General features: G+C 37.7%; 1 protein-coding gene across 1 annotated transcript; it reads right to left on the bottom strand.

Moving 5' to 3' along the window:
* Nucleotides 1-118,391: 118,391 nt before the first annotated feature.
* Nucleotides 118,392-118,850, bottom strand: LOC149159599 (uncharacterized). Its single transcript, XM_089434351.1, has one exon. It carries the CDS (start codon nucleotides 118,848-118,850, stop codon nucleotides 118,392-118,394), a length of 459 nt encoding a protein of 152 aa, XP_089290477.1.
* Nucleotides 118,851-144,179: the final 25,329 nt, after the last annotated feature.

The following is a 144,179-nucleotide window of genomic DNA, read 5'->3' as shown; positions in this document are numbered from 1 at the left end:
ATAGGACTAATTGTTTGGACATATGCCCATTCTTGATGGTCATATTCCCAGCTTTGCAGCTAATATAAGCATCAGTTGTGGCCAACCATGGCCTCCCAAGGATGAGAGGGTAACCAGTAAGCTTAGCCTTAGGCTAGAGAACTAGGAAATCTACAGGGTACTCCCATGAGTCAATGGAGACCATCACATCCTCCACAATTCCCTCAGGGTGACTGTGGAACGGTTTGCAAGTTGCAGAACTGTTGTGGTCTTCCTCAATGACCCTTGGAGTTTGAGCTTGAGCATGGTGTCCCTGGTCATCACATTAATGGTAGTGCCAATGTCAATCAGAGTGTGTGGGACAATGGTGCCATTGATGTGCACATCTACTATAGGGCTTCTAGGGTCCAAATATTTTGGATATATTACCTACCCAACATTAAGTCAGACAACTGCCCAATGACATTAATGGTAGGGGCATCCATTTTTATTCTTCCTAGATGCTTGAAGCACTTCTCCTTAATCAACTTATTGTAAATGGGAACATCCTTGATTTCCTGGAGAAGGGGGATCTTTACACATAGATTTTTCAATTCTCCCAGAAGTTCAATTTCTTCTGGGGTAGGTTGGAGTAGTTGGGCTAATCTCTTAGGAAAGGGTGGATCTACTTTAAGGTTGCTTTCCTCTCATTCTTCCTCAACCTCCCTATGTGGAGGGGGGGGTTGGTTATTAGGGATAATTCTCCCAAATCTTGGGTTGATCTCCTGGATTTCTACAACATAAGATGGGTATGATGTCTCTCCACTGTATACTTGTTGAGTCTGCATATTGTTTGTGTTCGAATTTGGTTGGGAAGGAATCTAGGGTTTCTTAGGTGGAGCAGAGTGTAGGAGTTGTGGTTGGGTAGGTGGTGGAGGAAATAGGGCTGGAACATTGTTGAATCAGGGCCTCCACCCCTGGAGTGGTGTATTCCACTGAGGTTGTGGTTGAACATAAGGTTGAAATGACTAGTTTCCTGGTTGGGAATGATACTGAGATGTATAAGACCAAGGAGGGGGTGTAGACCAGGAAGGATGAGCAGGGGGTCTCAAAGAAGGTATAGTTGTGATTTGGTTTGGGTTGTAATATGCATGGGATGACCCTTGCATACCCTGCTGGTATGGTCTAGGACCAAGAGGCCTCCTTTGGTTGATGTAGCAAAGCTGCTCAGTGACCCCTTCAGCTCCTTGATATACATCTTTGAGTCCAGGTAAATAAGGGCACTTGTTTGTGGAGTGGTTTTCTTCACAGACTGAGCAAATCTTAACATAGTTCAATGGAAATTTGTTCCTAGGATGCCTCCTCGTGCATTTAGGACAAAATATGGCTAGGGCTCTTTCTGATTCCTCTTGCTTCCTTTTGATGTTCATGGTGTCTAATTGCAAGGCAACAATTTGCAGCATGTCACTTTTGAAATCTACCAGCATATTTCCAATTTCACCCTTGATGGATGAGTGGGAGGATGATGTACTGGCCATAGGTTGACTACCCCTATCCTTTTTCCTGGTTGCCCTAGAATGGTTTCTAAATACAGTCTGAATATCCTCACAGGGTAATTGGTAGATATCTCCTCCTGCTATCATATGTAAGGTATCCAGAAGATCCTCCCTTACCCCTCTAATCAGGACCAACTTTAGTGACTCAAGGTCAAGTGTGCACCTGGCCCTTTTGTAACTGAGCTGGAATCTTTCTTCACAGTCTTCTAAGGATTCATCTTGGCCTATGGTCATCCTAAAAATATATTCTTTAGTATCCTTTGACCTACAGTAGTCCCTATATTTTTTGTTAAAATCTTGTTGCATCTGAGCCCAATTTGTGACGCTATATCCAGGTAAACCCATGAACCAGCGCAATGTTGCATCCTTGAGGGTAGATGGAAATAGTTTTATCTTTTTTCTCATCATCTGTATAGTCATAGGTTCGGCATATAACAACAAATTCAAATAAGAAAGTGTTAGGGTCCTCTGTGGTCAGGCCATGGAAATGAGGTAGAGCAAAGGGGCTTATATTCTTCATCTTACTATCCCCATTGGTCTCCCTGATGGGGAAGGCACCCTCAATTCTCTCTCTATTTCCTTTGTCATTTCGGTTTTCAGCCATTGGTTTAGTAGGAATGGGTTCTTCCTTTTCTTCTTCCCCTGTAGGTTCCTCAAATATGTAAGGTTTCTCACCTAAAGGGTCTTCCAATTCACCATAATTGAAGAAGAGCGAAGGTTGACTGTTGGATGCAGTGGGGGTATTTGACAAGAATTTCCCTAAATTGTCTATATTCCTACGAGGCATGAAAGGAAATGTTTTTGGGTTGGTTTTTGTAAGATTTTTTATATTTTTAAGATGGAAAGTACTCTGCAGAAAGGAAATTGTTGATTGAATGAAAAACCACTAACAAGAAAAACTACTTGTTGAATTGAAATTCTACTTGCAGAACAAAAAGGAAAGCAGATAATGACAACTGAAAAAAAAAGAGAGGAATAAACTAGATTACTTTTGCAAAAATAAACTAATGGAACAAAACAGGATAAGAAGTAGAAGAAAAGAAAGTTGGAGACTAGAAATAGAAGAAAGAAGTAATCACATTCTACTTAGACACCTCCCCAGCAACGGTGCCAAAAAGTGATGAACCTAGGTATTGCAACAAGAGTGCTTCAACTCCCAGGGCTACCAGCTTTACTTATCAACTCGGGGTTCGTACAAACTTGGAGGTGATAGTGCTATATGCATAAGTAAAAGTGAAGGTAGTGCCTGTTGTCATTTCTCATCTGGCAAGAGACCCTAGGGGTTCCAAGCCAGACTTATTTAGGGTCAGAAGAAGCTTAATTCTTTGATGGAAGAAGAGAAAATCTATTCTAAGAGAGAGCTACTCTACTGCAGTAATGAAGAAAACAACATGTAATGCTAAACCACACCATAACCTAATTAACCAATTAAATAGCTATGCTAAGAAAAATTGCTAAATCAATCACTAACCTAATGCTGCTATCTAAGTTGTAGAGGTAAAGAGCATCAAACTATACTAAGGTGTAAGCAATAAACTTAAGCTAAATCGCTTTTCAAGCAGAAGAGAAATCGAAGGTCGAAATCAGTGAAAGGAGGACGTAAGGAAGCAGTAGTTCATAAGAACCGTTGGATCGTCCAACGAACAAAAGATGAACGGCGAAGATCTTATCGCGAAGGCTTAAGTGAATAGATGGATGAACGCACGGGATGAACGACTGAGGTCTTATCGTGGAGGTTAAGTCAAGAGATGGACGGACAGGGTAATGAAGCGATGAACGGCTGAGATCTTATCATGCAGATTAAGTCAAGAGATGGACAGACAGGGTAATGAAGTGATGAATGGCAGAGATCGTATCGCAAGAAAAAGAAATGTGTGGAAATGATGGAGTGGGTTTCTAAGGTAGTAAGTAGTTTCTCACGCGCCCTCAAGGCTATAAGCGGAATTCTGAAATTTCACGCGATTAGCCTTACTGCGCGACACGTAGCATGAGAAAACCACTTTTCTCGCGTGCTCTCGGGCAGATAACGGTCGTGCAATAATTCGCGCGAGATTGCGCGATAGCCGTTGGATTAGGTGGGGCTGATCAACAAGTGGAGATCGGCCAAGCTAGTTGGCGATTGGGTAATGTGATATTCATCAGATCAGGCGAGGCAGATCAACGGTGGGGGTTTAAAGTGCATAAAGTGTTGAGGTGACGCGATAGCCATTGGATCAAGAGACAGATCGACGGTAGAGATTAAAGTGCATAAAGTAAGTGGAAGACTTCACACGAGGCAACAATTGGAGAAAATAATGAATCAGATGGTGATTGTGAAGGTTTGTTGTGGATCGGATGGTGAGGAAGCGATGCATGAAGAACATGCTGAAGGAGGTTTCAAAGGAAAATGGAAAAACCATTGAGGGTGAACGAGTAACTGCATCAAACGACAAACTCCATAGCTCATGTGAGAACCAGAAACCTATGTTTTTGGGGTTGTTGAAGAGTCTCTTCCTCAAGACATGGTCCCAAAGGGAGGAGATGATGTTGAGACACCTATGCACAACCTTATGGTGATATTTTTCTCCTAGCTAACCTGTAAACTGAAAGAAGTCACAAATGGAAGTAAACTACAACAAATGCAGCTATTGAAACAAATAAACAGAAAACCATGAATCTACTTAAGTAAATGAACAGAACCAGGAAGCTACTTAAGCAAATGAAAAAACTACAACAAATGCAGCTACTGAAACAAATAAACAAAAAACCATGAATCTACTTAAGCAAATGAACAGAACCAGGAAGCTACTTAAGAAAATGAACAATGAAAACCGGGAATCTATGCTAGCATATATGTATAGTAAAGAGGAGCTTTGGCTGCTCAGGTTGGGCCCTAACCCAAGAGCTTCAACCCTCTCAGTTAACTCAGTGCTGGCTCAAAACGAAACTCATTCTCATTATCAAAACCATGGATTACATAATAAATTGTCACAAGTCTTGTAGCTCAGAAATAAAGCAGGGTTTTACAATAATAATTTGAATCCTACTGAGGTCCTAAGCCTCTCTATTTATACATCTGAAGTCTCCAACAACTTCCTTCCCATTAGGGAGGCTAGGCTCCCCACTCAAGATAAATTGGTTTATCTCACTTTCACTTGCTCTGATGTCTTCTAGTCTTCAAAGTGATGGTTGTTTGCACTCCGAGTTGATGGAGGAATATTTGAATGGAGCGGTAGTAAATGAGGAGTGTTATAGACATTTTTGGGCACTACAACCCCAATCATAAATGTCCATAAAACAAGGGCTCCTAAGTGCCTAAAAGTGTTGTTCCAACCCCTAAAAGAACAAGGTCAACTGATTATAGCATCTCCCAGAAGTTCTCCATGAAAAACTACTCAGAACTGGTCAAAATTGGACCATCTCACCTGCTCCATGGTCAAAGTGCACTGCATCCCACCTAAATGCACACGGGAGGTGCGATGCATACTAAAAATCCCTTCTATGGGGTGCGATGGGAGAGAGTGGACAAATGGTAGGGTCAATCTGTGAGGTGAAGGATCATGGAATCTTCCAGAAACTTCTCCTGTGACACTTGCCTCTCTGCATTCGCCCAGGGATGAGTAAGAGATCATCAATCTTCAAGTGGAATCAAGAACTATCAAGGAGAGGACACTAATCAAATCTCAGAAGCTAACTCACCCCCCTTGCAAACATCTATATATGGATCCCTCATACCAAAGATCCAAAGGCTGGAATTTTGTATCTTGTAAGGAAGTGCTGCTGGTTTCTTGGTGTAACATCATAGTGTTGGGTGATCTAAGCTTTTCATGAGGTGAAGAAGGGCTTTCTTGCTGAGAGGATGACGTTGGGTCAGAGCAATTGGTTGTAATCCTCTTTGCTATTCTTGATTATTAATAAAACTATTTGAGTTTTCCTCCACATTCTTGTATGATTGATGATATATGCATTTGTGTGGTCAATAAATATCTGATTCTATATTGTTTATGATAGTAGATCTTTGTTCTTGGATAGTGTTATGCTTCTTTGATTCTATAGGTACTCTTTGAAGCTAGGTAAACGAGGAAGCAAGTGGCAAAGGTCTATCAGAAGGGAGAGGAATCAAGCAAGGAACCAAGCGCAAGACAGAGGTTGGTCTCCTTCTTTCCCCTCTTATCTATCTCTCATAAAGGAAAATGAAAGTGGTTTTAGTTTGTTTGTTTCTAAGGTAGCTACCAGCCTTAGTGGGACTAGCAGCTCTGCATAGACACTAGATTTCCCGATAACAAAATGGTGACCATACTGGGGAGCGAATAGATTGTTTGTTTGTCTATATTTGTTTGCTTTATAAACTTACAGACGGAGCCTGAAGTCAAGCCAGCTAGCCTTCAAACTGCATTTGCTATGCAAGTGCAAAGTAGATCAATGCTGCTTTAGTCTATCTCCGGGTTTTTTTTTATGAATTGAACAATCGATTTACAAGCTCTCTAATTGCCCTTGTGGTGGCTCTAGTAACCTCCTTAGATCTACCCCTGTGATTTATTTACTGATTACCACTTGCTCGGCCAAAATCCCTGAACTGTGCTGCAAACTGTGATCAAGAACTGGATCAAAAGTCTCGCACTGTACCATCGCACCCTCTCTTCAAGGATCTCAGTATGCATCGCACTTCCCGTGTGTTGTAGGTGGGATGCATACTGGAATCCCTGTGTAACAGGTGCACTGATCAGAAAGGGCTAATTTTGCCTTCAGACTTTGGTTTTTTCACTCTTTTCAGCTCTATTCAGGAGTTTTTCTGTTTGTAGTCAGTATACCTCTATTGGAAACCCCCTTCCTTGCCATTATTCCGCCTCTATTGTGCAAAGAACTGTAAATGTTTTTATGTATTGTGATCCATTTTCAGTTCTCTTTTACAAAGAAGTAGCGTAATTGAACTGTCGTTTCTTGATTTGGAAGTGTCGCAAGTGTCGTTTTCAGTCATAGAAGAGAATCCGATTGTTCTTGATAGTCGATTACACTGTTACTCTTGTATTTGATTTGAATTAATAGTTTTTCAAGTGTCGAAAGCAAGTTTTCAATTCCAAATAATAAAGTGTCGTCATTGTCTTCATTTTGTCTTGAAAAGAAACTTGTTAGTAATGTTGCTTTAAAAATAATTCAGATTTGCGCATAGCTTTCTTTTTATCATTCACACATTAAGAAGGTTGAAAACAAATAGATGCATGTGCATTTGCATTTAGACTATTTGTTGGTTTGATTAAGGACAATGCATATAGTGTGTGCTCTCTGCTCTATGTTGAAAGAATATCGTCTTTCTTTCCTTAGTAGCTAGGATTTTCATTGCAAAAAGAAGATTAAACCATTGTTTATCATCTTAGATTGCATTTTAGGAATTGTATATCTACATCATGCGGTGAACCTGAAAAGAAAATTTCTTAAGCAAGATCAACTGTAAAATAAATTTAATGAATCTAAAAACGCTTTGGAACCTAACGCACAACATTTAGAAGTCTAGGCTAGAGACGTATTTCGGTGTTGTAAAGCCTGGTAACTGTTGTTTTCATTGTTGGTTGGGTGATTCCTCCACTTTGAGACGATAAGTGCCAGTACGGACTTGTGCTCCCACGTACCGTCGAGTATATATTGGGAGACCACAATAGGCTTTATCGTTTATCCATAGGAAGCCGTGTCTGCCGCCCTATCGATCGCAATGCACTGAACACAGCATTCGGGAAGATTGACTGCCGTACCGTAAAAAGTATTCTGCAATTTTGTGATTGGTTTGGTAATCCCTCTGTCTATATTTCCAGAGTAGTCTCTTTCGTTCCTTTTCAGACTCCTTAAAGGAAAAGGTCCATCTGAGCACTTGTCACTTCAAGCTCATTAAAAATCGAAGGCGACTAGAGTCATCTTTTGTTTTTTCTCAACTCTTAAAAATTGAAAAAACAAGTTGTGTCAAAGCATCTAAAATTCATTTAATTCGGAAACATATTTCCCCTTTATTTTTAGTTGATCGAGTAATCCGCAATCATGGAAGAAAGTCAATTGAAACCCCATTGTTCGCAAAGGCTTATGAGTCAACCGTCTTTGTCTCCAAAATCAAAACTGTTACGGACAAAGCGAACTCGTTTAGAAGGTTCCAAATCCCCTGGTAAGGTTAGAACAAGTGTTCCAACACCATCGGAAACTCCGGTTACTCCAACCATTTCTGGTATCCCTGCCTTTACAGAAGAAGTTCCGCAGCCACCAAAGGACAGTAGAGCTGATCCTAGTGTGAAGGTAAACACTTGTATTACTGAACCAGCTCCATCTACAGCTGATTCGGAAGGTGTTATTCCCCAAACATCGGTCGCTGCAGATTCTATACCTTCTTCGGCACCAGAAATATTTTACGGACCTGACAGTCTACCTCTTCCACTTGGTCTGATTGCTATAGAAGAGATTGTGGAGGATCCTCCATCTAGTACTTCATCGCACTTTGGAGTTAGGATCACCCTATATCCTTCTTCATCAGAAATTAGTCTACCATTATCGGAAGCTCCTGTAGAATTGTTAGGAAATATTTTGGATAGACTAGAAATGTATAAACAATCGTCGACATATAGGACTGTGTCATCCAACAGAGCAATGGCAGAACTTCCTGCTGTCACTCCAACAATGTTTGTCGGCATACCATCTGTCCCGACTAGCTCTCAATCGCTAGATGGGGCCCACTCAAGGGCTATTTTGACAGTATGGTCCGTTCCCGTTTGTTCATCCAGAATAATATCTGGGAACTCTTATGTTGAGTCTCAGCAAATTGATCCTTCACGGTGTCAATTTGGGCAGTCTGGTCCTCAAGGACAAACAATTCCTTTGAGTATCGGATTACCGCCGTATGGGGGGCAATATACCCTTTCATTGTCTCCTCCGGGAGGACAACCATACGAGAGTTCACAACAAAATTCAGGTTATGCTGGAATTACATCTAGCGGTTGGGTGCCAATATTGCCTCAACAACCAAGAGTTGTATACTCAATGCAACAATGTTTACCTATGTCTAATATACCAACTATGCCGGCTATTGTAATGGTGTCGCAAGTACAAGCGTTGCCTGTTGTATGCCAACCTCAGGTTTCTTAGGTTGTAATGCAACAACCTCTTGTCCCTGCGACTCAACCACAATCGCCAACTAGTGGAATGACACAGGCCCAAACGGGTACAATTACCCCTCATCTTGGTCAAATAGTCAGTATTGGACAATAGCACATGGCTTCACAACCATGGCTGGTGCAATATCAACAACCGCAATTCCAACAAGTATACCAAGGATCTGAGCAACAAATCTTTGCAAATAGTGGGCAACCGTATATTCAAAACGGTCAAAATCAACCATTCTATAATGGTTATTCCCATCAACCTTACCAAAGTTACCAGCATCAAATGCATTATGCTGGTATGCAAAGACCAACTGCTCAGGCAATTCCATCTTATCCTGGGTATGCTTCGCCAAACCTGAATCAACAGTTACCCTTCGTGGCGACTTTAGAGTTACCAGATCTAAATCGGCTAACGAACGATCCAATTGCTTACGCCCCTTGGTGGCCAACGATTCCGCATAAACTTCCATCAGATATTCCTAAATTTAATGGGAATCCGGGTGAAGACCCATCGAATCATGTGATGACATTTCATTTGTGGTGTTCATCAAACACCCTAAACGATGATTCGATTAGGCTTCGCCTTTTTCAAAGAATGTTAACTGGTCCGACAGCAAAATGGTATATCGAATTACCTAGAGCTTCGTTTGATAACTTCAGTGCCCTAGCCACAACCTTTTTAACCCATTTTCAGTTACCCATAAGGTACGAAATGGGAACAGAACTTCTTACCAATTTCAAGCAACGACGGTCAATCACATATTCGATCATATTCATGAGTGGCAACGTCGTCGTAGAATGGTAAAAACGTATGTTCCTGATCAGATTTTAGCTGAATGGTTTATTAAGTCATTATTACCTTCCATTATAGAAGATGTGGCAAAGGGAGGAGTCGTCACTGAAGAGCAAGTTATTGCTTGTGCGCAATATTTAGACTTGATTTATACTCAGTTTGGCACGCTCTATGATAAAATCCCTGACGCTCCCAGGCCGGAATTTTCCGTTCCTCCTCCTCCTAAATCGAACAATGACTCTCATGCCGGCGATGGCGTGATTGGTACGACAGACACGAAATCAACAAAGGCTACATCTAAAAAGGCCCGTAAGATTTCTAGTCAAAATGCAAAAGAAGAACTTCTCGCCTCGGAAGTAAATGTCGTCTCAACTGAAAAAGGCAAAGAAACCAAGCAACCAGGGAGAAAGAAGAAAAAAAAAGGGAAGAAGAAGAAACAGGAGGAATCATCACCTGAAAAGTCTTCTTCAAACCCTTCTGGAGATAAGAAACCAAATCGTCCATGTCTTATATGTGATGAGGATCATTGGACAAGAGATTGTCCATATAAATCAGAGCTTAGAAAATTCTTCAAGAATTCGAAAACCTTGGCGATATTAACTGATCCGTTTCCAAATCCAGGAACAAATCTGGTTGCCAATGATAATGCTTCCCCGTCCCAAGTGCTGATGTTGTCGGTTTCGAAACAGCAAAATGATGCTTTGATAACGACAAGGAATAAAGATTACGGGAATCCACAGCTGTCGAACAACAAGGATAAAGATCAACCTAGTAGTTTGACAACAACTTCGATAGAAGTTGTGCCACCCATCATTCCAGAGCTAACAATAAAACCGCCAAAGGGAGTAGTACACAAGTCGACATTTAATCCTCGTGCCAGAGTAGCACAACATTATAATATAGTGGAAGATCTGGCCCAATCACCATCCGCTATGTCGACACTTGAGGTACTGCAAAATTGCCCCTCCCAAAAGCAGGCTTTATTATCAGCAATAGGTGGGATTGACCCAAAGGATTCTAATCTTGTGTCCTTTAATCACAAAGGATATGATCCTCAGTTACCAGCTCAACTAGCTTTCCTCATTCAAGTGAAAGCCCTCAACAAAATTGTTCATCGAACAATTATTGATGAGGGGGCATCTACATGTATTATGTCGATGAGTTGCTGGAAAACTTTAGGATCTCCAACCTTGTCGCGATCTTCGATGACATTAAAAGAATTTGATGGACGAACATATACCCCATATGGGATTCTAAGTAACTTGTAAGTTGAACTGGGGGGAAAAACAATAGAAATAGATGTTGAAGTAATCGACGGAAACCTCGATTACAACATCCTACTGGGAAGGCCCTGGATATATGCTATGGATGCCATTGTGTTGACCTACTTTAGGAAGATTGCATTTCCTTTTCAAGGAGGAATTACAATCGTCGACCAACAAACATTTCTCCCCAACAATTCCCAAGTTACGGGAAGCATTCCGATGATCCATGGAAGCTCCCATTCGCTTCAAAATATCGGAGTAGGCCTACTAAAAGACCCTATACTAATGGGGACTTTTTCCCTCCCACCTCCAATCAATCTGGCGGAAGTGGCGACGGTAGGAACCTACATTATGATATATTCTATTCAAAAGATCTCAGAAAATGATATTAACATGGATCATCTGCAGGTATTGCCACCAAGCCCAATAGAAATATTGTAGCAATCAATGTTTTTGGCATGGGAGGCAGACCCAAATCAACGCTCATCAAGCGTTTGGATAGATAGGTCTAAGGAATATGGCACCCCTTCAGATCCTTGGTCGCAAGTGCATTACACCGACGAAGGAATTGTTCAGTCAATGACAATTGATGGGGCGCCATGGGAAAATTACCACCATTGTTCCCATCTTCCGGATTGTCAAGAAGATACTCTTGATGACCTTCATCATCCTTCAGTTTTTTATTTCCTATCAAATACTGTAAACACGGTGGATTCCGAGCGAAAATTGTCCAATATCGAAGAGACTATCGCCATAAATATATCGACCAAAACAGATGTTGTAGAGAATATTTATGTTGGCAAATGTTGTTCTCCTTCAGAACTGGAAATATATAACGCTCTTTTTTGCGAATTCAGAGATGTCTTTGCTTGGTCTTATGAAGAAATGCCAGGCATTGACTCGAATATCGTTGAACACGAAATCAAGATGTATCCAGATGTGAAACCGGTACGACAACGGCTACGGCAGATGCACCCCAAGAAAGCCGCTGCCATCAAGGCAGAAGTTGAGAAACTTCTCCATGCTGGTTTTATTTACCCGGTTCCTCTAACCGATTGGGTATCAAACATTGTTCCTGTGATGAAAAAACAAGGAATGATTAGAGTGTGCATCGATTATAGGGATGTAAATCAAGCTTGTCCAAAAGACAACTACCCTACACCCTTTATTGACCAGATAATTGATGAATGTGCCGGATGTGAAATATTTTCATTTATGGATGGATTCTCCTGGTATAATCAAATAAATATCCGCCCACAGGACCAGTCAAAGAGTGCATTTATTTTTCCGTGGGGCACATTTGCATATTGCAAATTACCCTTTGGTTTAAAGAACGCAGGGGCAACATTTCAAAGGGAAATGATTTATGCCTTCCATGACATCAAAAACATCGTTCAACCATATCTCGACAACCTTCCGGCTCATTCGTGAAAGCGGACCGATCATCCGTAGCATTTGAGAGCGATATTTCTACATTGCTGACACTACAAGATACGACTCAATCCACACAAATGTGTGTTCTGTGTCAGTTCTGGTCGTTTACTTGGCTTTGTAGTCTCAAAGGATGGGATTTGTCTCGACCCATGTAAGGTTCAGGCAATCATAAATTTGCCTCCACCTTCAAATTTGCTTCAGATTCAGAAACTCCAAGCGAAAGCAAACATTCTGAGGAGGTTCATTCCAAATTACGCCGAACTAGCTAAAGGTTATACGCGTCTATTAAAAAATAAGTACCCTTTGTCTGGGATCAGGTCATGCAAGCTTTCTTTGATTCTTTAAAGGAATTGATAATGAAAGCATCATTAATGTACGCTCCTAATTATCAAAAAGACTTTAACCTGTATCTGGCTGCAGAAAATACAACCATCGCAATGGTTTTAGTTCAAGAAGACAATGGAATTGAACATCCTATATATTATTTGAGTAGAAACTTAAATGATACAGAAAGCAAGTATTCCTATGTTGAAAAGCTGGCTCTCGCAGTAGTTCAAGCGATACAGAGATTTTGAAACTATGTCCTATTTTGAAAAACTACCATTTTTTCAGATTGCAACCCCATGACTTATATATTGTCGCGACAGTTACTGGGGGGCAAATATTCAAAATGGATAGCAATTCTTCAAGAGTTTGATCTGGAATTCATAAAATCCAAATCAAAGAAATCCCTGGTTTTCATAGAATTACTATGCGATCTCCCATCGTCGTCCAACGATGGAACATCTGAAGAAACCATCGTGGATGAATCTTTGTTTCTGATATCTTCAAGAAATCCGTGGTATGGAGATATAATCATCTATCTCCAAACCCAAAAATATAGGTCTAATACCTCTCGCTCAGAACAAAAATGTATTCGATACCAATTGAAAGACTACATGATCGTCGGTGATACACTTTACCGTCGTGGTGTCGATACAGTTCTGAGGAGGTGCCTCACCCATGAGGAGGCCAAAAATGTCCTGAATGATTGCCATTCAGGCGCGTGTGGGGGGCATCAATTTGGTTATGCTACGACAATTTTTTTTTACGAGCAGGATACTTCTGGCCAACAATGTTCAAAGATTGCATAACCGCAGTCAGAAGTTGCCATGCATGTCAAATTTTCGATAGCAAAACCAGAAGACCACCCGCACCACTACAGCCAATAGTTGTGGTTGGGCCATTCGCCAAATGGGGCATTGATTTCATGACATGTAACCCCACCTTGACCGGGGGGCATGGGTATATCATAGTCGCTGTAGACTATTTTACCAAATGGGCCGAGGTGATGCCTACATTAGATAAAACTGGTGAAACAACTGCCCTTTTCTTTTTCAATCATGTAGTCGCCAGATTCGACGTTCCACAGGCTATAGTCACAGATCATGGATCGCATTTTTGCAATCACATGATGGTCGAATTGGCTGCCAAATTGGGGCTATCCCACGACAGCTCTACTCCATATTACCCGCAGGCCAATGGACAAGTTGAAGCAATCAACAAATTCCTGAAGCGGATGCTGCAAAGGATGATTGGAGTTCACAAAAGGAGTTGGCACCTGATTTTGTACTCAAACTTGTGGGCATACCGAACATCAGTGAGGAATGCAACTGGGTTTACACCCTTTCAACTGGTTTATGGCCTAGAAGCAATCTTACCAGTTCAGTGTGAAATCTCGTCCCTCAAATTCACAGTCGATCTTCTCCCCGGAAATTTAGAAGAGGAGGCTCGTTTCTTGGAACTAATCCAATTGGATGAAACATGTCGGCAGTTCGACAAAAATGTCAAACCCCGTGTCTTCTCGGAAGGTGACTTGGTCTTACTTTACGACCAGGAATTCGATAAATTGGGAGCAGGTAAATTCAAATCTTTGTGGATGGACCCCTATATTGTTAAGCGTGTATTAGCAAAAGGAGCCTACGAGTTAATGGATTATGACGGGATTCCACTGGCGCAACCCCATAACGGGTTGTACCTTAAGTGTTACTACGTATGATTCAGTGTAGTAACCCATATGCTTTTTTTACATTTTTGTTTTCGCTAAGGGTAATTGTTTTGGTCAAGTAATCCACTTCTTACATTTGTTGCAGATGTCGAATCTATTGGAATCTTTTGTTGGATATGCCGACGGAGCGAGTCGTAGTTCGCGGAACCTATCTTCTGCGGCCTGGGCCATTTTTGATCCAAGCGATGAGTTAGTAAGTTTCAGAGGGGTATGTATTGGTCAGTCAACAAATAATATCGCTGAATATAGCGTGTTGATAAAAATCCTCTCTGATGCCATCACACATGGCATATGCCGACTTGTCATCAGGCTAGACTCACAACTCGTCATACTGCAACTCACTGGTATCTACTTCGTCCGAAATCCAGCTATCTATCGCATGTTCCTAAGGGTCAAGATTTTAGAAAGACAATTTGATTTTATTCAATATCAGCATATTTCCAGAAACTTAAACACATTAACAGATTCATTGGCAAATTATGTGTTAGATAGACATTTGCAACATTTATAAAAAGAAGCATTTCATCAATATTTGCATCAGGATCATGTAACTTAACCAAAATAAAACTCCGAAAATCAAAAATATATATATAATTGTTTATGGTTTACATATAATGTTCTGTAACCAAGACAAAATTGGTCAGATGACCCAAAACTCAAAACGCTAGGGGGCACCCTAGTCTAATGATGCTGGTGATAACAAGTCACCGCTTGTGCAATCATGCGTAAAAGCCTAGTCCATCGACTCGGCACGCCGATAGTATGTCGCTGCAACCTCAGAGGCAGCTCGTCAGTCCTCACGTCCGGAATACCAAGAGTGAGGCCTTCGACCTGATCCTGTAATGCTGAAAGAGTCTCGGCCACATCAAGGTCGCGAAGGATAGCCCTTCCCATAGCCTCTCCTGCTGGAGCGGCAGTGGGCACTCTCAGGCGTACTACTGGCCGAACTGGTCCAACATTTGCATGAGCACATGAGTTTTGATTAGTCCTGAGAGAAGAAAGCACAAGAACAGTATAAAACAAATGATAAATAGAGATATGGTCAGAGAATTTACCGATGACACCCCACTGCTCGCCAGCCGGTAGTACCAAATCCGGATCACCCCGGAAATCCATACCAGCATATGGATACTCGAAAAAAACCATCTCCTGACGGTTGAACCACTCAAAGAAAGTATCAGAAAAGGAAACTTGGGACTGACCAGCATGTCTGGCCATAAGGTCGACCCATCTCTGCATCTGTGTCTTAGTCGGTGGAGATAAACCAAGTGAAACATACTACGGCTGCATTAGCGGGATCTTTTCCAAGGCGAAAGCGGTCAAGATAGAACCATATCCAAATTTCTTCAATCTTCCATTTTTCACCTTGGTTAGTTGTTCTTTCATCACAGAGAGTATTACATCATACCAGTTGAACACCTTTGGTTCAAGGCATTCTACGACATACTACATATAAGATCTGTTGGCCACATGGAGAGCCGCACTACCAGCCAGTCTAGAAAAAGTAAATAGAATGGTCCTCAAGGACCTGTCAGTGACATCTCGGATATTGATCTTGCCATCCTTACTTGGCTAAGATCCCTCTTTGCAATACCTACGAATGTAATCTCTCACGGATTCACCCCCACGGGCTGAACCTGATAATGAGATAGGGGCACCCCGCCTCGATAAGCCGGTCAAAAAATAGATGTCCACGAAAGTCAAGGGGATGGACTTGCCCCTAATCTAGAACACCTAGGTGGTAGGATCCCACGCATCAAGGAAATATTGCAACAAGTTCATTTGTTGCCTCATGCTAGAGATGCGAAAAAACTTGAACAGGCTACAGTTCCGCAGTGCATTTACCGTAACCAGATCATGTAAAGCAAGCATGTCCTCTTCTTCATGCTCACATTCTCGCCATGTAACAGGCATTTTGCTCCAATGAATCTCTGAAACAAACAAGAGAAGAGTCAGGATCCTGATTTGGTGAAAAACAGGCAAAAATTTCCATGAAAAACTGTGCATAAATTTCCCTCTTTGCGCCCATCGCACCCCCAGCAGTGTTCTAGGTGGGATGCATGCTAACTGGCCAATGGCCAAGCTAGCATGCATCACACCTTTCGATATAGAAGAGGTGCGATGGAGCCAGGGTGAGTTTTTCAAACCCCAGAGGCTCAGAAAAACCAGAAAACATGCTCAAAATTCAAAAAGGAAAGGATGAAATTGAAGAGCTCAGGTTTAGCTCCTACCTGGTCCAAACGGCACCAAGAATCGTCCACAGAATCTCCTGGAATTAGCTAGTGAAAATCAAGGGGGAAAGCACCTCCAAAGCTCCAACAAACCAAAGTTCAAATGAAATGGTAAAATGAGAGGTAAAAAACCACTTTTAAATTACTTTTCACGTAATTCAAGTAAAATATTAGTGTTTTGACTCATTTTTCAAACATATATTGTTCGTTTCTAACTAGTTTGATGAAGCAATTCAGCAGGCAGTACAACCTTTGAAGGAATAGAAGTTGTCAATGGTAAAATCAAGATAATCAATGACCATTGTATCGAGCAGTTTTAACGCGGAATTCAAGCTTGTTAAAAAATAAACATAAGCAATGAGCAAATGTTCCCCTAGAGTTTAAGCTCATTAAAAAATGAACCAATTTCCGGTAAATAACCATCGTGAATGTATTATCATCAGCCTTTGAAGCCTTGGTCGTGTTCTCATCATCACCTCCACTCTATTTTGGCCGATCATTCACCTCCATTTGATTGTTTACCCTTTTTGAGGAGCAGCTACGAAGAGTGATCCTGTTAGCCATCCTTGTGACACTGCCGTGATTGGAAAATTCCAAACCTTACCTAGAATTAGCTGCTACCCAAATTTATCACTCGTTCCTCAAAAAACGAGTCTCCTTTAAGCTCTTTTCAACTGACTTGTAAAATATGAAAATATTGCCAAGTAATTGGCCTCTCCAGCTCGTTAAAGTGACTGAAAGTGTTATCCCTCCTTTAGATTTTAATCTTTTTGGACCTGAGGAATTATTACACAAAAAAATCGAGCACTCGTTTTGTTCAGCTCGTTAAAAGTACCGAAAATTCATCCCTTTTGTATTGTTTTATACTTTTTCGGACTCAAGGGATTATATGACGAAAAATGATTATTGGAGTTTTCTTTACGTCCCTTTTCAGACTCTCTAAAATTGAAAAGGACCAAGTTATCTTTGTCGTTAAACTCGTTAAAACCGAATAGTGACAAACTTGTCCATACAGATAAGAACGAGTTTCACTATCGCTAGGCTCGTTAAAACATAGTGATGGGTTTGCCCGAAGGGCAAATTATAGAACAAGCATATATTATCCTCCTCAAGCTTGACAAAAATAAAGAGGTACTGGTCAGCAATGACTGGGGAAAATTGGGAAGAAAACTTGAAGAAACTTTATTGGTAGCAAGTCGCTCTCGAACATGACACTTTCACTCTGCATCTGAGTCGGGTTGGGTTGTTCCATTCATTGGTCATATCACCATGGGTCCATCACACCATCCATATTTGGGGTTAACGTTATCAATCCATCATGTCAGTGTCACTGATATGTTCAAGAGAAGTCGCTCAAAGAATTCACCTGTGTCTCATCCACTGCAGTACATTTACGCTCCATTCTTTCATGACCGCCACCCTGAACCTTATGTCATCAGATCGTTTTCACCTCCGTTAAAATAATTTTCTTCGTTCCGTGTCATTTATGTGGGATTCACTAAGGCCCTCCTATGATGGATCGCTTCTTGTCGAAATCAGCTCATTATCCAAGAAGTCGATCTAGGAACAACCCTTTCAGTACTTTGAAGCTTGCATGCCTCAATGGCAAGTTTCTCACTTTTGGCAACAGGTTTATATCAATGGCCTTCGACCTAAATATTTTGCGTGGTGTTCGACACCAAGTCCCTTATTCACACCACGTGAATTGTACTGTAGTACCTTGAGGGTCATCATCATTATCGGTGATTCCTCTCATGCCTGTTAACAACTTACATCATTGGCTGGTAATCGGGCGATGTCTTTCCATGTTCGACTCTAGAACATCTCTCACATGGATCAACTTGTACTTTGAGTGAACATCGAATGAGATTGAAGACCCCAGATCTAGTTTCATCGATCCGGGCTGCGATATATATTTAGGAAAATAAAGACATCAAATGTACATCAATGTTGCACATATAATCATCCAACCTAAGGGATGATGGCTCTACTAGAATCATCAGTCTGCACACAGACGATTGTCTGTCTTATGTACATGAAAATGAATTTATAAAGCTAAGCATGGGAATGGCCACCTCAGCTAGATCATGAAAAATATTATGAAGATAATGTATTGTATTGTATCTTATTACAGGTCACCTTCCAGCTTGAAAAAACTTCGGATCCTCATGATAAAGCATTTCACCCGACATCAAAAAGATTAACGACCTCATGCTTTAGGGGGCAACTGTTATAGACATTTTTGGGCACTGCAAACCCAATCATAAATGTCCATAAACCAAGGGCTCCTAAGTCCCTAAAAGTGTTGTTCCAACCCCTAAAAGAATAAGGTCAACTGATTACAACATCTCTCAAAAGTTCTCCATGAAAAACTACTCAGAACTGGTCAAAATTGGACCATCTCACCTGCTCCATGGTCAAAGTGCGCTGCATCCCACCTAAATGCACACGGGAGGTGCGATGCATACTGAAACGCCCTTCTATGGGGTGCGATGGGTGAGAGTGGACAAATGGAAGGGTCAATCTGTGAGGTGGAGGATCATGGAATCTTCCAGAAACTTCTCCTGTGACACTTGCCTCTCTGCATTCGCCCAGGGATGAGTAAGAGATCATCAATCTCCAAGTGGAATCAAGAACTATCAGAGAGAGGACACTAATCAAATCTCAGAAGCTGACTCACCCCCCTTGCAAACATCTATATATGGATCCCTCATCCCAGAGATCCAAAGGCTAGAATTTTGTATCTTGTAAGGAAGTGCTGCTGGTTTCTTGGTGTAACATCATAGTGTTGGGTGATCTAAGCTTTTCATGAGGTGAAGAAGGGCTTTCTTGCTGAGAGGATGACACTGGGTCAGAACAATTGGTTGTAATCCTCTTTGCTATTCTTGATTATTAATAAAGTTATTCGAGTTTTCCTCCACATTCTTGTATGATTGATGATATATGCATTTGTGTGGTCAATATATATCTGGTCCTATATTTTTTATGATAGTAGATCTTTGTTCTTGGATAGTGTTATGCTACTTTGATTCTACAGGTACTCTTTGAAGCTGGGTAAATGAGGAAGCAAGTGGCAAAGGTCTATCAGAAGGGAGAGGAATCAAGCAAGGAACCAAGCGCAAGACAGAGGTTGGTCTCCTTCTTTCCCCTCTTATCTATCTCTCATAAAGGAAAACGAAAGTGGTTTTAGTTTTTTTGTTTCTAAGGTAGCTACTAGCCTTAGTGGGACTAGCAGCTCTGCATAGACACTAGATTTCCCGATAACAAGGAGGATTTACCTCCTATAATTACTCTCCCTTGTCCCATTCGAGATTTTACCAAGGTCTTTGCCATAATTCCTTACTTTTACCCTTTATTTATTTATTCCTGCATTTTTCCTTTCTTTTATTCTTTATTCCTACATTACTTGCACATTAGACCACAAATCAAAATATCCAACTCTAACTCATCTCATAAACAAAATATAATCAAAAGTATGCAATAAGTTGTGAGAATAGTTGGTTTGACTACGCTAGGAGGTGAATTAAGGCCAATTAAGGCCCATATAATTACCCAATGATGAGGCTCATCAATAGCCTCATTTTCAATGAGATTCAGATATGTCCTCTTCTTCCATGCAATATAGTTTGAATCCCCAACCAATTTGTTTTTTGCCTTGAAAAAACACATTTCGAAAGATTTAAACATAAATATACTTGTGAAGATGCTTCTTCCACTTGTTGCCTCCTTCAATTTGATGATAATATAGATGATAAATAACTTCTCCTTGATGAAGATAGATATATTCTAGAGTGATCCGTTACTCCACAAAGAAGGAGATAACTTTATATCCTTTGATAGTGATGTCCTTGTTGATAATGATGACTTATTTATGATGTCTTGATGCTTCTTGGATGATCTTGTTCAATGGTAAGGTACTTGCTTCAATGAGAGGAAATTGCCTTAAAACTTTTGAAGATGATGATAACGCCCTTGATATTGCTTCTCTAGGATGAATATTATTCAAGAAACTTGATTTTTAAGTCCCTTCATCTTGAGTAGGGTCTTTGTGGTGTTTTGAGGATCCCAAGACTTCTTCTTTGATCTAGGGTTTGATAATTATTTACTTCAATTTGATATCCTTCGATATTTGATCCTTGATTGCTTGTGTGTCTCTTTATGAGATGAAATTTCCTTGATTTTTCACCTTATCTCTGATACCATGTTGAGAAATCTAGGGCATCAATATTAAGTTATTTCTCTATTAATGATAACTGCTTGTGAATTATTTTTACTTCAATATTAGGATCTTCTCTTCAATTATATATTATACTATTATTCTTCATAAAACAACTACCAAAGCATAAAGAATAAAAAGACAAGAGGATCATAGTGTAGGCCATTAGCCAAGGTCAAAACCTCGCCCACTTGATAGGAAAACCCAAACAAATTATTCTTCTTATATAGACTTCAATTGACGAATACCAAGACTAAGACCATTGACCTAATTGACCACTCCAAGACCAAGACACAATATCTCCTTGATGAAATTATTCTTCCTTGAGTCAACGATAGTCAACCTCCTTGTTTCTTCCTCCTTCTCGACTACCTTTTAGTGTTTCGATTCCTAGAAACAAATCTGCAACTTTTGGCCCTAATTCAGAAACCCTAGAACATGTGGTTGACCAAATTTGACCCTTGATTTTTCCTCGCTCTATAAGGAGATTTATTCTTGGAAATTCAACTTGAGATCTTCCTTATTTTTCTCCCAAAACTTCTCTCTCAATATGACTGTAATATCTCAGTCTTTTCCTGCAATAGACAACATTGCATTCTCACACGTGTGAAAGAGATCAACCCTAAAATAGATCATAAGTTTACTCAGTTTACTTTCCTTCTTCTTCGCTTGATGATGAGGCTTCTTTCTTGATTTATTCACACTTCTTCTTGCTTCATACCTTGATCAAATTCCTTTAGCTCAAATGGAGATTGAGCTACCATTTATAGTGATTTTCCCATGTACATTAGCCAACTTGACTGTGATCTAGGCCGACATGTCCTTTGGTGTAGCTCCATTGCTTTGTTTAAGTCCGACATGATGGAGGTTCTTGAGGTTGGTCTTGGAGGGTATTTTGACTCTTTCAATGCCTCATATACATATGTAACATACCCAAGAAGGGTCTTTTATACAAATCATTGTCTCAATTTGAATTTATGACCAATCCTAAGAGCTCACAATGGGAGCCTTAAATAAATAAAAAAATCCATGCTCATGAAACTCATGAGACAAGCATTACAATAATAATTTTATTTTTCTTCTTTACATTAATTACATAAAATAAGAATTACACATGTCATTATGAAGACCAAACCTAGTTACATTTTTCAATAATAACCACCAAAATAAGGTTGGAGACACTAAGAGGAAAAAAAAATAAGACTTATAATTGCTTTTCTCCCCTTTCAAAATATAGTCTAAAATTTTGCAAATGCAACAATCTGGGTCGTGAAGCACAAAATTCTCCACTAAAGGCAACATAAATAGTTTGAAGAAGGAAGATTGAAGAATCTACCCTTGATAATTGTGGTTTGGTTATGTATGGTCAAAATAAGGAAAGCCAATGGTTTTTCCATAGTGGATGCTCTAGGAAGATGATAGGTGACCACAAAAAATTCCATCTCATTAAGCAAAGAAAATGATGGAATTGTGACCTTTGGAGAGAATGGATCTGCTAAAATTGTTGGAATAGGCACAATGAGTCTCATCAATGGCAAGGGAAAAGCAAAAAAGGTACTATATGTTGAAGTCCTCAAGCATAATATTCTAAGTGTCAGCCAAATGTGTAATCAAGGACATGATCTCATTTTTTGTGCCAAAGACTGTGAAATAAGGAGATCATCTACAAGAAGACTAGTGGGAAAAGAGGTGAGAACAACGAATAATGTATACATTCTCAGTGAAATTGAAGAAGAAGTTGTTATATTGTTAATTTTAAGGGATAGATTGTTCTTTGTTATAGATAATTGCATTTATAAACTTTTTCAACATTTTCACATTAAATTTTCCCCATAACTTCATATAATCATTAGAAATTATGTAGAGAGTACAATAACATCAACAATGCAACAAAACAATAAAGAAAAGTATAATAAAAACATGCACAAATAAGACACCATGATTTAGGTCAGAGAGTAGGGGAAAACCACATAAGGGAGAAAACTCATCTAGATTCTTCTATTAGATATTCATCAAATGTTCAACTGAGATACAATATCATGAGACATCAATCACATTACGCCACCTAGGGCCATTCTAGAATTATACCAGGTGATAGTCCACACATCATTGTCACAACCACACATCTCTGTCATAGGGGAAATGCCACATCATCATTGTTATAGAGACATTGTCTCAATATCACTGTCATTTAGATTACTATCTCATATCATCCATCAAGGTTATTTTTGTGCAATCAAGGTTACTGTCATATTGGTCATCATTGTCTTATTGTCATTTTCCTTACAGATCATAAGCAAGGTCATTATAATCATGTCATATAAGTCACTATATCGTAGTCACATAAATCAATATCAAGTGTCATCATTATTTGTATTATACAACCAAGTCACTGCCATATCATTCATCAAAGCCATGTCATTCATCAAGGTTTCATTCATCAAATTCACTTCCATGTAATTCATTGCTATGAGAATACATGTCACTTCCATAAGCATACATATCATTGCAATGACTAACTGTTATTCAAAGTTATTATCCAATTCTCAAGCCACGACAATAGGGATGTTTTAATTTGAATTACATGATATGCCACATAGAGTAATAATGTAGAAACAATAGTTACAATATGAACCACATTGTAATATAAAGACAATGCGTGTTCATTGAAACATTTGATCCATAGGAAAAGGTGTGAGCCATGGAATTATGTGAGTCATATGAGAGATATAGAGAGCCTTAGTAGATTGAAAATAACCACAGATATCATGAATGAGCCACAATAAATTATAAATGATCCAATGATATTATGAATGAACCATAGTAATTTATGAGTGAACCATAGTAATTTATGAGTGAACCATAGAGATCATGAATGAACCATTGATAAATTAATGTGATCTATTGGGCCACTGTTAGATAGAATGTGTTATATAGAAAAGAGAATGGAAGGCACTGTAAACATAAGCAAGCAAATGTTCAAAAATTCAATGGCATAGAAAATTTCTAACCGTAGAGAAATCAAGTGCAAGTCATAAGCCACAAAGTATAGAAAATGTGAGCCATGGATATGACCCTCAGAAAGAATAGAAGTGATCCATGAAGAATATGGACGAGCCACACAAGTATATTGTGAGCTACCTCAGATTAGATCAAACCATTCATGAAATGTAAGCTTTGTAAATAAAGCGAACCATAGAGTCAATATAAAGACGAGATTCCTCAAAGATTTGGATCACATTAGTACCAAGCGAGTTACTGAGATAGTATGAGTCACGGTTTTGTGCCACAAAGATCATACGAATCATGCCAAAAAGACCATATAAATTGTGCCACAAAGACCATATGAATTATTCCACGGAGACCATACAAATTATTCCATAGAGATGCACAAATTACATTCCATCGAGATACCAGATTTATTTTACGTCCCAAATGGAGGTATCAATCTTATATTTATAGTAAATTGATTGAACCAAAAGGGTGTCTCCTTTTTAGGATCCAACTTGTATTTGGATAAATTTAGTGAGGCAAACATGGATACTATCCCAAATAAATTTGAATCACATTCTTTAATGATCAAACATAATTAATAACAATTTCCTTCTATCAAATTGAACTCCTCCTTTGCGGTATGGAGGGATTCTTCTTAGGGTATTAGGGTTTCCCTTTAGGTAAATTCATCCCAAAGGTGCCCACACTTCAACATACATGATTTAATCAAATGAAAGTTGGTTGTGGCACAAACATTTGGGACACCTATGCTTCGATAACTTAGTGAAGATTAGAAAAACTCAAGCAATAAGAGATATCTCCAGAATCTCAAATCCAACAAATGTTATTTGCATACATGTCAACATGGAAAGAAAACCAGGTCTAGCTTCAAATTGAAGGAGTGTTCAACATCGATGCCTCTAAAAATCATTTATACATATCTATGTGGACCTACTAGAACTCCAACACTACAAGGAGAAAGGTACTTTATTTTAGTTATAGATGATTATACTAGAATGATGTGGGTATATTTCATGAAATATAAGTCAAAATCACTAGATTGTCTTAGAAATTTCAAAGCAACAGTTGAAAATGAAAGTGAATTGAAGATCAAATGCTTAAGATCAAATAGAGGTGGAGAATTCACAGCAAGAAAATTTACTGAGTTCTGTGAAAAACATGGAATCAAGAGGCAAATTTATGTTTCTAGCGCTCAAAAAAAAAATGGAGTGGTAGAAAGAAAGAACATATATGTACAAGATATTTCTAGAAAAATGTTATTGGAAGCTAACTTACCTGTTAAATTCTGGAAGGAGGTAGTTGGGGCAGCAGTATACATCATGAATAGGGCACAACTCTGGGTAAACAGTGATAAAACTCCATATGAACTATGGAAAGGAAGACCTGCCTCTGTGAAACACTTCAAAATATTTGGAAGAAAATGCTTTATTAAGATTAATGACAATTGTCTTGGTAAGTTTGATTCTCGCATTGATGAAGGAATTTTTCTTGGATACTCTTTAAGAAGCAAGGCATACAAATGCTACAACAATCGTCTTCAAAAGGTGGTAGAAAGTAATGATGTAAAGATAGATGAGGCTCTTCCCAAAAAAGAAGTAGATCCAACAAATTAAGAAGGCATTATCTTTACAAATTAAGAGGAAGGTGTTGCAAGGGAAGAGCGGGAACTGGAAGACTAAAAGGAAGAAAAAGCTCAAACACCATCCAAGACAAATTTAAGTTTGTACAAAAACATCATCTAGAAGACCAAATTATCGGAGATGTCGATGTAGGAATACAAACATGATGAAATATGACAAACACACCAAAAAGAGTGGAATTTATTTGATGTCTTAGATAGAACCAAATAAATTTACTCAATAAAGTGAGGATCCACACTGGATAAAAGCAATGGAAGAGGAGTTGAACCAAATAAAAAAGAATGGAAAATGGGAATTTGTACCTCTTCCAAAGGATAAGAATGTCATAGGAATGAAGTGAGTGTTAAAGAAAAAAATAAATGAAGATGGACAAGTCATTATAAGCAAATCAAGATCAATGTGAAAGGGTTACACTCAAATTGAAGGAATTAACTTTGAAGAGACTTTCGCTCTTGTTCCCACACTAGAGGCCATAAGGATGTTTTTATTTTTCTCATGTTCAAAAGGGTTAAAATTCTATCATATGGATGTAAAATCATCCTTTCTAAATGGTGACCTAAAAAAGAAGTATACATGGAACAACCATAAGGGTTTGACTTGTCATAAAATAAAGACTTCATATGCAAATTGAAGAAGGCTGTATATGGCTTAAATCAAGACCCAAGAGCTTTGTATGCTAGACTTGATCACTATATTCAACAAATAGGATTCAAAATAGGAGTTGAATGAAGCAATATTTACATGAAGATCGATGAAGATAATCTACTAATCACACTGGTATACGTGGATGGTCTAATTTTTGGCAGTAACAATGATAAAATGAGTCACCAATTTTCCCGAGAAATGTCAAAATAATTTGAAATGCCAATGATTGGATATTTTTCTTTCTTTCCTAGACTTGAAGTAACTCAAACTTGTGATGGAATGTTTATATCACAAACAAAGTACCTCAAGGATATGCTTAAGTGGTTTGGGATGGAAGAATTTGTTGTTATAAGTGCACCTATGATTAGAGGTTGTAAACTAAGTAAGGATGATGAATCTCCTACAGTAAATGCAACTCTCTACAAAACAGTGATTGGAGGCCTTATATATCTGACAACTTTATGCCTAGACATCATGCAAGCAGTGGGTATGGTGGCAAGGTTCTAGCCATCCCCTAAGGAATCTCACATGCAAGCTATAAAAATGATATTCAGATATCTAAAGGGCACCCCTGATTTTGGATTATGGTATCCTAAGAGAAAAAACCTTATCTTGATATCATATACTGCTGCAAAACGGGTAGGAAGCATTGATGATCGAAAGAGAACCAATGGAAATTCATTTTTTCTAGGAGATTGTATTGTATCCTAGTTAAGAAACAAATAGTCATCCATATCTCCTTCCATAGGCTAAAATCGAATATATTGCAGAAACAAACTGTTGTACACAAATACTTTTGATGAAGGAAGCCTTGAAGGATGTCAAAATAGAACTAAATCATCCCATCACTACCTTTGGTGCAAATACAAGTGTAATTAGTCACTTAAAAACCCAGTGATGCACTCAAGAACAAAATATATTCGAATCAAGTATCGCTTTCTTTGTGAATAGGTTGTTGATCAAAACATCAAAATGAAATATGTTAGCACAAAGGAACAAATTGCAGACATTTTCATAAAACCCCTACCACGAGAAGCATTTGAATATCTTCTTCAAAATATGGGGGGCATCTCTCTTTCATCCTATTAGAGCATCCCTTTTCTATTGATGTCAAAGGGGGAGAACATGAAGACAAGGGGAGCAACACAATGTTAGGGGGAGTAGCATATGAGGAATGTTGCCATCAATAACAAATGGGGGATTGTTGAGAAATTAGTTGTTATTGATGTCAAGGGATGACCAACTAAAGAGGGAAATAGAATAGGCTTAAAAATCACTTTAATCCCTTTCCAACGAACTATTGTATGCCCCCTAGATCCTCTCCATTGAGGAGAAATGTTTTTTTTAAGAAACAAACACTTGTTTTATCCCTTATCCAAGTCGACCCTATCTTAGGTATTTTGAGTAGTATAAACAAGTGGGATTTCTCCTCCATTTGGCCACCAACTCGATGAAGAAGAAATACAAGAAGATTAATACCTAAGGAATAAGTGAATAGGTTCATATCTCATGAACCTATAAGAAAATTGTGTTGATTTTTAATGTACCTTGGACAAGTGGTTTCCCATGGGTTAGTCTCTACCTAGGGAAAAGTGTCCAAAATAATTTGTTTCCTAGGTGTGACTTTATAAAGTGAAAGTGACTTTATAATTGGTAAAGTCAATGTTAAATTATAAAGTGAAAATTGATTTTAGACATAAAGTACAATGTGGGTAATTTATTTAATGGGTGAGTTAAAAAATAGAAAATGAGAATTAAATGCACATTTATTCTCATCACTTGATCTAAATGAATATGAGCCATTAGACTTAGGGTTGCCCAAAAGTCATTTAGGGAAACAAAAGGGGGAAAATAAAAGGGAGACTACATTCATTCTTCATGAGCAGATTGGAGAAAGGATGCTGAGAGTTGGATAAAAGTTCTGAAGGAGAAATTTGTTGCAGTGAGTTGAAGGAGTGATTTGCTAGCAAAGTTGGGCATGGAAATCAAGGCTTAGAAGACATCAAAAGGTACAGTACGAACAATATTGAATGTTGTGAGCTGCACTTTGTTCGAGAGATGTTTTGAAAAAAAAAATTTGTAAAGTTTGTACATTGATACAGAAATTCATATAGTTCGTACAGTCGTATCCGTGCAATACATATTTTTAGCTTCAAGTGGGCATGGAAATCGAGGCAAAGTGGGCATAGTTTTCAAGGAGTTTTGGGCTGAAGAGATAAGTTGTATTTTGTTGTTTTGTTTTGTCTGCAAATGTATTTTTCCTTAACTTTAAAGATAAATAAATTTGAAGAGCTCTCTAACAGGTTTTCTCTGGAGAAGATTCAAGGGGTTTTGCCTGGGTCTAAGTTGACCAAAAATCTATGTGTATTTTTATGTGTATTGCTGGTCTAGTTATGTCCATATTTATTTTCAGCGTGTGTTGACAGTCCCATGTGTTTTAATCTAAAAATTTCATTTCCAGAATTCTATATGTTGAATGTATGTTTATGGGAAAGGGAATTTAACTGAATGGGAGTGATAAGGTGAAATTAAAACTGAGTTGGGTTTGTTGGAAACATTTTTTTTTTGGTTGTCAAATTTCAACATGGTATTGGAGCTACATGCTGAAAATTGTAGTTTGAACAATAGACAATAGTTTGGGACAAAAAACAATGGTTTAGACAACAAATTGAATTTTTGGACAGAAAACTCAGTTTGGACAACAAACTGATATTTTGGGACAGCAAGGTGAAATTTCACATAGACTGAACTTTTGGGACAACAAGGTGAAATTTCACATAGACTAAACTTTTGGGACATCAAGGTGTGTTGGAAAGTTCATTTCTCCATTTTCTTGGTTTTGTAAATTTTGGGTAGCGGCCATGGCCATGTTCTTAAGGATAAAGGACAGACTAGATGGGATATCCAACTATGCCATTTGGAAGGATAGAATTGAGACAATGTTTGAGGAGGTAGCAGTTTGGGACATAGTGTGGCTAGTGGTTTTACCTCCTACTACTACAGATGAACTTGATGAATTCACAAAAATAATGCAAAGGCAAAAATGATTTTTATGGATAGTCTGAAGGATCATGTGGTTCCTTAGGTGAGAGGAAACACATATGCATATCAGATGTGGACAACTCTAACCACTTTCTATCAGAGTACCAATGAGAGCAGGAAGATGGTACTCAAAGAACTATTGAAGAACATCAGGATGACAAAGGCTGAAAGTGTAGTTCATTATCTTGGCAGGGTCAAACAAGTATGTGATGATTTGATTGATAATGGTGAGATAGTTGCACCCATAGAGTTAGTCAGGATAGCTATAGCGAGACTTCCTAAGTCTTGGGAGGTCTTTGGAGATGATGTTACCTCTATGGAGAATCTTCCCAATTGGGACAGATTCTAGGATGATTGTGTGTAGCATGAGATACGAAAGACTGGTAGTGGTGGGGTGAAGATAACAGATGAGGAGGATGTAGTCCTGACAGCCAGGGGGCAGAAAAAAGGGAAGGCTAAGAAAGGGGCATCATCAGATGGGCCTAAGGGAAAGGAGAAGAAAAAGAAGAAAGATATAGATATGTCCAAAGTAAAATGTTGGGCATGTCAGAAGATGGGACACTATGCTTCTACGTGTCCTGAGAGGAAGAACAAGGGGAAGAATGGTACTGCAGCTTCAGCAGAGGTGGAATAGTTTGCTTCATAGTTTGATCAGGACTTTGCATTTACTAATTCCACATCTAGTAGGAGTACATCATCCTATGTGTGGTACATAGACAACAGTGCTTCTCGCCATATGACAGGTGCACGAGAGTTCTTTTCAGAGCTTGCAGGAAGGGCACTTGATATTGAGATTGTACTAGGAGATGACCGCACTATGAGAGTTGTTGGTGTGGGGACTGTGACATTTGAGAGGGAATCTTTTCTTCCTTTGAAGGTCATGGATGTTTTGTATGTTCTGGGGATGAAGAATAACTTGATTTCAGTGTCTGCTATGGAGGATAAGGGGTTTGATGTCACTTTCTCAAGAGGGTAGGTATTGATGCATCCCAGGGGAGCTTCCATCACTTCAACCAAAGTGATTAGAGTCCGCTCTGGGAAACTATACAGGTTCAGTTTTCAGTTGGCAGGAGCATTGGTGAGTATGTTGGGTCCCTATAATACTAGTGATTACCCCATTACTATTGTAGTTGCATCCCTTATTAATATTTTTGTGCCCCTATTATCCCCATATTGTTATTATTGTGCCCCATAGAATCCCTCTATTGTTATTTTTGTGGCTTTATATTATTATTGTTAGGTCGGCTGGGTTATATTGTGACTCCTTAGACTCCTATATATAGAAAGGAGGTTTTATCATTTGAATCATCCAAGAACTATTCATTTATGTAATGTAAAGGAGGTTGCCCCCTCGAAGAGGCTGAATTCTAAGGCATTGATCTATCTTTTCTATCTTTTCTTGAGCTGGTTTCATAACATTTGGTATCAGAGCTTTGGATTCTAGGGTTTCGCTAATCCAAATAGGTCATCATGGAATTTTTGCTATAACTTTTCTTCTGCGACATTTCAGAAGCTTAAAAAAAAACCCATTTGAGAAGAAATCGCGCTAAACCTCGGGTCCGAATTTCAAAGCTTTTCGCACTATATTTATGGAGATATGATATGAGGAAGTTGGTCTTTTTGCAGACTCCTTAATTACATACCAAACAGGTGACCTAGGGAAAATCGTCATAACTTTCTCTCTGAGCATCGGATTGAAATTTCATAATAAGGTACAAAAAGAGGATGGACTGTAGTTTCTTTTCTATATTTTTCAGAGCCAAAGGTCGAAACAGTGACTCGTGGCACGTCATACAAGTTTACTCTACTGAACTAGTCTATAATCAGGTCACTGTGGGAGATTTCGCATAAATCTTCCTTGGAGAATCCAATTTGGATCAGACTGGTGGCATTGGAAAGAGGACACAAAGGGCTACTGCAGATCACAATTTTAGAACTAGATGATCTGAAATTACAGAGATACATCAGAGGCAATATCAAGCTCCTACAAAGTGAAAAAAGGTGTGTAGATTCTTTTAAATTTTTGCTTAAGATTGGTTTGAAAATTTATTTTGAAGGAATTCAAAGGGCATAGTAGAGCATTATTATCGGTAACTGATGCCCCGAGGAAAGAAAATGCAAACACCTAGTAAGCAACCTGAAAGCTCTAGCATGACTCATGAAGAAGAGGAAGAAATGCTACATGATATATCAAAATTACAAGAACAAGTGCAACAAATGTCACTCTCACAAAAGCTAACAGAAGCTAAGATAAATGGCGTGGAATCTAAGATAAAGGGTGTGGAAGCTAAGATGGACGATTTGAAGATAGATTTGAAGACAGATTTGAAGAGAGACATGGCAGATTTGAAGACAGATTTGACAAATTTTCTACAAGAAATACTTACTAATGGTGAAAAGGTAGTAAAGGAAACTCATGATGCGAACAAAAAAAATGTTAATCATGATTTCATAGACTCTAATGTGGGATCGAAGACCCACCATATTCCAAAAATCGATATGAGGAAGTTTGATGGCAAGGATCCCGCAACATGGATATTACAGATGGAGCAATTTTTCGATCTCAATAATGTGCAAAACACACAAAAGGTACGTATTGCAACTTTATATTTGGAACCAAATCAGTTTGTATGGTATCAATGGCTTTTCTCTCGTAAACAAAATATCACTTGGGCAATTTTTACAGAAGAATTGACAGCACATTATGAGGATACAAAAAGAAACACTTTTTTTAGCCAATTGATAAGTCTCAAACAAAAGGGTTCAATAACAGAGCACATTGAGGAGTTCCAAAAATTGAACATAAGGGTAAAAAATATTCCAAAGGAGCATATGATTGATGTGTTCATAGGGACTTTAAAGGATAATATCCAACATGATGTTCGCCTTTGGGAACCTGATTCATTAGAGAACGCATTCAGGTTAGCAAGAAAAATGGAAAGCAAAATTATGGCAACCAGGAAACATACCACTCACAACTATAAAGATGGAAGTGTTGTTGCCCCTAGTCTTCCACAACCTATAAGGTTGACACCACAAAAATTGGAAGAAAAAAGAGAAAAAGGGCTTTGTTACAGTTGTGATAGCAAATACACTAAAGGTCATAAGTGTGATGAGAAGAAATTATTCTACATAGATTGCGAAAAGGAAGAAGAAAAGGAGCAAGAAAGGTCAAAAGAAGAGGATATACTCCAGGAACAAAGCCTAGATAAAGAAGAAATGAATCCGACCATATCTTGTAATGCATTGGCAAGAATTACCACTCCTCAAACCATCAATATAGAAGGACAAATCAAGAAGAAAAAGGTAATAGTGTTGATTGATTCAGGAAGTACCCACAATTTTATTCATTGTAAGGTAGCAAAAGAATTGAATTGCTTCTTATATCCAGCACCAGAGTGTCAAGTGATGGTTTCAAATGGACGAACAATAAATTACTCTGGAAAGTGCCATAATATCAAGCTATCGATGGGAGAATATGTATTGACTAGCCCAATACTTTCCATTCCAATGGGAGGTGTTGATGTTGTACTAGGAGTCCAATGGCTACAATCCTTGGGTACAATAGCTTTTAATTTTCAAGAACTTTTCATGAAATTTTCTGTGGAAGGAAAGGAAGTTGAATTAAGGGGCATTGTAGGGAAACTGGGAAAGATAATCAGCTCTAACAGTATGACAAAGCTTCTAAAAAAGGAGCAAAGGGGTGTAATTGCACAATTATGTTCGCTAGATGTTTCCACATTGGAATCATCTATTTCTCCGGAACTCCAAAAAGTCTTGGACAATCATTCCAAGGTATTTGAGACTCCCAAAGGTCTCCCACCTATTCGTGATCATGATCATGTTATTCATCTGATTCCAGGAAGTGTTCCTCCAAACATCAGGCCGTACAAATATCCCTATGCTCAAAAGAGTGAAATTGAACATATGGTTGCAGAAATGCTAGAGGCTGGTATAATTCAACCGAGTCAAAGTTCTTTCTCTGCTCCAGTAGTATTAGTGCACAAGAAGGATGGATCATGGCGCATGTGTCCAGATTATAGGGAGCTCAACAAGCTCACTATTAAAGATAAGTTTCCCATTCTTGTCATTGATGAATTACTGGATGAATTGCATGGATCAATTTACTTCACCAAGTTGGATCTTCGTTCAAGATATCATCAAATCAGAATGAAGACTGAAGACATTTCAAAAACAGCATTTAGAACTCATGAGGGTCATTATGAATTTTTGGTCATGCCTTTTGGCCTTACCAATGCACCTTCAACATTTCAAGGTTTGATGAATTCCATTTTCAAACCATTCCTTAGAAAATTTGTGTTAGTATTTTTTGATGATATACTAATCTACAACAAGTCTTGGAAGGATCATGTTGAACATGTTGATAGGGTGCTACAACTATTGGAGGAGAAACAATTATATGCAAAAAGATCCAAATGTTTTTTTGGAGTACAAGAGGTGGAATATATGGGTCATATTGTATCTCATGAAGGAGTTAAGGTAGACCCTAGAAAATTAAAGCCATTAAGGAATGGAAAATCCCCACATCCATAAAGCATCTATGTGGATTTCTTGGGTTGACAGGGTATTATCGCAAGTTTGTTAAGAATTATGGGAGAATAGCAGCACCTCTAACAACATTATTGAAGAAAGATGCATTTTCATGGACTCCAGAAGCAACAAAGGCCTTTGAACATCTTAAAGAGGTAATGTGCCAAGCACCGGTCTTAGCTACACCGGACTTCACAAAAACATTTATTGTGGAATGTGATGCTTCAGGAAATGGAATTGGTGTTGTTTTAATGCAAGATGAAAGACCCATTGCTTTTGAAAGTCGTCCAATCAAGGGAAAGTTTTTACAAAGCTATTTATGAGAAGGAAATGTTGGCAATACTCCATGCACTCAAGAAATGGAAACCCTACCTAATGGGAAGACACTTCAAAGTAAAAATGGATCATGATAGCCTTAAATAATTTTTAGAACAAAGATTATCCTCTGAAGAGCAACAAAAGTGGGTCATAAAGATATTGGGTTATGACTTTGAAATCATCTACAAAGAAGGGAAGCAAAATGTGGTGGCAGATGCACTCTCAAGAAAGGATGAGGATGTGGAAGCATTGTTGTGTGCCATTTCTATTATCCAACCAGATTGGATAAACGGAGCAAGGGATGAATGGAAGAATGATGAATAAGTGTGGGCACTTATTCAAAAGTTACAACAAGATTCCAGTATGTCTGATACATTTAGTTGGCAAAATGATTCTTTATGGTACAAATATCGCTTATACCTATGTAAGAATTCCCAAATAAAACAAAAGATTCTTATGGAATTGCACACTTCTCCCTTAGGAGGGCACTCAGGATTTTTAAAAACTTACCACAGGGTTAAGACGGAATTTTTTTGGGATGGCCTAAATTGGATATTCAAAAATTTGTGGCAGAATGTTTGGTTTTCCAACAAAATAAAGTTGAAACAATTAAGACATCGGGTCCGTTACAACCTTTATCCATTCCAAGCCAACGTTGGGAGGAGGTTTCAATGGATTTTATCACAGGTTTACCCAAGTCTGAGGGAAAGACTGTCATCATGGTGGTAGTTGATAGAATTACCAAGTATGCACACTTTTGTGTATTATCACATCCATTTAAAGCCAATACAGTTTCTACTGATTTATGGAAACAATTCAAAAGCTACATGGAAACCCAAAGATTATGTAAGTGACAGAGATCCCATTTTCACTAGAAATTTTTGGACAGAATTATTTTCTTGTCTTGGTACTCAGTTAGCTCATAGCTCATCTTATCGTCCTCAATCTGATGGGCAAACTGAGATAGTAAACAAATGTTTGGAATGATATCTTCATTGCTTTGTATCTGATAAACAGACACAATGGGTCAAATGGTTGCCTCTGGCTGAATGGTGGTATAACACTTACTTCCATACAGCAACAAAAATGACCCCATTTATGGCACTTTATGGATATCAGCCACCATCCATCACATCATATTTAAGAGAAAATTCTAAGGTTCAAGTAGTGGAACATCACATCAAACATCAACAACAAGTCCTCCAACTCTTAAAGGATAACCTCGTGTTGGCACATAATAGAATGAAACAACAGGCATATCAACATCACAACGAAAGAAGTTTTGATGTAGGTGATTGGGTATTCCTATGGCTACAACCATATAAGCAAATGTCCCTCAAGCAAGCTAAGAAGGATAATAAATTATCACCAAAGTATTATGGTCCATACAAGGTGTTGCAAAAGATTGGTACTATGGCATACAAATTGGAGCTTCCTGCAGCTTCTCGATTGCACCTAGTTTTCCATGTTTCATGTTTAAAGAAGGTTATAGGAGACAAGCTCCCAGTTCAAACAATATTGCCAGAACTTGAAGAGGAAGGAAAAATTATATTGGAACCGGAAGTAGTCACAGAAATAAGAATTCGACAGCTGCGAAATCGATCAATTTCAGAGTATCTTATCAAGTGGAAGAACTTATCTGCTGAAGATTCCACATGGGAGGATGAGAATTTTATACAGAAGCATCCAGAACTACTCAAGCATTGAGGACACCACTTTTTTGAAGGAGAGGGGCATGTTGGGTCCCTATAATACTAGTGATTACCCCATTACTATTGTAGTTGCATCCCTTATTAATATTGTTGTGCCCCTATTATCCCCATATTGTTATTACTGTGCCCCATAGAATCCCTCTATTGTTATTTTTGTGGCTTTATATTATTATTGTTAGGTCAGCTGGGTTATATTGTGACTCCTTAGACTCCTATATATAGAAAGGAGGTTTTCTCATTTGAATCATCCAAGAATTGTTCATTTATGTAATGTAAAGGAGGTTGCCCCCTCGAAGAGGATGAATTCTAAGGCATTGGTCTATCTTTTCTATCTTTTCTTGAGCTGGTTACATAACAGAGTAGCACATCTCATAGCACTCACACTAGCACCACCAGCAATAGAGACTTGTGTGAGTTATGGCACCGGAGGATGGCGCATATGCATCATGGAGCTTTGAGAGTACTGAGGGAGATCACTACTGGAGTTCCTGATTTTAGTATCGAGCATTATGAGGTCTACAGAGGGTGTGATCTGGGAAAGTACACCAAGTTGCCATTCCTAGGGAGAGACAATAGATCTACAGGTATACTAGACTTGATTCATACTGATGTTAGTGGTCGTATGTATCATGTGTCTTTGGGTGATTATGAGTATTATGTTATATTCATTGATGACTACTCTAGGAGGACTTGGATATATTTCCTGAATACCAAGGGTGAGGTCTTTAGTCGCTTTAAATATTTCAAAGCTCTTGTGGAAAAGCAGACAGGTAGGAAGGTTTAGGTCTTAAGGTCAGACAATGGTGGTGAGTACACCAATGGTGGTTTTTCTGACTTCTGTGCAAAGGAGGGCATTAGGAGAGATTCATGATTCCTTACAACCCCCAGTAGAATGGGGTGTCTGAAAGAAAGAACAAAGCTATTTTTGGGGCTGCTAGAGCGATGATTCATGTTTAAGGGTTGCCTTTGTTTTTGTGGACTGAGGCCCGCAATACTGTTGTTTATCTTTAGAATAGGAGTCCTCACAAAGTATTGGGGAATGTCACTCTGGAGGAGGCTTTCACTGGAGAGAAGCCTCATGTGGGACATATTTGTATCTTTGGATGTCTCATATATTCTTATATCCCCAAGGGGCAGAGGACGAATATGGAACCCATGGAAAAGAAGGGTATCTTTATGGGTTACTGCAAGACTTCGAAGGCCTATCAGATCATGAGAGTATGATGAGAGAGAGTCACAGACTTCTCCTCAGCGGGGAGGTCAGGTATAGCGAGCAAGACCTCAGGGTTCTAGATCAACTATTAGAGGAGGTACTTCAGTGTCAGTGACATTTGGGGAACCAGTGGCAAGTTCACTAAGTACTTCTTTAGGGAGTCTAATGGTACAGAGTTCACATGGCACTTCAGTTGACACAGGCATAGGTGCCAGTGTAAGTTCTTTGAGGATAGGTGCTAGTACAGACACACCAGGGTCAGTTGGAAGACCTTCAGGTTCACCAGATTGGGAGGTAGAGGACGAGGTTCCATTTGGGGAATCTTATTCAGGGAAGAGGAGGCTCAAGTGGCTTTAAGACACCTTGAAGGAAGTGGAGTCTGTTGGTCCTCCAAAGAGGGTGAACAGGGAGAGTGTGCCACTTGAGCAGTTTTGCAGCTATGTAGCTAAGGCTACCATCATCATTGACTCTGAGCCTACTAGCTATGAGGAGGATACCATCCATGAGGTATCGAGAGAGGCTATGGTGGAGGATTATGCCTCTATCATTAAGAACAATGTCTGGGAAGTGGTGCCTAGGCCTGAGGGCATGTCAGTTGTGACTTCTAGGTGGCCCTACAAGATCAATCATGTTGCAGATGGTAGCATTGAGAAGCTCAAGGCAAGGTTTGTGGCTAGAGGGTTCTCACAAATAAAGGGAGTTGACTATGATGATACCTTCAATCTCGTAGCTCGGTACACTTCTATCCAGTTCCCTATCTCTATTGCTGCAGAAATGGGTTGGCAGATCCATCAGATGGATGTGAATACCGCATTTCATAATAGAGTTATAGAGGAGGAGGTGTATGTTGAGCAACCACAGGGCTTTGAGGTACTTGGGTAGAAGATCCATGTATGTCGGTTGAGGCGATCACTCTATGGACTTAAGCAAGCTCTGAGAGCTTGGTATTCGAGGATTGATACTTACTTGCAGCAGATGGGTTTCACGGAGAGTGATGCAGATCCGAACCTATACTACATTTTTGTAGGGGATGATCCACTCATTCTTGTGTTGTATGTTGATGACTTTTTCATAGCTAGGGCAAAGAGATGGATTAGTGGTTGGAAGGAGGATCTTGCTATGGAGTTCGAGATGAAGGACAGTGGGCTGATGCATTACTTTTTGGAGCTTGAGGTGTGGTAGGAGAAGGGGCATATATTTATGGGGCAGGGGTAATATGTTGTGGATGTGTTGAGCAGATTTCACATGGCAGACTATAGACCCATGTCTACACCTATGATCATCAACTGGAAGAAGCTTCATGCTTCAAATTCTAGTTTGGTGGTTCCCACATTGTATAGGTAGCTTATTAGGTCCTTGATGTATTTGGTCAACACTAGGCTAGATATATGATTTGAAGTGAACACACTCAGCCAGTCCATGGTTGAGCCCCGGAAGGTGCAATGGGTAGCTGCAAAGCACATTCTTCGATACATGCAAGGGACTATTGATTATGGTCTGGACTATAGGGGGGATATGGAGTGAGGTTGGCAGGTTACACAAATTCAGATTGGTCAGGTTGTGCTTCTGATAGGAAAAGAACTTCATGGTGTTGCTTCGGATTGGGTTCGGCAGTTGTTTTGTGGTTCCGTCGAAAGAAAAATTCAGTTGCTTTGAGCTCTTATGACACTGAGTATATGGCTGCTAGTTAGGCTAGTTGTAAGGCCATTTCGCTTTGCAAGTTGTTGTATGGCCTATTTGATCAAGAGTTGAAACCGATGGTTATTCACTGTGATAATCAGAGTTGCATTAAACTCACGAAGAATCCAGTCTTTCATGATAGGTTAAAACACATTGACACCAAATATCATTTCATCAGGGACTATGTTCAGAAGGGGGCAGTGAAGTTGGAGTATATGTCAACAAATGAGTAGGTGACCGACGTTCTCACGAAGTCCTTGCCAAGAGGAAAGCATGTCCATTTCAGGGACAAAATGAGTGTGGTGAGAAACACTTTCCTCGGTAAGAGGAAGTGTTGATTTTTAATGTACCTTGGATTGGTTTCCCATGGGTTAGTCTCTACCTAGGAAAAAGTGTCCAAAATATTTATTTTCCTAAGTGTGACTTTATAAAGTGAAAAGTGACTTTAGACATAAAGTATAATGTGGGTACTTTATTTAATGGGTGAGTTAAAAAATAGAAAATGAGAATTAAATGCACATTTATTCTCATCCCCTTATCTAAATGAATCAAAGCCATTAGATCTTAGGGTTGCCCAAAAGTCATTTAGGGAAACAAAAGGGGGAAAAGAAAAGGGAGACTACATTCATTCTTCATGAGCACATTAGAGAAAGGAGGCTGAGAGCTGGAGAAAATTTCTGAAGGATAAATTTGTTGCAGCAAGCTAAAGGAGTGATTTCTGGGCAAATCTGGGCATGGAAATCAAGGCTTAGAAGACAACAGAAGGTACAGTAATAACAACATTGAATGTTGTGAGTTGAACACCGTTCGAGAGAAGTTTTGAAAAAAAAAATTGTACAACGGTACGAAAATCCATACAATTGTATCTGTACATATTCTTAGCTTCAAGTGGGCATGGAAATCAAGGCAAAGTGGGCACAATTTTCAAGGAGTGTTGGGCTAAAGAGATAAGTTGTATTTTTTTGTTTTGTTTTGTCTTCAAATGTTTTTTTCCTGAACTTGAAAGATAAATAAATTTGAAGAGCTCTCTAATAGGTTTTCCCCAGAGAAGATTGAAGGGGTTTTGCGTGGGTCTAAGTTGACCAAAAATTTGTGTGTATTATTGGTCTGGTTATGTCCATATTTATTTTTAGCATGTGTTGGCAGTCCCATGTGTTTTAATATAAAAATTTCATTTCCATAATTCTATATGTTGAATGTATGTTTATGGGAAATGGAATTTAACTGAATGGGAGTGATAAGGTGAAATTAAAACCGGGATGGGATTGTTGGAAACTTTTTTTTTGGTCATCAAATTTCATCAAAGGAAGAATTTTTTAATACTATTTTCTATTTTGGATCAATGGGTCTTGGTGCGTTTTCCTGACCAGGTTTTGGGATCTTTTGGAGAAAATATATTTTCCATAATTCGGCCCTTTTGTAGCATGTAACTCAGACTTTGTTGAAGGTCATAACTTGGATTCCTTTGTGACATAACTCGTCTCTTGTTAAGAGATAGACCTATGCCTAAGGAAGTAGCAAGCATGACCCTATTGAGACAAACCTCAACCTTCTACAAATATGTCTAGACTCGAGCTCTTGAGGATAGACCTTAGCCCCTGCAACTTGGCTTATCTTACATCAGACTCAACCTTGTGGTGAAGTGCAAAAATTGGCCCCTCCTATGGACAATTCAACCTTGTAGTACTTCACCTCTCCTGAGGACAATTCTGACCTATGATAAGTGACATAACTCAACCTATTTAGGACATAATTCAGACTTGTATTGGAACAAATTTCAACCTTCTTTGACCTTTGTCTTTCAACAATTTCTTGACTCAAGTTTCAGCATAGTGGATTATTATTTTGAGTTTTATCTTATCAAATTTGAAGGGCCTTAAGACCATATTTGAAGCAGATCTTAAGAGTATTATTTAGAGTAGCCTTGAAGATACTTTTGAAGCCATCCTTGGAATAGACCATGAAGATTCATTGGAGCAGTCCTTGAAGAATCGTTGAAGCAGCTTTTGAAGTGTCCTTTGAAGTGATCTTGGAGAAGCCTTGAATACATCTTTAAGTAGAACTTTGATCAGTATTTTGAAGTATGTATGAAGTATTTGTAAAGATTGGAGCCTAAGAGGATTGGTGTCCTCATATACGTTAGGTCAATTCCTGAATTAGCTTAAGAGTATTAGTTTCCTTATTCAAGGTTGGAGCCTTGTAAGCACTGAATTATTTGTATTGGTTTGGGCCAAAATTTGAGGATTGGTGCCCTCATCATTTGAACTATATTTATATAAGTTATTTTTTTGTTTATTTCTTGTGTTATGTTATATCTTATGCTTAAAATTACTAAAAATATTAACTTTCTAATAAACTATTGAAAGAAATATTAATTTACCCCCCCCCCCCCCCCCCCCCCCCCAACCAATATTTCCAACATCAATTTCATGCGCTCATACACAGATTAGTCATATGGATCAGTAATATGTTTTGGATAAGTGAATGGGCATGTTCTAGTATACTTGCAACACACACAACATCAGTAATCACACTCATACAAATTTGTATGAATACAAACAATAATGTGTACTTGCATCATAACAAACATTAACACAATAATATATATAACACGAAAAATACGATGAATAAGATACAAAAAACAATACCAACACACAATTAGAAATGTGAGAGAAATACACAACAATAAATATACTTCACAAATCAAACCAAGCCAAAGTATATAAAACATAGTGTTATAACACACATTCGAGATATAATGCACAATAGAGATGTTAGGCAGACATGGTTGGATTGATGGTTCCTCCCAACCAACTACATCACCTGCATTAGCTACCTAATCCATGAAAAGAGCATGTAGAGGCATCTGATGTGAAACGCTAACACAATGCATCATTTTGATTCAATCCCAAAAAAATTACATGTCAATTATTATAATCAAGCCCTAACAACGAGTCAATTTCATGATTAAACATTATAAATTTGATCGATCTACTTCCTAGCCTCTGCCTTGGCCATGTGCGATGCACAGAGGGTCGGGGTTTATAAAAATAAATGAGAAAGAGGAGAGAACATGTAGATCCAAGGGATCCCCTGTCTTACTCGACAATTACAAGTTAATATCAATAGAAGCCAAGAAAGGGGGATAGGAGTCGATATTATGGCCAATTCTAGACAATGAACCCACCTTGTGCAACTCCAAACGATAATCGTATGTGGGTTTTGGAAAATCAATTTGTATGGGCTCAACCGTTGTGCTTTATTCCAAATGTGGAGATTTGGTCAATGCGAGTTTTACTAGTGGCAAACACCTTGCATAAGGACCCTTGAATATCTAACGAACACCTAAGCGTAATGGTCATGTGTAGAATAAAACCCATGTTTCTATTTCTGCCCAGGAATAGTGGAGCCCACTTGAACGCAGAGGTTGGTTACAGGATCCCATGGAGGTTACTGGATCTACTCAAAAACCCTCATTAGTAGCATAAATCCTAATTAAGTCTCCTAATAATGCTAAAAAATTGGAATACATATATATAATATAGAAAAATTACGTTGTAGTTCTCTTTTGTGACTTTTTATGGAAGAAGGCATGAAAGTATGATATTTTTGGTCAAAATTGGCATTATATGAGGTCAAAAATGGGGAAGACAGACAATAAAATTGTGTCAATTTCAAGCCTTGACATATCCCCCGTGACGAAGTTCTTATGTGACCTCACACAACAAAATACAAAGTGTTAACCTGATATAATACCAATCATGATATGTTATAGGTTACAAAAACACAAAATTAATCTCTCTGCTCAATCTATTTAATCACGCTAAACTGGATTGGTTCTTCAACTTGTCCTGACGATGAACCACACTGGTTGGTTCGAAACGCGTCGACAAAAGATTGGTTATGTGATTTTGCCGAAGATTATCTAAACAATGTTATGGATCAGAGAAGTCTAAATTCCTTAACAAAATTAATCATCGGAATGTTCAATGTGTTGAGTTAGTGGGTTCCAATGGAGGATTTCACATTGCCCCACTCTTTTTTATTGTTGCCTTCAATTTATTTTATAATGCTTTGTTGTGAATGACTAGGTAGTGGTTCCTTTGGCACCATTTCCTTGCTAATTTGTACTTTTTCTCATTTTTCACCACCAACCTATCAATTTATTCCTGTAGTTGAGAATTTTTACTCTTGAGAACAAAGTTCCAATTCTTGATATAATGTTCTGAGGCCTTGAAATCTTCAATAATTGCCTTTAGTTTTAAAATTTGATGGTCTTTCTTTCGTAACACTACAAGTGAATTTCCACTTGGAACAATAGAGAAGGCAATTGGTACAACTTCATAATAATCAATAGCGTCTTGAAGATGGACATCATAAATATTGGGATCAGAATATCTAGTTCAAGATATTTTGAATGAAGAGGCTATGACTTGCTTTTGTTTATCAAGGCTAAATATGGTGCCACAATGGTGTAACAATGTTAAATGTAGCTTCCTCGGAAGGCTCAAGAGATATAGTTTGTTTGGAAGTCTTTCCCAAAATCATATCATCATATTTTGGCTAAAAAGCCCAAAAGTAATTCATTAGACTATGCCAATTTTTTATTTTGTATTAAATGTCAACAAATGCATAAAATATAATAGATAGGTGGATGAAGCTACAAGTGTATTTTGTGTTCAACCCCTCTTTAGCTATGAATTCTTATATTCTTAGAAAACTTATTTGAATGATTGGAAAAACTCTTCATTTTCTTCTTTTGTCTTATTTGTGTGTTCCTTTAGGAAGTATCTACTTCTATGAGTTTACTTTCACCTTAGGGATTCAAAAGAGAAACCAAAATTCCTTTCATTAATGAACCACTTAGATTGGTTGGAAATCACCATGGAAATCCTATTCTTCCCTTTGTGTTCATCGATGATGTAGGATTTTCCATATTTGATCTGGGGGTAACTTGTTCTCTTCATTTGAGAAAATGGCCTTCCTATATTACATATATGGGTTTCAAAGCGCTAATGAACATGTTTGATGGTACTATACACACGTCTATGTTATCATTAAAGTTAACATTGATTGCAAATGTGCTTTTTCATTGTTTGGTGAAATTATTTTAGTATACTCATGCACCCATCCAAAGGGGTATCAATGTGGATGCTTATATGTTTCCAACCAAAGCTTATTTACTAATGATTTAGCTATGAGGTTTTCTAAAGCTTTTTTAGTAATGAAAGAATTTGTAAACTTTAGTTTTATTTACCTAAATTTTTATGTAAAAATCTTCCCCTTTATTTCTCATCAATGGATCTTTGTTGACCACATTTGCATATTTTTCCTTTGTTTTACATCAATTAGATATTTTTATAATCCCTATATTAAAGCACTAAAAAAAAAATAGAATAAAAAACTTATAAATATTTTTTTATTATTAATTATATGACATAAAAATAATAAAATTTCTATAAAATAAATAATTATTTACCTTAAGATGTTCGACCCCCCACTTTGACAACACTCCATTTCATATTTATAACGCCCTTTCTCTTCTTTGTAGATTCAGTCCTGAGGATGAGTCTTGTTCTAGACTTGAAACGTAGACAACATAAAAATGAATAATGTGGAATATCCGAGCCCAGAATCTCAAAATCTCTATATTGTTTGTCTTGGCATAATTAAGACCCCATCCTTTGATTCTTCAATAATTTAAACTCCTATTTCAAACTATTGGCTATCCTTGGAAAGTGCACCAACTTCTATATTAAGCTCCCAAAAGACATGAGAGTATATAAGTTTATCAAAAGCTTTGATAACTCCAATTGATCCCAAAATGGATTCAAAATAACATTATGTATTTTTTTCTATTCATCCATTTGATAACCAAAGAGGATTCACTAAATATTTGCATTTGCTTTACTTCTTTTTCCATTTCAAATTTAAGCACAAATCTCAAGGCCATCCTTTTTGTTGAGCTAGCCATATTCCATACAAAATAGGATGAAAGAAAACTCTATATTATTTCATTTTTTTCTTACAAATTAATTTTTTAAGACATTTTTGTGCCAATCATCTATTCAAGGGTCCTTCTAAAGTTTCTATTGGGGCCAAGATGAAAAAGGTGCAATGTTTTTGAAATATTTGCTAAGTATGGAGAAACTATGTGTTAAGGAGGAAAAAGGCAATACCACATGCAGCAGAGGTTGGTGGACACCACACATCATAGAAGCAGACATGCATATCGCACAAATGTTAGACACACCATGTCAATGTGTGCCAGAAGTAGCAATGACCGCGATGTAATACAAAGATGTAGTTGTCAACATCACACTCTCCAACAATATGGGTTAGTTAGTTATGGTCAATCGGTTGGTTGGGATTCAGCATGTTATGTTCAAGCAATTGGTTGTGATTTGGCATGAGAGTGGAAAAAACATCAGGGTGAGTTGGGCGAAGATTCCCATGAGTGCGATGCATGAGATTAGGTTATATAAAGAGTTTTTGTTGCTTCTATTCTTCTTCTTGATGATTTTCCTTCTTGATATTTTTTGAATACTTCTTGGTTCTGTTTTCATTCTCATTTTTCTAATTGTATTGGGAATTGGATGAATATTATGAAATGAATTGTCATGTTCTATCATGACGGTCTTATTCTTCCCATCTTAGTGTATGATACCCCTTTTAATTTTGTATCACTAATCCTTATTGCTAATATGAAGTATTTGGGGATTCTATGTCGGTTTGTCATGTTTATACTATATATGCATATTATTTAAAAAGTTGGACAAATGAATGAAATATGGATTCATTGCAGAGCTTTTGGTGAATGTCTTGTGTTGATATTTTGTAATTGAGGTGTAATGCTAGTAATGATATCGGTGTATGAATGAAATTGTGTTCCCCTATTCTGTGTCAAAGTGATTTTTGGCGCTTGTATATTGAACTCACGTTGAATGATTACTTCGTTGATTATGAAATGTTTTTACACTTAACTGATGTGCATCATCATATTTCATTGGGAATATTATTACATGTGTTGTGAAGGATTTTGAATGTAATTCCATTTCAATTGCTATATCTTCAATGTATGGTGAATACCATAGTTTGAGGTGGATCGTTTGGAACCAAAGTTGTCTTTGTTTCCCCTTTCCCCTGCAAAACCTTCAAAGGTTCTTGCAAATCCATCAACATACCTCATGTGAGACCTCACCTATTCGGAGGTGTTGAAAAATTCCAATGTTTGAGGGGGTTATGTTAGCTGAAATTTGAAACCTAGGTCACCTTTGTGTGTCAACAAATGGCTTCGTCACCGAGACCTTGAGGTCTTTGTCAAAGAGGGGATGTGGAGAACAATGAAAGAAGAAATAGAATAGTGGTTGGACAACAAACAACATGAGCTTGCAGTAGAATAGTCAAGGAACCTACGTCTCAAACTATATAAATGGATTGAAAGGTATATTTTTACTGACTTTCATGAGATTTTATTTTTTGAGTTTCTTGTTGTTCTGTAGGAGTGGTTGAAGAGATAAGTAGAGCAACAAGGACTTTGGAGTCTCTAAGGGCCACATGACTAGACACTAGATCTACTATAGAGGGCAAATACTATGAGTAATACACTATCCAGTGTTGTTGATTTTTGGCTAGTCAGTGCTTTAGAAGGTTACGTGGTTGAGGTTGCAATGGAATCTACTCAGTCTTTTACCGCAACTAAAATATATTCCTTCCAAGGGCCACATGGTAGTTATTTGAAAATATTACCTATGTGGATTAAGATGTTTCTCTATGACAACGGTGTGATGTCATTGGAGTCTGACGAGATGAGTGACTATTTTTTTTTGCAACATGGAGAACCAGGGAGTTGATCAAATGATGGCCTAAGTCGAAGATTGGGCAAGGGATGCAAGGAGAGGAGAAAAAAGAGAGATGTATGCTATGGAAGAGTTGAAGTTTCAAAGGAAAAATATAGGTGAGGGAGACATAGTTGATTCAATACAAAACATGAGCTATAGAGGTGGAATGGATCTCCCAAGAGACATCGAAGTGTCAATGTTGTAGTTAGTATAGAAATGGTAAAGACATGCACACATCACTGAGAGGGATCAAGGTGAGTAGCACGGTTGGCACCCTGCGTTGTCTGACAAGATATGTACATAGTTTGGGTAGAGAAAAGAGAATTGCAACTAAGCTTGTTTCTAATAGAATATTTGGAAAGAAGTATTTATCATAGGATCAGAGAGTGCACAATAGGTAAGATCCAGATCGTTGGGAGGACCAAGAAAGAGAAAGAAAATAGAGTGGTGTAGAGGAGAGAGTAGACGAGTTCCTGCACCAAGAGTGGAACATCGTACCATGGAGAGGGATGTTGAATTTTGTAACTATGGTCAATCTTCATAATGTATATTTGACCCTTGATGTATTTCTATTGATTTTTGTAAAGAATATTTTAAATTCTAGAGTCAAAAGAAAATTATATTTTGAGTCAAGTCCCATTTGGACTTTTGAAAGAATTTTTTTGAAATTTTGAAATTGAAATTTTTGGCTCCAAGTTTGTTAAGTCAACTTCCCTCCAAGTCAAGTCAGCCCAGGTAGAGTCACACCCCTTCAACCTAGGTAGCTCATTATATAAAATCATCTCGACCTACTCCTCAAGGCACCAATCCACACTCTCTCAAGAAGATAATTTCTAAGAATCCTAGTAGATATCAGTACGGATAATAAGGATGCAAATAAGGATGAATTTGATTTCTTTGTCTCTCTCTTAAGCTTGCATGTGTGGATAGACTCTCTCTCTCTGTAGTTCAATATTTATTGGCAATTTATATTGTAGGGGTTGAAAGTTCTAGGAAGTTACTAGCGGCTGAAATTCCGGGATTCTTGCAGTTGTAAGAGGGAAAAAAAATTACGTCAGATTAGGAAGAGAAAAGAGTTGGATCAAGTTGGAAGGCTTGACTTGGATGGTTTAACCAGGTGTGACCTAGTTAATTACTAGAAGGTCTAGGTGTGTCTCTTGTTGAAAAGAAGAATTTCTCTATCGAAAAGGTTGTTGGGTTTGTCCTCTTAGTGGGTTTTCCCAGGGTAAATCTTGTATTACTTTTGTGCATTGTGATCTCTATTGTTCTATTGTTCTTGTATGTTTGAATTTCTGAAGCATAATTGTTGAACGATATATTGGAATAATTTAAAAGAATATCAACATCAAAAGTAATTATCAGTTTTTTTCAGAAATATTGTGCTAGTATCTATGGCACTTAGAAAATAAACATGGTATCATAGATTTGGTGAAAGAAGGAACATTGGGATCACTATTGTTGAATCCCTTATTATTGTTTTGCATCCATGGCTTCTCCTATGAAATCTAAGAACAAGTTGGAAGGATCCTCAAACTTCAGAGCTTGGAAGCTTAGAATTGATCTTATTCTTGCAAAGAACAAATTTTTGGATATTGTGATAGGAAAGGTTGTATTAAAAGAAGATATTTGGGAAAGTAAAAGTTTTATGATGACTTCACTGCCATGTGTCTTATTGTGGACTCCATTAGAGATTATCTAATCCCATATATTGCAAATCTTGATACTTCCAAGAAGATGTAATATGCCCTAACTAATCTATTTATTATCAAGAATATTGGTGAATCCATGAGCTTGAAGAATGATATTCATGATGTAAGGATGAAAAATGATGACATTGTGGCTTCATATTTCATAAGGATTTCACAAAAAAAGAGACCAAATTCAAACAATTGTAGAAACCATTTATGAGAACAAACTTGTGACTACGACACTCAATGGTCTACCTAGATCATGGGATGCATTTACAATAGGTATAAGTAGCTGGAAGGAAGATCCTTCGTTTGAAAAACTATAGACCTCTTGTGCTCAAGAAGAAACAAGGATTATACTAAGAGATAAAAAGGAAGAAGCTTCTCAAGAATTTGGAACTCGTTTCAAGAACAAAGTAAAGAATAAGTTTGGCTTTCAAAACAAGTCACGAAGAAGGATATATCGAAAATTCAATGTCAAAAAATTAGACATTGTAAAATGGGTTGTCTTGAGATGGATAATAACAAAAGAGAAAGGAAAGACAACATGCTTTTGTAACCGACATTAAAGATCAACATCCAAAGAAGACTAAATGTGACAAATATTTCTTTTACTTTTCTGCTCTAACAATTTCTATTGTAGTTGATAACGATATGTGGATGGTAAATAGTGGTGCGTAAAGACATGAGACTTGTTGAGAATGCAACAAGATGATGGAACTTAGTGGAAAGGAGTCGCCTTCACTAAGTGGGCCCGCATGCAAATTATGGCGCAAAGTCTATTTTTAGACATATGGATCATGGTCTATGAGTTGCAGGATGCTGGTTATGGATGATTGGTCCTGTTAGGAAAAATAGATGGACTTCTATTTCTGGTTCACAACGAAGTGATTAGAGTCTATTTTTAGTCCGCTAGGCTAGAAATAGAAAAGTCAAATATTATTGTCTCATAATAATATTTAGACTATAAACATTATCTTATCCTCTTGGAGCACTTCAGTTTGAGCTACAGATGCGGAACATGCAGTTGTCAGAAGGAAATATGCTTTCTTTGTGGGTCAGTTGAGCTATTGCATGCAGGACTCCAGTTAGAACTCAAGCAGTTGAGTTTGGTGGAGTTGGATGTGGAGTTGATGGAGTTGTGTTCAATTTGACTTGGTTAAACTAGTTGTACTTAGTCTAATTGCAAATAGACTAGTGATGAGTTGTGTGAATTAATTATTAACTTATAAAGCAACTAAAGAATACATCAGTTAACTCAGTTGCATGTCAGTGCATGTACAGTTCAGTGGAGACAAGTGTTAGAGAATGAGATTGCTATCAGTTGTGACTATAGTTGTGCATGATATCTTGCACAATCAATGGATTGAGTATGCCCATGAGGATTGTGCGGTATATGCCCAGTGAAATAGCATGTGCTCACATGATTGTCAATGCGGGTGATTCCCTTGTGGTATTGTGCAATAGAGGCAGGCAAAGCATTGGAGAAGATTTGAACCTGTGACTTGTTCGGATCTGAGCTAGTTTTGTGTGTAACAGGTGGAGATAGTGCTGGATACTTGTGAGGAGTATTGTACTATGTATTGTTACATGTTCTCAATCATTAATATACATATAGTGTGGGGTTTTCAGCTGTAAGCTTTCCCCAGGTTACATACTGTGTTAATGTGTGCATGCGATTGATGTTTCATTGTTTTTGATGCTACTAAATTGATGATCAACGTAGAGGAGATTATGTATTGTGCATGTATTCCGCAATAGTGTATAATCGGGATAATCTCTGTGAATAAGTGTTTATTATTCAAAATTTCTACAAGACTAGAGATTATGGAAATATTAATAGCATGATGGAAAAGATGTTATCCCAAAGAGTAGATCTTGGAGATAACCAAACTATGCAGTAAAAGGAGTTGGAAAGGCATCCATTATGATGGAATCTAGTAACAATGTTCATCTAACAAATGTTCTATATGTATTGGGTTTGAAAAAGAATCTAGTCTCTATTTCATGTAGAAAATAAAGGAGATAAAGTAGCTTTTGTGGTTTGAAAAATACTTGTATGGCCCAAGGGCCCTAGTATAGATTATGCTATTCATTAGAATTCATGAAGGAATATTGTATAGGCTCGTGAGTCAACCATCTCAAGCCTTAGTACATGATGAAATCAACCCAAGTGAACAATGGCATAGGAGATATGGTCACCGTCATTATAAACCATTACTAGAATTAAATCAAATAGTTTTAGGTGCCCCTGAATTGTAAATAGATCATGAAGGTGTTTGTAAAGGTTGTGCACTTGGAAAGAACATCAAGAAACCATTTTCAAGTAGTGAAAACATATCTAAAGAAGTTTTAGATTTTATTGACTCTGATGTATGTGGTCCTATGCTTGTGAGATCACTTGGAGGTTCATTATACCATGTGACATTTATTGATGACTTCACTTGTAAGATATGGATCTATCTCATGAAGACAAGGATGAAGTCTTCACCAAGTTTCAATAAGTCAAAGTTGAAATAGAAAACTTGACGGGTATTAAGATCAAGATTTTGAGATTTGACAATGGAGGAGAGTACACCTCAAAAGAGCTCGTTTCTTTGTGCAAGAAATATGGGATTAAGAGGGAGTTGATTGTTCCCTTTAATACTCAATGGAATCGTGTGGAAAAATGAAAGAACGGGTCCTTTGAAGAATCTATAAAGGCTATGATACATGATTAAGATCTGTTGATTTTCTTATGGGGAGAAGCATCATTGACAGTTGTATACATTTAGAATAGAAGTCCTCATCAAATTTTGGAAGATATGACTCTTGATTAAGCATTCAATAGACATAAACCATAGGTTGGGCATATTAGAATATTTGGTTGCCCTATTTATATCCATGTTCCTAAGGATAAAAGGAACAAGCTAGAGCCTTCAAGAAAGAAATGAATGTTCGTCAGTTACAGTGACTCATCAAAGGCATATTGAATATACATTCCATAGCAAAGATGGATTAAGGTTAAGTGAGATGTCACCTTTGATGAGAAGGATGCATATTGGAAGTCCAAGGAAGTTTCCATGGACTCCCCCGAAGAAGTAAAGCATAAGGAAGAATGTTCAAGTTCTATAGAATGTCCAAGAGAGGCAGAAGGGCCTTGTAAACTAGTATAACTAGTTGTTGTTCTAGAAATCAGGAAGAGAACAACATGACTTTGATCTACATTAGAAGAAGAAAAAGGACATACAACTCTTGATGGCACATCTAAAGAAATTAAGAAACCTAAAAGGATTTCTATCTATGCATCTCTTATGATTAACCTCATTGATGTAAAACCTTCTACTTATGAAGAAGAAACTCGCCAACAAGTATGGAAGGGGGCCATGAATGAATAATATCATTCCCTCATGAAGAATGATGTATGGGAGATTGTGCCAAGGTTGGAAGGGAAGTAAATAATGACTTCCAAGTGGATATACAGGATCAAGCATGTTGCGGATGGAAGTATTGACAAATAAGCGTGATTCGTGGCCAAAGGTTTCTCCCAGAAAGAGGGAGAAGATTATGATGAGATCTTTACTCCAGCTTCCAGGTACACCTCCATTAGATATATTATTTCTCTTGTTGCATCATTGGTATGGAATTTACATCAGATGTATGTGAATGTGGAAATAGCTTAAAATTTGTAGTTTGCAATGAATTCAATTAAAAACAATAGACACAAATTTCTTCTACTCAATCTGTGGAAAGGAAAACATACAATAGAAACACATGTAATAGGATGCAACCATTCAATTACAATGAACACTGTATTTTTACTGGGGAACCCAACTGGGAAGAAGCGCTCCTATCTTTTGTATTAAATCATATGAGAATATGGATCTATTACAATGACAACTTCAATCCTTGAAGCTCAACCTACACTGCAATATTGATTTCTTGCTCTCTGACCTGCTCTGACCAATACTTAGCCAAAATAGGCCTCAACCTTATTCCTATTTCCTTACGCAATCCTTGAGGAAATTAGCTCCTAAAAGATAGGGAAATTATCTCTTAAAAGAGGAATTGGTCACCTGCTCCAATGTAAAAAACCTATACACTTAACTATTATACAATTGATAATTACAATGTGCCTTTTCCTCCAACCCAAATAGGAAATTTGAATTGCATGCATGGCTAGGGATATTTTTAGTAAATTGATGAGTTAACTGAGAGATTAGTGAGTTAACAACAATTAATACTACTCAACTAAACTCCTATTGACTCTATTCATGACTAGAGCTAAGATAATTGAGTTTAACTAACAATAACTCCACTAGATTGCTAGATCTTAACAATGAACTCATGCACAAGTCTACTTCTAGCCCACAAAATCAAATTGACTGATTTAACTAAGTGACAAGGCCATGTCACTACTAACTATAACTCAAGCCATCCTGCTAATGTGGAATTTCGAATTTCTCCATTTGAGTCAGGCACAAGTCAAATGAATCCTTTTATTGCTACAATTTAATAGTGAATATTGCTTTCCTCAACGGTGTGATTGAGGAAGAGGTGTACATAGAGAAGCCTCAAGAATTTGAGGTGCATGGAAAGGAATCTATTGTTTACAGGTTAAAGAAGGCCTTATATGGACTCAAGAAAGCTTGAAGAGCTTGGTATGATCGAATTGATAGTTTTCTGACAAGCCTCAAATTTACCAAGATCGATGTTGATCCAAGCCTCTATTTTAAGGTTGTGAAGAATGCACCTATGATCCTAATGTTATATTTTGATGGTTTGTTTTTGATAGATGCTAAGCCTCTCATCATTCAGTGTAAAAATAAATTGGCTTCTGAATTTGATATGAAGGATCTTGGTTTGATGCATTGTTACTTGGGACTGAAGTATGGTAGAAACTTGGTGAAGTATTCATTGGTCAAGGAAAGTATGTCATTAAGATTCTTCATAAATTTGGCATGATGGAATGTAAATCCATGGCTACTCCTATTGAGACTAACTCAAAGAAGTTAAGAGACTATGAATCTAGATTGGTAGATCCATTTATTTATCGCCAATTGATTGGATCATTAATGTATTTGGTTAACACCAGGTCATACATTTGCTTTGCAATGAACACATTGATCTTGTTCTAGGTGGAACCAAGACATGAGCATTGAATTGAAGCAAAGAAAATTTTGAGATATCTATGTGGTTCTATAAACTATGGCTTGAGATATGTCACAAACAAGGATGTAAAGCTTCAGGGATAAAAAAATGTTGACTAGGCAAGAATTGTTGATGATAGGAAGAGAACTTTGGGGGTATGCTTCACCATGGGCTCTTTTATGATATCTTGGATGAGCAGGAAGTAAAGACATATCACACTCAACACTACATAAGAAGAATATATTGCATCCAATGAAGCATGTACAACAAAAATGTGGCTTCTAAAGTTGTTTGCAATATTTTTCAACCAAGAGCTGAAACCAGTCGTGATACATTTTGATAAGAAAAGTTGTGTGAAGCTTTCAAAAAATATCTTGTTCCATGATAGTTCAAAGCATATTGATATCAAGTACCACTATATCCATGACATGGTACAGAGGAGAGTGATAATGATTGAGTACATCTCCACTTATGAGTAGACAAATGATATTTTGATGAAGTCATGTCCCAGAGAGAAGTTTGTGTACTTCAGAGACAAGTTGGGGCTTCTAGATATTACCACTCTCATTGAGAGGGATTGTTGATTTGATACTGGCATGGATGGACATTCTCCAAATGGGGAGAATTTTCTTTGAGGCCCATAGTGCTCACCAGATAGGGTTGAGTGAGTGCCTCTCAATGAGGAGACCCAATTACTTACTATGAAGGGTCGAGTAACGTATAGACTTGATCACACACTAGGGAAGAGTAGAGTGAGGTATTTCAAAATTTGGACCTGATCACTAACCAAGGAAGGGTTGAGTGAGGTATTTAAACATTTGGACCCAATCACTCACCAAGGATGGGTTGAGTGAGGTCTTTAAACTTCTAGACCCAATAACTAACCAGGGAAGGGTTGAGTGAGGTCTAGTGGGAGGGGTGAGTGAGTGCTTGCTAGTTGAGTTAGTATATTAGCATTTTGGCCTAGTGAGAGGCCTTTAGTATTTGAGGACCGATCACTCTGAGAGAGTGAGTCATAATATGTTGATGATAATCCATGAGCCATGGGTTAAGTAACCACGATATGGCTACTAGTAGATGTAAATGGAAAATGAAGATGATTTTGATGATGATGTTGATAAAACCCTTTCTTACAAAAATTTTTCAACTTGATAACATCTATGGTAGTCATGGTGAATACCTCCCTAGTTAATAGGTAGTGTTGAATTTTGTAACTATGGTCAGTATTCATAATGTATATTTGTCCCTTGACATATTTATATTGATTATTGTAAATCATATCTTAAACACTAGAGTCAAAAGAAAATTATATTTTGAGTCAAGTCCCATTTGGACTTTTGAAAGAGAAAATTTTGAATTTTTGAAATTGAAATTTTTGGCTCCAAGTTTGTAAAGTTGGACCAGGTAGAGTCACACCCCTTCGACCCAGGAAAATCACTATATAAAGGTAGCTCGACCTCCTCCTCAAGGCACCAATTCACACTCTCTCAAGAAGACAATTTCTAGGCATCCTAAAAAAGATCAAGAAGGACAAGAAGGAAGAATTTGATCTATTTCTCTCTCTCTTAAGCTCGCACATGTGGATAGTCTCTCTCTCTCTCTCTCTCTCTCTCTCTCTCTCTCTCTCTCTCTCTCTCTCTCTCTCTATAATTCACATATTTACCAGAAATTTGTGTTGTAGGGGCTGAAAATTCTAGGTAGTTATTGGGGACCGAAATTCTAGGATTCTAGTAGTTGTAGGAGGGCTGAAATTCTAGGTCAAATCAGGAAAACTGAACTGTTGGATCATGTTGGGAGGCTTGACTTAGATAGTTTGACTAAGTGTGACCTATTTAATGACTATAAGGTCTAGGTGTGTCTCTTTTTGAATAGAAGAGTTTCTCTATTGAAAAGGTCGTAGGGTTTTCCCCTTTGGTGGGTTTTCTCAGGGTAAATATCTGACTTATCTTTGTGCATTGTGATCTCTATTATTCTATTGTTATTGTATGGTTGAATTTATTAAGTATAATTGTTGAATGATATATTGGAATTATTTAAAAGAAGATCAACATCAAAAATAATTATCAACTTTTCATAAATATTGTGGTAGTCTCTATTTTAATTAGAAAATCAATAAGGGCCCTCCACCCAAAATAAAGGAAACAGTTACAACAACGAAGGAGATATTAGGGAAGCATGTATTCAAGTTATCAGTGAAAAGGAGATAAAGGAGGAATAGTACCATCTTGGTGAAAAATATCCATTACATCTCATTTTCTAAGCCTTGGCCATCCCCTGGACTAAACTCGTGACCTTGCGCATGCTTTCAGGATTAGAGGTAAATTAACATGATTTGCTCAATCATCAGATCTAGTTCATTTAAGGTAGTTAGATAGTGGGAGTGAAAGTAGTGAATAAAAAGAAGAGATTGTAGAAGGAGAACATAGAATACCATTTGGAGAAGCACCAGAAGTTACCTCACCTTCGACATAGAATTTTAATTATGGAAAATATTAAAAATGCAGGATGACAAAAAATGGAAGTTTCCTTAGTCACTTTCCACCACCAGACAAGTAAGATTTCATCGTACCAAGATTTGGGTCACTTTGGCATACCTTGGATAAGAAGCTCCAAACACATACCAATGTTAAGTTTTATACTTGGAAATAGGACATCAACCAATCTATACTAAAGGTATTGCACATAGCAGTACAATTTTTCGAGGCTTACAAGGTAGTAGCAAAGTTTCGCACCACACAACACCATATGTATATACAAGCATACTTGGATTTATCGAAGTAATTCTTAAGGTGCACGTAAAAGATCGATGAGACCACCTATTGAACAACAACTAGAGGTGTCGAACATAGCAAAAGCGAGGAGGAGGAGAGTTAATATCCACAACTAGAAAATCATCCTAAACCACAAATACAAAACCAAACCATCCCAAAACATCAGGAACATCCCGAGAAATAATAGCAGGAGCATGAATAAGACCATCCCGACACACTATAGCAGGACTCTGGAGAAACAGAAACAACATCAGTAAGCGAAAATATATTGTTAAAATATCAACAACAAGGGGCAAAAAGGAAGTGAAAGGATAAGAAGCTGACTATCTTAGAGACACCAATGTCAAAGGAAGATTTATAGAAAATTATTGAGCAGATCAAAGAGGTGACTGAGCAAAGAATTTCCCCTCTCATCACTACTATTCAAAAAGAAACCCAGGAACAAAAATACCTACAGGATCATACGCAACAACAATTGGAACAAATTTGTCTCTTGTCTTAATCATCGATGACGATAACTCCTTGATTGAGTGTAAAATAGTACACTACCATGATGGAGGGGACCAATGCACCACCTATGCCAAAAATTTGGCTAGAGCAACCACATCCTTCTATAACCTTAGCAAAACATCACACCAAGCCTATTCCACCCATCCTATTATACTTTCCAAACACTGTCATTCAACAATGAGCCTAGGCTTTACCACATGAAGGCCTTATTTTGTCAAATTTCCTTTGAATATTTTACATCAATTGCAACAAAATAATACATAGGAGGTGAAGTATGAACACAGGTGACATCGCTAAAATTGATTCAGGTCACCAGTGAGCACGGGGCTTTGCAAACTAAACACATGCATCTTGTGGAAGTTCGACAACAACATGAAGGAAGAGAAGATACACAAGGATAAGTTGACTAATATTGAAGAAATAATATAAGGCTTGAAGATAAGAGTCAAGGAATCGTAGCTACAGATAAATCCTACTACCCCACCAAAGGAAGTACAAAGACAAGAAAAGGTACAAGTAAGCTTTGATTCCGTTGAGAATGAATGGATCTTAAGCATGAATGCACTAAGTTAGGCTTAGATTCTTGGAAGGAATAGGCTACAGGATAGTGTTAAACTTAAGGAGATAAATGCCAAAATTTATAATACAAAACACCAAAGTGAGTCTATATGCAAAAATCCGATCACCATACCAGCATTAGAACACCGAGTTGTGATGGAAAAAAGTGCAACACTAGGAAATAAAATCAACCAGTGGAGAGCATAACAGTATCAACTTGCATATAAATTTGTGCAGTTGTAGGATGAACCAATGCAAATCACTGACAACATTGTTGCAACACAAACCACAACACATCAGTTAGTTGCAAAAATTTAACCTTTGTTCCTGGATATTCCTATGCCTATCGAAGTAGTAAAAAGTATTATCAGTCGGGTAGCGGAAGTAAAGACTAGGGTGTTGGCAACAAAACAAACATTTGAGCAATTTCTAAAAAAATATGCAAAGGCACTCCCTTTTCTTGGTGCACAAATAGACTAGAGTGGATCAAGGGTGAGACACAAATAATGTTGGGGGGTTATTGGGGCCAAGGTGAAAAAGATGGATTTTTAAAAATTTTGGTAAGGAGGAAAAAGGGAATATTGTGCATAACAAAGGTTGGTGGACATCGTATGCAAAACAAAATTAGACAATCACACCATGAAAATGTGCACTGGAAGCAATAAAGACCACAATATAATAGAAATGTGTTGTTTCCAACATCACAGTCTCCAGTAGTATGTGTTAGTTGGTTATGGCCAATAAGTTGGTTGTGATTTGGCACATTATAGTCAAGACATAAGTTGTGATTTGTCATGAGAGTGGAAAACTCATTAGGGTGAGTTGGCTAGGTGAGTTGACCAAATATTCCAAGGAGTGAAATGTTGGAGATTGAGTTATATAAAGAGTTGTTGGTGTTTCTATTATGCTTCTTAATGTTTTTCCTTCTTGTTTCTATTTTGATTCTTATTTTGCTAATTGTATTGGGGTTTGGCTAGATATTATGAAATGCGATGTGATGGTTTGTCATGAAGATATGATTTTTCCCATCTAGGCATATGATAGCCCTTGTAATCCGTATCACTTATATGTGTTGCTAATATGAAGTATTCAAGGATTTTGTGTTAGTTTGTCTTGTTTCTACTATATATGTGTCTTATATCAGGAGTTGGATCAATTAATGAAATATAGAGTCATTTTAGAGCTTTTAGAGGATGTTCCGTGTTGATATTTTTTAGTTGAGGTGTAATTCCAATAATGGTATCGGTGTATGAATGAAACTATGTTCCCTTGTTCTGTGTCAGTGTTATTTTTGTGCTTGTATATTTATCTCGTGTTGAATGGTTACTTCGTTGATTATAAAATGTTTTTACACTTAACTAATGTATGCCATAGTTAATTGGGGATATTATAACACATGTTATGAAGGATTTTTTTGTTTAAGTCCTTTTAAACGGTTATATATGGGATGTATGCAAAATATCGTAGTTTGAGGTGGATCGTTTGGAACCAAAGCAATTTATGTTTCCCCTTTCCCCTACAAAACCTTCAAAGGTTCTTGAAAACCCATCAACATACTTTGGGTGAGACCTAAACTATTCATAGGTGTTGAAAATTTCCAGTGCTTAAGGGTGTTTTGTTAGCTTAATTGTAAACCCTAGTTTACCCCTGTGTGCAAATAGTTTCCAAAGAAAAGACATGACCAAGTGTGAGATAGTTTTAAACTCCATTCTACATAAAATAAAATAAAAGTATTACTTGGCCTAATCCTCTTTTATGTCACTTCCTAAGCTACAAAATTTGTTCCTTAAAGCTAACCAAAGGAAATTGATTTGATCTTGTTTAGGGCCTCAAGCTTCCATATATTTGACCACCACCAATCCACTTCATGTTCCTCAACTAAAAGTAATGCTTGGTAACCTAAGTGTGTTGTATGTATGAAGGCATCAACAAATAGAAAACATGGAATTAAAAATCATAATGAAATTGGAGGAAAGGGAGTGGTGATGGCTCTGTTAGGGTTTAACATGCAGGTAAGGTTTCATGTTGCAAGAAATTTCGATGCTAAGACCTTGAACCTATTTTCTCCTCTATATCATGAATCTTATTGAATTCTCAAAATTTCGCTTGATTGGTATGAGGATATGGTGGAATATACACCAAACCCATGGGAATGGGTTATCATTTGGATGGAACCAACTCAACTACTAATACCCCTACCCCTCCAGCCCTTATCGACTCTGCCAAACATGCGGCGATGGTACAATCTGACAATCTAGATCAAAATTTGATGTAATCCTTATCATTGGTCCCATCATCATCTGTCACAATGTGGTTTTCATTTAATCTTGTGGGGCCCACCTCCCCCCTGTGGCAGTTGTATGTCACTTTTGTTTAGCATCCTCCTATTCTTGTCAACTCCCTTCGATGTGTTCCCTGCTAGATCTCTCCCCCTCAAGTTCACAACTTATCCTAGAGTGATTTCACTCGACATATTTACCCGACTTACTGCCTCTCCTCACCCTCTCTCGAGTTTGCTAATGGATTCCTCACACTAGAGATTCATAGTTGAGGTTGTGTATCATCCTGAGTAACCATGTCTAGTCTTGGGGAAGGATGTACAACTGAATGAAATTCAAAACATTGTTGATATGGTGGTGGCTGGTCAATTTTCAATTTAGATAACATCTATGGTGGTCAAGTGTAAGTATAAATAAGTCAATCGCAAACCTCCTCTTGGGTACACACCTCGCTTCATAGTCGTTGCCAAAGGCCAGGTGGATTGGCAGGCATCGAGTGAGGAGGATGCATCCAAAAATTTGGCTTAGAAATGGATGTGGGGCTCTCAGATCCTATTTTTGAAAACTTGGCCAATGAACTTAAATGCTAAAGCTAAAAACATGGATTTGGTTCCTATCTAGGTCAATTTACCAACTCTCCCTCCTATTTTTGGTCAGAAATCTTCTTTCACGAGGTCAGAAATTATTTGGGATTTTATTATGATGCAGATATTTCTTTCTAAGAGATGAGAATCATGGTGATAGCCTACATCCCAATAGGCCTAACCTATCTTTGGGCCTTCTTGAGTCTATATCCATTAGCATAGGATCCATTATTCACTTCCAGAATATTGATTACGAAGGCATTCCCTTTAAATGCTCTTGTTGCCATGCATATAGGAATGTAAGCAAGGATTGTGAAATAGGGAAAGGGAGAAAGAAGAAATGGGTTCAAAAAAGTGATTTTTACTCTATAACTTTGTCACCCTCCCCTGCTAAATTTCCCCTTGGTTACACCATATCCTCAAAAGGGAGATCAGAAGCACTATTCGCATCCATGGAGTATGGAAATTATTGCAAGCTCGACTCATCCTCATGTAGCACTTTCATCAAGGTCTCCACAGGTGTAGGCTCAACTCTTCACTTAATTTGTAACTGCTTAAGTCATGGAAGACTCTCCTCCTTCCCCTATAAACCATCCCCTTCTAGGTATGGAACCTTTTTCTCCCCTAGTTTTTTCTGATTCTGAAGAAGATTGGTTGAGGTTTAATGACATTACTTTAGCTATAACTCATCCTATTTATCATTCAATTCCCCTTATTTTTCATTCAGGGCTCACTTCCCCTATCCAATCTCCCCCCCTCTTCTCACTTCCTATTGCTCTCACTTTGATCCCCTCTCCTTCCATCATCGAGGACCTTTCCCTTCATCCCCCCACCCGATACCCTTCCTCAATCCCTTCTTTTCTCCCTATGAAGTTACAATATTCATTCTTTTGGTCGCTCACTTTCCCTTCCCCCTATAACCCATCTCCCTACCCCTTGGGCCCTGAAGGCGGATTAGGGATTTATGAGGATCTTACCTGTTACTCCTCAGCCAAAGGCCACAAATATTTTCTTTCAAAATCCTAGCATCAAGTTAGTTGTGAGATTAAAGTTGGGAAGCAAACTTCTATCCAAATGGAACTTAGATTTGTAGGCTCTCCTTAGGGTTTTAAATGAAGGTTCTCTCCCTCAATTACAGGGGTCTAGTTAGCCCCTCTAAAAAAATAGATCTGAAAAGACTCTATGAATTATTCTCTCCCAAAGTTATTTTATTTCAAGAGATTAAATTAGAAGGTGAAAAAGCTAATAGTGTTCTTCTTTTAATACTCCCTAATTGGGATTTTTTGGCTATCAACATTGTGGGTAGATAAGGAGTCCTAACTACAAGACGGAACCTAAATATATGCATATAAAATCTACCTGGTCTTCAAGGTCATTGTTAGCCTTGGATCTCACCTCTATTCAATTGGATAAATCCTTTTACTTTATCAATATATACGGATTGTATGAAGATAGGCAAGGTTACTAGTCCTCCATTGCTCCACTGCGTGTTTTTAGTTTAGATAGAGTTGTTCTTGGCAGTGACCTAAACATTACTCTTGGGAATTTAGAATTCTGGGGGGACTCAACAGACTAGACCCTTTGTTGGATTACTTGGTCTCTCTTCTAGATGAATTGAATCTTTGTGATATCCTTCCAACAAAAATCCTTCTAACCTAGTTAAACAAAAGACCAGGATCGACTAGAATCACAAAACGATTGGATCAATTTCTCATCTCACTGTCTTCTTCATACGAGCCTCAAAATTAAGTAGTAGTCCTCGATTGAGAGAAACTCATATCACATGCCTACTTTCATTGACTTGGAACCCTTCCCTACAAAACCTCCCAGTCCCTTCAAAGAAAACTCTTCTTTGTTGGATAACCCTTCCTTGCTTACTCTCATCAAAGCTAGTCAGCCCCAATTCTAAACTGAATCTCTGAAATACCATTCCCTTCAATTTCAACATAATGTCAAAAAATTCAAGGAAATTATTTGTGAATGGGTTAAAAATTAATGAGAGGAATCCTCTAAAATTTTGGTGGAGACTAAAACCCAACTTCAATCTCTTTGGAATCAATTTTCCTCTATGGGTGCACCCAAAGAACTTTAAGAACAAATATTTGCACTTGAGAGAACCAAAAAGGAGATGCTACTTGAATAAGAAAAAGAATTCCCTTTGGCTCTCAATTAGGGATAAAAACACCAAATACTTCCATAGGGTGGAAAACCACTTTAAAAACACAAATACTATATGAGGCATCCTAGGTACTTCTTGTGTTTATGCCACTTCTTTCTATGACATTGTGAGAGAAGGTTGCTCATACTTCAAAAGAATATTCAAACAAGAAGAAGGGTCATGATCGAGCAAATTTTCTCAATTTCCAGACTTTTCCCTAGATATATTGAAGAGGAAGATAATGATATGCTTATGGAAGAGATATCTAAGAAGGAATAGGAAAATGTATTTCATAGTTTCCAAAATGACAAAATTATCAGACCTGATGTGCTTCCTATTTAATTTCATATCGAATGCATATATTTCATTAGAGATGATATTTTTTCTATTATTGAATAATCTTTCTCATCTGGTCAAAAGTTAGGCCCTTTCAACTCCACCTCCCTTGCTCTCATTCCTCAATTTGATAATATTTCTTCCTTTACTCAATTTCGACCCATCTCTCTTTCTAATTCCATCTATAAGATCATTTCAAAAATTATCATGTTGCAACTAAAGCATATCATTTATTATCATATCTCCTCTAAGTAGTTTGGATTTTTGTTCGATAAACAAATTCATGAGGCTATTGGATTGGCTCAAGTGGCCCTTATTTCTATCCATAACAATAGACAAAATGCCCTTTCTTTCAAGTTTTATCTTTCAAATGCCTTTGATATATTCAACTAGTTATCCCTTTTCCTTCTCCTAATTCATTTGGGTTTCCCCAATACCTTTTTATTGTAGGTCATGAGTTGTATATCTACCCCCTCCTTTGTAGTCCTGATTAATGGTGTAAATTATTCCTTTTTTTATTTAGAAAGAGGCCTCTGACATGGATTTCCCCTCTCCCCTCTCCTATTTCTCCTTAATGCATAAGGCCTTAGTAGAATAATATCAGAGGTTGTTCAAACAAGTTATTACAAGGATGTTTTTATATCTCAAAACTACTACCTATTTCATCTCCTATTTGTCGAAAATATACTAATATTCTTTGATGGGGAACTCCCCCACATCATACATCTTCAGTCTCTCCTAGAGTTGTTCAAACAAGAAATAGGGATGACAATTAACATACATAAGTCCTCAATCTTCACTTGGGAATTTGTTTGGTCAATTTAGAGTGTCCTAAATTGCTATATTAATTGTCAATCCGGGAGTTGTAAACTGTTGAAGTGTGGCGCATTATATGTGCAAGATAACCTATTTCTTACTTTTTGTCGTTTTTTTTTATTTGTTTTGGGTGTTTTTATCTTCGTTTATCTCCTAACGTGAAATGGAAATTCTAAAAGACAAGTATGGATATAAATTTTCAAGGCAATTATGTCCTTTATAATGATTTCCAAAACTTCAAACTTTAGAGGGTCTTAGAACATACTAATGATGAAATAAATTCTTAAAAGAAAATGAAAACGTGCCACTATTCTAATCAAACAAACAGTGAACTATTGATCATGAAACCATTATCCCTGCTGTTGTCTAAATACAAAGAAATGAATTAAGTTACTGTACTCAAAGAAATCCAAAAAATTGCAAGTAAAGCTAAAATCAAATTACATCAATTCATATTCTGACCCCTCTCCAGTTAGTCTCGCTATGGCTTTTGGAGGTAATCATCAACAACTTGAGCAATCTGATATCTAATTGCAGAAAAGTAAAATTAAAATCAAATCACATCAATTCATAGTCTGACCCCTCGCCAGTTAGTCTCGATATGGCTTTCGGAGGTAATCATCAACAACTTGAGCAATCTGACATCTAATTGCAAAAAAGTAAACTTAAAATCAGATCACATCAATTCATAGTCTGACCCCTCGCCAGTTAGTCTCGCTATGGCTTTCGGAGGCAATCATCAACAACTTGAGTAATTTAATATCTAAGCTAACTAATAAAGCCAATGAACAAAACTGAAATAAACAAAATAGAATTGGAATTAAAAGCTAAGAAAAGTAAGTCAGCAGAAAGACTGATTCCATGTCATTAGTCATTGTGAAAATTATATGAAAATGCACGGGCTACCTACTGTAATCTAGAACGTACACACTGATCAGCGTTAACATCAATGTAAAGCATGTAAAATCATAAACAAGAATGAAACGTTAGTACCATAATAAATGAAATATACATAAGTGAATAACTATGGCATAATAAACATAAAGAAACACCACATGAAACTGTACAACAATAAGAAACAAAACCTCGGCATGTGCAAGGGCCCTCTGCACAACCTCAGGCAACAGCTATCAATCAAGAATTATGCTCAGAAACAGAGTCTTCTCATATATTTCAGAATGCAATCACAATAATGAAACTAGTGTCATGGCACAGTGGACTTTTTAACAGCAAAATTACATTCAAAAGACTAACTACTATGCGTATAGAAACGCATTATTTATAACAAAAGATTACATAATTGTTTTCCTATAAACTGTGTTGACAGAGGACACATAAATGACAGCGTCCATGGATTTAGCGTCATGCTACCGAGATTATGCAATCTATTGAAAACGGCTTGTTGTATTCACATCATGGGCAGCCTACAGGTGTCAGCGTGCCTCCAGAAATCTAGAAACGGCCACGAAATTCTTTCACATGCTTGGAAACGGAGTCATGTTGCCGTAGGACTCTTCTGTTTGACCACCGCTTGACCACCGTTGACCACGACCTCCTATGATGAATCCGACTGAGCCAATAGGACTCGGTCCATGTCCAAGTCATTTCCAACTTGCCCATGTGGCTCGATTTTCCTGATGACACCTACAATGTAGACTTTAACAAAAACAGTTGTGGAAAGTTGAAGCAGCTGCGGAAAGTGACAGGATTCCGCAGCTCAATGAGCAAAAATCTAATTCAAACAGCAGACACAAAACATAGTTAAAAACCACTTTAAGTGCTCTTTTATGATTAATATGCAATGATGTTGATAGCTTAGGAGGTCCAGGTGAATGGAAAAAGTCTAGGAAGGTGTATAGGAAAGATGCAAATTCAGGGCTCAACATACCCCCACTGTGAAGGTGTAGCATGTCCCCATGTAACCAAAATTTTGACCATCCTCTCTTCAATCCATATGCTCTGACACCTCCGCTAGCACATCCAGCCCTCTTCTCCTCTTCCTTGGTACTGCTAACATTCTAGGATTCCTCATCAAGCATCTAAATTTGAGGTTGATAAGTGCTTTACTCAACCTCTTGCATTTCTTCTTCAATTTCCTTTTCTTTTTCTGCCACAGCCCCAGATGTAACATAGTGTTGTCATGAATGATCTTGTCCAATCTGCTTTGTTCCTTTAATGCTTCATTTTCATTTTTAATATGTCTATTTAAGACCTACAATTCAAAAACTTCTTGTTTCAACGATTGGACTAGAGTTTCTTGTGCTTTGTGAGGCTGAGTGGATGAAGTACTTGGACCTATGGCTGTCTCTTCCAAGGATTCTATATAATCATACATCTCTTGCTGGTTCGGGTCTATTTCCGATGTAGTTTTCTTTGGACTAACCCCAAAATCCTATTGAGAAGGACTGATTTCCAAATCTGGTTGAGAAGGACTCATGTCAAAATCTGGCTGTGAAATGGAAGTATGGTGTGGGCTATGGCCAGGAGAGGTTGCTGGAGGCTGCTCCGGTGTTTCCCCTCCCAAGTCAATAAAGCGGGGTCCTTTGGTTTGCACTGTCCTTAGTTTCCCTTTTAGCCTGGAGCTTCTTCTTACATGTTGTGGACTAATGTATTTTTCCTCCCTACTCTGTTTTTCTTTTCCTTTCTTCTTGGCTGCAGCTGACTGTTCCTGAAGGTGAACTAGTCTTTCAGATAATACTTGATGGTATTCTTCTGAGGAATGTTCTGGGGTTCGATGCACAACCTCAATTCTTCTTTTCTCTTTTGATTTTGTTGGCTTCTTACCCTCAGTCTTTTCCTTCCTCCTTTTAGATAGTCTTTCTTCTCTACTAGTGCCTTCAACTATGTTAGTAGGAGTACTTTGAATTTTATCACTTGTTCTCTTTCTTCTGCTTCTTCTTGATATACTGCTTTCAGGGGCTTCTTGTGGATCTTGAAAGAAATTTCTGATTAGAAACTGCTCCCATCTGTCCTTCTTTTCTTTCAATTGTTTTTCTATCAAGATTTTCACAAGGCCATGGTGATACAAGTGTGGTTCTACGTACCCCAGATTATTTTGGACGTTTACAGACATCTTTTTCAAACTGTTCAGTAAAAAGTATGGCAGATTGAGGGTTTGGATTTCTAGGAAATTCATCAACAACCGGGTGTGATACATATACATTGATCCAAAACATCCCTCACAGGTGATGAACTTTTGAATAATCAACAATAGATTGGCCCACTTCTCTTCTAAAGCATGGACAGGGATTCCTCGTTTAAAAATAGTTACATCCATACCTGGATTTCGTAAGATAACCCTCCAAGCCTTTTCATCAAAGCTCTTCTTCTTAAACCAGCGTTCACCCTCCTGCGGAAGTTCTGTAGCAGCTGCTATAGATGCCTCGATGACTGTAAACTTGAGGTCTCCAACTTCCACTTCCAGGTCGTTAAAAGACCTTGCAAAAGTCTTTGTAATCTCCTTGTTGTAGCCCTTGAATTTTTGAATAAACCGTATCCACCTTGTCTTTTTCAATATGTTTTTCACTTGCAGGTATCCTTCCAAAAACTTGGGCCCTTCCGGTTCTGCCCTCAACAACAGACCCATCCTTCCTTCTATCTTTTAAAATTCGTCTACGTGAGTAAGGGTTTTAGCAGAGGTAAGACGGCTAGGTTACGGGGTTTATGGAGATGAAACAGTGACTGTAAATGGAATCAGAGAACAGGTAGTGGAAGTGAATTCGCGGAATGGAGTGGAGACTGATATGAACAAGGTGGAAATGCAACCGTGGCTTCAATAAAATAGTAGGGGAGTAAAGTGAACCCGACAGAATTTTAAACTGAATGGCTGCGGAATTTGTGCGGCGGAGAGAAGCCGTGATCAAATCAACCATGTCCCATAATTACAGGTAGAGTATCAAAGTACAGTCGAACACGAGTTAAAACCAGATGCTTGATTATGAGGCCGTTTGAAAATAAATGCAAGGATTGTGGGGGAATCATATAGAGATCGTGGAACGGTTATGGAGCTACCAATGCTAATCATTGCATATAATGGAGCTATGGTTTTATAACTATGTAAAAATGTGCTTTGAATGCTATTTGAAATAAATTTCTACTCATACCTTGGAATTCTTGCCACTTTTTGTCCATTAATCTTTGATCAGTTGCTCCTTGTTGATGCTTTTAAGTGCCTCATGTCTTCATAATATGTCCTCGGTCATACCTGTATTTGATTTCATGATTATGTAAGTAACATCTGACTGTCAATTTTTTTTTGAAAAACAGAGTGATAGCTGCGGAAACTGCTTCTGGCTGTGAAAACTAGGTTCAACTGCGGAAACTGACACAGCAATCATTTAACTGAATGGAGATGGATAGATGATAACTGACTGAATGAAAATGGTCATGGAAAAAACTTTTATTGGTGGAATGGAATGAAATGGATGAAATGGAGTGGAATGAAATGAAGTGGAGTGGAATGAAGTGGAATGAAATGAAGTGGAGTGAAATGAAGTAGAGTGTCACAAAACTGTGAAATGAGAGAGAGAATTTTTTTTGGAAAATATAGGGCATCAAGAGTTCCTGATTTTCTCCCCATATTTTCTATATAAGACTGCCAATCAGTGATTGGTTTTCAGGCTTATACATTATTATTATTATTATTATTATTATTATTATTATTATAGAAACAGAAAGAAACAAAGGCTAGGCTGGTGGAGAAGAAGGATTCTTCTTCACCAGCCTTATTGCAGAACTATCTTGAAATATTTTGACAAATTCCTCTTTTGAGAGTGGCTTATGATAGATATTTAATCTATGGCCATTTACAATAAGAGGAGTTTGATGTTCATCAATGGTTTTGATTCTTACCGCTCCATTGTTAAAGATTTTGTCAATCTCATATGGCCCAAGCCAATGAGTCTGAAATTTTCCTTTAAAATCTTTAAACTTGGAATCAAATAGCAATGCCCAATCTCCTTCTTGAAACTTTTTCTCTTTGATGTATTTGTCATGCCACTTATCTCTTTGATATTGAACTAGATCGGTTCTTAGAATTACCTCTTGTCTGATCTCATCTAGCTCATTCAATTGCTCCATTTTGGGCTTCTGATAGATCCATCCCCAACTGAACTGCCATCTTGAAAGTTTTGACTTGCAACTCAATGGGGAGAAGGACTTCTTTCCCATAAACTAGTTCATAGGGAGAATGTCCTGTTGTATTTCTCCATGTGGTTCTGTAGGCCCATAAGGCTTTAGGAAGCCTTTTTGCCCAATCTCTTCTATGTAGATGAACAGTTTTGGTGATGATGCCTTTAATAACTTTGTTTGTAGACTCCACTTGGCCATTTTCTTGCGGATGGTAAGGAGTAGATTTTCTGTGCTTGATTTTGTATTCTTCCATCAGCTTCTCCACCATGTTGGATGTGAATTGACTTCCCTAATCTGTCACAATTTCTCTTGGAACACCAAAGTGAGTAAAAATATCCTCATAAATAAAATTAACAACTGAATTGTCAGTAGCAAAAAATAATGCTTTGGCTTCTACCCATTTAGTGACATAATCAATACATACCAATATATACTTTTTTTGTTTAGATGGTGGGTTAATAGGTCCAATGAAATATAAAACCCATTTTCCAAAGGGTTCGATGAGTACCTGTGGCTGCAATGGCATTTCATTTGAAAAGGTAGGTTTCCCTACTCTTTGGCAGCTATCACACCTTTTGACATATTGTTTTGCATCTTTGAAAAGGGATGGCCAATAATATCCCAAAGAGAGGATTTTATAGGCTGTCCTTTTGTCAACAAAGTGTCCACCGCATGGTTCATCATGACATGCTTTGAGGATATCAGGCATTTCATCTTCCCTAACACATCTTCTGATCACAAGATCTGTGTTATGAAACCAGCTCAAGAAAAGATAGAAAAGATAGATCAACGCCTTAGAATTCAGCCTCTTCGAGGGGGCAACCTCCTTTACATTACATAAATGAACAATTCTTGGATGATACAAATGACAAAACCTCCTTTCTATATATAGGAGTCTAAGGAGTCACAATATAATCCAGCCGACCTAACAATAATAATATAAAGCCACAAAAATAACAATAGAGGGATTCTATGGGGCACAGAAATAACAATATGGGGGTAATAGGCGCACAACAATATAAATAAGGGGTATAACTACAATAGTAATGGGGTAATCACTAGTATTATAGGGACCCAACATGCCCCTCTCCTTCAAAAAAGTGTTGTCCTCAACGCTTGAGTAGTTCTGGATACTTCTGCATAAAATTCTCATCCTCCCATGTGGAATCTTCAGCGGATAAGTTCTTCCACTTGATAAGATACTCTGAAATTGATCGATTTCGTAGCTGTCGAGTTCTTGTTTCTGTGACTGCTTCCGGTTCCAATATAATTTTTCCTTCCTCGTCAAGTTCTGGCAATATTGTTTGAATTGGGAGCTTGTCACCTATAACCTTCTTTAAACATGAAACATGGAAAACTGGGTGCAATCGAGAAGCTGCAGGAAGCTCCAATTTGTATGCCATAGTACCAATCTTTTGCAACACCTTGTACGGACCATAATACTTTGGTGATAATTTATTATCCTTCTTAGCTTGCTTTAGGGACATTTGCTTATATGGTTGTAGCCGTAGGAATACCCAATCACCTACATCAAAACTTCTTTCACTGCGATGTTGATCTGCCTGTTGTTTCATTCTATTTTGTGCCAACACGAGGTTATCCTTTAAGAGTTGGAGGACTTGTTGTTGATGTTCGATGTGATGTTCCACTGCCTGAACCTTAGAATTTTCTCTTAAATATGATGTGATGGATGGTGGTTGATACCCATAAAGTGCCATAAATGGGGTCATTTTTGTTGTTGTATGGAAGGAAGTGTTATACCACCATTCAGCCAGAGGCAACCATTTGACCCATTGTGTCTGTTTATCAGATACAAAGCAACGAAGATATCCTTCCAAACATTTGTTTACTATCTCAGTTTGCCCATCAGATTGAGGATGATAAGATGAGCTATGAGCTAACTGAGTACCAAGACAAGAAAATAATTCTGTCCAAAAATTTCCAGTGAAAATGGGATCTCTGTCACTTACAATAATCTTTGGGTTTCCATGTAGCTTTTGAACTGTTTCCATAAATGCAGTAGAAACTGTACTGGCTTTAAATGGATGTGATAATGCACAAAAGTGTGCATACTTGGTAAGTCTGTCAACTACCACCATGATGACACTCTTTCCCTCAGACTTGGGTAAACCTGTGATAAAATCCATTGAAACCTCCTCCCAACGTTGGCTTGGAATGGATAAAGGTTGTAATAGACCCGGTGTCTTAATTGTTTCAACTTTATTTTGCTGGCAAACCAAACATTCCGCCACAAACTTTTGAATATCTGATTTAAGGCCATCCCAAAAAAATTCCTTCTTAACCCTGTGGTAAGTTTTTAAAAATCCTGAGTGCCCTCCTAAGGGAGAAGTGTGCAATTCCATAAGAATCTTTTGTTTTAGCTGGGAATTCTTACAGAGGTATAAGCGATCTTTGTACCATAACGAATCATTTTGCCAGCTAAATGTATCAGAAGTACTGGAATCTTGTTGTAGCTTTCGAATAAGTGCCCACACTTCTTCGTCATTCTTCCATTCCTCCCTTGCTTCGTTTATCCAATCTGGTTGGATAATAGAAATGGCACACAACAATGCTTCCACATCCTCATCCTTTCTTGAGAGTGCATCTGCCACCACATTTTGCTTCCCTTTTTTGTAGATGATTTCAAAGTCATAACCCAACATCTTTGTGACCCACTTTTGTTGCTCTTCAGAGGATAATCTTTGTTCTAAAAAGTATTTAAGGCTATCATGATCCGTTTTTACCTTGAAGTGTCTTCCCATTAGGTAGGGTCGCCATTTCTTAAGTGCATGGAGTATTGCCAACATTTCCTTCTCATAAATAGCTTTGCTTAAAAACTTTCCCTTGATTGGACGACTTTCAAAAGCAATGGGTCTTTCATCTTGCATTAGAACAACACCAATTCCATTTCCTGAAGCATCACATTCCACAATAAAGGTTTTTGTGAAGTCCGGTGTAGCTAAGACCGGTGCTTGGCACATTGCCTCTTTAAGATGTTCAAAGGCCTTTGTTGCTTCCGGAGTCCATGAAAATGAATCTTTCTTCAATAATGTTGTTAGAGGTGCTGCTATTCTCCCATAATTCTTAACAAACTTGCGATAATACCCTGTCAACCCAAGAAATCCTCGCAGATGCTTTATGGATGTGGGGATTTTCCATTCCTTAATGGCTTTAATTTTGCTAGGGTCTACCTTAACTCCTTCATGAGATACAATATGACCCAAATATTCCACCTCCTGGACTCCAAAGAAACATTTGGATCTTTTTGCATATAATTGTTTCTCCTCCAATAGTTGTAGCACCCTGTCAACATGTTCAACATGATCCTTCCAAGACTTGCTGTAGATTAGTATATCATCAAAAAATACTAACACAAATTTTCTAAGGAATGGTTTGAAAATTGAATTCATCAAACCTTGAAATGTTGAAGGTGCATTGGTAAGGCCAAAAGGCATGACCAAAAATTCATAATGACCCTCATGAGTTCTAAATGCCGTTTTCGGAATGTCTTCAATCTTCATTCTGATTTGATGATATCCCGAACGAAGATCCAACTTGGTGAAGTAAATTGATCCATGCAATTCATCCAGTAATTCATCAATAACAGGAATGGGGAACTTATCTTTAATAGTGAGCTTGTTGAGCTCCCTATAATCTGGACACATGCGCCATGATCCATCCTTCTTGTGCACCAATACTACTGGAGCTGAGAAAGAACTTTGACTCGGTTGAATTATACCAGCCTCTAGCATTTCTGCAACCATACGTTCAATTTCACTTTTTTGGACATAGGGATATCTGTACGGCCTGATGTTTGGAGGAACACTTCCTGGAATCAGATGAATAGCATGATCATGATCACGCATAGGTGGGAGACCTTTGGGAGTCTCAAATACCTTGGAATGATTGTCCAGGACTTTTTGGAGATCTGGAGAAATAGATGATTCCAATGTGGAAACATCTAGCGAACATAATTGTGCAATTACACCTCTTTGCTCCTTTTTTAGAAGCTTTGTCATGCCATTAGAGCTGATTATCTTTCCTGGTTTCCCTGCAATACCCCTTAATTCAACTTCCTTTCCTTCCGTAGAAAATTTGATGAAAAGTTCTTGAAAATTAAAAGCTATTGTACCCAAGGATTGTAGCCATTGGACTCCTAGTACAACATCAACACCTCCCATTGGAATGGAAAGCATTGGGCTAGTCAATACATATTCTCCCATGGATAGCTTGATATTATGGCACTTTCCAGAGCAATTTATTGTTCCTCCATTTGCAATCATCACTTGACACTCTGGTGCTGGATATAGGAAGCAATTCAATTCTTTTGCTACCCTACAATGAATAAAATTGTGGGTGCTTCCTGAATCAATCAACACTATTACCTTTTTCTTCTTGATTTGTCCTTCTATCTTGATGGTTTGAGGAGTGGTAATTCCCACCAATGCATTACAAGATATGGTCGGATTTATTTGTTCTTCATCTAGGCTTTGTTCCTGGAGTATATCTTCTTCTTTTGACCTTTCTTGCTCCTTTTCTTCTTCCTCTTCACAATCTATGTAGAATAATTTCTTCTCAGCACACTTATGACCTTTAGTGTATTTGCTATCACAACTGTAACAAAGCCCTTTTGCTCTTTTTTCTTCCAATTGTTGTGGTGTCAACCTTATAGGTTGTGGAAGACTAGGGGCAACAACACTTCCGTCTTTATAGTTGTGAGTGGTATGCTTCCTGGTTGCCATAATTTTGCTTTCCATTTTTCTTGCTAACCTGAATGCCTTCTCTAATGAATCAGGTTCCCAAAGGCGAACATCATGTTGGATATTATCCTTTAAAGACCCTATGAACACATCAATCCTATGCTCCTCTGGAATATCTTTTACCCTTATGTTCAATTTTTGGAACTCCTCAATGTGCTCCATTACTGAACCCTTTTGTTTGAGACTTATCAATTGGCTAAAAAAAGTGTTGCTTTTTGTATCTTCATAATGTGCTATCAATTCTTCCGTAAAAATTGCCCAAGTGATAAATTGTTTACGAGAGCAAAGCCATTGATACCATACAAACTGATTTGGTTCCAAATATACAGTTGCCATACGTACCTTTTGTGCGTTTTGCACATTATTGAGATCGAAGAATTGCTCCATCTGTAATATCCATGTGGCGGGATCCTTGCCATCAAACTTCCTCATATCGATTTTTGGAATATGGTGATTCTTCGATCCAACATTAGCATCTATGGAATCATGATTAACATTTCTTTTGTTCTCATCATGAGTTTCCTTTACTACCTTTTCACCATTAGTGACCCTTTCTTGTAGCAACTTCTTCAATTCTTCCATGTCTGTCTTCATATCTATCTTCAAATCTGCCATGTCTCTCTTCAAATCTATCTTCGAATCATCCATATTAGCTTCCATTCCCTTTATCTTAGATTCCACGCCATTTATCTTAGCTTCTATTAGCTTTTGTGAGTGTGACATTTGTTGCACTTGTCCTTGTAATTTTGATATATCATGTAGCATTTCTTCCTCTTCTTCATGATTCATGCTAGAGCTTTCAGGTTCCTTACTAGGTGTTTACATTTTCTTTCCTCGGGGCATCAGTTACTGATAATAATGCTTTACTATGCCTTTGGAATTCCGTTAAACCAAGCTTACACAAAAATTAAAAAAAAAACTACACACCTTTTTTCACTTTATAGAAGCCTGATATTGAATCTAATGTATCTTTGTAATTTCAGATCATCCAGTTCTGAAATTGCAACCTATAGTAGCCTTCTGCATCCTCTTTCCACTGCCACAAGTCTGACCCAAATTGGATTCTCCAAGGAAGAGTTATGTGAAATCTCCCACAGTGACTTGCTTTTAGACTAGTTCAGTAGAGCGAACTTGTACGACGTGCCACGAGTCACGGTTTCAACCTTTGGTTCTGAAATACACATACAAGAAACTAAAGTCCGTCCTCTTTCTGTACCTTTTTACGAAATTTTAATCCAATTCCCAGAGAGAAAGTTATGACGATTTTCCCCAGGTCACCTGTTTTGAATGTAATTCAAGAGTCTGCAAAAAGACCAACTTCCTCAGATCATATCTCCGCAAATATCGTGCGAAAAGCTCTGAAATTCGGACCCAAGGTTTAGCGTGATTTCTTCTCAAATGGGTTTTTTTGCGACTTCTGGAACGTCACAGAAAAAAAGTTATAGCGAAAATTCCACGATGACCTGTTTGGAGCAGCGAAACCCTAGAATCCAAAGCTCTGATACCAAATGTTATGAAACCAGCTCAAGAAAAGATAGAAAAGATAGATCAACGCCTTAGAATTCAGCCTCTTCGAGGGGGAAACCTCCTTTACATTACATAAATGAACAATTCTTGGATGATACAAATGACAAAACCTCCTTTCTATATATAGGAGTCTAAGGAGTCATAATATAATCCAGCCGACCTAACAATAATAATATAAAGACACAAAGATAACAATAGAGGGATTCTATGGGGCACAGAAATAACAATATGGGGGTAATAAGGGCACAACAATATAAATAAGGGGTATAACTACAATAGTAATGGGGTAATCACTAGTATTATAGGGACCCAACAATCTGGCCCTGTTTTAAACAATTCGTTAGAAATCCATGAATATTTTGAACTCTCCTGAATAATCTTTCTTCTTTCACCAGGAAATAAATGTGGAGGCAGTTTCCCTGTAACCAAATAGTTAGCTATATCCGCATACCAAGGGGACTTAGTAGTTACTGCAAATAAGTATTCATCAGGAAACTTGTCCTCTATAGGAGAATCTTCTTTAGTATTCTGAATCCTAGACAAGAAATCAGCTACTGTATTTTGTTTCCCTGATCTATCCAACACAGTAATATTGAATTCTTGTAAAAGTAAGAGCCACCTTGTAACTCTGCCATTAGTAATAGGTTTTTTCATTAGATATCTAATCGCAGAATGATCAGTATGAATAAAATTTTGATAGCCTGTTATATAATGTATAAACTTATTGATTGCATGAACAACAATGAAGAACTCTTTTTCAGTTACAGTATAATTCAACTCAGTGGGAATCAAATTTTTACTGGTATAGTAAATGGCATAAGGAACTAAATCCTTTTGACCCAACACAACCCCTAGAGCTGTATCTGAAGCATTTGTAGAAATATGGAAAGGAAGTTTCCAATTCGGCCCTCTCAAGATGGGTGCTTCAGATATTCTTGTTTTCAAAGTTTCAAATGTTGATTGACAATCAGTATCCCATTTGAATTCGCAGTCTTTTGTAAGCAATTTGAAGAGTGGAGATGTTATTTTAGTGGAGTTCTCTATAAATCTTCTATAGTACCCAGTAAATTCCAGAAAACTTCTAACATCTTTTTGACAATTTGGAATAGGAAACTTGGAGATGACTTCAACTTTTCATCTATCAACTTTAATCCCATCCCCTGAAATGTGATGTCCCAAAACAATACCTTCAGTAAACATCATAAATCATTTTTCATGACTTAATGAAAGGTTTTTTTCTTTACATCTTATAAGGACTTTTTCCAAATTCTCTAATGCCTCTTCAAATGAATTACCATAAACTATAAAATCATCCATATAAACCTCTACACAATCATGGATTAGATCAGAAAAGATTCCTAGTGCCGCTCTTTGGAATGTTGCAGGTGCATTACATAATCCAAAAGGAAGCACTCGATAAGAAAAAGTTCCCCATGGACAGGTAAATGTGGTCTTATCTTGATATTCAGGTGCTACTTGAATTTGATTATAGCCACTAAAACCATCCAGAAATGAAAAGTACTTTTTGCCTGCTAATGTATCTAATACTTGATCGATAAAGGGCAAAGGGAAGTGATCCTTCAAATTTGCTTTATTCAATTCTCTGTAATCAATGCATACCCTCCATTTACCATTCTTTTTAGGTACTATAACTAAAGGAGAAACCCATCGGCTATCTGAAACTGGATAAATGAAGTTTACATTGAGTAGTTTTTGGAGCTCTTCTTTCACTATCTCCCTAAGGTTTGGATTCATCCTTCTCTGAGGTTGTCTGATTGGTCTACTGTTTTCCTTGATGTAGATGTGATGAATGCAAGTCTTAGGGTCAATACCTTTCATATCAGTATACTCCCATGCAAATACAGTAGAATGTTTTTGAAAGATTTTGGTTAGCTCTTCTTGTTGTGACTTTTCCCAATTTTTATTGATATTCAATGTTTTACCTGGAAAAATCTCAATGGTGGAACTACCGAACTCTTCCATAGAGTAAAGAGACATTTGTCTTGATGATAAATACTTAATGTCAGAATCTAACTGAAATTGTGTGTGATCATATTCTGAAGATGTTTCAAAATTTTCTAATGTATTCAGAATTTTACTATCTTCACTAAATTCAGTAATGGTAAAGACAGGTTGTATAGTGTCCTCATCATCGACCCATTCATTATCTCCTACTTATGTAATTGCTTTTGCAGGAGGATACAAATTGAACTTCTTTGTCGAATTACCATAAAAAATGTACATATCTCCAGATCTACAACTAATGAAAGCATCAATTGTGGCTAGCCAAGGTCTTCCTAAGATGAGTGGGTGCCCTTCTAAATTACTCTTGGGAGTCAAAATCATGAAATCTACTAGATATTCCCAAGAATCTAAGGAGACTGAAATATCTTCTAATACACCATCTGGTTTGATTATTGATCTATATGCAAGTTGCAGTAAGGTAGGTGTAAAAACAAGATTAGGAAGTTTAAGTTGTTCCATAGTCTGTCTACTCATAATGTTGATAGCAGCCCCTAATTCAATTAATGTGTTTGGAATTTCTATCCCATTTATATGTGTCTTGACAATTGGACTACCTGGATCTACATATTTCTGCATGGTAATTTTTCCCACCATGATATCTGCAATTTTTCCTACCAGGTGGATTCTTCTTGTATCTCTTGCTTTCCTTCCTGGTCTTTTGAGACTCAACTCCTTTATTGTTTTTGCTAGAATATTAATCTCTCTAATGGCTTGTAGCAAGGGAATCTTGATACAGACATTCTTTAATTCATCTAGGAAGTCATATTCAGGAAACAAGATTTGTTTTTCCACCCCTTTGTCAATTTGTAATCTTTCAGAGAAAGGAGGGGTGGATGAAGATGCAGGTTGCTCAGCTATAGGAGTTGTGAGGGTTGACTCTTTTTCTTCTTCTTTTTGAGTGTTTGGGTTTTGAGGAGATGCTTCAAAACCTTTATTGAATTTAAGAGAATCTTCCTCAGAAGTACTTTGCTTTTGAGCATCTAAAGAAGGTTTTTCTAAAACTCTACCAGACCTGAGTTGTACATCATTAAGAGGAACAATCATATAGGTAGGAAATTGTTGTCCTTATACCATGTAAGCATTTTGAGGATTTTTGTTATTAGGATTTGGCAATGGCTAGGTTGGTAGTTGATTCGTCTTTTGTTGGAATGGAAGCAAGAGTTGAGAATTTGGATTTTGTTGAGAAGGTTGTTGTTGTGGAAATGGCAATGAAAGTTGTGGGTTTTGATTTGGAAGTTGTGGAGCTTGTTGATTTTGGAAAGATGGAGGATATTGATAAAATTGAGAAAATCTCCCATAAGGATTTTTCATACCTTGTACCCATGATTGATATGGATTTTGAGGTTGAGACCAAGGTTGTTGCCAAGAATTCCAATTTTGTGGGGGTTGAAAGTTCATAGGGTTGTTAAACCCTTGATTTTGTTTCCCCTACCAAGGTCTCCTTGAAACAAAACAGAGAGACTCTACTGAATTTGGATCTTCTTGAAAGATAGCTTTGAGCCCAGGAATTGAAGGACAATCCTTGGTCTCATGGCTTTCCGAGAAAATCATACATGTTTCTACAACTTTTGCATCCAAGGGGCATTCCTTTAGAGCATGTTTCTTCCTAAATTTTGGACAAAATATGTCCAAGGCTTTTGCTTCTGCTTTCTGCTGGTTTTGTATTTTAAGGGTGTCTATTTGTTCACTAAGGCTCCCTAGAATATCAGTTTTGAACTCATCAAGCATATTGCCAATCTCTGCCCTACTTACTAATCCAGTTGCAGATTTGTTTGCTCTAATAAGAGAAGGATCTCTAGGCCCTTTTCCCATTTTAGATTTTCCCCTCGAGAGATGGCACATAGTTCTGTTATGTCACGAAGTGGAAGTTGAGAAATATCTCCCTTTCCCATCATGTTTAAAATATCTATCCATTCATCTCTAATGGCTATTAATAGAAGGGCTTTCAAGGTCTCCTCATCTAAGTTACTCATTTTTGCTCTTTTTAAGTTGTATTGAAATATTTCAAGTAAATCCTCCAAGTTTTCATCTTCTTTTTGCACCATATTGAATACCTCATCCTTATGGTTGGTGGGCATGCAATAATCTAGGTATCTATCCAGAAATGTTTGTTTCATATCATTCCAAGTCCTAACAGATTGAGTGACTAATCCCATGAACCATTTCAAAGCAGCTCCCTTCAATGTTGAAGGAAACAATTTGAGTTTTTGAGAGTCTTCCATATAGTCATAAGTTCGGCACACGACTTCAAACTCAAATAGAAATGTTTCAAGATCCTCACTTCGCAACCCATCAAAGTTTGGGAGGATAGATGGTGAGATTTTTTTCATTGTTGTATGAGTTTCCTCATCAACTATAGGGAATCAAAATGAGTTATCTTCATCCCTATTTTCCCCATTGTTACCTCTACCTCCTCCATTGTTTCCTCCTCCTCTACCTCTACCTCTACCTCCTCCAAATTCGTTTACTACTTCCTCTGTCATGATAGTTTCCTAAGAGTTTTCAGAGTCCTCTGGTTCTTCTATTAATGGCGAACGAGAAGGAATTTCTCCTTCTTCTTCTTCAGGTGATTCTACTTCTTTGATTACAATATGCTCCCCTGTAGAAGTGAAGAAAGGTTCTTTCCCTAGGTCATATTTGATGGATAGTGTGGGAGAGTCTCCTAATTCAGCTGCTTCCCCTTAAATTCCAGGAATCCTGAGGCTGGGATTGTGAGTTGGAGATGATGGAGGTGTATCTTGTCTATGCCTTAAAGTAACTAGAGTTGTAAAAATCGAACTCTTGGCCCCAGCTATAAACCTTCCCCTAGAATCTCTTGCTCTATGCATGTCATTTTTTTTATTTTTTATCTTCAAGTCGGGCTAATAATTCTCTTTCTAATCTTCCAGATCACACTAGGTGCAAGAAGAGAGCATACTCAAGAAATTATTGAACCAATAACTCTATTTTCTGATCCTCCAGATCACACTAGGTGCAAGAGGAGAGCATACTTTGAGAAGTTATCAATTTTTCCCTTCTTTGAATTTTTTTTTTTTTTTTTAAGAAATTGGCTACCTAGTTACACTTCCCCAGTGACAGCGCCAAATTTTTGGTCAATTTAGAGTGTCCTAAATTTCTATATTAATTGTCAATCCGGGAGTCATAAACTGTTGAAGTGTGGCGCACTATATGTGCAAGATAACCTATTTCTTACTTATTGTCGTTTTTGATTTTTTTATTTTGTTTTGGGGGTTTTTATCTTTGTTTATCTCCTAATGTGAAATGGAAATTCTAAAAGACAAGTATGTATATAAATTTTCAAGGCAATTATGTCCTTTATAATGATTTCCAAAACTTCAAACTTTAGAGGGTCTAAGAACATACTAATGATGAAATAAATTCTTAAAATAAAATGAAAATGTACCACTATTCTAATCAAACAAACAGTGAAATATCGATCATGAAACCATTATTCCTGCTGATGTCTAAATACAAAAGAAATTAATTAAGCTACTATACTCAAAGAAATCCAAAAAATTGCAAGTAAAGTAAAGCTAAAATCAAATTACATCAATTCATATTCTGACCCCTCGCCAGTTAGTCTCGCTATGGCTTTCGAAGGTAATCATCAACAACTTGAGCAATCTGATATCTAATTGCAGAAAAGTAAACTTAAAATCAAATCACATCAATTCATAGTCTGACCCCTTGCTAGTTAGTCTCGCTATGGCTTTCGGAGGTAATCATCAACAACTTGAGCAATATGACATCTAATTGTAGAAAAGTAAACTTAAAATCAAATCACATCAATTCATAGTCTAACCCCTCTCCAGTTAGTCTCGCTATGGCTTTCGAAGGTAATCATCAACAACTTGAGCAATTTAATATCTAAGCTAACTAATAAAGCCAATGAACAAAACCGAAATAAACAAAACAGAACTGGAATTAAAAGCTAAGAAAAGTAAGTCAGCAGAAAGACTGATTCCATGTCATTAGTCATTGTGAAAATTATATGCAAATGCACGGGCTGCCTATTGTAATCTGGAACATACACACTGATCAACGTTAACAGCAATGTAAAGCATGTAAAATCATAAACAAGAATGAAACGTTAGTACCATAGTAAATGAAATATACATAAGTGAATAACTATGGCATAATAAACATAAAGAAAGACAGCATGAAACTATACAGCAATAAGAAACAAAACCTCGGTGTGTGCAGGGGCTCTCTGCACAACCTCGGGCAACAGCTATCAATCAAGAATTATGCTCGGAAACAAAGTCTTCTCATATATTTCAGAATGCAGTCACAATTATGAAACTAGTGTCACGACACAGTGGGCTTTTTAAAAGCAAAATTATATTCAAAAGACTAACTACTATGCGTATAGAAACGCATTATTTATAACAAAATATTACATAAATGTTTTCCTATAAACTGCATTGACAGAGGACACGTAAACAACAACGTCCATGGATTTAGCGTCATGCTGCCGAGATTATGCAATCTATTGAAAATGGCTTGTTGGATTCACATCGTGGGCAGCCTACAGGTGTCAGCGTACCTCCAAAAATCTAGAAACGGCCACGAAAATCTTTCACGTGCTTGGAAACAAAGTCCTGTTGCCGTAGGACTCTTCTATTTGACCACCGCTTGACCACCGTTGACCACGACCTCCTCTGATGAATCCGACTGAGCCAATAGGACTCGGTCCATGTCCAAGTCATTTCGAACTTGCCCATGTGGCTCTATTTGCCTAATGACACCTGCAATGTAGACTTTAACAAAAACAGCTGCGGAAATTTGAAGCAGCTGCGGAAAGTGACAGGATTCCGCAGCTCAATGAGCAAAAATATAATTCAAACAGTAGACACAAAACATAGTTAAAAACCACTTTAAGTGCTCTTTTATAATTAATATGCAATGATGTTGATAGCTTAGGAGGTCCAGGTGAATGGAAAAATTCTAGGAAGGTGTATAGGAAAGCTGCAAGTTCAGGGCTCAACAGAATTCCTAGAAAATGAACTTTCCTCTATTGAGAACAAGCGATTAGCCTCGTTAAAGGACATAGACAAGGGTTCAAATATCTAGGTTTCATTCTCAAGCCATGTAATTACCTAAATCAATATTGGCCATGGTTATTAGAAAATTGAAAAAAGAATCAGGATCTAGAACAATATATGGTTGTCTCAAGCTGGGCGATTAGTACTTTTCAAAGAAGTTATTGAATCCATTCCTATCTATTGGGTTTCTTTTGCCTAGATTCATAAGGGGATATTAAACAAGGTTCAACAAGTCTCAAGCCATTTTATTTAGTTAAAAAAGGAGAAAAACATACATTTTCATTGACTTCATGGAATTATATTGCTCTTCTGAGGTCTATTGGTGGGTGGGGGATCAAACTGCTCCCAAAATTTGCTTAATATATGGCATTAAAATGTGGTTGGTACCTTATTTAAGGAAATGGGCTATGGCTGAACACAATAATTCAAGAATACATTTGACCCCTATCTAACATAGATTAGATCCGCACTCCCTCAAACCTCCACTAAATGCCTCTATAGCATAGAAAGTAATCATCGAAGCTTTCCACATTGTAGAAATCATATATGTTGGAAGGTGGGTAATGGACAAAATTTATTTATTGTAAAAGATCATTGGACATATAGTCTTCACTAGCATCCTCTTCCTGACCCACTTATATATCTCCTAGCTAAAAAAAATATGTTCACTATTGCTCAAGTATCTATTGGTAGGTCCTAGATGTTAGTCATTGACCTCCAGCTAGAAGGTGAGGACATAATTTCCAGGGATAATTATGTCAAGGCCCAAAAATTTGTAAATGTCCACATCTCTAATAGCAAATACCTGCTCATATATACAAAAATATTGCATGGGAGATATGTGTTGAATTTTTTCAACTACAGTCGGTCTTCATAATGTATATTTGGCCCTTGATGTATATATATTGATTATTGTAAAGCATATTTTAAATATTAGAGTCAAAAGAAAAAAATATTTTGAGTCAAGTCCCATTAGGAATTTTAAAAGAAGAAAATTTGAAATTTGAAATTTGATTTTTTTTACTCCAAGTTTTCCAAGTTGGGCTCCCTCTAATTCAATTCAGCCCATGAAGAGTCACACCCTTTCAACCCAACTAGTCTTTATATAAAGACAATTCGATCTCCCCCTCAAAGTAACAATTCATATCTCTCTCAAGAAAGTGTTTTCTAGGTGTTGAAGAATCTAGGGCAAATAAGTGTAGTGTGATTCTTCGTTACTTGATAACAATTTGTGGAGTATTTTTACTTTTTCTTGTTAGTTTAATCTTATTCTTCTTATTATTAATGCATGTGTGTGTACTTCATTAAACTACTACCAAAACATAAGAATAAGAACACAAGATGTTGACTCTCTGCTAGGGGAAAAACCTCTCTTCTCTTGAGAGGAAAACCCTTTAGTAAGTTTATCTGATTGAATATTCTTATTGATCAATGCCAAACCCTAGACCCTTGATAAGAAGATCCTCAAAGCACAATTCAAGTCCTTCCTCCTTTCTTCACTTTTTCCCCCATCACTTTCTTCTTCCGGCACTTCGTTCTCTGACACTTCATCCTCCTTTTTCTGGCACTTCATTCTTCTTTCATTGTTAGTAAACCTTATTGCACTTGCTCTAGAAGAAATACCTTTGATGAGACCCTTTCCTTATGATGATCCCTTTCTTCTCTTCACCAAACAACGAACTTGTATGACTGTAATGAGAGGGTTTTTATACTAGTAGAGACAACCTCCTTCTCTTTGCACATGTAGTTGTAATAGGCTTTAGAACAATCGTATTACCTTTGCTCTTCTTCCTTACTTCTTCGCTTGGGTGGGAGCCCCTTTACGCCTATGTTCTAGCCCAAATAAATGAGAGATGTGAAGCTGATATACTACTGTTTTTATGACTGCAGATAACCTTCCTTTTTCTCGCACGTGTGATTACAACTTCCCTAGAAATGGTCCTCTTGACTTCAGTCTAGACTTCACCTTCTTCGCTGCACTTGGAGAGCTCTCCTTCATCCTTTGTTACCCTTTACTTGCCTCTTTAATTCTTATATTTCAGAGATGTAAGTGAGTGCGCTTTAGTGGAGTGGTCAAACTCTATATATAGAGGATTGTCCCTCCTTTTAGGGTGACTAGAAGGGTGACTTGAGGACAGTTTGCAGGCCGATTTGTTGAGCTTGTTTCAGATGGCTTCTTTGGTGGTGTAACATGCTTGAGGGAGCTTCTTTTATGGTGCCTTTGCATAGGAGAGGACTTGACTTTGCTTGGAGGTGACTTCTTTGACTCGTATACACAATGTAACATACCCTTAAGGTCTTTACCATAATTATTTTGGCCTTTTGACTTACCTATAACACTTTAACATGTGCTAGACCTACTTCAATGAGCAAGAAACTCATTGACATATATTATAAAAATAATATTTATTTTCTTGAATAAATACAAATATCATAAGTACATTTATGAAGACTGAACCTAGTTACATTTCCTTCAACACTCCCTATTAACTAGGGAGGTATTCATACAACATTACAAGGTGTTTGGCTATGTTTCAATCTTGAAGAATTCACATAAGAGAAATCAGATTTGCAATCCATCTATTATAGCATCATATCAATCAACATTGTCATAGTGCAAGGCCTTGACCAACAACTCCATCTCTTCATGAGGTCATGAGCTATAATGTTGGTGAGACCAATGCTTTATAGACACTTGCATCATTGTCTCTCAAGGTACATACCCACCCGAGTGTTCTCTGAGTATGACCTTCTAGGACTATTCTTATCTTGGGTTCCCAACCCTAAAATAATATCGGTCCTCTTTCCTACTCTTGTCTTGGATACCCTACACATCCTTAAAGAGTATCAAATGCAAGATGATTACCTAAACCTCCCATTCTTTCTTCCAAGTGAAGACAAGAATGTTATGTCTATCATGTGTCTACATTTCCATTCATGGCCTTCATCTAGACTTACGGCTATTAGTTCTGGTCTAGTGCATGGCCCATGAGATGGAAAAACACAATGTAAATCCTTTTTAATTAGGGGTGATCCAAAACTCCCTCTTGATTAGGGACTTTCCAGAGCTCCCTCTTAACTAGGGACTCTTTCATTCATCAGCAACTTCTTCTTTGTGGGTCCTTCAGCTGCTTGATCTCCTTCTTTTCTTTGATGTCATGAAGTCTTTGTTCAAACTTCTTCTAAGTAGGGCACCATCCATTGATCAATTTCCTTCATGGTTTGTCATGTAACTGGAAAGTGGATTTATTGTCATACATAAGGTTTTCTTGTCATCAAGCTACTCCCTTTTCATATTGTATATGCTTCGAAATACTCTTCTCATGGATGCTTCGTTGTACTTGTTTGTATACATGCTTTGACCTAGTAGCCCATCATGACTTCATCCTAATATTGCTTCAACATTGTTTTTTCTTTTGTTGGATGGCTTCTTCATCGTGACATCTTTGTAGAGTAGAATCAGTTATCTACACCTTTTGAATCTCCAAGGCCTTCATAGGTGTCAAGGGTATTTCCTTCCTTTTGCAGAGTTGTCCTGACTTCTTTCAGGAGATGTCTTCAAAGTATCTTTGTCAGATAGAGAGATTCTTTGTGACCATGGTGTTCTTCACATGCTTTGTCTCTTTCGTCATTTTCTTCTTCATGTATAGATTGGTCAAGCACCTTATTCTCCTTCTAAGAACACTTCTTCATTGCTTGCTTCTAAGACTAGTCAGCATTTCTTCTTGCTTCTTAGTCAACAATCGTATACTCCTTATGTGAGCATATTCTTTTGTTAACCTTCATTGCAATGTAGTACATGCCTTTGAGCATGTCCTTAGTGAAAAAGATTCTTTCATACATGATAATGTTATAGAACTATTCCCATGACTCAATAGTATACAAATGATAACATGACTAAACTTTAATGCATACATACCTTGTCTTGATTCTCCTTTGATCATCTTAGCTTCTTGGTGTGGCCCTTCTTGCTTCATCTTAACTTGCCTACATATCATCCTTTACTTTAATCCCATGAATGGGATTCCCAATGAGACACCTTCTTTGGTTTATGAACCTTCTTTTGAAGATTCCAGCATAGGATCTGAAAGACCCTTGCCTTGCAAAATGTTTCTTTTCTTTTGATGATGGAGGTCTTCTAAGATTATTTTTCATGATCAATTTTCTTTCATAGTGGATGAGGTCCTATTCTAGGTATTCTAATTCTTCATGAATATCTTGAGTTATGTTCATCATGCTCCTATATTCTAGAATATATTTCTAACCATGCATTTTTTTTCTCATTTATAAATTCTCTTTCTAAATGAGTATCTAGAACTCTATGTACTTCATGTTTCAAGATTCTAGAAGATGTTTCTAGCTATGAAATTTTATTTTATTCCTACATGCCTCTATCCTACTCAAAACCTTAAAACGAGACTTGAATTAAAGAGTTTTACCTAGTCATAGTAGAGATCCATAGGATCTTCCTTCTTTTTATTCTTTTCTTCTTCTTTCACCTCTTGAGTCATGTGAGCTTCTTCCCTCTTTCTTTTGTTGTTGTTGTCCTTGTTACGCTTAGGACAATTCCTTTTGTAGTGTCCATATTCTTGGCATCCAAAACATTGGATTTTGGACATGTCTTTATTGTTTGTTCTTCGTGGACAAAATTTTCCAAATTTTCCCTTTCTCTTGGCCATGGTAGAAAATGCTTTCTCCTTTGATCCCACATCTTCCTTTGTTTAAAGTCTAGTTTCATCTGTCCGGCATAGAGACCACATTTCACTGAGTGTGGTTTCTTCCTTCTTGGCATATATGCTTGATGTGAAGTTGCCCCAATCCTCAAGTAGAGAATTGAGTACTACAGTTGTCATCTCTCCATCAGACATGACTTCCCCAAGCTCTTGAAGTCGATCTCTCATTTTAGAGATCTTCATGAAGTAGGGAGATATTCCTTCCTTTTTTATATTCATTTTGTACAATTCATTCCTTAGAGATATTACTTCTCCGGTTGTGGATACCGAGAATAGATCTACTAGCTTATCATAAATTTCTTTTGATGTTTCAAATTTGGATACATAAGGAATGATAGAGTCTTTGATTGATTTTATTAAAATCCTTTGTGCTTTTATCTCATCCTTATTGTACTTATCTAAGGCTTAAGTTTGTTCCTTAGCATGGATAGTGATATTTCCTTTGATATGTTCTAGAAGTTCATTCTCCTTAAGAAGTAGATCAATCCTCGTCTTCCATGCAAGAAATTTATTGGTACCTACCAATTTGTTGCTTTCCTTGCAAAAAGGCATTGATGTATATTCAGAAGGGGACATATAATTACTTGATAGATTTTTGAGATGTAATGGATTTTCTTCCTCCTTGAAGACTCGATGGCTTGCCTTACTTGGATCTTGATGTTCTTCAAGTTGCCTTCTCCAGGTGGACTTGCTTGATGATGAAATTTTCTTAATGACTTGTAGCTTGATGAAGGTCCTACTTCGATCTGATCTTCTTTGTAGGTACCTTTATGTAAGGCTCTTCTTCTTGCTATGTATACTTCCTTGATGAATGATGGATTGGAGACCTTCTTATCCTTGAAGTGATTGAGACTTCTAGGCTTGATGCTTCAACCTTGTAGATGCCCTTCCTTGATAAGTGTTCTTGAGTTTCCCTTTCCTTGATGTGTCACCTTAGCTCTGAAGCCATGTTGAAGAATCTAGGGAAAATAAGTGTAGTGTGATTCTTTATTACTTGATAACAATTTGTGGAGTATTTTTACTTTTTCTTGTTAGTTTAATCTTCTTCTTATTCTTATTAATGCATGTGTGTGTACTTCATCAAATTGCTACCCAAACATAAGAACAAGAACACAAGATGTTGGCTCTCTACCAGGGCCAAAACCTCTCTTCTCTTGAGAGGAAAACCCTTTAGTAAGTTTCTCTTATTGAAGATTCTTATTGATCAATGACAAACCCTAAACCCTTGATAAGAAGATCCTCCAAGCGCAAGTCAAGTCCTTCCTCCTTTCTGCACTTTGTTCCCTGACACTTTCTTCTTCTGACACTTTTTTCCCCGACACTTCATCCTCCTTCTTCCGGCACTTTGTTCTTCTTTCAACTATTAGTAAACCTTGTTGCACTTGCTCTAGAATAAATACCTTTGATGAGAACCTTTCCTTATGATGATCCCTTTCTTCTCTTCACCAACCAACAAACTTGTATGACTATAATGGGAGGGTTGTTATACTAGTAGAGACAACCTCCTTCTCTTCACATGTGTGGTTGTAATAGGCTTTGGAACAACCCTATTACCTTCACTCTTCTTCCTTACTTCTTTGCTTGGATGGGAGGCCCTTTAGGCATATGTTATAGCCAAAACAAATGAGAGATGTGATGTTGATATACTACTATTGTTATGACTGCATGCAGCCTTCCTTTTTCTTGCATGTGTGACTGCAACTACCCTAGAAATGGTCCTCTTGACTTCAATCTAGGCTTCAAGTTCTTTGCTGCACTTGGAGACCTCTCCTTCATCCTTTGTTACCCTTTACTTCCCTCTTTAATTTGCAGATTTCAGAGATGTAAGTGAGTGCGGTTGGTGCAGTGGACAACCTCTATATATAGAGGATTGTCACTCCTTTTAGGCCAAATAGAAGTCTGACTTGAGGATAGTTTGCATGTCGACTTGTTGAGCTTGTTTCAAATGGCTTCTTTGGTGGTGTAACATGCTTGAGGGAGCTTCTTTGATGGTGCCTTTGCATAGGAGGGGACTTGACTTTGCTTGGAGGTGACATCTTTGAATCTTATACACAATGTAACATACCTTTAAGGTCTTTAACATAATTCTTTTGACCTTTTGAATTACCTATGGCTCTTTAACATGTGTTAGACATACTTCAATGAGCAAGAAGCTCATTGAAATATATTATAAAAATAATATTTCTTTTCTTGAATAAATACAAATATCAAAAGTACATTTATGAATACCAAACCTAGTTACATTTCCTTCAACACTAGGAAAATAAGTGAAGGACAAGGAGGATTAAAATAAGGAAGAAATACATCTCTTTCTCCCTCTCTCAAGCTCACACGTGTGAAAGGTTTGTCTCTCCCAGTTCACATATTTTCTGGGTAGTTTCTATTATAGGGGGATGAAATTTTTTGGGCAACTGTAGGGGCCGAAATTTTGAAGACGTGTTTGAAGAATGAGCTTCATGATGTGAGGATGGAAAATGGTGACACTCTATCTTCATATTTTGTAATAATCTCAAATAAGGGACCAACTTCAATCAATTGATGAAGTCATCTCTAAAAAATAACTTGTGACTACAAAACTCAATGAACTACCTATATCATGGGATGCATTTGTAGTAGGTATAAGTTTCAAGAAGGATGTTCCCTCTTTTGAATAATTGTGTACCTCTTGTGTTCAAGAAGAATCAAGACTTGTATCAAGAGATATAAAGGAATAACCTTCTCAAGCAATTGCAACTCACCACAAGAAGGCTAGAGGAAAGAAGAAGTTTGGTTTTTAAAACAAGAATTCAGGAAAAAGAACACCTTCTCCCCAAAGAAAGAAGGATATATCAAATGTTCAATGATATGGTCATCATAGATTTGCACATTATAAAATGGATTTTCCTTAAATTTCTAATAACAAAAAGAGAAAAGGAAAACAACATGTTTCCGTAGTTAATATTGACGATGAACATCCAAAGCAGTCTAAAGGTAACACAAATTTCTCTTATTTTTCCGTTCTAATAGGTTCTATTGTAGATTATGATGATATGTGGTTGGTAGATAGTGGTGCTTCAAGATATATGATAGGATAACATGGAATTTCACTAGCATGATGGAAAGAATACTATCTCAGAGGGAAGAGCTTGGATACAACCACATATATGCAGTCAAACGAGTTAGAAAGGCATCCATTGAGCCGAAATCTGGTAAAAATGCCCATCTCAACAATGTTCTATATGTGTCAGGTTTGAAAAGGAACTTAGTATCTACTACATTTTTGGAAGATAAAGGAGATATAATAGCTTTTGTTGATGGAAAAGTACTAGCATGGCCTAAGGGTTCTAGTATAGATTTTTGGAAAAGTAACTTGGCCCAGTCTTCATAATTGTATTTGTACTCATGTCATTATGTATATATGATAAAGAAATAAAATTATTTATTGATTTAGCATGGGTTTCATGCTTCTTTTATTGGTCATATAGGTCATGGCATCAATTTCATGCCTCTAGGAATTGTCATATTTTCATATTGTAAGTCAAATCTCTAGCTACAAGTCAACTCTACAAAAAAATTCAATGAAAAGCACTACAAGTCGACCTTAAGACCTTTGTTCAAATTGGCCTAGAGAAAATGTACAAGCCAACCCAATTACATGAGGAAACAAGTATATAAAGGAAACTCACATTCACTTGAAATGATGCGTTTGCAGTTCGATAAGACAAGGAATTATGGCTAATAAGGAGAGCGAAGAAGACCTTAAACTGAGAGAAGTTTGCTCCTTGAATCATGACATCCAACTCTCCCCATAATGAAGGTATAATGACACCTTAATATCCAAAATACTGTAAAAAGAATCATTGCACAAGTATTTGAAGAAGGAGACCAAAGCTACAATAATCTGAGATTGCAGATTGACATCTGAAGCCATAGTAATATTCTCATTCGAAGATATATAGGTTCCATCTGAATGTCTAAAGTTGTAGGTGTATCATTCTAGGTATGTCATCCGAGAGCTAGTCATCATAGTGATCCAAAGTTTCAAGAGTATCTCATAAACACGAAAGACTACAAGTCAAAAACAGAGGTTCGATAAGGTTACTGGTGTTAGAAAAGGTTTAAAATTTTTATAGGTATAATCATTATAGTGATCCAAAATTTGAAGAGACCGTAATAAGGTAGCATTCATTTCTTAAGAAGAAGAGTTGACTTATAGCGAGTAGATTTGGTCATTGGTTCCTAAAGATGTCTCACTTTTGATCTAAATTCTATAAGGAGGAGATTATTTGGGTTTTCCCCAAGAACTGGGGTTTTACCTTGGCGTGGAGCCTACATTGTTGTCTTTCTCTCTTATATTTTTCATTTTGGTAATTGCTTGATGAAAAATAACTAAAGTAAGTAACAAGAAGAGATAAACTTCACAATTAATTGTCAAGCTAAGGAAAATCACTCTTGACGTACAACTACTTTGATTTTACAACATCATATCAGAGCTAAGGTGAATAAGAGACATTATATCTAGTGAATAGAAATAAGTTCACCATTGTAGCAACTTATTACTACAGAAGGTATCCATCAATTAATAGTATCTAACCTAATGGCTTATATGTCCAAGGAAAGAAATAAATTAGAAGGAGCATCCAACTTCAAGGCATACTAAAAGACAATTGACTTAGTCCTTAGAGAGAATGAGGTCATGGAGTACGTTATTGGTAAGGTCCCTATTCCAGATAAGGAGAATGAAGAAAAAGTTGAAAAATATGAAAAAGGAGAAGTCAAAGATCAAATAATTCTCTTTGTGCCTATTAAAGACCACCTCATTACATTTAGGTCAAAATTATCCACAACTAAAGAAGTATATGAGAATTTGGTAAAGTTATACTCAACCAACACAACATGTCACATGATTTCCTTAAGGACTCAATTATACCAATTAAAAATGTCTACAGAAGACAATATATCTACCTTCTTCATGAAGTTATCAAAAATAAAATACCAACTTCAAGAAGCTGGTGAGAAAATATTTTAATTACAGTAGAAATTAATTCTCTACCTAAGTAATGGCATGGCTTTACAAGCAACATTTATGCAAGAAAAGAGCCTCCATCATTTGAAGAATTATGGGCTCAATGTTCAATAAAAGAACCTAGAATAAAGGCAAGAGGCAAATCCAACCTACTGATGAAGTTGCTCAAGCATGTGCAATTAAATCAAAGAAAGTTTTTAATAAGAAAAAGAAACCTAAAGACATGTCCAAAGTTCAATGCTTTGGTTTTCATGAGTATGGAAACATCAAAGAAAATTGTCCTACGAGTCCTAATAATAATAAAATGAAGGAAAGTTCTAAATATTCAGTAGCTAAAGTTGAAGAACCCTCAAAGAATAAGAAGGAAGATGTCAAGGACCTATTCTATTAGGATAATGATTGAATAATAGAAGTGACAGTACCTTGGATTATGATGAATACTTTACAACGAGCTTCCAGCAATCGTGAAGGACTAAGGTATGTATTCCTTGAGGTACGTATAATTGATTTTGTACATATAAATATATATTATGGTTTTGGGACATGTTTGGTTCTAGGGTTTGTAGTTTTCATCTTATTAAAAGTTGCTAGCATCTTGGTTTTTGTAAACCTTTGTTGGTATTTGGAAATTCTAGTCAAACGAGAAACCCTAACCCTAATCATTTTATTCCTAAAAACCCTATCCATTGGTCTCTAAGGTCTGTAGGGTATATGGAAATCCCTAATAAAGGTGGGATTGGTTTTTAGACTCAAACCTTAGGGTTCATGTTTCATAGGGAAATATCAAGGAACTTAGGGTTTGAATCTGAAAACCCTTGGATTCTATCTCTCTAAGATTCCAAAAAAGCCCTAGGTTGTCTAAACTATCACCATGCTCTTGTACTTGTATATTTTTCTTGATAGTACTTGTCGGTGAATGTTGCATGTATGTAATAAGGAAGAAAATGAGAAATATATGTTGATATTATCCCATGAAGAGCATGATGAATGGAGGGAATGATAAATTGGTAATCAAGTTGGATCCTTGGTCACTTTGATAAAGGTAGACTCATATAATGGACCATGAATTTTGATAAAACTATCATGGTGAGGTAAGTCAAATGTTAATATTTATTGTTGGTTATCTTGTTAACTTGTTTCTTTTCCTACATGGAAAGATGTTGTAGGTATACATGATACATGTTTGGGAAAAGCTCAACATTTGATAATTAACAGGTATGAAGATCAAGATGTGCTCATCTTTGGATTGAAAGGTAGCAAGGTAACCTGAAGTTCTAGAAGAGGAATCACTTTCGAAGCTATGATCACTTTTAATTATAAAAATGTTCAATAGAAGGACCTCATTAATAAAGACAAGACAAAAGGTAATGTATAAGATGTAAACTTTTTATGAGAAGATGGCTCCATGATCCTTGAAAGAAATAAGGAAGCATGCTTTGTACAATGAGATGGCAAGTAAAGAAGAAATCATGAAAGAACTAATAGTTGGTACTTTTATAAAAGCCAAGGAAGAAGTTTTGCAGTTGTGAAATCAAGAATCTCCTCCAGTCTTGATTAAAAGGAGTATCCTTGAATAGAAGCAAGATCTATTCTCTGATTAAAAAGAGAATATGGATGTCCTCCCTGATTGAGAGGGATTATTGTTGGACATTGGTTCTCCATGTGTCATGTACTAGACTAGGACTAACAGTCATAATTTTATTGCATGCATCATTGATAGGGTATATAATGATTTGTTTGGTTCTCCTTGTTTTAATCACTTGATGAAATAGGAATGATGTCCTACGTCAAGTACTTGAACATGGATAAGGAGAATGTTGGATTGAAAAAGAATCCTGGACAAACATTCTTGGAGTCATTCAATGTGATTGATTAGGATATAAATCCTAGGTCATATGGACTTGAAAAAGAATAGTCTGGTGGTAGGATTACTTTGGATATTCTAGGTGGAGTATATACCATGATTAGTTTGTATGGTGCCCTATGCCTCCCAACATTTTTCTCTGATCTCATGAGAGATAAAGTGTACATGTCAAGGCCTTTGGTAATATGACAATGTTGGCTATGATGAGTGATGCTTATCAATTTGGATCCCTTCTTATGATAACATTTCAACTTGAGATAAAATATGTTGAGTCATTATGAATACCTCCCTAGTTAAGAGGGAGTGTTGGAAAAGTAACTACATTTGGTCTTCATAATTGTCTTTGTACTGATATTATGTATATATGATAAAGAAAAAAAATATATTTATTAAGCATGGGTTTAATGCTTGTTTTATTGGTCATATAGGTCATGGCATCAATTGCATGCCTCTAGGAATGCCATATTGTCATATTGTAAGTTATACCTATAGCTACAAGTCAACTATACAAAATAGTCCATGAAAAGCACTAAGTTAGCCTTAAGACCTTTGTTCAAGTTAGGCTAGAAAAATTGTACAAGTTGGCCTAATTACATGAGGAAACAAGTATATAAAGGAAACTTTCATTCATTTGAAATGATGCATCTACAGTTTGATAAGACGATGACCTTGAAATGAGAACAATATTCTCCTTGAACCATGACATCTAGGTCTCCCCACAATGAAGGTACAATGGCACCTTAATATTCTAAAAACTGCGATAAGAAGCATTGCATGAGTATTTGAAGAAGAAGACTGAAGCTACAGTAATATGATATTTCAATTTGACATCTGAAGCCATAGTAATCTTCCCATTCGAAGCTATAGAGGTGCCATCCAAAGGTCTGAAGTTGGAGGTGTATCATTCTAAGGTTTGTCATCTAAGAGATAGTCATCATAATGATCTGAAGTTTTAATAGTATATCAGAAACCTGAAAAACTATAATTCATAAACAACGGTTTGATAAGGTTATAGGTATTACAGAATGTCTAAAAGTTGTAGAGGTATAATCATTACAGTGATCCAAAATTGCAGAAGTCTGTAAGAAGGTGGCATTCCTTTCTTAAGAAGAAGAGTTGACTTGTAGCTAGTAGGTTTGGTCATTGGTTCCTAAAGTTGTCTCACTTTTAATTTGAATTCTATAAGGAGATTGTTTGGGTTTTTCCCTCATGTGGATCCTACATTGGTGTCTTTATATTTTATATTTTTCACTTTGGTAATTTCTTGATAAAAAAGAACTAAAGTAAGAAATAAGAAGACATAAACTTCACAAGTAATTATCAAGTTAAAAAAAACACTCTTGACTTACAACTACTTTGATTTTCCAACATAGATGATGCTAGAGTTATTGGATTTTGTGAAGGAAGATTATATAGGCTCGTGGGTCAACGAGTTCAAGATTTAGTACAAGATGAAATTAATCCAAGTGAACTATGGGATAGAAGATATGGTCACCTTCACCATAAGCATTACCTAAGTTGAATCAAATAGTCTCAGGTGTTCATGAATTGCAGATAGATCATAAAGGTGTATGTAAAGGTTGTGCACTTGGAAATAATATCAAGAATCCATTTCCAAGCAATGAAAATATATATAAAGAAGTTTTGGACGTGATTCATGCTAATGTATGTGGTCCTGTGCCTATGATATTTCTTGGAGATTTTTTATACTATGCGACATTCATTGAGACTTCTCTCGTAAGACGTGGATATATCTCATGAAGACCAAGTATGGAGTCTTCACCAAGTTCCAAGAATTCAAGGTTGAAGTGGAAAATTTGATAGGTAAGAATATAAAGATTCTAAGATATGACAATGTAGGAGAATACACCTCAAAAGAACTTGTTTCCTTCTGTAATAAAAATTGGGATTAAGAGGGAGCTTATTGTCCCCTATAATCGTCAATAGAATGGCATGGCATGTTGAAAATGCAACAAGATGATGGAACTTAGTGAAAAGAAGTCGCCTTCACTAAGTGGGCCCCCAGGCTATTTTTGGTGCAAAGTCTATTTTTAGACATATGGATCATGGTCTATGAGTTGCAGGATGCTATTTGTGGATGATTGGTCATGTTGGTAAAAATAGATGGACATCTATTTTTAGACATATGGGCAGAGTCTATTTTTAGACTGCCAGGATAAAAATAGAACAGTCGAATATTATTAGCTCTTAATAATATTTGGACTATAAACATTATCTTATCCTCTTGGATCACTTCAGTTCGAGCTACAGATGTGGCACATGCAACTGCCAGAAGGAAATACACTTTTCTTATGGGTTAGTTGAGCTATTGGATGATGGACTTCAGTTAGAACTCAAGTGATTGAGTTTGGTGGAGTTGATTGAGGATTTGATGGAGTTGTGTTCAGTTTGACTTAGTTGAACTAGTTGTATTTAGTCTAACTGTCAAATACACTAGTGATGAGTGATGTGAATTAATTATTAATTAATTCACTAATTATTAACTCATAAAGCAACTAAAGAATACATCAGTTAACTCAGTGCATGGACAGTCCAGTGGAGACAAGTGTTAGAGGTGGGTGAAAGAGTGAGACTGCTATCAGTTGTGACTATAGTTGAGCATGAGATTTGTACAATCATTGATTGAGATTGCCAATGAGGATTGCGTAGTACAAAAAAAGGGAATTCGAACTTGGATCATTCCTATTCTCACATTGGATTGCGCAGTAGAGGCAGGTAGAAAGTGGAGGAGATTTGAACCTGTGACTTGATTCAGATCTGAGCTAGTTTGTGTGTAACAGGTGGAGATAGTACTGAGTACTTGTGAGGAGTATCATACTATGTATTGTTACATGTTCTCTATCATTATAATATATAGATAGTTTGGGGTTTTCAGCTGTATGCTTTCCCCAGTACATACTGTGTTGATATGTGTTATTGATGTATCAATGTGCGCATGCGAATGTTTTTAATTCTGCAAATTGATGATCAACGTAGAGGTGGTTATGTATTATGCATGCATTTCGCAAATAGTGTATAATCGAGATAATCTCTGTGAATAAGTGTCATATTATTCAAAATTTCTACATGGTATCAGAGCGAATTTGATCATCAGATCTATTATTCAGAAAATGATTACATTTTATTTCTTCAGGCAGATTCTGTAATTGGGCCAAGTAGCCTCTAGATTCATCCTTCTTTTGGGAGGTGAGATATCTGGTAAAAGCCCATACATTCAATCTCTGTATGAGAAATACTTTATTCTTGTTGGACACCTAATCCTAAAGGGTTAGTGTGGAAGCCGAAAAGACTAAGCAGTCCAAGAGACCTTGGGATCTGAAACCCAAGAGTCACATATTTGTACTATAAATGTATATCTGATGTTAATAAAAATTGATTTGCATGTTTTATCTTTATATCTCTCTTGCTGTCCATGTGAGTTTAACATGGTATCAGAGCGGGCGAATTCTGGCCCTGCTCATATTTGAGCCACTTGTTTTGTGGTCTCTATGTATATGTCATTTGTGCAGACCTTCCAGTTCTGCCCATTACCTATAAAGCTCCATTAATTCATTGTTTGTCAGAAATCTGCTGACTCTGGCTATTTTAAGACTCTCTATCTGACATTACCTGCGTTTTGTCTGCCGTACCTGCACCTGCGCTCTCATTCTCTGCCATTACCTGCACTCTGCTCCATACATTTGTTGTAATTATTGGTTTGTTGTAATTATGTTGCGTTTGCTGTAATCATGAATGGTCCATGAAAAGCGCATGCGTTGGCTCCGTTGATTGTTGGAGGAAAAATCGCTGTCTCGTTGAACGCTGTCATATTAAGCGGTTTGGAGTCTGATGGAGAAGCAGGGTATTCTGGAAAACACTGCTCCAATCCACACATGAAAAGAATGTTGTCAAATTGAAGAACCCGAAAACGTGGTATAGTCACCATTCCGTTTAAAGTTGTTACATTTATACGCTATAGTTTTTCAATGAAAACGCATATAGTTTTTGCGGAAATGATGTGATTTGAGGTCAAATATGCGTGGATAAACGTTGTTATATTATTGGACCTTTTCAGTTTTCTGAGAAGTGCAGAGTTGTGTGGGACGTGTGCTCTTTCATTTGACGCTCCCACTACCCTTGTAACTCCTTACGCTGTCATCCGCTACTTTGGCATCTATCTACTACCATTTTTGTCAAAGTATGTAAATGCCTTATGCAAATGCTCATCATTGCCCATCCTTTGCCAATGAACTAAAGCTGCAACAAATTCTCTATAGTCTAGAACACCATTACCATTAACGTCTGCATCACAAGAAGGATTTCTCTTCCCATAATTGGCATATAATTGTTGAAATTGGCTCTCGTTGGCTCTCGTTCACTCAACTGAGTTCGCAGACCTCGCATTAACTCCATAACAGCATTGTTGTGTACACATTCAATTTTCAATTTCTCCTTTATTGCATTCCCAAGCTTTGAATCAGCTACTGCTAATGTTTAAATCCCAAGGTCATTTGCAGAAATCGTTCATGAATTCTCCCTTCTGAGAAACCCTTTTAATGTTTCGGGTAGAAGATACATGCATATTGCTTGAAGGCTTTTGCATTAAATCAAGACAAATCAGTTTGCATAGTGACAGGAATGGATATGGGTTTTGCTGAGAGTTTTGATTGGAGAACTGGGTATGTGGGGGATATATGACCCAATTGAGATATCGCGAGTTAGGTCTTTGTTGTTCCACGCATGCGGTCTTGGTTTCAGGCCTCAACGGGGCTTAGATATGTGTATTTATAGTCTCGGGTTTGGTTCGGAGAGGATGTATAGATGAGTTTTCAGTTTCAACGGCGTGTTCAGATCTTCGTGTCTCTTTTGGCCATCCGCCGAGTTATTATTCTTTGTAGAGAATTTAGTGGGGCAGCTTTGAATTAATTTAAAAATAGGCTACTCGAAATCAAAATCAGTGAGCAGGGCGAGGAGTGGTTCTTCTGGTAAATTCAAAGTCAAGTTCAGTGGGAAAGAAACTGGAGAGAGTTACATTTCCAATGTGAATATCTTTTGAGAACACTCGCACATGTTTCATAAAGCCTCTTGGAGAGATTTTCCTTCATAAAGACCAGTTATTTCAGCATCACAATAAATAGTCAATTTCACCAACATGTCTTCACTGCAGCTTTTACCGACAGTGAAAAAGGGCTCCTCTTTCTATCTCTCTAGAAGACAGCTTATCTTCCAGCTCTGAGACATCTGGAACAGCTTATCTTACAATCAAATGTATAACAATCTGTGGGCGACATTTATTTTCTGACCATCATTTCCACTTGAAAGGAAGCGCTTCTTAGAAAGTACAGGAGCGGCTGTGCAGAGACAAGCGTTATGGTCCAGCTTAGCTCATGACATGACTGCAGAATTTCGTGCTCTTTCTGCTGAAGAGTTTTGCGGAGTGCTGTTTTCTAAATGAGCATGTATCATTCATCTTTGTACGAAGGCTTACTTGCACCAAGAGTTAGAAAAGCTTCAGGAGTCGAATAATCGCAAGGTTGATTTGGATGATGATGCTGAAGATTGTGATGAACATCTTTCTTCAGATCAGAAAACCCTATCAGTTTCCAGAGCATCGCATCTTTGAGAGTGTCTGCTAACTCATACAGACCAGCATGAGGAGTTAGCTTCTGGACCCATAGAGGACTTAATAGCACACCGTGAACATAGTTATCGTATTTCAGGATCAGCTTTACGTGCAGCCATTGACAATGGTTCCAATGCACTTCCAGCTGACTCAGGATCCTGTACTGTTGTAGTAGATGAAAGTTCTTCTGGTTGTAAACTTTTTTCTGACATCAAGCTCACCAGTTTTATTTCCAACTGATATTTTTGTTATCAAGAAACCCAGAGCAGGACAGAGTTTGAGGCCATTCTTGTGATATTGCAGCGTTAACCATATGTTGTCTCTAGTCATTGATATTTACGCTGTCTCCATTCATTAACATACCATTGTTTTCTATTTGTTTCCTTGTATAACATTGCGCTGCTCATACCTCCATATGCATACGCTGTCCATATACCATCGTTGTCCATTTAAGTAACGCTGTCTCATGTGACTCTATGTAAAGGGTCTCTCACATCATTGTGTGTTTTTAATTATGGTTGCTTCCATACGCCATTAAGCAGGAGAAACAAAAAGGATTTCTTATTTCTGGTCGGCAGCGTGAGTTTGGAAACAAGAGCTTACTTAATTTAGGCTATACGGTTGATGAACTTTTCTAACAGAGGCTACACAAATTTTGGAGCTCTACAAGTCAGATTTCTGGTTTGGTACGAAAGTAGGAAACGTGGTTTGATTGTTTAAATAATGGAGAAAATTTATGGATTATTGGAGTTTTTAAACACTCTAATATTATCTGCTGATGGAAGCACAGTTAAAGTCAACAAAGACACTCTCAAATATATTCAAACATTTTTACAACATGCACAAGAAAACATTCATTTTTTGCAGCTTGAATCACAGCTACAGCAAGAAGAGCTACATCAAAATAGACACCATTCTGAACCTGTTTTTGTTTAGAACATTGAGACAACCACCCATCAGCAGCATGTTAATAATGTTACAGTTCATTCAAATAAAGCAGCAGTTGTATATGCAAATGCAGAAACTCAGTCTGCACTTCCCAAGACCATCATCAGACCTTGGGAACAGCTTGTCCACAACAAGCACAAAACTGGTCTTGGATATGACAAGGACTTGTCCTTTCATATTCCAAACTACTCAAAGCCCATTCAGTTTCAGAGTGCTGGATTCATTTATGAAAGTTCACCTGCTCCTCATGACAGTTCAGTTTCAGTTGGTCCAGATTCTGCCCCTCTTCCACAACAACAACAACAACAACAACAACAGATCGTGAAATGCCAACACTGTGACCGAGTTGGCCATCTGAAAGATCATTGTTTTGATCTTCATCCATGTAAGCACTGTCATAAAACTAGCCATTCTTCACACAGATGCTTGAAAAACAAACGTCCTGCAAGAACAAAGATTCATCTTGGATGGATCGCTTCTTGGCAATGGGCATCAACAACGAAGAAGATATTCCAAACACATGTCAGAACTTGTTCCAGAATATTGAACAGTCTTGCAGTTGAGTTTTCTCCATCTTCTCACCTTGTATCTGACAGGGGGGGAAATGATGGTCATCTACAAGCTTCGAACTCACATCAAGCGAGCCTGAGCCACAACCTGCCACACCAGTTTCAGAGTTGTAGCCAGAGACAAAGATGCCCCTGAACATGCCTTCAGTTCGCAATCTAGGACAATTCCTCTAGCAGAAGACTCCAGCTTCTTGCCAGTTTTGGAAGAGTTCCAGGAATCGCAGAGTTGTTGGTCATCCTTAAACCATCACAGATTGAGAACACTTCCTCTAGCAGAAAACTTCAGTTTCTTGCCAGTTTTGGAAGAGTTCCAGGAATTTCATTAAGCATTCCAGAGTTGTTGGTCATCCTTAAACCATCACAGATTAAGAACACTTCCTCTAGCAGAAGACTCCAGCTTCTTGCCAGTTTTGGAAGAGTTCCAGGAATTGCATTAAGCATTCCAGAGTTGTTGGTCATCCTTAAACCATCACAGATTGAGAACACTTCCTCTAGCAGAAAACTTCAGTTTCTTGCCAGTTTTGGAAGAGTTCCGGGAACTGCACTAAGTGTTCCAGTGTTGGTGGTCATCCTTAAACCACCGCCCTTTTTTACCAACATTTCATAGAGCACATTCAGCCTAGTGCTGCCATGCATTTTTGCACATTTTGTATTACAGCTCTCTTCTTGGACTCATACATAACCCTTTGGATTAAGGGGGGGAATGTTGGACACCTAATCCTAAAGGGTTAGTGTGGAAGCCGAAAAGACTAAGCAGTCCAAGAGACCTTGGGATCTGAAACCCAAGAGTCACATATTTGTACTATAAATGTATATATGATGTTAATAAAAATTGATTTGCATGTTTTATCTTTATATCTCTCTTGCTGTCCATGTGAGTTTAACAATTCTCACGAATTTTAGATCAAAAGCGGTTGAGTTTTGAGCTGGTGGAATTCGAATTTGCAGCAGTGTTTTATTGGTGTCAAAGTTGAAATGTCTTTCAACGGTTTGCGATTGGAGTATGCTTTTGAAGGTAGCTCGAATTATATTGCATGGAAGGACAGGATGGAGGTGGTGTTAGATGACAATGGTTTGAAGGATTTCATAGAGGCTAAGGTCCCAAAGCCTACTAATGCTGCTCATGTTGAGGTTTGGCAAAAGAAGACAGCAAAGTGTCGAAGGATTCTGTTGGAGGGTGTGAAGGATCACATTGTATCCAGCCTGCATGGAAAGGCTTCTCCATACTTGATGTGGAAAGCATTGACAGATCTATTCCAAAGCAAGAGCGACCAGAGGAAGTTAGCGCTCAAGGATAAACTCAGAAACATTAAGTGTGAGAATGGAGACAGTATGCCCAAGTATCTCACGAAGTTCACCCAATTTCGGGATGAGCTAGGAAGTGTGGGGGTGACTATCGATGATGAGGACTTGATGAGCTTGGCTCTCCTTGGTCTTCTGAAGAGTTGGCATTCCTATCAGGACTCTGTCAATGGTCGAGAGAAAATGCCAAGATGGGAGAGACTTTGGTCAAATCTTGTGCAAGAGGAGACTAGGCAGAATACCAGGGACAGATCTTCATCAAAGGCATCTGATGAAGAAAATTGCGCTTTGGCTGCCAAAGCAAAGAAGGGGGAGGAGAAGGGTTCTCTTTATGAATCCAGTTCTTCCAATGATGGGAAGAAGGCAACAAATCGAAAGTGTGATGTTTTCATTGTCATGAGGTGGGCCATTATGCTGCAAATTGTCCACGGAGGAAATCCAAGAAGGGATCCGGGGAAGGATTTGAAGGTGAGGCACTTGCTTCACAGTTTGAGTTGGATTTCACACTTTTTGCTTGCATGGTTTCATCCATGGTGGGAAGTGGTTGGTTTCTTGACAGTGGAGCTTCTTTCCAAATGACCGGTGATAAGATTTTGTTCAGTACTTTGGAGGAGAAAGATCTCCAGATACTCATAGCAATGGGTAATGATGAGAAGTATAGTGTCTCAGGTGTAGGCATAGTTATTTTTTAGAGGGAGCATGGAGCTCGCCTTACCTTGACCGATGTCAAGTATGTACCAGGACTGAAGAGAAACTTGGTGTTGATCGCGATGCTGGAAGACAGAGGCTATGATGTAGTCTTCAGTAAGGGAAAGGTTTTCCTTAGACACATCATCACTAGACAAGTGAAGCAGATTGGTTCATGGGTCAAGAACCTGTATGCTCTTGAGGTTCAAGATGCATGCAAAGCCTTGAGCAAAGAGGCAACTGATGGAGGCTTGGTGGTTGAGAGGGAGCGTATATTACCTCTCAACATGCAGAGCCAGAAGAAGTCTCAGACGATTGTGGAGGAGCCACGATTGGTGCAGCAGCTTGAGGGGGTTGTGGAGCAGCCACAACAAGGGAAGCTGAGAGGAGATCGAGTAGAGACATCTACTCATGCAGAGACCTCCAGTAGGGGGAAACTTCGAGCTAGGTAGGCTGAGGGATCACATGTAGCCATACCTCCAGGTAGGAGGTGGGGCGATATAAAGTGATCGTCCCAAGGAGGAGGGGCAGGATCCTTGAGGTACCCAACCTCTTGGATGACATCTTGCTACGGGAGCCCCGATGTGGAGTAGCAGGAACTGACTGATTGGGTAGAGATAGATGCGGATGGAGCGGCAGAGAGAGCGACAGTGTAGGGAATCCCAAGACAGCGCATAGCTAGCAGGTTGCAGCAATGCGAGAGGAACAAGTGTTTTGCACAGTGATAGGTTGCATAGAGAAGTGTGCAATGGTGCGAGATGCATGGAGATGTTGCAGTAGCGCAAATGTCAGAGAGGGAGCACTTGTCAGCAGCAGGTAGAGCTTCAGCATCAGAGTATGTTCCTAGCCCAACAGAGTGGTCAGTTGGGAGTGTTTTTGTTCCAAGTGTTGTTGGAGCAAGTGGACCGAGCAAATGTGTTGCATGCAGAACATTCCAGAGTTGCAGGATAGGGGTTGCAGATAATCCATATCTTGTTGAGAGGGAGTGTTGAAAATGCAATAAGATGATGGAACTTAGTGAAAAGAAGTCACCTTCACTAAGTGGGCCTGCAAGCTATTTTTGGTGCAAAGTCTATTTTTAGACATATGGATCATGGTCTATGAGTTGCAGGATGCTATTTGTAGATTATTGGTCATGTTGGTAAAAATAGATGGACTTCTATTTTAGACATATGGGTAGAGTTTATTTTTAGACTGCCAGGCTAAAAATAGAACAGCCAAATATTATTATCTGTTAATAATATTTGGACTATAAACATTATCTTATCCTCTTGGAGCACTTCAGTTCGAGCTACGGATGTGGCACATGCAACTGCTAGAAGGAAATATGCTTTTCTTATGGTTTAGTTGAGCTATTGCATGAAGGACTTCAGTTAGAACTCAAGTGATTGAGTTTGGTGGAGTTGATTGAGGAGTTGATGGAGTTGTGTTCAGTTTGACTTAGTTGAACTAATTGTATTTAGTCTAACTGTCAAATACACTAGTGATGAGTGATGTGAATTAATTATTAACTAATTCACTATTTATTAACTCATAAAGAAACTAAAGAATACATCAGTTAACTCAGGGCATGGACAGTTCAGTGGAGACAAGTGTTAGAGGTGGGTGAAAGAGTGAGACTGCTATCAGTTGTGACTATAGCTGTGCATGAGATTTACACAATCATTGATTGAGATTGCAAATGAGGATTACGTGGTACAACAAAATGGAATTCGAACTTGGATCATTCCTATTCTCACATTGGATTGCGCAGTAGAGGCAGGCAGACAGCGGAGGAGATTTGAACCTGTGACTTGATTCAGATCTGAGCTAGTTTGTGTGTAACAGGTGGAGATAGTACTGAGTGCTTATGAGGAGTATTGTACTATGTATTGTTACATGTTCTCTATCATTATAATATACAGATAGTTGGGGGTTTTCAGCTGTATGCTTTCCCCATTACATACTGTGTTGATATGTGTTATTGATGTATTAATGTGCGCATGCGAATGTTTTTAATTCTACAAATTGATTATCAACGTAGAGGAGGTTATGTATTACGCATGCATTCTGCAAATAGTGTATAATCAAGATAATCTCTGTGAATAAGTGTCATATTATTCAAAATTTCTACATGGCAGAAAGAAAGAACATGTCCATTAAAGAAGTTTTCATGGTTATGATGCTTGATCAGGATTTGCCAATATTCTTGTGGGGAGAATCATCATTAACAAACTATATACATTTAAAAATAATTTTTCATCGAAATATGGAAGATATGACTCCTGAAGAAGCATTCACTAGACAAAAGACATAGGTTGGACATATGAGAATCTTTGGTTTCCTTGTTTACATCCATGTTCTTAAGGATAAAAGGAATAAGCTAGAACCTTCAAGAAACAATGGTATATTTTTTGGTTACAACAAATTATCAAAGGCCTACATAATATGCATTCTAGTGTAGCAACGGATTGAGGTCAGTCGAGATGTCATCTTTAATGATAAGGTTGCATATTGGAAGTCTAAGGAAGTTTTGATGGACTCCTACGATGAAGTAAATCATAACACTTATGAGGTAGGATGTTCAAGTTCTACAAAATGTCCTGAAGAACCATAAGGGCTTTATGAACTAATAGAGTTAATTATTGTTCTAGAAATCAGAAAGAGACCAACATGGATTAGATATACATTGGAAGAAGTAGAAGGACATGAAGATCCAAATGGCACATCTAGAGAAAGTAAGAAACCTAAAAGGTGTTTCTAGTTATGCAACTCTTACTAACCTCATTGATACATAACCTTCCACTTATGAAGAAACAACTAGCCAACAAGTGTGAAATGAGGCCATGAATGAAGAATATCAATCCATCATGAAGAATAATGTCTGGGAGATTGTGTCGATACTTGAAGGGAAGTAAGTGGTGACTTCCAAGTGGTTAAGCAAGATCAAGCATGTTTCAGATGGAAGTATCAACAAATACAAGGCACAATTTGTGGCTAGAGGGTTCTCCTAGAAATAGGGAGAAGATTATGATGAGACCTTTGCTCCAGTTGCCAAGTACACCCCCATTAGATCTATTATTTCTCTTGTTGCTTCTTTGGGTTTGAATCTACATCAGATGGATGTGAAGACAACTTTCCTAAATGGTGTAATTGAGGAAGAAGTGTACATAGAGAAGTCTCATGGTTTTGAGGTGCATGGAAAGGAATCTCACATTTGCAGGTTGAAGAAAGTGTTTTATGGACTCAAGAAAGCGTTAAGAGCTTGGTATGCTCGAATTGATAGATAACTGACAAGACTCGGATTTAACAAGAGTGATGTTGATCCAAACCTTTATTTCAAGGTTTTGAAGAAAACACATGTGATTTCATTTTTATATAATGATGATTTTCTTTTGACAGGTGTTGAGCTTCCCATTTTTCAGTGTAAGAGGCAATTTCCCTCTAAATTTGATATGAAGGATCTTGGCTTGATGCATGATTATCTAGAAATAGAATGTAGAAAATCTTGAAACCTTGTAACTACTAATGAGAGAAAATTAATCACAAAATACACAAGATTTCTCTTCCAAAAATTTATGGAAAGAAAACAATGAATAGAAACCCAATCACACATAGAACGCACAATATATCTGGGAAAACCAACTGGGAAAAAACCCCTTCTTGCTTGCATTGAATCAACTGAGTAATCTGATCTATTACATAGAATCAACTTCAAGCCCGAAGCTCCCTACAATATTGATCAACTCCCTATAAGGTTTGCCCAACACTTAGCAAAATAAGGCCTGGTAGGAGCCCTTATTTCTTAGCACAAATCTAACCCTAAAAAATAGGAATTTCTCCTATTTCAATGTGAAATTCCCAAGAGAAATTTCCCTACTCAATCCTCAAGAATTTCACACAAAAAACTATGTACAATAAATAAATACAAGTATGCCTTCATTCAATCTCATTAGGAAATTTGAATTGCATGACTTACTAGGGCTAAATTTAGCAACCACTACTTGTTAACTGAGAGTGAGTTGAGTTCACACAAAGTCAACTACTAAAATAAACTCATGTATATCTCTATTATAGAACTAGAGATCAATTAACTAACATATGCTAGAGTTAACTCCACTATATAGCTAATTTTATCCATCAATTAGTCCACAACTCATTGTATGCCATGTAACTCAAATTCACTGACAATAGCTCAATGATAGGTCGCATCACACATGTTAACAAAAAGCTAAATCGAGAAACTGTGAGACTGAATTCTAATTGGCATCTTTTACTAAGGCATAAGTCCAAGAATTCCTTACTACATTTGCAACACTTCCTCTTAACGAGCAAGGGATTCTTGGAAGAACCTTTTCCACTTGGATCTATCTTCAACTCTACCAAGTTCTCTGCTACTGCAGTTTCTCCCTCTAAACTATAAGACTTCTCTACTTCCCTCTATGGAACCTGCTTTGAATACCCATTATTTCCCACCATGCTATGTGATTTTAGCACTTTAGTCATAAGTGTCATGTTCCATGTGTACCTACGTGTCTGCTTCTTTATGCTGGGAGAATCAACTCTCTTTTGAGCTACCTTAACCAAATCCTCTTCCCACTTGGCTTGAACTTTCCCTGTACTAGAAGTATTTGACTAAGTGGTTGCCTCCACTCACCCTAGGCTATGGTCCTCATCATCATCCTGTTGTTCATCCCAACTTCCAACTATCTTAGACTAAAACCGAGATACTGGATGAGGCTGCATCTTGAGAGTTATGTCCTGCTCTTGCTCAACCACAACATCTCTACTCTAAGAACTCTCTCCCTTGTTTCTAAAATTTGCACATGCATCAACCTCCAATTTGTAGAGGTTCTTGATCTTAACATCAATATTCTTGACCTGTCCTGGAGCAAAATGCTTGAGGTAGGCCTTCCCTTTGCTAAATACTACATCACACCCTTTGTCTTCAAGGAATGCTACTGAGACAAGATTTTTCGCCAATCCTGGGACATACATCACATTCTTGAGATGGGGAAGCGAACCAGACTCCCTCTTAAAGCTTACTGTACCAAATCCTTTGAACATATATCTGCCATCATCTCCAAGCTTGATATGGAATTGCATGTCTTTCTCCTCCAAACTGCTAAAGAATTATGTATCCCCTATCATGCAGAATGAAGACCCTAATTCAATGTATCATACACTACCTCGAACTGAGCTTGCCATACAAGCTATCAAAGAGAAATCCAATTCAAATTGAGAAGAGAGTGCTTATCCTCTTGTTGTTGCTACAACATGCATGTTGGGTTTCTTGTTTGGACATTTTCTAGCATAGTGTCCAAATTCATGAGAATGAAAACACTTGATCTTACTAATATCCTTCTTTTTATTTCCTCTAATATGACTAGATTTGGTCTTGCCTTGGGATTTTTTTCTCTTGGTTTTCTTCCCTTTTCCATCTAAGGCAAGGTTATCCTCGTCATTTGTCCTAGTTGAGACCCCATCCCTTGTGTTCCTCCTTATCTATTTATACACAAGATCTGACCACAGTCTCTCCTAATCAAGGAGCTTATCTCTTTCATTCACAACATCCTGGAAACTCTGCCAGGATTTTGGAAGCCTGAGAAGAGAAATGCTCACAAGATCTACTGTTGGAACTGTCTCTCCAACACCTCCAAGTTCATTCCTCACTTGAGCAAACCTAGATAGATGTGCAACAATGGTCTCATTCTTTCCCATTCAAATGTTCCTCAATTTTTCCTTCAAAGCAAGTTTTCTGGCATCACGATTGCTTTCAAAAAGATCAGTAAGTGCCTTCCACATCTGTAATGTTGTTTCCATCCCATACAAATTTGGCACAATATGGTCTCTAACTCCTTCTAGGATCATCCTACTAGCTTTTTCAGTGCCCTTGCTCCATTGAGTCAGTTGTTGTGCATCTGATGCAAGAGGTTTAGGAATACCAGTCTTGATGTATTCCAAAACCCCATTATCATCTAACACAACCTCTATTTTATCCTTCCGTGCACAAAATTTTGAAATCCCTTCTAGAGCATGCTCTTTCCTCAAACCATTGGATGACATGATTCTTGCACATATAGAATTCTTGCACTAATTGATCTTCTCTCCAATGCACTTTGGATCTCATCAAGGAACTTAATCTATATCTTATTTTTAGATTTGATACCACGTAGAAAATCCTTGAAACCCTGCAACTTCTAATGAGAGAAAACTGATCACAAAAGACACAAGATTTCTCTACCAAAAATTTTCAGAAATAAAACAATTAATAGAAACACAATCACACATAGAACATAAAATATAGTTGCAGAACCCAACTAAGAAAAACACCTGCTTGCTTATATTGAATCAAATGAGAAATCTGTTCTATTACATAGAATCTAGTTCAAGCCTGAAGCTCCTTGCAATATTGATCAACTCTCTACAAAAATTTCCCAACACTTAGGAAAATAAGGCATGTTAGAAACCCCTATTTCCTAGTGCAAATATGCCCCTAAAAAATAGGAATTTCTCATATTTTCTTGCATAAATACCAAGAGAAATATCCTTGCTCAATCCTCAAGGCTTTCACACAAAAACCTATGTACAATAAATAAATACATATGTGCCTTCATTTAATCTCAAGCGGAAATTTGAATTGCATGACCTACTAGTGTTAAATTTAGCACCCACTACTTGTTCATTGAGAGTAAGTTGAGTTAACACAAACTCAACTACTCAACTAAACTCATGTCTATCTCTATTCTAAAACTAGAGATCAGTTAACTAACATAAACTAGAGTTAACTCCACTATATAGCTAATTTTATCCATCAACTAGTCCACAACTCATTGTATGCTATCTAACTCGAATTAACTGACAATAACTCAGTGATAGGCCACATCAGACATGTTAACTAAAAGCTAACTCAAGAAACTATGAGATTGAATTTTAATTGGAATCTTTGACTAAGGTACAAGTCAAAGAAGTCATTCCTTTCTAAATTTTCAACATAAAATCATGGAAAAAACCTAGCGAAGTCTTCCTTGTTCAAGGAAATATGTTATTTGATATCCTTCAAATATTTTGCATGATGGAATGTAAAGCCATGGAAACTCCCATGGTAACTAACTTAAAGAAGTTGAGAGGTTCTAAATCCATCTTGGTATATCCATCTATTTACCAGAGGTTGATTGGCTCATTGATGTATTTAGTTAACACTAGGTTGGACATTTTCTTTGCAGTAAACACGTTGAGCCAGTTCCAGGTGGAACCAAGACATGACCATTGGATTGTAGCTAAGAAAATTTTTAGATATCCACGTGGTACTATGAACTATGGTTTGAGATATGCCACAACCAATGATGTATAGCTTCAAGGATATATAGATGTTTAAGTGGTGATGACGGAAAAAGTACTTCTAGCTTGCACGCTTCGGTTTGGGCTTTGTTATGATATCTTGGATGAGCAGGAAGAAAAGATTTGTCACACTCACCACCACAAAAAAAGAGTATATTGCAGCCAATAAAGCATATACTGAAGCAATGTGGCTTTAGAAGTTGTTTGTAGGATTGTTTGACCACGACCTGAAAATGATAGTGATATATTGTGATAATCAAAATTGTACGAAACTTTTAGAGAATATCATGTTCCTGAAAAATCAAAGCATATTGAGATCAAGTACCACTACATTGGTGACATGGTGTAAAGGAGAGAATTAAGGCTTGAGTACATCTCCATTTATTAGCAGACAATTGATATTAGTCTTTGTCCAAAGATAAGTTTGTGTACTTCATGGACAAGCTGGGGCTTGTGGAGATTACCCCTCTCGTTGAGAGGGAATGTTGATGTGGCAACAATATGGATGGACATTCTCTCTACAGGGAATGTTGATGTGGCAACAATATGGATGGACATTCTCCCTACAGGGAGAATGGTATGAGAGGCCTAGTGATCTCCCCACATAGGTTTGAGTGAGTGCCTCTCAAGGAAGAGACCTAGATTACTCCCCATGAAGGGTTGAGTGTGGTATCTTAGCATAAGGACCTAGACTACTCCCCAGATAGGGTTGAGTGTGGTCTTTCAGCATCAGGACCTAGATTACTCCCCAGATAGGGTTGCGTGAGGTCTAGACCCAGATCACTCCCCAGGTATGTTTGAGTGTGGTATTTTAGCATGGATTCCTAGATTTCTCCCTAAGAGGGTTGAGTGAGTGCCTGTTAGTACTCCCCTGGATGGTTGAGATAGTATCTTAGCATCTTGGCCTAGTGAAGAGGCCTTTGGATTTGAGGACCAGATTACTTTGAGACAGTGTGTCTTAAGGACTAGTACATATACCATGTGTAATTGCGACCAAATTATGTTGACTAGTAGATGTTGATGATATTCCATGGGTCAGTACCGACCAAGATATGGAGTGAATGTTGATGATTAGATGATGATGTTGGCGATGATGATTTGATATAATCTTCTCTTTAGAGAAATTTTTCAACAATGAGTATACCGATAGAAATAATTATGAATATATCCCTATTTAAGAGGGAGTGTTGAATTTTTGTGACTATTGTCGATCTTCATAATGCATATTTGGCCCTTGATGTATTTATATTAATTATTGTTAAGCATATTTTAAATACTAGAGTCAAAAGAAAAAAATATTTTGAGTCAAGTCCCAATTGGACTTTTAAAGGGAAAAAAAAAAATTAAATTTTAGCTCAATATAAATTTTAGCTCGACCTAGCCAGTATTTATATAAAGATAGCTCAATATCCTCCTCAAAGAAGCAATTCACATCTCTCCCAAGCAAGCGCCTTTTGGGCAAGCAATAAAACTATAAGAAGGAAAAGGAGGACTAAAATAAGGAGGAAATGCATATCTTTTTCTCTCTCTCTCAAGCTTACATGTGTGGAAGGTATCTCTCTCTCTTGGTTCACATATTTTATAGGCAATTTCTGTGACAGGTGGCCAAAATTTTCTTGGTAACTACAAGGGCAAAAATTCTAGGTTTTTGGGTAGAACAAGGAGGCTGAAATTTGGCCTAGGGTATATCAGAAGGCAGTGTTGTTGGATCAGACTGGAAGGCTTGACTTGGAGGGTTTGACTAGGTTTTACCATAGATTTGTTAAAGTTTAGTTTGACCTAGTTGATCACTGGAAGGACGAGGTGTGTCTCTTGGTGAACAAAATAATTTCTCTATTGAAAAGGTTGTTGGGTTTTTCCCCTTAGTGGGTTTTCCTAGTGTAAATCTTGTGCTCTCTTTGTGCATTGTGATCTCTATTGTTCTATTGTTATTTTATGATTGGATTTCTAAAGTATATTTTCTTAATGATATATTGGAAAAATTAAAATAAGATTAACATCATTAAAAGTAATTAACAATTTTCAGAAATATTGTGCTAGTATCTATTGCACTTAAAAAATCAACAATATGATGCAAAATTTCATTACCTGTCTCTTATCCCAAATATTGAGAGTCTATGGAAACTTTTTTTCCCTCCTAAATCAAGTATCTTTATGTGGCTCTTGCTAAAAGGGAAGGTTCCAACCTAGGACATTTTACAAAAGAAACCTTTTCAAGGCCCATAATTTGTATGCTCTACAAATTAGATGCAAAATCTATATCTCACCTCTTCATAAAATGTCCTTTTACAAAATTGGTTTGGTTGGAATTCAAATGCTCATATCCCCAAGCAGTGGACTAGGTTGCTAAAAATATTTCTCATGCTTAAAACCTTGGCTCTCAAGCTGTTTACATGACAATCTGAAAGATTTTCCTATGTGCATATGTTGGGGCATTTGGCTTAAATGTAATGCAACTATTTTTTAAAACAAACCTCCTAATTATCTTAAATCTCTTTTTAGATTCTATTTATTTATGTTATGTTCCCCTCTTTATCCTCGGTGGCTTCAACCCTCCTAACCCAAATGATATACAAACAAGCTATCCATGGGAATTACTTGATGATGTAGCATAGGGCTCCTCATCTATCAGTGGTGTTGGGGGGTTACTTCATTTATCATCCTCTCACTCTCTCTCTTTTTCTGCAAACATTAATCCTACATCAAATAGCCTTGTTGAACAGTTTTCCCTATATATCATTAGCCTTCTAGCTATCTCCAAAAATGTGAAATCAATTCATATCTACAGGGATTCTTAAGTCGTCATATGATGGATGCAAAAGAAAGCAGAGACAAGAACTTTCACCTATAGTGGTCATATGATGGATTTATACCTATAGCTTTATTTTTTCCCAAGCCAAGGTATTTGTATCTTACCTTAACATAAGGTGACCTTATTTTTGTTTTAGCCACAATGAAGTTCCACGTTTTCTTCTTGGGCCCATTTTAACTCTAAGGACTAGGCAATCCTCCATAAATGGAGACATACATTAATAGAAGTGGAATTCATTATTTGATTTAGTGTACAAAAATCCTTTATCATATAGAAACTTTATCAATTATGGGGGAAGATAATCTACTTCACTAGACCCCATATCTAAGTATGCCACAATTCTAACCTTTCCCCACTTCTAAGTTTCCATGATACTTAATTCCTAATAATTGGAGAGGCCAATTCTAACACATTCAAATGAATATAAATGTTCTAATGCTCTTTTTAAGAATTTTTAATCAATCCATAAAAAACCTTAGAACCATATATTTGTGTTCTACTATTATTTTCAATAAACGTTCCTTTGATATTAGACTTCAAATACCTTTTGCTTCCAAGGATTTACAAAATAAATGAAGGTGTTTTAGGACCCATAAACCCCTCCTTTGGTTTATAATTGATTGTTATTTGACCAGTGGGATAACTCCACTTTCACTCTTTCTTTGCCCAACCTCATCCCCCAATCCAATACAACTAATGGTTAATCTTTGAATGTTCACCTCCATTAATGTTGCTACACATTATGTATCCAATATATCATATAATTCCATTACTTTTCTCTTCAAACCTTTTGAGAACAACAAAATGTCATCCACAAATTATAAATTTGTAAGTAAAATTGAATTGTTAATCTTTTTTTCCTAAATATCACCAATCCCTTTGGCTTCCATGATTGTTTTACTCAATCTATTTTACACCAAAATAAATAGTAATAGTGATAATGGGCATCCTTCCTCAAACCTCTTGAACGGATATAAAAGGCTTAAATAGACCCATTAAGAAGCATAGTAGAAGGCATTGAAGTGACATAGCCCATAATCCACTTAACTATTAATAGATTGAAACCAATATGAATTGAGATTAATATTAGGAATAATTGGCTAGTTTTGTCATAGACCTTTGACAAATTCAACTGTAGACATTGTAGGGAGCTTCTTTGCCTTTATTGTATGGACTTCTTCCTACGTTTCCCTAATTACTTCATGAACTTATCTTCCTACTAAGAAACCAAATTGTTCCTACGAAATAACATCTGATAACACTTTTTTCACCCTAATTTCCAAGACTTTCTGCAATTATATTGTAGACAAAATCACTGGAGTGCACAACTATAAAAACATTAAATCTAACTTTCAAACCATTTGTAGTATTATTCATTTCCATACCTTGTTAACTCATAAAAATGAAAATACTTGGAAATTTCTTCTAGAAACAAAATGTTGAAATAAATCAATTAATTGTACATAATTATTTTCATTGCATCTAATAAATTAATATTGCATTTAAAATATTACATTTAGTAAAAAATCATGCTCACCATCATCAATAAAATATTGAAATAGTTAAGGTTTTTTTTATGTAACAATTCTTGTATTAGCAAGGCCACATAGCCAGTGTACCCTACTGCTTAGTTTAATTTTTGAACTTTGAAATGTATGAACTAGCTTTGAGATTTTAACAAGGGCTACCGAATAGCTACTCTTGCTTAGTTTAAATATAGTTAAATTACAGTAAAAGCAATAAAGACATACAACTTTATATTCAAAAAAAAATACAATTAAAATAGTAAGATAATTCATGATTGCATTATCTCTTGCTAGGCAAAGATAATAAGGCCTTTATTTGTGGATGATCTTTTTTTGTAAACTTTAATATCATATTTGTTCATTTTTTTGTGATGAAATTTTCTTACTAAATTATTGTAGGGGAATTGAAGGGCATTGTCGTCCATTTATCTAGTTACTATATTTTGTAAATTGTATCTTTCGGCTCATGCTTAACAATGAAATACACACTTATATTGTATTGGCGGAAAAGAAATCCATAGTAGTCGAAAACCAATTGTCTTGAATAATAATGAATGAGAATGTTACCATGCTCATGGATAAGGAGTTGTCATCCAACCAAATTTTTGTTTGTCTACTACTCATATACCACCTAGCAATAACTTAAAACCATGCAATGAAATATCTATCATTTAAATACATAGAGCATTGTGTTTGTTATAATTGTTTTTTAATTAAAATGTACTAATATTCCCAAAAATATTTGAAAAATATATAAATATTCAACATACAACATATCATACACTTTTCACATACAACATATCTATTTAATTACTTAATTTAATAACATTGTTTAATAATGGTCTAATTTAAATTAGTTTACATGCTTAAGGAAAAAGAAAAATAGTTTTCATCCTCTTTTCTATAAAACATAAGGTGTTTCTGTAAATAAAGGATGTTTGATCTAAGGTAACTACATCGATTTCTATTTACTAAAATTTGATAAATAAAGAATCTTTGAAATCACAACTTGTATTACTTAAATTACCATTTAAAAGATTATTTGTCATCTACAAATGTTAAAATTCCATGTTAACATTAAATTTAAAATAATACTTATTTTAAAAATTGTAAAAATGAGAGATAATACAATAGAAACTTATAAATATATATATATATATATATATATATATATATGTATTAAAATTATTAAATTTAAAATCAAACAACTCAAACCGTGGCATAAAATATTATTTAAAAATAAAACATAATAATATTTATTGGTGTTTGTTTTGTGAGTATTCAAATTTAATTCTACATATTTTTGTGAAGAGGCACAAATGAAACCGTACAGCGAATCGAATTCGGTGAATTCAATTTCGTCAGGACGAAATAGTGATAATATTAAATTGCATTGGCTTGTCATAACTCATTGAGCAGTATTCAGAACTGCTCATAATTATTGAAATAAATAATGTGCCAGAAATGTGTGAAGGTTTCATCCAGCTCGTAATGTTCTCGATTCCTAGGTATAATTCACTTCAAATAATGTATCGCATTTGGTGAATTCAATTTTGTCTAGACGAAATAGTGATAGTATTAAATTGCAATGGCTTGTCATAACTCACTAAGCAATCTTCAGGTACTGGTCTTATTTATTGTAATAAATAATGTGCCACAAATGTCTGAAGGTTTGATCCAACTCGCAATGAAACTTGATTCCTAGGTATAGTTCACTTCAAATAATGTGCGACAAACGTGTGAAGGTATCATCCAGCTCGCAATAAATCTCGATTCCCATGTATAAATTGATGTGTTAAATATAGTGTATCTTCACAAAAAAATTTATCATTAACAAGACTAAAATTCTATCAAAAAATTCCACTAAATGTCATGTTAAATAGGAAAGAGGCCATTAAAAATTCAATATGGAAATCCTAACCAAAATTAATGCCATCGTAATATTTAAGAGATACTTTAATGTAATTTTTGTGCCTATCCCTAAAATAGAAAATAAAATCATAAAACAATATAATTAAAATAACTCAAAAACAAATTGTCCACTTATTAAGTTCTCGTGAAACAAATTGTGAAGGTCAAAATACTTTTTACAAAGTTTCTACGAAATTTAAGAAAAATATATGTAACAAATTGTGAAGGTTAAAATGCTTTCTATAAAGTTTCTGTGAAATTTAAGAAAAAGATATATACTCGCTCATCAAAATTCTACTAGAAAGTTTCTACGAAACTTATGATAAAAAATATGTAGTCTATAGTCAAAATTCTTTCACAATGTTTTGACCAAATTTAAGTGGAAAAAACTATTAAAAACAATTTCCGCTTGTTGACTTCCAAGAGAGATATGTCAAAATATAATCCAAATTAATTAAGGCAGAGTAACATCTTAATTAAACTTCAAAATTAAACATATGTTAATTTTGCATTTCATCCCTCGCTCAACGAGTTCATAAGATGATTACTCTTTAATATGGAAATTGCATGAGCACCACAAATCCAATATAAGTAGGTAAAAGTAACTATTAAGTAGTAAGTGAATAATAATTAGCATATTACCTTTTCATTTATCATTTTGTAGATTAAATATTATATAATTATTATTGTCAGTTTTTTTTAATCTTTGAAAAATATGATCTCAATGTTTCTGATCGTGTGTTGACAGATTATAAGGAGATGGTCTTGACCTGTGAAATATTTTAAGATTCAAACAATATATGGATTCACAATTAAGTTTTCGCTATTCACAATTAATCACAATGTACTTTTTCGAATTGTACTGTATCAGAACAATACTTTGTAACCAGCCACAAGCAGAACCTTATGGCCAAGACCATAATGGAAACTTGTTGGGTTGTCTTATATTCTTTCCATGACTAGCCCATGTAGTTAACCAAGGGGTTAGAGGGGGGGCGAAGCCCCCCTTCATTGCGCCGATTGTGTAGCGAGGGGGGGTCACAGGGGGTTTGAGGCGTACCCATAACCCCACTTTATGGGGTTCATGGCAGTGCCCCAGAAATTTTGGTTTTGGACCCTATGTTAGGATGGGCGAACCCACCTATGGTTTTGTACATCATTTTTTCACATGTTTTTGGATGCGATGGTTTTCGGTCCATGGTATTGGACACGATGGTTTTCGGCCCATGGTATTGGATGCTTTGGCATGTATAAATATGTATTATAACATTGAAAGGAAAATAATGAAAAAGTCAAGCTGGTAGTCCCGGTTTTGGGATCTAGGGGAAAATCTCTGTGTATATGTGTTATGCTCTCGCATTGTTTATTTTATGTGTTTTAGAATTCGTATGTAGGTAATTTCTGTACGAGGTTAAAATTTGGAATTGTATTGTATTAGAACAATACTTTGTAACCAGCCACAAGCAGAACCTTATGGCCAAGAACATAATGGAAACTAGCATAATCATAATGGAGACAAGGAGAAGGGAGGTGATTGGAAAGTCGAGCTTTATCTTTCATTCAGATTGGACTTTCAAGGTAAGAAGCATGCAAGAATTTAATTCGTTGAGCACTAATTGTGTGAGATAATTATATAACAACGGTACCTCAATCATAATTACATAATAAGAAGCAATACAACTAAACCAATCATCATTCGAAAAAATATCAAAATTAATATAAGTAATAAAATAATTTTTTCCTTTTTATAAAATTAATCTTACCAATTTGCATTTGATTTTTTGCTCAAAGAACAAGTATTTCAAATTCCATGCTTTTTCAAATATGTTACACTCTATACTCTATGATAAGGATAATAAATAATAAAATAATATTGTGTGATTAATACTCAAATGATATACCTAATAGAAAGTGAAACAACATCTATAACGGGGAGAAACAAAATGAACAATTTAATTTTTTGCTTATACATTAAATCAAGTATTTTAATTTCAAATTTGTAAGAAAAGATTAAAACAAATTTACTTCCTAAATATCAACAAAATGCCACCATTTAAAAAACAAACAAAATCATGTTTTAATGTCCTATAATTTAACAACCAAGAAGCCCCTAGAGCACAACATGTATTAGAATAGAACTTTATTTTGATTATTGAATATTCTATACATCTTCATCTTTTTTCTGTATTCATGCTCCCAACCAATGTAAAGTATAAATTTACAATAGTTTTTTGTTTTTTGTTTTTTGTTTTTTTTTTTTTTTTTTTCACAAAAACGGGTAGTGGATATATTAAAAACTTGGCCTTAATGCTAAAGAGCGGATTACAAAAGGTGAGTCTAAATCCAAAAACGTCGAATAGCCTTGCAAGACCATGACAATTATGTTTAGCTCACATCTCTCTTTTGTTGCTACTAAGCGGTCAATTTCAGAGATTTTCCCAAGCTTTTGGATACAAACAAACTGATTTAACAGAAGGCAATAAAACATGACAGTTTTCTAAATTAAGGAATTGGCTCCCATATTTCCTGTCCGCCTCTGAGCAGGGCACCATCCATAAGAAGGGTTGCTTTGTTAGCTTCAGTGTCTGCCTCCTTATTATTGGCTCTCAACACATGATAGGAATTTAAGTTCTGGAAAGAGTCTCCAAGGTCTGAAATTTTGCAAATCATCCTTCCTAGCCTTAGGTCCATTGGCTTAGAATGGCTCACCATAGCGTTAATAATAACCTGAGAGTCACCAATAACATTAGCCTCCCTGATGTTCAACACTTTCAGAATCTTGAGTCCTTGAAAAAGAGCCAAAGCCTCAACTTGAATGCTAGAAGCGATGCCCAAACCCCAGGCGAAACTGTGGATCCTAAAACCAGCTGGATTCAATATAACTCCTCTAGCACCAACTCTTCCAGGATTGCCCTTTGCAGCCCCATCAAAAAATAGAGAGTGCCTCTGTTGGTTTGTCATCCATCCCTGGAACTCTTTTGTTGTAGCCCTTATTTGCCAAACTTTTGGGAGGGAGATACCCTTTGCCAATTTTTGGAACTATAGATCGAGAGAAGATCCCTAATTTTTATCTTGCTGGGTGAGATTTAAATCATCTTTATGGTATCTCAGGCACTCTTTTAACTAGCATTTAATTTTAACTACCACTAGTTTGACATCATGTTCGTTGTTTCTGAAAATCCTTTTGTTTCGCTCAAGCCAAATCTGACAGCAGGTAATTTTAGGGAGAATAAACCAAGAAGCTCTAATAATTTTGTTTTTTGGAGGAGGACCAGGGTACCTTTGCAGCAATTTGACAAAAAAATCAGCAGTGGAGGAAGGCAACACGAAGATATAACTTAAAGTTTCCAGCAGCTCGATCCAGATCTGTAATGCAAAGGAACGTTCAAGCATCAAATGAGAAACGCTTTCCTGATTTTCCTTGCAAAGTCTGCACCTTGGAGGGCCGTGGAAGCCACGCTTCTTAAGATTATCATCTGTCAAGATTTTGGAATGGCATAACATCCAATTGAAGAAATCGATTTTTGGCGGTGAGGAATAATGCCATATCCCTTTCGATGGCTCTGGGTTCATGGCCACATGGGGGCGCTCACACAGCTTGGCGTATCCCTGAGCAACGGAATAACCACCAGCCTACACACCCCAACCTCTTTAATCCCTGCTATGCATCCGCGTTGGAGCCAATCCATGAAGCTTGGAAAGCAGTTCCTCGCGTTCCATAGACAAATCTGGGAGCGTTTCAAGTTTCCATCCAGCCCAGCATGAATCCTTCCAGACTGAGATATCCCATAGGGAACGCAATCCAGCATCATTCATCTAACTGCGCAATGTTTGAAGAGAGCGACAGTCTCCCAGTGGCTCATTGTTCATAATTCTGTCTGTCCAAAGGTTGATCCTTTTTCCATTGTCGGGGACCCAGTAGACATGAGTATTTATAAGCGGACAGGCTTTGGTACAGAGCTTCTGGAAGGGCGTGTTCAGGAGCGGCAGAGGATTGTCTAGACAGTGCGAGCACTTGCCATTAAAGTATTTTTTCCAAAGAGTTAGTTGTGCCCAGCTAGGGTTAGGAGAAATAATTCTCCATATGAGCTTAGCTCCCATAGCAATATTTTGATATGAAAGATTTTTGAAGTTCAAGCCTCCTTCCAAGAGCGGTTTGGAGATGGATTCCCAGCTGACTAACGGAAAATTTTTCTCATTTTTCTTGCCCCCCTTCCAAAAAAAAATTTGAATGATCTCCTCCATTTTTCTGAGAATGCAAAAGGGAGCTAGAAGAACTGAAAATTGAAATAAGGGAAGACTGTTAAGGGCTGATTCAATAAGGACAGACTTACCAGCAATGTTGAGCCAGGAAAAGCCCCAGGCAAGCAACTTTTTTTTGATTTCTCCAATTGGGGGAGCCAATCTCTGCTGAAGGCTCTTTTAAGAAATACAGGAAGGCCAAGGTACTTGAAGGAAGTCCAATTTGAGGAGGCTACGAAACCAAAGGTTCTGGAAATGGAGTTGAGAAAGCTGGAAGTGGTGTTCCAGCAACAAATATGGCATTTCCATCGTTAAGAATGCTTCCCGAGATCATACAAAACTAGTCCAGGACTCCTTTAAATCTGGAGGCTATAAGCACAGAGGCATCTCCCAATAACAAGGTGTCATCTGCAAAGAAGGCATGATTAATGTTTTTAACTCCTCTTGCTATAAAAAGCCCAGCAATTTCCATAATTTTTTTTCCAAATAGAAGCTGAGGACAGAGGCTTGAAGAACGAATAGAAGGGGTGAGAGAAGGCACCCTTGCCTGAGCCCTCTTTTGGCTTTGAAAAAGTCAGAAGCTCTACCGTTTACTAAAGGAGCAATCCAAGGTTCCGAAATGCAGGCCCGAATCCAATTTATAAATTTCTCCCTAAATCCAAATTTGTGTAAGACTTTCAGCAGAAAACTATGCTTGACTCTATCAAAATCATTTGCTAAATCGAGCTTGACAACTATACCTTTTTCATTGCGACTCAGGCTTGAGTGGATTTCCTCTTGGACCAGAATGAAATTGTCCACTATCTGTCTCCCTTGAATGAATCCTCCTTGGCTTTTTAGAATGACTTTGGGGAGGATGAGCTTAAGTCTATTAGTGATGACTTTACTAATCAGTTTGTAACCAATATTACATAGCGAAATCGGTCAAAACCTATTGAAGTTGTTGGCTCCTTTCTCTTTGGGGATGAGAGCAAGAAAAGCAGAGTTCGTGCTGCCTCCGATTTTCTGGCAAGCTTGGGACTTAATAGCCATTTTGTATAGATATTTTTCCACAATCGGCCAGCAAGATTGGAGGAATTTGGCTGTAAATCCATCCGACCCAGGGGCTTTGTCTGGGTCCACGGTGAAGAGGGCATCATTGACTTAATTCTTGGGGACTTTAGCTTCAAGAAGGTGATTCATTTCAACAGTAATCAAGGAGGGAACCACATCAATCATATCAAAGATTTGGTCCAGATTTATATCTTCACTATACAAGATTTTGAAGTGAAGAGAGGCAGCTTTTTTTATGCTTGCATTATCTTTGTGAGTAATAGTACCATCTTTGATTTCAGAAATGGAATTGGTACATTTCCTTGCCTGAGCTTGTTTATGGAAGAAGCAAGAGTTCTTGTCCCCTGCTTTAAGCCAAAGGCTGCGTGACTTAAGTCTCCAGTACTCTTCTTCTGCTAGACAAGCCTTTTGATAGTTTTGCTGGAGCTGGGCTTCTTTGTCTAGAATATCTTTAGTTATGTCAGTTGTTTCAACTTGAAGAATATGATTTTCCAGAATGTGTTGGAAATTTTTTCTTTCATTAGCTGGATTGGGCAAAGTTTTGGCCCAACTTTTTAAAGCCCTTTTCACTCTTCTGAGCTTCTTCTCCCAGACAAAAAAGGGGTATCCTTTGATCAGCTACATCCAGATGCCCTTAACTAATTGCATGAAGTCTGATTCCTTAGCCCAGAGCGGGCTAAATCTGAAGGGAATTCGACCTAGGTCAAGCTAAAACACCAGTTCTAGCTTGATGGGTTTATGATCAAAAGTGTTGCATGGGAGAATATGGACTCTAGCCTCTAATCCAAGCAGAAGAAAAGAGCTTTGAAGTAAGAATATATCCAATCTGGCAGCAATGTGGCCAGGGCCAATTCTTTTATTAGTCCAAGTGTACTTACCAGAGATTGGCTTGATGTCCAGCAGGTCCCAGTCTTGCATAAGGTCCTTTGCCCATTCCCTTGTCGGATCTCGAACAATGCTTCCTCCTCTCTTGTCTGTTGATAAGAGGGTGAGGTTAAAATCTTCTGCTATGATGGTATTCTCAAGATTAACGAGATCTGCTTGGGTTCTAATGGAGTCCCGCAGGCCTTTTTTTCCACAGCATTCACAGGGATGTACACATTGAAGAGACTGATAATCTTTTTTGAATCTAAGTGCTACAATTTTAAAAACAGCCAGTGAGTATTGAGGGTCTCAAAAATGGCTGAGAATTTTCTAGCGTTCCAAAGAGTGCCCAACCCACCGGAAGCCCCTCGGGCTGAGATTGCTTTCGCCTCACATTTGTTCCAGAGTTTCTTACTTGCCTAAAGGAAGACAGAGTCTTCCATATTGGTCTCCTAGATGAGAAGTATGTCAGGAGCTTCTGTTCTTATTAAACTTATGATGGCTTCTTCTTTGATTCTGCTCCCCATACCTCTACAGTTCCAGGAGACTATCTTCATCATTTGTATTTCTAGTTGGCTCCCTTGGAGCCTTGGGGCTGGTTTCTCACCATCTTTGCTTTTGATGCTAGTAGCTTCTCGAGGGTTGGCTGGCTGCCTTGGAGCTTATCCTTGAAAGTTTCCTACTCTCTTTTTTCCCAATCTGATTTACGGCCTCTTGTGGATCTCCTTATCGAAGCTTGGGATTCTCCTATCTCCCCTTCTTCCTCCGAGGAATCCGATTCATGCTCATCTTCCTCTACTTCAACATTATTTCCTTTGGAGCTCTTAGTAAGTGCCATATCTATTGCTGGAACACCACTTCTAGCTTGCTCAACTCCATTTCCAGAACCTTTGGGGGTACCTTTAGAGGGTGGGGTTGATTTTTGATTTTCTGGTTCTTGAGTTTCCTCTATTTGCGAGCTTAGAGGAGCAAATTTATTCTCTTGATCCATTCTGGGAGGGGGTTGTTGAGGAGGGGCTTGAGGACCTATTCCGATTGGACCAACCTACTTTTGGATTTTCTTGGTGCGCTTTACCTAGTTCCAACCTTGTTCTTTACCCTTTTCTGGTTCCACATTGGTTGGGCATCCTCTGGCGAAGTGACTGTAGACATGACATTTTCGGCATTTGAAAGGCAACTACTCATAATCCAACTTTTGCAAATGGGTCCAGTTTCCTACTTTGATTTTGATGGCTTCTGGGAGACCCACCTCTAGGTCTACTTCTATGCAGATACATGCACAATCATATTGATCTTTGTTGTTTGCCCTATCTATGAATTTCCAAAGGGCGTTTCCGAAATGTTTCAACGAGTCCCAGTTCCAACAATGAACGGGGAGATTAGGGAGTCTGACCCATACAAGGACAGCCGTGGGAACATCTACTACAGGGTCGAAATCTGGCGTCCATCTGTTGAGGTATAGACCCTGGGGGCCCATGAAATAGGGCCATTCTAAAAGATCAAGTCCTTGTCATCCTTTGAGGTGAATTCGAAGAGGAAGAACCCTCGTCCTAAGAAGTAAGAGGTGATGTTGCTCTTGATCAGAGGAGCCCAGTTCTTGTTAACCCAGGTCTCAGTGGTCTCAAGAGAAGTTCATAGACCGGTGAACTCGCCAACTAGAGCCCTCTCAACCAAGGAGACGGTGACTTGAATCAGGGTCTCAGGTGGCAAGGAGATTTCAGGAATGTCTTCCAGCGTCTTAACAAGCGTGGTTGCTTCACTCTTTTTCTTCTACGGCAAGCCGGCCAAGAGCCGAGAGAAGGCTTCAGTAGATGAAGGCGGGCCTGCCTAGGGCGAGCTCGGGACCTCCATGAGGGCGAGCCTAGCTTACTAGTCCCTCCCAGCAGTAGACGAGTGCTCTGAACCGCAAGAACTCAAGAAAGAGCACAGAAAAGGAGGGCAGAGGGCACAAAGCCACTGGTCGCAGAGCAGCAAGGGCGCAGAGGCGCCGAAGCGCAGCTAGGGTTTCATGACAACGCTCCAAAGCTCAGCAAACAATTTGCTACCTTCTATAAATTTACAATAGTTACTATGTATAAATATGTAATATTGTTTCATAACAATATAATATATTTATTAAATAATAATAATAAAATAACTATAAAAATTTCAATAATTTATCTACCCTCATTTAAATATAAAAATTAAATAATATTTTATTTAATATGTATTTAAATATAAAATTAAATAATATTTTGTTTAATACGAAAAAATATATTTCTTTATATTTTTTTAATTTTAATATAATTAAAATTAAAATAACATTTTATAATAAAATAATTAAAAAAAATAAATTAAGTATGAATATAAATATATATAAATTAATTTAGCATTTTTAACCAATATAATATCAATATTATTGTTTTTCTGCTTAAAACATTAAAAGTGATATAATAGTTAACTAGAAAATAGTCTCCATTTAAGACATTCAAACATACATTATTAATGACAAGGATATAAATTTAGGTAAATGAATGACATTATTAATTATTACTTAAAACATTAAAAGTGACACAATATTGTATTTGGAAAATGGTCTTCATTCAAAACATTAAAATATATATTATATCTCTTATATGAACATTTGTTTTGTTAAAAGAGTGTACCGACATCAACTCGGTTTTTAAATTTAATGTTTATCTAAATACGGATATTGTTAGCCCATAAAAATGCAAGTTAATGTTTCAATTGCCACCCAAAAGAAAGAAAGAAAAGAAAGAAAATTATTTTAGTGTCCATGAAGCTAAAGATAGCCTATGCAAATAAATATTTCCAAATATCACCCAAATTAGAACCAAAATGAATAGAAGTTACACTATTTTAACAACTAGTTTGATAACATTAGACTCAAATGTTATGAAATATATATGTGTCATTAAAAAAAATAAAAATAAAAACTGAAAGTAGAAGCAAATTGTGATATGATAACTCCTTTCACAATTTAAAAAGAATCATCTATACATTATTTTAACACATGTTATATGGCAACTTAATGTTGAAATGTGGCAACAAGAATATTCCAATTTTAATTTGTCCTTGAATTAAAATTTGAATTTAGTCTCACCAACTACTTGAAAAATAATTAATTAACTCATCTTGAGTTAAATAGTTAGAGAAATTTAAGCTAGAAGTCTTTGTGAAGTCATGCAACAATTATTCCTTTGATTGAGGAGATTATCCCTTAATTAAGTAGACAAGGATGAGTTGTAATTAGTTAGCTCAGTTAACTAAGTTAACTCCAGTTAAATTAGTTCCAAACTATTGGAGGAACTAATTGTGAGTTCGGTCAGTTAATGCATGCATGTATGAAACTAGTGTACTCCAGATAACTGAATATTCTCTCATAAATAACTCATGCATGTCAGTTCAGACAAAGGCCCTGTTGAGATTAAAGGCAGGGACAGTGTACTATCAGTTGCAAGAATTTTCCTATAAGAAAATCTCTTGCATGCAGAAGGAATTCATTCCTTGAAATTTGCACAATTTTACAGTGTGTTGGAGCAGTGTGTGAGATCAGTGCTACACAAGGTTACAACAAGAACACTCAAGGAAAACTGCGCAAGAAAATAGGAGGCTTAGAGGGCAGAGCAAAGGCATATGAGCTATCTATTCTATCTATGAGTAGCAGTGAGGGATCGTATTGAGAAATGGATAGCTATGAGAGCTAAGGCTTTGTGTAATCCTGAGATATTTCCACTTGTATGATAATACAAATAGCGGGGGTTTTAGCTGAGGCTTTCCCCAGAGTATTCTTCTGTGTTTCATGTGTATTGATTCTTCTTCTCTATTATATGTGTTCTGTTTGATCTTGCTCAAATCAATTAAGCTTCCGCAAGTTTGATTGTAGAAATAGATTAAGTATTTTGCTTTAGTATATTGCATTATCAGGTTGATCTACAGCGAGAATTTCTACACTTAATTCTTACCATACATATTTGAATAATGATAATAAATGAGCAAATATGTAATATCTAAAAATAAGATGTATCAATATAACGCTTCATCTCTATGGAACATTAGTTCTTATCATATGATTGTTTTAGTAAAAAACAAGATTACAAATTGTTAGGAAGGTTGTGATGGATCTGAAGAGAAGTATCACGGTTTTCCATGTCGTGCTCTAAATTGCCACAAAACTCCAAATTGTTTTCGCCTTATGCAATGTTTATCGACCTCCCTAGTTCAGATCCAAACAGGCCATGGTGGATGGTATCCTTTAGACAATTCTTCTCTTGCAAAAAACACCAAACACATCTTTCCTCATTGGATCTTCCAATGTTTTTGAGAGAGGGACCTCCGATGATGAGTTTATTTCCATATATGGTTTCCCTTTTCTAAGCGCGGGCTCTAATCCCTCATATGGGTTATACTCACCATATTCCCTACCAGATCCAAGCATTCGATCTGCAAAACAATGCTTATGTTTCCAATTTTCTCTCCAATTTAGTGATGTCCAACATTTTAATGACATCAGGCTTCCTTTTGAAGGATTTTTTTTACTGTTGTTCTGGGGTTACAGTTTTTGCACGGCTATGGGAGGCGAGAGATGAGTATGATGTCGCCATCGAGTTTCACCATGAACTAAATACAAGTGGAGAGTGTAGACCAGTTGAGATAAATAAAAGGAAGGATCTTGAAGATCAATCCAGAGATCCACTTGAAGGAGCCCCAATCCAAATTTTTATTAGAACACTGAGCGGGGAAACTGTTTGTATGAGGGTCTAGATCTGGGAGCGGGTACAAGCTCTTAAGAAAAAGATTCAAGAACAATTGGGTATTCCAACAAGACTTCAAAATATGATTTATGTAGGGAAATCATTGCAAGAGGACTACAAGTTTTAGGAATATGGCATTGTTCCTAACTCAACCATCATCCTTAAAATGAGACTTATTGGAGGGTGCCCTAGATCTAGCTCAAAAGGCCCGGTTTCATTCAAGGATGCAGTCAAAGGGAATTTGGACCGACAAAAGCATCTAGAACAACCTCCCAATCTTCCTGGACCCTATATTGGGGAGCAGGTGAACCAAGTGCCAACTTTGACGTCAACTTGCTTGAGGTAAATGAGCTTTATGTTGATTTCCATGCAAGAGCAGTTATATGTAGATTTAATGGATTCTGGCCCAAATCTGAGGCTCTACATCAATGGATTTTCTCTACTTGGATAGGAAGCTATGACATCCATTTATGTTTTAGGGTTTTTTTATTGTAAAGTTTTGATACAACAAAAGATAAGGATTATATATTGAACAAGGGACCATGGTTTTGGGGCAATGCAGGTCTATTCATGATACCTTGGTTTCTGGGTTTTGATGCAAACACCATGGTGGTATCCAAAATGCCCGTGTGGCTAAGGTTACATAATCTATCATCGCATTTTTGGCATCCAAAAGTATTAGAAGGAATTGGTAATTCTTTGGGGAAATTCTTAAAGGTGGATGCAGATCAAGTCTCAAAAGGCATTTTCACTTTTGCCAAAATCTGGGTAGAGGTTGGCCTTAGTAAAGGTTTACCTGATCACATTTTATTGTTTCAAAACAATTTGCGATGGTCACGGCCCCTTGACTATGAGAATACAACTTTTCGTTGTCGTACATGTCTTCAAATCGTCCATATTCAAAGTGTGTGTCCTCAAGTAAAAAAAAGATCCCAAAAGAAAAAATAAACAACCTCAAAACCCAAAAGGTTGCCAGTTTTCAGAAACTCATGAAGAAGAAGTAGAAGGTGCAAAAACCCTAGAAAATACCACAAACATAAATGATCATAAATCCCAGGACACCTCGCAAAATGATGAGGCTAAGCATAATTATGCATTAGTTCCAACCCCTTTCGTTCCACAACAATAGATTGAGATGATTACATCTAAAAAAGAAGTAAGTGGTACCAAATGAGTTCATGCATCAAAAAGTTCACATTCTGATAAAGAAATCCTAGTAAATGTAAAAGAGAATCAAATGACCGTTGTAACATCCATGCCCAACTCTAGTGGTGGGCGAAAATTGGAAAAAAAAAATAAAGGTAGAAAAGGGTAGACTAATGTTAACTCTCTAGTGAGTTTTTAATGATCTTGGACACCAGGATCTGTTGTTTTATACATATGCTTTATAGCATCTACAATATTCAATTTTTTCATTATGAATAAAATTGTGCTTTTTCCTTGCGAAAAAAAAGGTGTATCAATATAAAGATCGTTGGGGAGTGATCTACTGTCTCCATTCCTAAGGTTTTGATTATATTTGGGTTAGGTTTGTGCTCTTGTCCCCTAGACCCCTTTTGGATGTTAACCTTGGATTCTAGTCCCGTGGAATCTCTTTTACGGACCATTTCACTTTAGGGATGGTATTTCATGGGAAACCCATATTTTGGTTGTGTGGTCTTACTTTCCCATTTGCATATATTACCCCATTTCCACTCATAATTAACCCATTCATCATTTCTCCCTCTTAGTTCCACTTTCCTCCATTGGGTCCACACAAGGTTAGTTCGCCCCTTCCCCTTGCCCACACCCTGGGTCAGGCCTAGAATGATGCCCTGGAGGTTGATGCAACTAAAAAGAAAATAAAAAACATAATTAGGCACATTCAATAGGAAAACATACCACAAAATGAAAAAGATGGTTGGGACAAAAAATTTTAACACATGGGCAAAGGCCAATACATGAGCTCTACCCGATCATCATGGCCATCACCTTGATTCCTACAAGTTCTATGAGCCTCCTTCATCAAATAGAAACCCATTATTGTCCCAACCCCTGGAGGGAAATGATCTACCCTACCTTAAAAGGGTGTATCCACTACTACATCTCATACATCATGCTCTTACCCCTTAACCCCTGAGCAATTAATCAAAGAAAAATCATAAAAGGAAAAAGGCATACAAAGAGGGGTGGAAAAATCAAGGTCGGGGCAGCTCATGTACCATGATTTCTCCTCCTATACATTATAAACCCAAGTGTGGGCTTCCCTTTTATTAGCTACCCTTTCACCCCAACATGTGGCCCGAGGCTACCCCTTCTCATCCCCTACTTCATTCACCTCTCTATAACATACCACCACTTTTTAGAGGATGTACCCTAAACATATTATCCCCTTTAGAAGTAGAAGCCACCTAATAGGACACTTGGTTGACCCCATTTGGAGTTAGGGAAATATTGGCACATTTTGAAGCCCACTATGGAAGGAAAGGCTATTATGAAGTCCCAATGTGTGGTATATGTTTGGTACACTCCTTTACTCAATTTATCTAATGACTTGTTGTACTTTAGGGCTAGGGGATGCATTAGAGCTTATGCGGGATTGCAGATGGTCTCCATCTTCGGTTTGGTCTCCTTATACGGGGTCCTAATCCTCCAAAGGGCTACATTGTCACATGTAGGGTGTGCGTTTAGATCCATGGGCCTCCACAGTAGTAGAAAACACTCCATGAATCCCCAAGGATGTTCAAAGGTTTCTCAAGATTCACCTATTGGACAAGGAAGATGCACATAATTCACCTTTGCCCAGCCAACCCTACCGATTTACCATGCAATTGGCAGATGACCTGGGACTTGTAGGATGATGTGGCATCACCTACACCATCAGCAGAGCCCTTACAAATGAACTACAGGCATCTTTGACTCATTTAGAGACCCATGAGGTTATTATTGTGCCCCCACACCCATTGGGAGCACCGCAGGTTTATTGCTTGGAGTGAAAGGGGCCATCCCCTTCTCCATCACTTTTGAGGGTCCTGTTCTTCATTATGTCATAAATGAACCTCATCAGGTCTCTTGTAGGGCCCCATGACATGTATTATTTATCATTTGACCTCTTAGGAGGCTAACTATTTCATTTGTGAGCTAGTTTGGTGGGCTTGTCACCAAAATTTAGGTTATTAGCACATTATTTTAGTTTTGGGGCTTATGTAAGCCTAGAAGACTAATTTGAACTCCTCACTAGTGTACAAAAACAAGTGAGATGAGTTCATTGGCTTATCATCACTTTGGATTGGATCACTTCTCTCTCTTGAGAATTTCGCACTTTTTCTTAGAGGATGAATTGGAGCTTTATGGATGAATTTTGATGTTTGGATTTGGTTTATCTTATCCAGAAGCTTCTCTATTGTCAAATTGTGGATGGTTGGATACTTTATATTATATGTAAGTACATTATTTTAATGTTATTCTTGTTTTAATTTTTCATATACATTGGATTGGGAATTTCGTTATTTTTAGGGCTAATTGTTGCATGCATTTACTGCTTAAATTGTGAGATTTTGTTTCTATATAGAATCTCTCAATCTATGGGCCATGTAATTTTTAATGAAATTTCTTAGGGATAATTCTATCAATGAATTCATCTTGATAAGCCATCACCTTTGCAATTCGAATTATAAACTTGTAAGGTTGTTTCCCTTTTCCCTAGAAGGCAAGCGAGGTAGTCTTAAGGCCTCCTTGACTAAGAAACAAGGTCCTCATTCATATTTATCATAGATTACATTCTCCCAAGATTAAGGCACTGGTATACCAAGAGGTAGTCACTCAAAACTTAACTCTTTTTCACCCTTTTTTAGGCCTAATTAAGTTGGGTCACCTAGGGCATCATTTTCCCAACAAAGTATCCCTCCAAAAAGTTCAGTCTCCTAGCCTATCATGCGTTGGTGTGTCCTCAAGGCATCCTCCAATTTTGAATCCATTTCGACGGTGGAGTTGTGAGATAACCCAAGCCCTAGCTCTAAGATTAAACTTTGCCCTGGTATCCCCAAAGCTAGTGCCTCATAGGATCAATTTGACACCTTCATGTAAAAATTATTTCTTTGATCCTTTCCCCCTCTTTGTTAGGGTTAACAACATCATTGATTGCTAGATTCTTGTTTGTTTACTTGGGCTAGGTCCACTTGGTCCCGTATGGTCCCACTCCTTTGGAAAGACAATTATTCAAGAACCATATAGGATACCAATTTCAATAAGGATTTTATGGATTTGGAATCTCTTTCACAAGTCATATTCCATAAACCTCACCCTCAAATCCCTGCATCCTTCTATTAGAAGATATTGTACCTTGATTAGAAATCAAGCCAGCCTGATTCTTGACTATCTTCTGGAAAGGGATTTTTTTGGTCACTTTGTATCCATTTGTTGATTTATCCTTCATTTGTGACTCCATATATACCAGGTCTCCTCCCATCGATGAAAGTCTGTAAATAGCAGGGATCCTTAGCTGAGGTGACAATGGGTTGAGTCTCCATTTGTTTCCCTTGGGCTAGCATTTAATCCTTTAGGAATCCCCTTTAGGTCCCCTGCTAATTTGAGCAGTAACATTCTTGCATCGTTGTCGAGGACAAAACATGTGTTTTGTTCCCTATACGACATATTGACATATCATTATTGGCGACTCCATTGGAAGAATGAAACCCTAGTTCTTCATTGAACCTTAAAGTTAATGCTTGTAGGGTGAAGCTGGCACTTTAATTCACCTTGGCGACTCCATTATAATCCTAATATGCAAAATCATAGAAAATGGAGATTTCTCTTGGTCCTGTATTTACAAAACACAATAACCAAGAGATTCAAGAACTACAAAAGAAAGTGGTGGAATATGAAGAGTCTTATCAAAGTATATTGGAAGGTAGGGATATGGAATTCATGCTCAGGTTTTATAGGTCGCAAGATTCACAACTCGACATAGTAAGGTGTTCATATGAAAAAGATCCTAGTCATCTCCTTGACCTTGCTCACATCACCAGTGTTGTGAATATTCTGGATAAGCTTATCAATAACAATGAGAAAGGGAATACCTCCTCTGAGGTTGACAAAGAGTTGGATCGTGTGAGCCTCCAAATCATGCAAGAAAGAATGGATGAATATAGTAGGTCATGCAAGGGGTTACTAAGGAAATGTAATTCTAATGAAGTATTCTCCCATCTATATGATGAAGAGGTGAATCTTCCTAAGATGAATTATGAATATAAATAGAACCCCACTAATGATATCCTCCTAGAAGCATATTACCAAAATCATGTAACAAATACCTTAGCCATTGTTCTTCAAGAGAAGAGAGAAGAAGAGAGGTCTCGCTTGTCAACCAACCAAGATAAAGATGAACTTCGGGATCTCAGTGATGAGAAAGAAGATGAGTTCTCGTTGGGCCTACAAGATGGACAGGATGATTTTGAAAGCACATGTGTTGAGGAGAATGAGGCTATGGAAAGTAAGGCCGAGACTAACCTTACCTTTCTCAAGGGTACCACACCTAATGACTCTCCTTTTGAGAACCTTGAGTAAGGTGATCCCATGAGCTCCTTGAGAGATGACATTGGAGATTATTTCTGCATTGAAAAGGAGAAATGGGAGATTGTTGGGCCTCAATTTTATTGTGCTCCCATTTATGTTACTGACAAAGAAGATGAGGTTGAGATTGGTTCTCCCTTTACCCCGGGCATTACTTACAATGAAATATCAATCGATACCCTCGGAAAGGAGAATTATTATTTTCCCTTGCATGAATAAGGACAGTTGGAAGTGATTTATTCTCTTTTAATGAAGACCCAATCTTTGATGCTTATAATGAGGAAAGCAATGAGGCTCATACCTACCCTCCTTATGATTATATATTCAAATCACTTGAGCCTTTAGATTACGGGGAAGGAAATTCCGTTGAGTATGAAACTTCACCATCCCCTTTGCCTTTCCCTCTTGTTCATAATCTTGATTCTTCCTCAAGTGAGTCCCTCGTCCCTTTTGGTATGACCTCGAGTGAGCATGCCCCTTTTCCCCTTTCTGAATATGGTGTCAAGGAGAAGACCTTCATTGAATATACTTTATCCCCTTTGACTCATCCTCAAAACTATGATCACTACGTGATCTCCCTTCCCCATTGTGTCCATCACCATGGGAGACCTATTTGTTTCACTCCTCTTGTCCCTCACCCTTTGTTCCCTTCTCATCACAACCTTGTGGCATCTACAAAGCATAATATTATAAGAAATGATTGTGATAGGAAATTCTTAAGTGTGATCTTTCATTCCATCATTGTGTACTTAGAAGGAAATCCCTGCACTTCTAGATCAACCTATTCTCCTTCTCTCAGGGCTTCATTTTACATCAAATGGAGATCATGTTTTCCCACCTCCCACCTGCTTGTCCCTCCATATAATTATGTCAACAAACACTTTTGGTCTTGTTTCATGAGTAATCATATTGGAAGGCATAGTTGCCCTGGCTTTATGATTACACTTAGTATTAGCCTTGCTACATGCATGTTTCGATAAGATGTATTGCATGTTGATTTTTACATTAGAACTAACATCATATGATATTCTCACTGTAGATAGATGCATCTTTGCATATTCTATTCTCTGCTGATTTTATGGCCTAACATTAAGCATGTGCAAGCCCTGTGTTCTTCATCTATTATATGTGTAGATAACAGGTCTATATTAACCAAGATATTGTTGGAGTTCCTGTGACCTCCCATTTGAATAGCTTTGTCCACTTCGAGAGAGATCACATCCCAGTTGGAGCCAGATGATAACCACCATTTTGTGGGTGATATCCCTAGGAGGATTTTTTTATCCAATATGGTCCTCAACCGACAGCTAGCAACCCCTTGCAACCACCAACTAGCTCATTGTGCCATTTCTCTACCACCTAAGCCATCCATGTGGTCCCTCATGGTCGTATGTTCAAAGGTGGGCCTCTCGAACCTAAAGGCATGCCTTTTCATTTCGTGATTTAGTATTATAGTTTTCTTATCATGGACACTTTTGGGCATGGGTTAGTGGGGAAATTCGACGGAAAGGATGGGTTAGGTCAGTGCTCTTGTCCCCTAGACCCCTTTTGGATGTTTACATTGGATTATATTCCTGTGGAATCTATTTTACTAACCATTTGGCTTTAGGGATGGTATTTCACGAGAAACCCTTATTTCAGTTCTGTGGTCCCACTTCCCCATCCGCATATATTACCCCATTTCCACTTATTATTACCCCATTCATCATTTCTCCCGCCTGGGTCCACACAGGGTTTGTTCAACCCTTCCCCTAGCCCACACCTTGGGTTAGGCCTGGAATGATGCCCCAGAGGTTGATGCAGCTAAAAAGAAAATAAAAATCATAATTGGCCACATTCAACAGGAAAATGTAACACAAAATAAAAGATATGGTTGGAACAAAAAAATTAGCACGTGAGAAAAATCCAATACATGAGCTCTACCCCATCATCATGGCCATCACCCTAGTTCCTACAGGTTCTATGAGCCTCCTTCATCAAATAGGAACCCATGATTGTCCCAACCCCTTATGGGCAATGAGCCACCCTACCTTAAAAGGGGGTATCCACGTTTACATGTCATACATCATGCCCTTACCCTTTGAGCCCCGAGTAGTTAATTAATGAAAAATCATAAAAGGAAAATGGCATATAGAGAAGGGTGGAAAAATCAAGGTTGGGGAACCTCATGTACCATGATTACTCCCTCCTATACATTATAAACCCAAGTGTGGGCTTCCCTTTTATTAGCTACCCTTGCACCCTAGCATGTGGCCCAAGGCTGACCCTTCTCATCCCATACTTCATTCACCTCTCTATCACATACCACCTCCTTTCAAAGGATTTACCCTGAACATATTATCCCCTTTAGAAGTATAATCGCCTAATATGACACTTGGTTGACCCATTTGAGTTTGGGAGACATTCACACATTCTGAAGCCCATTATGGAAGGGTAGACCATTATGAAGTCCCCACTTGTGGTCCATGGTTGGTTAAATCATTTACTCGATTTCTCTAATGACATATTGTACTGGAGGGTTAGGGGATGCGTTGGATCTTATGCAAGATTGCATATGGTCTCCATCTTGAATTTGGTCTCCCTATACGGGGTCCTAATCCTACAGAGGGCTACATTGGCACATGTAGGATGTGTGTTGAGAGCCATGGACCTCCACAGTATTAGAAGACACTCCATGGATCCCAGAGGATGTTCATAGGTTGCTCAAGATTCACCTATTAGACGAGGAAGATGCATCTGGTTTACCTTTTCGCAGTCAAACCCACAGATGTACCATGCAGTTGGAAACTACCCAAGACTTGCAGTATGATGTGGCATCACCTACACCATCATCAAATCCCTTACAAATGATATACAAGCATCTTCAACTCATTTGGAGACCTATGAGGTTATTATTGTGCCCCCACACCCATTGGGCGCACTGCAGGTTTATTGTTTGGAGAACAAGGGGCCATCCCCTTATCCATCACTTTTGAGGGTCCTATTCTTAATTACGGAATCTATGGACCTCATCAAGCCTCTTGGAGGGCCTTATGACACGTACTATTTATCATTTAACCTCTTAAGAGGCTAATTATTTCATTTGTGAGCTAGTTTGGTGGGCTTGTCACCAAAAGTTAGGTTATTAGCACATTATTTTATTTTTGGGGCTTATGTAGGCCTAGGAGAATAATTCGAACTCCTCATTAGTGTATAAATACAAGTGAGATAAGTTCATTTTCTCATCATCACTTTGGATTGGATCTCTTCTCTCTCTTGAGAATTTCACACTTTTTCTTAGAGAATGAATTGGAGCTTTATGGATGAATTTTGATGTTTGGATTTGGTTTATCTTACCTTGGAGCTTCTCTATTGTAAAATAATAGATGGTTGGATATGTTATATTACATTTAAGTACATGATTTTAATTATATTATTGTTTTACTTTGTCATATACATTAGATTGGGAATTTTGTTATTTTTAGGGCTCATAGTTGCATGCATTTACTGCTTAAACTGTTGAATTTTGTCTCTATATATATCTCTTAATGTATGGGCCATGTAATTTTGAATGAAATTTTCTTGGGATAATTCTATCAAAAAATTCATCTTGATAAGCCATCACCTTTTGCAAGTCGAAGTATAAAGTTGTAAGGTTGCTTCCCTTTGCCCTAGAAGGCAAGCGAGGTAGTCTTAAGGCCTCATTGACTAAGAAACGAGGTCCTCATTCATATTTATCATAGAATCAATTCTCCCAAGATTAAGGCACTAATCTACCAAGAGGTGGTCACTCAAAACTTAACTCTTTTTCACCCTTTTTTAGGCACAGCCAAGTTGGCTCACCTAAGGCATCATTTTCCTAACAAAGACACCCTCCAAAAAGTTTGATCTCCTAGCCTCTCCTGCATTGGTGTGTCATGAAGGCATCCTCCAATTTTGAAGCCATTCCGACGGTGGAGTTGTGAGATAACCCAATCCCTAGCTCTAAGATCAAACTTTGCACTAGTATCCCCAAGGCTTGATCCAGGTGGATATTGGTGGCCACTCGCCTATTCCACTTGGACCCCCCTGTTGTTTTCTTTTTAGTTTCCTTAATTGTAGCACAAATTACTAATTTTGTTAGTTTTTGGGGTCCTAAAATTCTGTAGCCATTTTTAGGGACTAAAAGACGCTTTTAGGGAAAACATAGAGATGCGAAAAGTCCCAAACTAGTTTATCAATTTGTTTTCAACCTCCTCTTTAAGATCTTAGAAATGAGGTATTATGATAGCCAAATGGAGACTGTATGCCAAAGTTACTACGCTGGGAAATCGATGTACCAATTTCCCCAAACGGGGCCCACAATTTTGGCACTTCATCTCCTAGGGTTAGGTTTTTGGATGTTTATGGTTTTCCATTATTTCTCAATAATAAATAGGCTTGAGCCTCATTGTAACACAGTTCAGAGGCATGTAGCCACCATAGATAAGCTACCATCGTCTACTGCATCGTTGTGTTTATGTGTATATCTGTATTTTATTGTGTTCTTGCATAATTCTGGATCAATGGTATCAGAGCGGTCTGCTCTTTCTCTGTTTTTATTTGCATGTCCCAACTGAGGTTAGGGTATAAGGAGTTAGGGCTCGAACTCATTGAACCTTTGCAAGACTAGCCTCACAAACCTCGACGGCCTCCCACAGCGGAAGAAAAGAAAGACGAGGTGGTAGGATATCCTTTCAAAATATTGCTCAAGGAAGCCCTCGATTGAAAAAGGAACACGATGATGGATAAATTTGCCCATATCCTTCGGCAGCTACCCACAGGCAACACATCTTCATCCAAAAGCCACTCTGGAGGTGCCACTCCACAAGTTAACTTTCACATTCCCATATTTGAAGGTCAAATAGATGTAGACGCCATAGATAGATGATCAAATATATTGGAAGTATATTTTTCAGTTCATAACTTTTCCAATCAGGAAAATAATACTTTTTCACTCCTCAAAGCATCCCCACATGTCAACGACTGGTGGGAAACCCACTGTGAACAAACAAATGAGAGGAAATCCTCACTGTTTTCAGCCTCGACCACTTGGAATTCTTTCTGAGATGCCATCAAGGAACAATATTACCCTTTTGGGACCCATGAAGATAAATACATGAAGTAGACCACGTTGTGAAAGGGAAGGGACCAAGATGTGTCAGAGTTCACAAATGTTTTCCATACCCTTCACAAAAAGTTGGGTATCAAGGATTCTAAGTGGAATTTGGTACTCAAGTACCACGACTGCCTACACAAGTACATCCAGGACTAGATGGAGTTCCTGGACATCTCCTAACTTGGCATCACCTATCAATACACTATCAAGATTAAGCGTAAATTTAAACAGAAGAAGCGAGACTTTGGATTTGTGAATCCGAAACAAGGGAAAGGCACCCCAAAGCACAGAAAAAAGACAAGGCCAAGGCGGGGTGACTGAGGACAACTTGTTGAAGCCACAAGAAAAGAACAACACCATGAAGACAAATAAGGACACATGGAAATGGTGTGAGTTCCATAAAAGCCCCACTCACAACACAAGTGAGTGTTGAGCCAAGCAGTCAATGGTGGTCGAGCTAAAGGCTTTCGAATCAAATGCATGTTCTAACTTTGAGTAAGAAATAGACAAGGAGAATGAAAAAAGGAAACAAATTATTGATGTGGAGCCTAGTGCCACTATTGCCACCATTAAGATCTAGAAGGATGAGCCCGAAGATCCAGAGAAAGGGGAGAAACTCTTCCACTCACAGATATGGGCTAAGGGTTCTCCGTTGCAGTTCATTATCGACAATGAGAGCCAAAAGAACCACATTTCAACAAAGTTCATGAAGCGGTTGGTCCTACCGACCACATCACACTTGCAGTCATACACCATCAAGTGGCTTCACCAAGGGCAAGATCTCCACGTCAGCCAACAATTTCGCCTTCCCTACAGCATCAATCCCTTCACAGATGAGGTATTGTGTGATGTTGATCCTCTTGAAGGTTGTGATGTATTATTAGGACAAATATAGTTGTGGAAGCGACATGTTGTGTATGAGTCTAGGTCTCGTACTGTTATTATTACTTTGGGCAATAAGTTGTATAGGATACATGAGGTTGCACTACCTTGCAAATTTTAACCCTGTACAGAAATTACCTGCAAATGAATTTAAAAAAAACATAAAATATACAATGGCGAGAAACATAAAATATAAAACAGATATATAGAGATTTTCCCCTAGATCTCAAAACTGGGACTACCAGATTGATTTTTCATTATATTCCTTTCAATGTCACAATACATATATATACATGCAGAAAGCATTCATAAACCCTAATCCATTAACCATGGATTATAACATAACTGTAGTTCCCTTGACCGAATCTACAAAATACCATGGGCAGAAAACCATCATGCCCAAAACCATGTGTGAAACCCATGCACAAAACCATCAAATAGGTCTGCCAACCTAATATAGGGTCCAAAAAAAATTCCTGGGGCACTGCCTCTGACCCCGTACAGGGAGGCTACCACCCCCCTGTTGTGGCCAACACAACGAACAGGGGGGCTATCACCCCCCGCGCATGTGACCAATCGTGGAAACAATATAACACACGCATACTACCATTTATTTTATCACTTTGAAGTAATGCAGTAAGATCACTTCCCAGAAAAAGAATTTTTTTCCTTAAGATTTGCCCTCAAGGAAAGAAGAACATTGTGGCCATGGCCTCCAAATAGGGCCCTCCACACGACAATAGAAAATGGACAAGGTTGTGGAGGAGTACAGGGACATCTTCACCTCACCCATAGGGGTACCTCTACACTATCAGGTCAAGCACCCCATCGATCTGACCCCGGGCACGCCACTACCCTATGGATCGATTTATCGACGCTCACTTTTGGAGAACGATGAAAACAATAGGCAGATTGAGGAGTTGTTACAGAAAGGGAACATTATACCAAGCTCATCGCCTTGTCGAACCCTGATTGTGTTGGTACAGAAGAAGGACAAGACCTCGAGACTCTGTATTGACTATCAGGCACTAAACAAGATCAATGTCTCAAATAGGTATCCAATCCCACATATTGATGACCTTCTGGACCAGGTTAAAGGGGCCAAATATTTCAGTAAGATTTACTTGAAGTCAGGTTATCACCAGGTATTGATCAAACCCTCCGATGTGTGGAAAACTGCCTTCAAATCCAAGGAAGGCCTTTTTGAATGGTTGGTCATGCCTTTCGGGTTGATGAATGCCCCTGCAACCTTCATGAGGTTGATGGACGACATCTTTCGACCCTTCACTAACTTATTCATGGTGGTGTATCCAGATGAAATTCTAATATTCATCCAGAGTTGGGAATAGCACCTCCACCATATTCAAAAGGTCCTCCAAACCCTGCGGCAACACAAGTTGTGTGCCAATTTGGAGAAATGCACTTTTGGTATGACTCAGGTTCAATATCGAGGGTACATAATTGATGAGTGGGGTGTGCATGTGGGCCCAACCAAGCTATAAGTCATTTAGTATTTGCTAGCCCCAACCACTCTAATATAGCTTCGCAGCTTTCTGGGCCTTTCCAACTTCTACCGCAGGTTCATGTTGGGGTTCTCTCATATCACTTGGCCTTTTAGTCAAGTCACCAAGGGAGGAGTGAAAGAAAAGTTCTTTTGGTCTGAATCCCAACAGAAGGCGTTTGTCGATTGAAGCATCACCTCTACTCTGTACCAGTGCTCACATTACCATACCTGCAACAACCATTTGAGATCAAGACATATGCCTCCGACTATGATATTGGTGCAGTTCTTAATCAGCAGGGTCATCCCATGGCATATCACAGTGAGACACTTTCAAACATAGTTTGAAAGTATCTCACCTATGAAAAATAGATGTATTCCATTATGCAGGTCATCTGACAATGGAAGCATTACATTCAGGGAAAGGAAACGGTCATCCACACAAACCTTCAACCTTTAAAATCTATACAGACACAGGGGAAGTTGCAAAACGATCACCATCATAAATGGTCCACATACTTGTAACAATTCCATTTGAACGTTAAGTACAAGAAGGGTAGCACCAAAAATGTTACAAACTGCATCAATTGACCATTGGTCATGGCACTGACTACCGTGCTCGACTCTTGTGGGCACAAGACTGCGAGGTGGCTGCATCTTTATAAGAGTGATCCAGAATTCGGCAACGCATACCAAATGCTCCTGGAAGGCAAGCAAATTCCAAATTTTCACCTCCAAGATGCACTATTATGAAACCGGGGACACCTTTGCATTCCTTCAAGTGAGTGTGTCAAGATGATTTGGGAGGCACACTACATTTGGGTTGTTGTACATTTCGGGTAGAGGAAATAGCGGCACTACTGCAGAATTATTTTTATTAGCCATACCTTCGACAAGATGTTGGGAAGTACATCAAATCATGCACCACCTGCCATTGCCAAACCAACCATCAAGAAGAAATGTCTATACACTCATCTTCCTATTCCTAGTTAAACTTGGGAATCCATCTCCATAGATTACATGTTGGGCCTTCCTTCTACTAAGCATGGCAACGACTTCGTTTTCGTGGTCATCGACAAATTCTCTAGGATGGCCATTCCGGCGGCCTGCAAGAAGAGTATCACAGCAGAATCCACTGCTAAGCTCTTCTTTGAATGAGTGTGGGTACACTTTTGGATCCCATAGTGCATTATCTCGGATCGTGATAGAAGTTTCCTAAGTACATTTTGGTCAATTCTTTGATCCATGTTGGATAGCAAGCTCACTAAGTCCACGACTTTCCACCCCCAAACTGATGGAAAACAAAAGTCGTCAACAAGATGATCATACACATTCTACATATGTACAACTAGAAGCATCCACACACATGGGATGATAGCCTCCCCTATGTCTAGCACAACTACAACATAGCTCTCCATAGCTCAACTAGCTACAGCCCCTTTCAGGTGGGGTTGGGGTTCCAACCATTATGTCCCATTGATGTGGCCATACCATTTGCAGCTGCTCAGGAAGATTTGTCTCATGTCCAATTCGAAGATGATAGGGTTAACAATTTAATTGAGCACATTCAGCAGGTCCATGACATATTAGACAGAGTCAATGCTAAGTACAAGCAGCGCCATGATCAACATCGGGTTCCACACAAGTTCCAGCTGGATGACAAATTTTGGTTACATTTGCAGAAGGAGCGCCTCGTTGGGTCCCACCTCAAGCTTCTCCCACTCTGATATGGGTCTTACACCATCACTAAGGATGTAGAGGACAATTATTTTGAGCTCAGAATTCCACCATTCCTTGGCCTGCACCTAATGTTCAATGTGGACCACCTTCGACTATACTTTCCACCATTACTAGACACATTAGACATTGCAGAACAAATCACACCAACAAAGTTAAACCCAGATTGCATGGAAGATGCCACAACTAATCAGATCATGGGCATTCGTATACAGAACACTCACCAACAGAAGATCTAATTGTATCGGGTTGTCAAAGCTGGCCAACTCCTGCACCAAGGTAAGTGGCTCACCAAGGAGTAAGTTCAGCTGAAGTTTCCCCATCTCATGGAAGCACTCAACACAACCAAGGACCATTGCTTCCTAAGGGGGGAGGACTCATCCAAGTGGATATTTGTGTCCACCTGCCTACTCCACTTGGATCCCTGATAAGCCTCATTATTGAGTAATTATGTGGGCCTTAATTGACCTTAATTCACCACCTAGCTTAGTCAAACCAACTATTCTCACAACTTATAGCATACTTTTGATTACATTTTGCTTATGAGATGAGTTAGAGTTGGATATTTTGCTTTGTGGTCTAATGTGCATGTAATGCAGGAATAAAGGGTAAAATCAAGGGAATTTCATGGATAAAAGATAAAAGCAAGGAACTATGGTAAATACCTTGGTAAAAACTCGAATGGGACAAGGGAGAGGAATTAAAGGAGTTAAATCCTCCTCATTTACTTCCCCTCCATTCGAATATCCCACCATAAACTGAAAGTAGAAATAGCCAAATAAGGTGTACTAGAAGGTAGCCAAGCAAGTGAAGGTGAAAACAGCCAAATCAGGTGTACTAGAAGGCAACCAAGCAAGTGAAAGTACGAGTTCATCTTGAGTTGGGAGCCAATCCTCCCTACTAGAAGGTAGCTGAGCTAGTGAAAGGGAAAGCATAGGTTTATCATTGAGTTGGGAGATGTGCCTCCGTAATTGTTGAAGGAAGTCATTGGAGACTTTAGATGTATAAATAGAAGGGCTTAGGACCTCAATTTTTTTAGTCAGTTAGCAAGCATTAGGAGTATTCAAACTTTTTACTCTACTTTGTGTCCAAGTGCAGACTTGTAATAGTTCTGATGTAATACAGTGTTTTTTTATAATGAAGATGAGTTTTGTTTCGAGCCAGCACTGAGTTAACTCAGAGGGCTGAAGATCTTGGGTTAGGGCCCGACCCTAGCAGCCAAAGCTCCTTTTTATTGTACTGTTAAGTAGCATAGTTTCTTGTTTTCTGTTCATTTGTTGAAGTAGTTCATTTCCATTATAGTAGTAGCATAGATGCATGGGTTGATTGTTCATTTGCTTCAGTAAGTTCATTCCCACTACAACATGATAGCATAGATTTTTTGTTTTGTTCATTTACTTAAGTAGTTCCCTGCTTTTATGTTTATTTGTTTAAGTAGTTGCATTTCCGTTATAGCAGGGTAGAACAGATTAGTTGTGTTTCAGTCTGCTTCATTTATGCTTTCATTCAATTAGAATGGTAGCAAAGGAAAGATCCACAAGGTTTCCCACAGGTGTCTCAGCCTCACCTCCTCCCTTTGGACCATCACATGAGGAAGAAACCCTATAGCAACCCCAAAAACACAGGGCTTTGGTTTTCACTGAGAGTTTGTTGTTTAACACGGTCACTGAGCTCATTTCATATCACTCTGTTCCTTTAATGGTCATCTGCTCCTTCACTCTCTTTCGGTCATTTGATCTCCCTCACATCCCTTTCATTCTCCTTCAGCAATGAAAAGTTGAGCGGAAGTTGTTAATCCACGTTCAAATGATTTTTAACTGTAGATCGCCTCACAAAGCGAAACTAACCAATCACCACCCGAATTCACTTTTAGTGTTTGACTTTGCGCACTTTAAATTCCAACCGTTGATCTGCCTTGTTAGATCCGACGACTATCGCGCCATATCGCTCACCAACCAGCTTGGTCAAACTCCACCATTGATCTACCCCGCCAGATCTGATAGCCATCGTGCCATATCGCATGGATTTCTGTCCAATCATTATCCACCCGAGGGCACGCGAAATGGGTGGTTTCCCCATGCTACGTGTTGGCCGGGGAGGATAATCGCGTGAAATTTGAGAAAACTGCTTAATTCTTTGAGGGCACATGAAATACTGCTTACCGCCCTCTAAACCCGCTTCCTCATTTCTGCATGTTCCTTTAAGTGCTCCAATCTCCATTGTCTATTTGTTTCCTGATTTGATGGCCATCGCATCACCCAATACCATTTCCGCACATTTCTCTTGCCTGCGATCTAATCTCCATCGTCCATCTATTGATTAATCTTGTCTGTCGATCTCCTGACTCCACCCATGCGATATAATCTCAGCCATCCATCTTCGGCTATTCCCGTTCGTTCATCTATTCACTCACCCCGCGCGATATAATTTCATTTGTTCATCCTGTTAGTTCACCATGTCCGCCCACCTACCTACATACCCTCCTGCGATCTAATCTCAGCTGTTCATTTGCCTTTCACCCGCCTGATCCAACAGTTCTCAGGCATTGTTGCTCCCTCACATCCTCCTTTGACCAATTTTGATCTCTGATC

The sequence above is a fragment of the Pinus tabuliformis genome, chromosome 5_2, assembly GCF_031772625.1.
Source record: "Pinus tabuliformis cultivar Carrire ecotype Pingquan chromosome 5_2, CPIR1, whole genome shotgun sequence".
In the NCBI taxonomy this organism is placed as follows: domain Eukaryota; kingdom Viridiplantae; phylum Streptophyta; class Pinopsida; order Pinales; family Pinaceae; genus Pinus; species Pinus tabuliformis.
Note: the sequence above shows the minus strand (reverse complement) of the source record. Positions and strands in the feature narration are given on the sequence as shown.

What these genes read in the sequence shown, in the direction of transcription:
- LOC149159599 (XM_089434351.1), bottom strand. Translation starts at nt 118,850, where the DNA reads ATGACAAACCAACAGAGGCACTCTCTATTTTTTGATGGGGCTGCAAAG.